At 40.1% G+C, this 144,179-nt stretch overlaps 4 protein-coding genes across 8 annotated transcripts; 1 reads left to right on the top strand and 3 right to left on the bottom strand.

Moving 5' to 3' along the window:
- Positions 1-58,858: 58,858 nt before the first annotated feature.
- pax3b (paired box 3b) lies at positions 58,859-85,434 on the bottom strand. 5 transcript variants are annotated; one of them, XM_058634148.1, is made up of 9 exons: positions 84,948-85,434; positions 83,859-84,094; positions 83,565-83,694; positions 83,192-83,335; positions 68,968-69,167; positions 67,918-68,083; positions 66,750-66,964; positions 62,591-62,875; positions 58,859-59,727 (listed from the first exon to the last, which is right to left on the bottom strand). In XM_058634148.1, exons 1-9 carry the CDS (start codon positions 85,000-85,002, stop codon positions 59,710-59,712), a joined length of 1,449 nt encoding a protein of 482 aa, XP_058490131.1. In that variant the 5' UTR covers positions 85,003-85,434; the 3' UTR covers positions 58,859-59,709. The 5 variants fall into 5 exon arrangements, with proteins under 5 accessions (XP_058490131.1, XP_058490129.1, XP_058490132.1 ...); XM_058634146.1 differs by having other exon boundaries at positions 62,596-62,875; XM_058634149.1 differs by having other exon boundaries at positions 62,596-62,875; positions 83,637-83,694.
- A 6,486-nt stretch (positions 85,435-91,920) lies between these two features.
- LOC131463085 (E3 ubiquitin-protein ligase RNF152) lies at positions 91,921-97,655 on the bottom strand. Its single transcript, XM_058634759.1, has one exon. It carries the CDS (start codon positions 97,112-97,114, stop codon positions 96,302-96,304), a length of 813 nt encoding a protein of 270 aa, XP_058490742.1. The 5' UTR covers positions 97,115-97,655; the 3' UTR covers positions 91,921-96,301.
- Positions 97,656-102,552: 4,897 nt separating this feature from the next.
- On the top strand, positions 102,553-117,652 carry sgpp2 (sphingosine-1-phosphate phosphatase 2; the record flags this gene model as incomplete). The annotated part of the gene is made up of 5 exons (XM_058633884.1): positions 102,553-102,867; positions 105,556-105,717; positions 113,116-113,295; positions 115,825-115,914; positions 117,071-117,652. Coding segments are annotated over 5 exons (1,296 nt in total), but the record flags the coding sequence as incomplete, so codon positions are not given.
- Positions 117,653-118,717: 1,065 nt separating this feature from the next.
- Positions 118,718-141,240, bottom strand: farsb (phenylalanyl-tRNA synthetase subunit beta). Its single transcript, XM_058633883.1, has 18 exons — positions 141,106-141,240; positions 140,579-140,634; positions 140,252-140,406; positions 138,339-138,411; positions 138,079-138,194; positions 137,388-137,538; positions 137,189-137,297; positions 135,990-136,060; positions 135,281-135,342; positions 134,590-134,641; positions 134,423-134,484; positions 133,315-133,522; positions 133,146-133,226; positions 132,967-133,059; positions 131,934-132,051; positions 131,285-131,437; positions 120,636-120,783; positions 118,718-119,909 (listed from the first exon to the last, which is right to left on the bottom strand). The coding sequence occupies exons 1-18, from the start codon at positions 141,161-141,163 to the stop codon at positions 119,117-119,119; spliced, it is 2,559 nt and encodes an 852-aa protein (XP_058489866.1). The 5' UTR covers positions 141,164-141,240; the 3' UTR covers positions 118,718-119,116.
- Positions 141,241-144,179: the final 2,939 nt, after the last annotated feature.

Genomic DNA, 144,179 nt, shown 5'->3' with positions numbered 1-144,179 from the left:
ATAATAACCTTTAAAACAACACTTTTGTCCACATTGCAGATTAGTGGCTGATACTGTTGCCTCACAGCAAAGAGGTCTGTGTTTGGGACTGTGGAGCTGGTCTCCCTCTTGCAGCTATAACAGCTTCCAGTTTTCTTGGAAGACGTTCCTGAAGATGTTGAAGTGTTTTATGTGAATCTGTGTCCATTGGTTCCGTCGAGCATTTATGAGGTCAGGCACTGATGAAGGTCTGGCTCTCAGTCTTTGTTCCAGTTCATCTCAAAGGTGTTCAGCAGGGTTGAGGTCAGGTCAGTCAAGTTCTTCCACACGTCTTTATAAAGTTCCGTCATCAAACTGTTGCTTCAAACTTGGAAGCAAAGCATTGTCCACAATGTCTTGGTTTGCTGGAGATTCAGTAGAGATAATGGGCCTCGCCCAAAGTCACCTGAAACACCTGAGTTCATAATAAACTGTCCTCCTTGTCAACATCCATGAACCTTCTCTGTGGTCTTCCTCTTTTGCACCCATCGTCAATGTCCCTCAGTGTCCGTCCTCTGCACAAGACCAAACCATCTCAATCTTGTCTCTCTTACTTTATCTCCGTACTGTTCGACCTGAGCTGTCCTTCAAACATGCTCTTTTCTAATCTTGTCTAATCCTCGTCACTCCCAACAACAACCTCAGCATCATCAGCTCTGTGAGGGCTTTAATAGTCATGTGCAAAGACGTGTGGTGTTCAAATAACAATAAACAAATAAGAAGGTAAACCAGCCAACCAAACTGTGCAGCTCCTCAAGGTCAAAACCGTACCACGACATCATGTCCTTGTCACGTCTGTATTATGGGATGCAGGTGTGACTGCACCAGTGTTAATGATGGCTCCGCCCTCTCCCAGGGTTAAAACCATTCCCTGGTTCAGTTCTCCAGCCTCATCCCTCAGAACCAGAACGCCGCACCATCGCTCAGTGGCACACAAGTCAGAGGAGCAGAGACACGTCACATTTATCTCACTCAGCCGAAGGTCAATGACTCCAGCCACAAAAGTCACATGATCAGTGAAGGGAGGAGTCACATGATCAGTGAAGGCAGGAGTCACATGATCAGTGAAGGCAGGAGTCACATGATCAGTGAAGGCAGGAGTCACATGATCAGTGAAGGCAGGAGTCACATGATCAGTGAATGTAAAGCAGGGAGAAAGTGACGACTGTCAGAAAATCACTTTCATCACGTCATAAATATGTTGTTTTTTTGTCTTCTAGCAACGTCAGCTTAAAATAAATCAATTTGTCACACTTTGGTTTATGAACAAACACGTTGAAAAGCTGCACTTTGAGTTTAGTGTTAATTAGAAAAACATGCTAATACACTGAGCAGCAAATGTGCTGCTGTTATGAGACAGTGTGTTGAAGTACGTCGACTAAATCGGTGACTTTAACATCAAATGTCGTGTGCCTGTGTGAGTGTGTGTGTCTGTGTGCATGTGTGTGTGTGTGTCTGTGTGCATGTGTGTGTGTGTGTGTCTGTGTGCATGTGTCTGTGTGTGAGTGTGTGTGTGTGTGAGTGTGTGTGAGTGTGTGTGTGTGTGTGTGAGTGTGCGTGAGTGCGTGTGTGTGTCTGTGTGTGTGAGTATGTGAGTGAGTGTGTGAGTGTGTCTGTGAAAAGAACTATGAACAAATAACAAACATCAGTTACAATGACTCAGCAGTTTAGTAACCTGAGAGGACACAGAGGTCTGTGTGTGAGCACATGAGTCATGTGTTCATGTCGACAAACTTCCTCAATGACTGAAGGCAGATAGTGATGTCACTGATGTGTGTGTGTGTGTGTGTGTGTGTGCTTTCACTTTCACACACATGACACAGCATGAGGCTGCGTCACAGTCCTGCATGTGAGTGTTAACTACAGACACATGGATCCTCTCAGTGTCAGTCACACAGCAGCCGACGGGCGACTGACAGACGACTGCGGTCGATAACATCTTCATAAAAGCATTGATAGAGAAACAATGAAGCCACACTTTATTAAAGTAAAAACACTCAAACTTAACAAACAAATGACCTCCAACAGTATCCAGGTGTTCAAATGAAGGGAAAACACACTGACCATGAGAAATAGGATTATTTATAGCAAGCATTTAGTATAAAACATGATGAATGAATGGATATATGATGGGATGATTTTTATAGTTTGAGACCTCAGGGTCAGAGTAATGACAGTGTGTCGGTCACGACCCATTTGTTATCCAGGTGATTTTTGTCTTTGGACTTTTTTGGGCTTTGTGTTTTCTTTCATCTGGGACTTTTATTTGATGTGTCTGGGTTTCATTTCCTCATTTTATCTTCTAGTTGTTCCTTGTGGATTTTCTGTATGTTGGTTCATTTTCTCTCATTTTCCTGCTCTTCCTGGTTCCTGTTTCAGGTCAAATGAGTTTTTGCAGCTGTGACTTAAAACCAGGGGAGTGGATCTGCATAAACATGAAGGGGTTTCTCTGGTCACATGAAGCATTTTCTGATCAATAATGTTTTCAGTTCAGCAGCAGGTGAAAGTGTGTGTAAAGAATGTGTCACAGTGTGACCTCAGGACACTGGAGACACAAAGCAGCGTCCAAACGTTCCTTATTGACGTCTTCAGCGTCTTCGTCCTTATACTCCCCCCCCAGTCGTATTTAACATCAGAAAGGACCTGGCATCTTCAGTGCGTTACTTTAAGTCCCACGAGTGGAGTCCACCTCAAGTCACTTACCAAACGCTTAATCACGTTTTGGGATGTCGACCCTCGTCTCCACCGCGGTCACTAATCCTCCCTGTGCCTCCACGTCACTTTTGTCTTGTGCTAAGACTGAAGCTTAAGAAGGCTTACAGTCTTCTTCCTGAGAGGCACAACAACGGCCTCTTGAAATTAGACTGAGCCCCCTGTGAGCCGGGGGGGGGGGGCGGGGCAGGGGGCGGGGTTCCCCAATCACGGCAATATTTTGAATCATATAGCACGAGATTTATTTAGGAGGAAACCCAGCTGCCAAGCTCAGGAAGTGAGGCTGTATATAAACATTCACATCAGCACAATCCTGTAAGTGTGTGTGCGTGTGTGTGTGTGTGTGTGTGTGTGCGTGTGTGTGCGTGCATGTGTGTGTGTGTGTGTGTAGCACCTCACATCACAGGGTAATCACTTTTAATTGGTTCCGTCTGATTATTATTTATTATCATTTCCTCCAAAACCTTTTTTTCCCTCCAACAAGCCTCTGGATATGCACTCAGGAAACAGATCGTAATTATTAATGGATGAAGATAAACTGCCGGGGTCACCCAGGGTGTGTGTGTGTGTGTGTGTGTGTGTTTAAGTGTCATTAATGAGCCAAAAGTGGAAGAAAAAGTGAATCCAAAATGAATTCAACTGTCAGAAATGCATGAATGATGAAAACAGTCACAGATGTGAATCAGATGTTTTCCAGTATAATAATATATAATAATGCAACTCTGTCAATGAAAGTGAGAAATAATAGAGATAATACTTTTGTTTTTCACCAGGTCGCCAACAGTTTCTACACAGCACGAGCTGCTGCTGTTCCTCAGGGTATAAACATACAGATAATATTATAAACTCATTTATTTCACCTTCTGTTAGTGTAATAATAAATGGATCCATTTATTATCATCTCTTTAAAAATAAAAACAACCCATAAAATGACGTTATTTCAGCAGACAAAATAGCTGCTGTTATTTATCATCATCCTGCATTTTAAAGTTAATGTCTTTAAATGGACTTTGGCTTAAGAAAGTTGCATTGTGGTCTCACATGCATGGATGATTTCATACAACAAAGGTTGGTCTGTGTGTCTGTTGATGTTTGAAGCACAGGAAACACTTTCAGAACTTCGTTCACTCTTCTTCACTCTCTCTCAAAATGTGCTTTTAACCTCATGGTGCATGACAATGAGCAGTGTAATGAGGCAGGATCCAATTCACCACAGTCAAATACATCATTACCACGGGTCAAACAAACCTGTTCAAACCCAGGTTTCACTCATTTAACGACTCTACAGTTTTATCAGCTTCAGCTCTGATCTGCATTAGTGGGAACTTCTAACTTCTATCTTCTTTTGTCTTTTATATTTGATTTTATAATCACTATCAGAGGTCACCAAGGTTGTCCAGAGTGAGAGCTGAATCATAGACATTCTATTGAGGTGTGAGCTTCCCCATCATGTCTCAGAGTAGACTTTCAGGAGATCTTTGCAGGGAGACGAGCTCCCTTTCGTTCCCCTGTAATTCAAACCATACTCTCAATGAACAGTTAGGAGACACAGGGCTGAAAATAACAGGTCAGATCAAGGAAACAGGAAAAAAGGGACGGTGTTAGGGGGTCACCCTGACTTTACAGATCCCGGGTTTACCCACTCGTTTTAGTGTGAAAGGGGCTCAAGCTTATTCGGGGGGAGGGGGCTCTTTCAGATACACCCATGGGTGGCTTAGACACGTCCCTGCCACATGCACAGGACACGTCCACACACTCTTTTCAGGCCAGTGAAAGAGGTTCCAGACAGTTGGCTTTAGGGGCCTGCTGGGCTGCAGGTGTGTGAGGAGGAAGGGGGATGTTGATTGAGGTTGTGCATGGGGGGGCGTGGGGGGGGGGGGGGGGGGGGGATGTTCCCACCCAAGTTCCCTGCAGCTAAAAGTGCTCAGGACAATTCTTTAGACACTGAGTACACAAAGAAGCACAGAAAAAGCACATAGACACTTGTGTTGTAGCCTGAAGGTGTTAAAACTACACATTGATTTCTTCTTCTTGCTTCTCCTTCACTGCACATGTGATTTGGCTGCTGTGTTTGGTCGCAGGCATTCCTTTCATTCAGAGAGATAAGAGCGGCCTCCAGACATCCCCGATGCCCCCCTGCTTTGCTCTTTTATTACCCAACTTAAAGGGATAGATCAGTGTGGTGTGTGCATGATGTGTACTGACTCAGATGACAGTGGAAACCTTTCTTACACATGCAGGTAGACCTAGCTAAAGGCTCAGCTAATATAATCTACGCTTGCTTTATTTAGGCATTAGACGACTTTTCCTGTCTGGGAATGAAAGTGTGTTTCACTCTCTAAACTCAACTCACTGTCCACCAACAAAGTCACGTAGTTCCACAGCAGCTGCTTCCACCCATACATTCAAATGAGTTACTTTGTGATTTCAGTGTTTGAGAAATGACCGCAGTGAATGAAGCAGCAGCAGCAGCAGCAGCAGCAGCAGCAGCAGCAGTCGACCACCAGCTCCTTTAAACACCAATGTCTTTCTCTAAGGACAAACTATTTCAGTCAGAAAACTCACTGAACATATGCTTTAGCTAGTGTAGACTTAAGATCTGTAATATCTACTGAGACTGCAGGTTGTAACTCAAATGTCTCTTTTTACGCCTCGAGTTTGTTCTAAACAAGTTTAATTGGGCAAAGATTTGACAAACACCACAGTAGCCATGATTTAATTGAGGGTGAGCGTCTCACAGTCAGCACAGTCAGCATTGACTCGAGCTCTATTCACACTAAAATGAGTGGGTGGAGCCAGGATTTTTAACCCCATGTGGAGCCACTGAAAACGACAATTACACTAACGGCACTCCTGTGTTTTTCACCTGCACAAGCATTGTGATGTCACTGAGAAAAACAACAGCCCTTGTCTCTGTCTTTAAAACAATCATTTAGAGCAGCCATTCCAAACCTCTGAGGCCCACACACAAACCTTAAACCCCGACTCTGATCAACACACCAGACTAGGATTAACAATTCTTATTTTGTGAAAATGGGGAAACACAAACTTTATTTCTGATCTTTTATCAAAGGTAATTAAAGCTGCTCCATGTAACATTTTAAAGGTTTAGCTCACACTGAAATGTGTAGTTTTCCATCAAGGTAAATAATAATTTACAATTTATGAAAATGAACAAATTGACATGATGTGCAAATGTTGGGCCTGTATGCTGAGAGGCTGACACAGGACACTTACACACAGAAACTGTAACACAACAGGACCCAGCATCAACATGAAGAGGCAGAAAATATCACTTTTCAATCAATTTGAACTGAATTACAAAACTGAAAATTATAAACACATATGTATTCATATTTAATGAGCCTTCATGGCCCACCTGCAGTACCGACACAGCCTCAGGTAAGATCCTAACAAACACTGATGCTAATTGGTTTGCTAACAGCTATGCTAACAGTCATCAGATGCATGTGTGTTGTAGCTTGTGCAGGAAATAGCACATTTCTGGCATAAATAGAGCACATGAAGAAGAAATTAGAGAGCGAACCCAACATTGAGCCAAATATAACCTTGCATGCATTGCAGAGTCATGTGACCAGCGAGTGAATGCAGATTAATCACATCACACGTAAACCTTTTGATCACTGAGGCTGACGTACATCCACACTTTTCACAATCAGCAACTACACTGTTGACTTCAGTGTGTTTTAACCCTGTTGTGTTTCTCTCTTTCTTTGTGTCTTCATTCATTTATTCATTATTACAGTTTCCTTGATCCTTTGGTCCTGAACCATTTATCACAGCAGACTCTAATTCAAACAGGAAAGTCAGACTGTGCTGAAAAATAGCATTCCATCTGTGTGTGTGTGTGTGTGTCTGTGTGTGTCTGTGTGTGTCTGTCTGTGTGTGTGTGTGTGTGTGTGTGCACTCTGGTCGTGTCACGATCCCATCAACCTCTCAGTCTCTCCCAGTCTGACCTGTGACATAAAGAAACTCACAAACCCAGTTAAGGAGTCACGTTTGTGTACACATGGACCCACACACACACACACACACACACACCTAACACATGCAAACACTCACATTTATATCAGTGCATTGATCCCCACACACACACATGCAGTTGTCCAGGTGCAACGTGTCTCACTGATAAAGTCCCAGCAGCAGGAGCAGCTTCAGCAGCAGCAGCAGCAGCAGCAGCAGCAGCAGGAGCAGCAGCAGCAGCAGCGTCACAGACCCAGTCTTCAGATAGAGTCTAATGGATGTGTGTTAATATGGGAAGCGCGGCGGCTGTACATGTAAACATTTACACTGGTGACCACAGGCCGCCTTCCTGTCTGCACTCTGTGCTTCTTATCGCTCAGAGTTTGTTGGAGCTCAACATGTCAGACATGACATCACACCTCAGAGTTTATACATCACTGACATCTGCAACGCATCACGTCAGAAAGATGAAATCCTTATTTAGATTATTTATGGAAACATTAGATTAGGATTAAATTAAAGGTCACACATCAGAGAGCAGTGTAGGTCATCCTGTGTGGTTGTGGTCATTTACATTTAAAATGTAATAAAGATATAAATGGGGAAGTTGGGCTGTCCTAATGAATGGAAGTCAATGTGGAGTGTGTGTGTGTGTGTGTGTGTGCGTGCGTGCGTGCGTGCGTGCGTGCGTGTGTGTGTGCATGTGTGTGCGTGTTAATGTTTTTCTAGTCCATGTTCCAGTTGCTGCGACACAGAAATGTGTGGAATGCTTGTGATGAAAGACTTTTGTCAGCGCAGCAACTGCAAAATAATGGAAATCATTTTCTAACCACAAGCTACTAAACATGCTGCAGCTTAACTACTGTTCATACACGCGCACACACACACTCGCACACACACACACACGCACACACACAGACACACACACGCATACACACACGCACTCAAACCTTCTGCTAAGTCTAAAAAAAGCTAAATGAGTTGGATGAGAGCGTGTGTAACTTTGCCTTAAGCTGCTGTTGATTTAGTGATTTGGCTGTAAGCTCATCATGCTCAGCAGCACCTGTGACTGTGCAGCTGTTGGCTGATGAGACGACTGATAAGTGCATCTTTTCTGCATCTCATCCCTCGCTGGTGAAAAAAAGACCAACTGTCTGTGGCTCTGGGCCCCTCCATCAACCCCAAGGTCCGTCACCCTTTCACCTCTGTCACCCCCGGGACTCCGCCTTGCTTTAACTGACTGGACAGCGACCAACGGAGGCCCAGACGGCGATGTAATTGACCACAGAGTGAATGAATAGGGAAACAGAGGGAGGCATCGCTGTGGTCGTCAATAAATAGAACAGCCTCTGTATTACCAGCCATTGATTATGTGCGAGTCATCATCTGAGGACAGAGAGGCTTCTTCCGTTTGCATGAGCCTATTTCCCAGGACTGAATGATGAATTACTAATCAATAGCAACAGCTTAATAAATCCCCAATCAGGACGCTGCCAAATGCTGCTTTTATTTCCTGATTCCTCCTGATGTAGTCAAATAAATCCAACTTCTCTTTCCCATCCTGCAGAGGCTGTTACACGTCTGTAAAACACTGTTTCAGCTGTAGTCTTTATAAAACATCATTAACAAAGCACCAAGAGGAAACCTCAATAATATTTATAACACTGGTGTGAAATATCACCGTGACGACAAGCAAGCACCGTGCTCATTTGCTTAAGTGATCAGCGAGGGCAGAATGAAATAATGCAGCGAGGGGTGGGAGTCAAACGGTGCCAGGCACGCGGGCTTCCCGCTGGTTTACCCACATTTCCCGGAGTTGATTAAGGTGCCACGCCCTTCATTACATTAGCTCATGAACTGTGGGGCCCAATCAGAGAAATTAAAATCATAAAAGCAGCCGCAGCCATCTTTCTCTGAGGAGCAAAAGAATGACGCTGACCATGGTCATCACTGTCCTCATTAAAGCATGATGATAACAGAGAGAGCCTGGCCACAAAGCATGTACAATGTCATTATCTGAATGAATGACTAAGGCTTCACCTTTAACTTCACCGTAATCAGGTTCCGGTTGTCCCATTTCAACATTTTGTCACTGGTGATTAGATATTTAAATTGTTCTTGCCCTTGAATGTGTGAAGCAACACATGGAGACGTTTGCTGCATGTGCAAGTGTGTGTGTGTGTGCGCTGTGTGTGTGTGTGTGTGTGTGCGCGCTGTGTGTGTGTGTGTGTGCGCTGTGTGTGTGTGCGCTGTGTGTGCGCTGTGTGTGTCTCTTTGTGAGGATCAAAAAAAGCAAAGGCTATAGGAAGTAGGGGTGGGTCAAATATCAATGTTGTCGTCCTTTGCATTAACATTCAATACAGAGACTTTTTGCACTTTGTTCTCTACTGCACTGTTAACTGTTCATGACCGTGTGTGTTCTTCATCATTGTATTGTGATGTTATTGGTATGATGGAGCATGTATCATGTGCTGTTATCACCACCCCTCACATTTAGTCTAGTTCTGACTCTAAAGGAGGAGGGTCCTGAGCTGCAGGTGTTGCCCTCATCCTCATCCCACTGCCCACGGGTGAGGAACAGCGGCGAGTCAGCAGTTTCCCTGCAGAGGAGGAAGAGTCGACCTTCAGGCTCTCCACCGGTTTCTCCCTTCTCCTCACACAGATGTGTCAGGGATCACTGAGTGAAGGTAGTGAAAGGTGCAGATATAGTTCACACCAGTTATGGACTGCTGCAGAGTTCACCTGCAAGTGGTCCAAGATGTGGACCAGAGTTTGAGAAGTACTGGGTTAGGGTAAGAGGCTAGGGAAGCGTGTGTGTGTGTGTGTGTGTGTGTGTGTGTTTTGAGCATAGACCAAATATAAGACAAAGTACAGTCTAGTCTAAGCAGAAAGTAATAATTTAATGTTTGGCCCAGAGTTCAATACAAAAATACATGTGTTTGAATGGAAGTCTACAGGAAAATGAACTTTTCTCACTGGATTTATAATATCAATAAACATTTCCCTGAGGTTTTAATGGTCAAATCACTGGTTTTATCTCTTCTTTAATAGAACATGACGTCAGTTTTATAAATGATGTTCCCATTTAGAGGAAAAGAGATGATAAAGCATGGTACATACAGTATGAGTGATTGACAGCTGCTATCAAGAGGAGCCTGGTTGCAGGTGTGAGTTTCCAATTCTGGAAATTCCGAGGCTCCAAAGTGGGAGTTGGTTTTGTAAGTGGAGGTCTACTTCCATGTTTTAAATGTGGTTTTAAAAGGAAACAGTAAAATCCATCCTTCCCAGCAGGCACACATGTAAACACACTGGGCGGCTTGTTCATATGGCGACACTCCAAAAAGAATAATTTCAATCTTTTATTCATGTTGTTTATTGTAACCCTTTAATCTGGGTTGGGGACCCAGGGGGACTGTAATCCAGGAGCGCCAGCTGCCTGCTGTATATGCTGTATACTGCTCTGAGTACATGAGACCCCATTGTGGTTCCAATCAATCACACAGTCATTACAGCAGCTCTATAAATGCCAACAGCCATGCCCAAGGCTGCAGTCGCCAGCTCTTCCAGATCGTGTTTCTGCCTCCAGTGTGTGTGTGGGCACGATCGCCACCTCACCAGCGCGGCACAGCGCGGCACAGCGCGGCACAGCTCCACTGCAGTGTTGTGATGATGCATGGATGATGCTGCGAGGCAACACTGTTGTTCTTGTTTTTATGAAAACCATCGGTCTGTTTAAACCACATGTGATCGCTCATTGTCATTTGCCTGCTCACAAGCTGCTTGAATGAATTTAGATGTGAATTATGGGAATTACTGGTGATTGTAAATTAGTCATAAGAATAGAATCAGACTTGGGTTTATTGCCATGTACAGCTTACACAATACTTGTTGGAGAAAAACAAAAGCAAAAAACGAAGAATTATTACAGCAAAATAAAAATAAAATGCAAGAAATAAGTCAACGTTTGAAGCTAAGATCATTTTACATTTTCTGTTCCTCACCTGCAAAAATGAGTCAAGAATAGATCAGTTGACCTCCTCCTTCTTGTCCTGCACGGATGTTTGTCTAGTCGGACATTTTCTATACTTTCTCTACTCAATTGGAACTTTGTGGTCGCTTTTTCACATTTCTCCCTCTCTACAGTTTCAGAGTACATATTTTTATTAAGACACCACCAGAAACATCCATTGTCTACTGCTCTATCCTCACTCTCATCGTATGTGCTTTTATCTTCAACACATCAACAGCCAACCACCGAAAACAAACCAGCAACATCGTTCATGAAAATGATCGATCAAACAAGTGCAAATACAACTGTATCCCAGAGACAGAATTGAACCTTTTACATTTCCTCTTATATTCATGAACCTCTCATGTTCTCATGTGTCTCTGGATAAACAAGCACACATGAGAACCTGCATTTGTTCCATCTGGGTCATGAACCTGGTTCTTTTTGCTGCTCCTCCACTGTGTGACCACCGTACAAAACTATATGTATCTGGCAAATAAAGTCATTTTCTGGTTTTAGAGAGTCTGAAAAAAACCTTCCACTTCATGTCAAAATCCCATTCACACCATGTTTGCGTGTGGAGAGGTGTAAAAGAGCAGAGGCGTGCCGCGGCTTATTATGGATGTGAAACTGTGACTGCATCGAATAAACACAAACCAGGAGAACAGTGATAAACAGCTCAGGCGGTTATATCAGGCTGTGTGATGTTTGAAAACAACATCATCAACTTAAACATAATTCCACTCTCATTCACTCCAATGGTGCAGCTTTATTACATCAGTGAATGTACTTTGACCATTTATCTGCTGAGACATGACATCGTATCACTGGCCAACGTCAGTGTGTCTGCAGCTACACACACAGACAATGTTCATATATATCCTTGCATTAGCTTCTACCTGGAATTTCTTTGTGACAACAGTTTAAAGAAATGGGAAAGAGTCCAACGATGCATTTGGGAGTTTAAGATCTACAGACGGAGCAGATCCCCTCAAAAGCCATAACCATGACAATCAATATATACAGACCCATTACCATGATTACTATTTCTGCCAATTCCTTTTTTCCTCCATTATGGTGTGGTGCTACTTTTCTTTTAATGCTCTGACCGTTGGAAATGGGGTCATGTCTGACTCACCTTCTTCCATTCTTTCTAAAGTTTATCTGCAGTGGTCCTGGCAGCAGATATTCATTTCTTTTTCATGCCCTTATCTGTGCTCACCTGTAGTTTATTGCCCCCAAGAGGCCACTTTGAGTAATGTAGCACACTGGCAACAGAGAAAGATCGGTGCGATGTCTCTCATCATAAACATCAGTCTGTCTGCACTTGTCATACAGTGTGCGTACACTATAGTCATGAGCATAATGTGTGACTTCCAGGGAGTGATGCTGTGTCTGTGAAAAATGACTAAAAAAAGATTTGCCTCGTTTCTGCACCTAAAGGATGAGTTTGTGTCACTTAGGAAAATATGAATGAAAGAAGTCACTAAATAAGACATTTGAACTAAAGACTGTAAAACTGTGTCAAATGATGTAGAAATGATGCTTTTCTCTTTGGACTTTGGTGCAGGAGAGTGAGCACCATCAGACAACATCATTTTGTTATTGGAAACAGTCATGACTTCAGTGGGTATTTGAATAAAGGAGTTTTTGTTGTGGTAGTATGGGGTTAAAGGTTATTATGAAATTATTGATCAATAATATACCAATATTTGACCATTTTTGTTTAACTTGTACATTCACTTATGATCAGTTTGTGATAAGCATTTTCCAAAGCTGAGACATGAAGTTGCTGGTTCTGAATCTTATTTTGAAGATGAGCTGCTCTTCAGCGTCTCTCTCATGTGTTATTTAATAATTGTATTGAATCTTTGAATCCTAGTTCCGAGGCCATGACTCGTGGCTTCTCAGGTGCTTTATTTTAATCAGCAGTTCAAATGGAAATGAAACATGTTGATGAATTGAACTGTAATAGTTTTTTCCACATTATCAGGTGTGACATACTCATGGGTCTCGTGTCAGTGTGCCAAAAATCAACAAGGGTAAAATAAGCAGACCATGAACCCGGCTGATAGTGGACCACTGCCACCATTTAGCTGTGTATTTGTCTTGGTCGTCAGCCAAGTTCTGGTCTAAATGAACTACAATGTGTGCGTTAGGTTTGGAACAGTGGTGCAGAGATCAGCCAAAGAGCAGGTGACTGAAATAACCATCATGAAGCAGTGGGAGAAGGTGCAGCAGCACAGCAGTAACTAACATTTCTCTGACTTCCCCGTCGTTGAAGGGTATTGTGGAGACTTCATTGACAGTGCCCTTGCCTTATTCAGGCGTACAGAATCTTCCCTGATTGGCACCATTGTGTCTAAAAAAACACCAGATAAAACTATTTTATCTTTTCAATTTAACTCTGTCACCTCGTGCATTGTGTTCAGCTGCAGCTGGACTTTGCCAGAATTCCAATATTCCGATCATTCAGCCTGAGCACAGCGTGCGGCCGAGGTATCAAGGGTACAGACAATGTCAGCGACGCTGCGTTGGCAGCATCCTGCGAGCTTGCCAAGTCTTATCCCGACTTTAATGGGTTTTCACTCAATAACAATGAACAGGCAGAGTGTACCATAAAGACAGAATCAGCCAATCCTCTGTGAATCTTAATCAGGACGGACGCATTTTAATGCAACACTGTGCATAAGCCGGCTTTCCACGCTGAGCTCTCATGCGCTGCCAATCAAACAAGCTGCAGTCACTGACAGTTTGGCAAGCGCTTGGGAAAATAGCCCCGAGGAGTTATAGTTACCGTATGTGTTTGCTGTGTGAGCGAGGGAGCAGGAAGGCTTTTCTAATTACAGCCGCCGAGGAGGAAAATATGTCCCAAACAAGTCTCTGCTGTAATCCGACCCAGACCCAGCCACTCCCCAGCTACAGTGTGCAGGAACAATCACAAATGCTGATGTTATTTTTCATGGTTTGGATGACACGTCGGGCCTCAGGCAATCAATCATCGCAGTGTATCAACGTAAGGCCCCGCTCACAGAGGGGACGGCACCGACCATTCACACGGTCGCTCAGTTATTGATGCCACCACAGTTGGACAGTTGAAAGAGCTCGAGCACAAACTTTCGCGAGCCCTGGAGCGCTTTTGACATGTGGTGTGTAAGACATGTATATGAAGCGTGTACAAATATAGGCAAGCAGGTGGTGTGAGCTCAACAGCAGATGCTGCGTCGCACGGCTAAAAGCACAAAATGGGTTAGTGGGTCGGAGGCTCATTTCACACACACACACACACACACACTAGCTGCGCGTATAGATTTTATTTATGATCTCTTCAGCTTTTAGATGATGAGTCAGCACACAAACACCCAAGGGTAATAAAACTGTTACACACAACAGTCACACACGAGAGGTTTCAAACTCCAAAAAGACTCTGTGAGAGTCTCTGGGTTCTGTTATGAGCAATAAAAGAAGAAGAGTGTAACATTGCCAAATCACAACATGGACATAAATGAGTTGTTTATTGCTAAATAACTCAATCATGTTTTTCTGTTTAGGAATCCGAAAAAAGTTTGTTCCTCTCTCTCTCAGAAGAGTTCATTATCCGACACAGAGCAGAAACTTACTAAATGACACATCTTTGCATAAGTGTCTTTACTGTCAAGCCAGTTGTTCCGTTTATTTCAATATTAGAATCCACTCCCACCTCTCAGCCAACGCTGTATGAACATGTACAGTATATGTATATCCTGTGGAATGTTTTGTTTCCTGTGTGACTGCACACTTCAGGGAACCAAATCCTGAGAAAGACTAACTTTTGAGCAAAGGTTCAATATTATATGATATTATATAATATCATATAATATAATACATCAGTAATGACTTGGAGCTCCAGCAGCTGATGTCACTTGACCAAGGTAACTCCCTCTGGCAGACAATGACACTGTTCACCTCTATAGTCGTTTATACTAGCCACACATAAATCAGGCAATTATGTCAGACAACTCGTCTCTTTGCCGACTGTTTCATTCTAAAATGAAGATGGTGGATAGATGTTGTGCACAGTGATTTACATTTTGATTATGAAGGGCACCCCAAAATAACTCATGTGTATCTCCCCAAATGTTGGCATCCTTCTTTTGTGATACCTACCAGGTCGATACACTGTGGTCACCAGAGAATCATCACATCCATTTGATCACAGAAATGAATTAATAAAAACATGCCATTTTTAAACATACTGTGCATTAGAGGACGATTCAAGGCCATTTTATTACTTATTATGAATAATGTCAACATGCAGCAGTGTTTACTGCGTCTTTGTTGCATTTATTAGTGGGCTACACTGATATATCGCAGGTTATTTATGTAGATAATCTGGCCTTTCACACCCTATGATTGAAACACAAGGCAGATTAGTGTAAATGCCTCCACTGTACTGTAGTGAGCTGAACTGCACAATCACTTGATTGTGAGTTTTGTTAATACCTAACATTTGCATTAATGGCTGAGCAGGACAAACTCCATCCCTCTACTTTGAATTTGATTTGTATCTTTTTGCTTCGACTAAAGTCAAAGTCAAGACTAGGACTTAAGTACTAAGGCATGTTCCTGTGGTCCTGCTGGCCCATTAATGCTAAGACTTCTGTATTTATAGCACTTTCTTTCCTCGTCACATTGACCATTAAAATGCTTAACACAACAGTTTCATCAGCACACAGTACATTTATATGCAGTGCTTTTGTTCTGTCACACATCATTTAGACACTGTTGGCACAGCTGCCAGGATCAGTTTAGAATGAGGTGTCTTACCCATGGTCACACATCAGCATGTAGACAAGAGGAGCCAGAGATTGAACCCCCTGCCTACTCTTCCCACTAAGCCGCAGCTTCCCCAGTAGCATGTCAATGAATGCACCTCAACTCTGCCCTTAAAAAGATGCTCCAAGGGTAAATAATAACTTCTCCTGTAAACACAAGCGTGTTCGGTGCCTGTAGCAGTTTTAGACCAGCTTTACCACGGAGGCCACGCTGGTGCCTTAACCAAACAAAAGAGGTGAAGGTTTTTGTTGGAAAATGTACTTGAGTATACAAAGAAGTGATGGTTGTACCCTTCTGAAGGTCAGGACATCCAGCAGCTCTTTTTTTCCAAGTACTAAAGAATGGAATGGTTGGGGCTGGGGATTTTGCCGGGTATTATTCCCATTCCTAACATTGCACTCAGTGGAAACATGGCTATTAACTGCACCTTGTTTTATTCACTTTGAGTATTATACACAGTTAAGTCATTAACTTGTCTGATGCTACAGTGATATTCAGTATAACTTTAATAATCAATTAATCTTGGGAATGGCTTGGGATAGATGGGAAGAAGGAGATTATGTTAAAAAGTATCGAACAAAACAATAACTTAACTTAATATTAAAAATGTGTGAACATGTTAATGTGTGTGAACTGTTACAAGACTGCAGGGGATCAGAATCTTTAGTCATGATCAGGCCGTTTATACCAATTCATATGATAATCCACGTCTTCTTAAAACGACCATTTCTGCTCCTCTTGTAGAATCTTGTTGTATATGCTGATCACAACAAATTGCAGTGAGAGTCATTTCCCCCCCTGTTAAAAATTGGTAGGTGAGGTGCATCTGGAGGAATGAAACATTTATCACAGAGCGATTTTTCATCACGGCGAGGAGAGAGCTGCCATCAATATTTCAATGGCTCTGTACACTGTGTCAATGTGTGCAAACATCTGAATGTGTGTGTGTTGCTGTACAGTTTAGAATGACCTCATCTATTCACAAGGATACAGTTAAAGGAAAAACAGGGCAGTTCTTCCTGAAGGTTACCTCCAGATTAGGCTAAAATGAGAGGATTCTAAAATAAAACAAGAATTTTAGTCAATTTAAAGTGTAACTAAACCCCTAAACCGCTGCTTTAAACCACTGTGAAAACCAGTGTATATGGGTATCGAGTGTAAATCTTCACAGTTCAGTGTAAAGCATTGAAATTATTCATGTAAAATTGACATATCTACTGCCTCTCTGGTCACTGGTCACCGTCTTTTCCAATCAGTGCAAGACTCATTGTCTCAGACTCCTCCCCCTTTTATAAATGGCAGAGCTGTCACTTCATCTTCTTTGTTTCTCCACCGCTTGAAGTGCAGTGTCAGGGATTGAGATTTTAAGATTAGGCATCCACTCAAACATGATGTCATAAACAGAAACATGTATGTAAATGTAAAGTAAAATAATGCATATAGGCCACTTTCACTCCCTCTGTGTGTACTGTATGTACATGGATGCAGGACTGTCTCACACACTCACATGCTATAGCTGCGATCGTCTCTCCGTCGTCTCAGCAGCTCTCCCTGCACTTCAGCTGTTGTACGCGGCTCCAAGCATTGTCATCTGTCACACTTCTTCAGAGTTCACGGTGCTGGTTTTAGACCTCTGCATCAAATATTCATGGAGTGAGAGAAGAGAGAGGCAGGTTCTCCATGTGCTCATCTGTCTGTCTTTCATCCATCTCTTCAGATGCCCCATAAATCTCCTCCACTCCCCCGTCATCCCCTTATTTCTGTCCACAGCCAGGTCTGAATTTCAGCTATCAGTGGGAGATGGAGGGAGAGGGAGAAAGCTAAAGAGAAAGAGAGAAGTAAGAAACGCTGTCACTGTATTCTAATCACTATTATATTTGTTTTATAGGACTTATAGGTCACACAAACAAAGGCCTGATTTTTCAGATGTTTTGCTGCACCAAAGAGGACATAGTTTGAGTTTTTTTTATGTTCTACAGGAAGAAATTAAACAACACCAACAACAATAACAGTCTCTTCTTCTTCTTTCAGCTTCTCCCTTTACGGGTCACCACAGCGGATCATCTGCTAGCATCGTGTCCTGTCCCTTGTGTCCTGTCCTCATGTCCTCCTTCATGACCTCCATGAACCTTCTCTGTTGTCTTCCACATTTCTTCCTGCCATGTTTTGTCCAAGATAATCACGATCCCTCATCTGCATGTGACCAAACCACCTCAGTCTCACTTCTCTTACGTACTTTATTTCCAAACCATTAAACCTGAGCTGTCCATCGTATATTCTATTTTTTTTTTTATCCCGTCCATCCTGGTCACTCCCAATGACAATTTTAGCATCTTCAGCTCAGCTACCTCCAGCTCTGCCTCCAGTCTTTACTGTCCCTAATGCCTTGTTTCCATTGAGTTGGAACGGTTTGGTTTGGTACAGTAGGGTACATGTTGTTTTTCTGTATTTCCATTAGGAATGGTACCAAAATAACCAGCCCTTGGGGAACCAGAGTAAAATGGTACGGTATGGTCAGGGAGGGTGGAGCCAGACTGGCGCCACCCATGACAGTCAGTGTAAAAACACACATGCATCTGCTATTGTATACAGCATAAATCTGAAAGGAGCAAAGACACTTGTGTTGCACTCACAGCCTGAGGTATGGGAGGTGAAGTACAGCGGGTGAATAATTGGGCAATAAAAAAGCACGAGTGGGAGTGACATGGTGTGGGGGTTAAATACACCGAGTATGCTGGGATGGTATATGAATTTTTGATGGAGCAGTGAGAGTGGGTTGTCTCATGAGTGGTGCTGTGAAAATATTTACCTTAAACACAGCATGGTGGGACATGAGGAGCAGGGAGGGAGGGAGGGAGGGAGGGGGATGAGGAAGAGGAGGAAAGCTGTGAAGTTCTGTCTTCCTTTTTTCTCCTGCTTCCCGTCAGATAAAGTGGGTCAGCATTACGCATCGGTACGGTGCGCTGGAGGGGAGGAAGAGGAGGATTTAAACTGCGAGAGAGAGATGGATGGATGGGGAGTGAAAAAAGAAAGCGATGCTGTGCAGAGAGAGGGGTAAAATGGAACTTCACAAAGAACACAGAGAGGAAGATTTAATTTGTAAGATTTTGAGAAAGAGCAGCGATGGAGGAAGAGGAGGAAGAGGAGGAAGAGGAGCGAGGGAGGAAAGACAATGATTAATTCATGGTAACGTTCCAGTGGCTCCTTCACAGCACAGGTCTGTGGACTGCAGGCCGTATGATGGAGGATAAGCCATTACATGTGTTTATAACGCTGCCTCCCAACACTCCTCTTGTCTCATCCTCATTTAGATCCTGGGGTTTGTGAGGCAGAGACAGAAAGAGACAGAAAGAGACAGAAAGAGAGAGAAAGAGAGAGAAAGAGTAAAAGCAGGATCAGCCTGTGCCTGTGGGTGTATCCACCTGTATCCAGTATCTCTGAGCACATGTTTACCCTCCTTCTACTTTACTCAAGGCAATTATATCATATCTCCCTCAGCATGATAATAATACGGTGCCATTCATAGAACTCAAGGTCACTTTATAGGCAGAGTTTGAAGAATTACAAAGTAGCAGTAATGATTAGTCATTCTGAGGCTGCTTTTCCACTAACAGACACTAGGGGGAGTGAAGACAGTTAAGACATTTAACCATCACAATGACACCAAAGCTGGTAAATGAGGGAGGGGAACAATCTTGCATAGTTCTGCTTTAAATAAAATCTGTGTTTTACACACCATATAACATTTTCACTTTCTGGATCTGTTTAAAACATAACCTGCTTATAGCTAGTACAATCTTACATAATGACACGATGTTGCTGAGATACAGTTAACTGTAATCTGTAATCTGTAATCTGAGTTTCTGAGTTTCTGAGTTTTGCCCATGAAAAGAGATAAAGACTTCTTGAAAATGTGACGTCATCAGAGCGTACGTTCTTACCATTTTGGGAACATACCCGGATGATCACCCACCAAATTCAGATTGATCACGTAGAAACTGATTGAAACTGTAGACAGGAAGTTGCTTAAAGAAGGACAAATGTACAGATGAACACACTCCAATGAAAAGGGAACTTCCTTGGCAGAGGTCAATACACTATCTGTGCATTTAGTTCAAACACAAACAGCCCTCGTACAAGGTTGTTCTTTGCATTGCTGCTGATTTTTGTTTGACAATGTGCACAGAGCAAGGATCAACCTCCAGCAGCTAAAACCAGCTCCAAGCATCAGACCTGCCCAACACTGGCTCATGAAGACAACCTTGAGTTGTGATATGACATCAGGGTGTATTTGAAGAAGCCAAATCTAATCTAATACTGTCACAGGAGAAACATCCAGGATGTAATTCAATGCCAGGTGTGAATAGTCGTTTTTAGCTCTGTCCACATGCAATCAGATGACTTTTGTTAATACCAGGTCTGAACACATCCTACGTGTGAAATATTCAAAGATGCAGCCCACAGAGACACGCTGGCGCCTCCCCAATGCATCACAGATCCCCATCTCATTTTCAGCATGATGGAAATTTGACCCAAGTCTGCAATGACTTTCGCAACCCCAGCGAATCAGACACCAGAGCAGGGCGACGGCGACAGGAAGCTGAACAGTTATACAACAGCAGCTCTTCAGAAGATCACAAACAACTGACACGAGAAAAGTTCAATGTGGATTCACAGCATTCTTGTTTTTGTTCTATTTTCTTCTTTGTGTGAGGCAGGTGGAGTGGCACCCTAGCGCCCTCTATTGATGGGCTGCTACTGGTGATACATTTGGACAAAGGATGTTGCGGATCTAGTGGGCGTTTGGAGGTATTGCAAGTCGGGGTCAAACAAGGACATAAACATTCTTCAATTTACAAAACTGGGGAAAATTAATTCAAGTTATGAAAGTAGATTACTAAATTCTGAATTAAAATATGCTATGACTTCAACAGTTAATACAATTACTTTGCTAAGTGATCCTTCATTTGTAACTAAATGTTTTCATTTTAATGTTTTTCAGGGTGTTTTTCAGGGTGCATCATCACTAACATGCAGATGTGTGTGAGTCTCGAAGATCAGACTGAATTATTCGGGGCCTCAGACCTCTGAGACCGTTTTTTTATACTTGTTGTCGTATGTTGATTTTGCAAAATAAGCTGCAAGTCTAATGACAGGACGACAGTGTGTGCGTGCAGTGCATACCCTCCCCTCCCCTCCCTCCTCTCTGTTTACCACGACATCATCTCCTCCACTCTCTGTTTAAGCATCTGCCAAAACCAGCACATCTGAGGCTGTACAAACTGTGCAAACCTAGGTGAATCACCTTTCTTTTCCTGATTCCATCTAAAACCCACTTAGGTCCCTTATAAGTCTGCCAGCCAAAGAACTACAAAGCAAAAAGGGGTCTTTTTAAGTCTGTTGCTGGGACACCATCATGTGTGCATCACTGTGTGCTCCTCAACCACATCAAACGGCTGGCAGAGGGTTTGCCAACCAGCTGGTGCAGATGGCAGGACTCAGATGGGACATTGTAATGAGCAGGAGGTTGGAGGGGGCATTAGTAGTCTGGGCAGGGGGTTCAGCACCCAGGAGACAACAGCGACACACACATGCATACAGAGTCGCACCGACAGGACGGGCCTACCAAGCTTTTAATGCTTGGGGCCCCGATATGGAACTTTCCATTATACAGTTCTACTCCTGCCTTCAGGCACATTGTTTTGCATTACTTACATAGTAAGTCCATGTGTAGGAGGTACGTACATAACACCTCCTTAACATGGGCGGGGTCTTCATACCAAGGCTGCACGAAACTTCTGTGAAGTTGTTTTATGCGACACATAAACTAGTGACGAGCAAAGCAGTGGTTTTCAGTGTAATTGAATCATTAGAATCAGTTCAGTACTTCCTGCATGACTTCGCCTGACACTCGGCTGAAAAGGGTTGTGATTCAGCTCATGAAATACACCTGTGCAGAAATGTCCTTGTTTTCAGGATCTTTGCGTCTGATCAACACTTCAGCATTGTTCTGTCTGATTCTTGTGTCGGACGTCGTGCTCGTGACTCTTCCAGTGATGACACTGTCTGACTGTCTCATCAGTGGTCGCCAGTCTGTTGACGTCACATGGAACCTCACCACAGCAGACTCCATGTACCAGCTACTGTCACTAATGCAAAAGCAAAGAAACAGAGTGGAGTCGAGTCCAGTTGAGGCGAGTAGTGCTGACCTGTATCACCGTTACATCAAAGCTCCTCCCTCTTCTGACTCTCAGGAGGATCTGTGAAAAACACATGAGCCATGTCCTAGACTGAACTGTGAGTGGCAGTAATGAGCCCCTCATAAGCACTGATTGCATTTTTATGAGGTTTAGGGTGGAAACATGATGAGCAGGGGGGAGAAGGCAGTCAAGATGGACACTTAACAACTCACTTCATCCCACAGACTTATTCAGATATCCGCTGCTCAGACACACATCAATCCATAATCAGCCTGAATCTGAGTCAGCAGCAGCAGCAGCGGCAGCAGCAGCAGCAGCAGCAGCAGCAGCGGCAGGAGCATGTCACAGTTAAAACAGCATATGTCTCTGTTAGTGTGCTGGAAAGGTTCAGGCTTCACTTACTGTGGAGGTGGGAAGAGGAGGTTAATGGGTCCAGCAGCTCTGGTCAACTGCAGACTTTTACTGCCACCTAGTGGACTAAATGGGTAGACCATTACCTTACTGTGAAAGGATGGACAGTACTAGCAGAGATAGCTGGACCATGCACGCTATCTGGTGGACACTGTGAAACAGTGTAGTGCTACTATTTAAAAAAAATGAATGGTATAATCAGGGCCGGCCCAAGACTTTCTGGGGCCCTAAGCTGAATTTGATTTGGGGGGACCATGAAAATTTATCCCATTTGGAGCTTTTTCAGACCAAATGCAGTTTCCCTTCTCCTGTTTGGTGAGGTGTACGTCACATGTGTCAAACTCAAGGCCCGCGGACCACATCCGGCCCACCATACAGCTGTAATCGGTGCATGACATAATACGTTGTCTTTCCATTGATACACTCACTCATAAAAGTTATAAATAAATTAAATGTGGATTTTGAAAACTCAGAGCGGGGTTATAAGAGGGCTCAGCCCCTCATTTGTGTATTTTGCTTTTCTTTTTTTTTTAGCTTTATGTAAGTATTTTTAAGGTGCTCTCATGATGAACGACGTTTGATGATGAAGATGATGATGATGAACGACGTTTGATGATGAAGATGATGATGGTGATGATGATGATGATGGTGCAGTTTGTAATTTAGAAGGTTTTTTGAGTGGAAAATGGAATTGTGCTTAGAAATGATCAATCATTATATCAATCAATATAATCTTTAGAATAATGTGTATTTATAGAGCATTTACCAAAGCAGAAAGGGTTCGGGTTAGAAAGGCCCAGTCAGTTTGTAGGTGGTGTTTACGATAAGTTGCCAGCAGGTGTCAGTGTTCTGCAGCGTATTCAAAAACCTCTGCAGCGAGATACAAGCAGCTGTTGATAATGCTGCTGCATTCAAAGTCTCATTTTCTCTCTCCAACTTTATAAGAGGAGCAAAATAAACTGAGCATTTATACTTGCCTTAATGAATAACATAATAAAAGCCATAATCATACAGTTAGAGTATTAAACACCAGTTAAGAAATGAGCAGCATGGATTTATTTAACCGTTTATGAAACTTTTTCCGTCTGTCTTTCTGTCTTTATCTAAAATGTCTCGCAGGCTTTTCAGTTTTTCTCCTTCATGTCAAAAACTTGTAAAATGATATTTAGGCCGTGGCTGCAGTTTGACTTATGATCTCTGGACGTTAACTTATACTCTGTATATGTCATTTCTTCATCCCTGTTGACAAATGCTTAACCTTTTCAAGTAACTGGCAATGTTTCCAACGGTACCTGAAGGCAACACGATACAGAAATTCCTCTTTGTAGAAAATACAGGCTCTTAGACAAGAGTTACACATGGATGTGGTTTAAACCTCAGTCAGGGCATTTTATCAATAGTTTTCTTTCTGTTTTTATTAAGTCAGATTTTCCGTTCAACTGGGGCAGAAATCACAGACAGTGCACTTTGTATAATATACAAATATCATAGTATAACTCAGCTGAACTTTAAATACTCATTGTATCATTTTTTTCAGTTTATTTTAGGGGGTTCAGTTCTATTTAAAGCTCACTCTTTTTTTGATGAGCATCTGTTGAGTTTTCTCTCGCTTCATAATAATTACTGCCTTTGTTGTTGTTATTGGATATATGACACAAAAATCTAACCCTGTCATAGAACTTTGATAAAAGTCAATAAGGCTGCATTTCAAAGCAGTGTTTTACTGTAGGAGAGAGTTACAGGTTTCTCTCAGTTGCTCAGATGTGAATTATAATCCTCCAAAGATATGTTGAGCGCTCACATCGTTATTGTCACATCTGTCAGGACAAATGCTCTCGCTCATTCATGCCGATGATTCAGTACAACACTCTACTGTTTCCCACTTTAATAACTGCTTATATTCATGTTGATTTAAATGTCATTACACTACAAAACATCCAGGCACTCTTTCATCACAACTGTCTAACATGTCAAGCATTTGCCTACTCCACTCTACCCTACCCTGCCCTGCCCTGCCCTACTCTACCCTAACCCTACCCTGCCCTGCCCTGCCCCACTCTACCCTGCCCTGCCCTGCCCTGCCCTGCCCTGCCCTACTCCACTCTACCCTACCCTGCCCTACTCTACCCTACTCTACCCTACTCTACTCTACTCTACTCTATTCCACCATTAGTTTATCGCTCAAAAGGAAGTAATTACATCGATGAACATTTCATTGGCATCAGAATGTCAAGTTGCTGAGTCATGGTTGAGAAACATGAGAGGTCTGTTGATGTAACAGAGTATTCTGAAGGTAAACTGTGGATGACAGTGATTGAAATTGCACAAGGCTGCACGTTTTCTGTCACCATATTCATTTCAACTCTATCAAGTTACTCATTTCTGGATGTGGGAGACTGATATATATCTGCTAAAAAGAAATGACATACACTGTAATATGAAACGCATGTATACAGTACTAAAGAAGTAGATATGTGATACCTCTACAAAATGTTGCTGATATGACGACAGATTTTTTAATTGTTGCGTACTTTTAATTAATAATTGATTTAACCTTTGTTTCATTAGAGAGTCTCACTGAGATTAAGATCTATTTTACAAGTGAGAAATAGTCAAGACAGCATCATACAGTACATACATACAGTACATACATACAGTACTTACATACAGTACTTACATACAGTACATACATACAGTACTTACATACAGTACATACATACAGTACTTACATACAGTACATACATACAGTATAGACAAAGAACGTGGAAAAAGATTGCATATTTATTTATTAATCAATTAATATGCTTATGTTCTTTTAAATGCATTTACAATCCTTATGACAACTGATTCAACCTTGTACATGTTGTTGTACTAAATCATTTGTATAACAGAACCAAGGATTTGCAATTTAAAAAAAAAATTGTTTTGTATTAATATTTCTGCATATGTTTACATTGATTTTTCTCTTAAATGTTGTCTTTATTTTCTGAATTGCAGTGACAGAAGATCATCATTTGTCGACAAACAATTCAGTATTAATTGTTCACATAGAGAAATGATTTACTTTACACTGTTGAAATGTACATGTGTCTCAGCAGTAGAGTTGTGTAGCAGCATAGTTTACTTCAAAAATCAAAAATAGACTCACGTGGTGCAGTGTGTATTACTTGTTTCAAGAAATGTATACATTTATGACTAAGGCAACTGAGGGCTGTTTGAAGATAATGTTGTTTTATTGTCATCATCTTTTCTAATGCATTATTTTTAGGAAAAAAGAGAAGAAAAAAACCCTCAAGAGTTAGCATCTCAAATACCTTCCAGGTGTGATGTAGGTATATTATTTATTAATTTATTGCATAATTATCCTAATATTGGTATGCAAAAATCTTATCATATAGTTATGCATATATTTAACTTTTGTTAGGCAAGTTACTTTATTGAATATGTTTCTTTAATTTTGGATGTTAGCATCCTGTAAAGTTTGCCAGTTAAGTTATTTGAGGCCAAATAATATTTCAGTTCCATAAACTGTGGCTGTTTTTCCTCGACTCATCTTTTCTTTGGCCTGTGAACCTGGAGCACATGGGTTCACTGTGGGTTGAAATCAGTCACAGTCTGTCGAACCTAAATCAGGCAGACAGGGATGATGGGCTTTAGGAAATCATTCATTGTGGCAAACATTCACTTTTCAGGCCCCATTGAAACAATGACCCACTGGAGTGATGTGAGACCAGAGTATCACTTACAGCTCACTGTTCCCTCAACTCCCTCCTTCACTCTTTGTTGTTTTCATTTCATTAAACTAACTTTTTATCTTCATTCTTTAAACTTTACTGACATTGTGAGAGCTTGATACTTCATAATAGTCATGTTTAAGTCTCCTCACCTTTTAAAAGAACTAGTTATACAATTTGTTATTGTATATCTATCTATCATTATATAGATAGATATATATTTGTATATCTATCTATAAATATATATATATATGAGTACATACAAGTTATTGTACAATCCTTCACACTTTATAAATGTACATTTTAAGGATGAAATAGATATATATATATTAGCACACTTGCTAATAGACAAAAGACATAAAAGACAAAACAAGTCTGGTATCAATAAACCTGAAAAAGACGACACAATGAGGAGCATGATTTTCTGAGTTTATTATTGGTTGGTGATGTAGGAGTACGACAAAAGCTATAGCTGCACACACGCTAAAAGATGTGGCTAAGTGAGTTTAGCTCCTTGTGTCACGTCAGTAATCTGGAATATTCCTGAAGTTGAATGTCAATCTTAACAGAGTTAAAAAATGAATTTCTACATTATGATGGAGTAATATTTTTGGGTCAACTGAAGAAAAAAATGTAGTCTTCTGTGAATAAAGTCATAATACTACAAGAATAAAAGATATTACGAGACTTTTTAGAGTTGTAATTATTCTCAAGTGATGCAAGGCTACTGCTGGTTACATCTGTGCGCTGTTCAAAGATGTTTTATGGTTTCTCAAGTAACAATTATAGGTTACTAACAATGCTTTGTGGCATATGGATACTTATGATAAACTAAAGCCACATGGCATTGCCATGAATGCTGGAAGAAGGCTTAGGTTTGTCCTCCAGTCCGTTCTGTTGCTAGAGAGTTAAAAAAATATTATATTATGACTTTTTTCTCATAACAATAGGAGTTGCTTTGTTAGTGCCTGCTGCTGCAAGGCATTGTCATACTTTAGTATATCGTCCAAAATGTGAAAAAAAGGTCATAGTTTAGTATGTCGTCCAAAATGTGAAAAAAAGGTCCTAGTTTAGTATGTCGTCCAAAATGAGACAAAAAAGTCATATTATAGTATGTCTTCCAAAGTGTGACAAAAAAGTCATACTTTAGTATGTCGTCCAAAATGTGAAAAAAAGTCATACTTTAGTAAATCGTCCAAAATGAGACAAAAATGTCATAGTTTAGTATGTCGTCCAAAATGAGACAAAAATGTCATAGTTTAGTATGTCGTCCAAAATGTGAAAAAAATGTCATACTTTAGTCTGTCGTCCAAAATGTGACAAAAAAGTCATACTTTAGTCTGTCGTCCAAAATGTGAAAAAAATGTCATAGTTTAGTATGTCGTCCAAAATGTGACAAAAAAAGCCATAGTTTAGTATGTCGTCCAAAATGTGAAAAAAATGTCATACTTTAGTATGTCGTCCAAAATGTGAAAAAAAGGTCATAGTTTAGTATGTCGTCCAAAATGTGAAAAAAAGGTCCTAGTTTAGTATGTCGCCCAAAATGAGACAAAAAAGTCATATTATAGTATGTCTTCCAAAGTGTGACAAAAAAGTCATACTTTAGTATGTCGTCCAAAATGTGAAAAAAAGTCATACTTTAGTAAATCGTCCAAAATGAGACAAAAATGTCATAGTTTAGTATGTCGTCCAAAATGAGACAAAAATGTCATAGTTTAGTATGTCGTCCAAAATGTGAAAAAAATGTCATACTTTAGTCTGTCGTCCAAAATGTGACAAAAAAGTCATACTTTAGTCTGTCGTCCAAAATGTGAAAAAAATGTCATAGTTTAGTATGTCGTCCAAAATGTGACAAAAAAAGCCATAGTTAAGTATGTCGTCCAAAATGAGACAAAAATGTCATAGTTTAGTATGTCGTCCAAAATGTGAAAAAAATGTCATAGTTTAGTATGTCGTCCAAAATATGACAAAAAAAAGTCATAGTTTAGTATGTCGTCCAAAATGTGACAAAAAAGTCATAGTTTAGTATGTCGTCCAAAATGAGACAAAAATTTTATAGTTTTGTATGTTGTCCAAAATGTGACAAAAAAATGTCATAGTTTAGTATGTCGTCCAAAATGTGACAAAAAAAGCCACAGTTTAGTATGTCGTCCAAAATGTGAAAAAAATGTCATACTTTAGTCTGTCGTCCAAAATGTGAAAAAAATGTCATAGTTTAGTATGTCGTCCAAAATGAGACAAAAATGTCATAGTTGAGTATGTCGTCCAAAATGAGACAAAAATGTCATAGTTTAGTATGTCGTCCAAAATGTGAAAAAAATGTCATAGTTTAGTATGTCGTCCAAAATGAGACAAAAATGTCATAGTTGAGTATGTCGTCCAAAATGAGACAAAAATGTCATAGTTTAGTATGTCGTCCAAAATGAGACAAAAATTTTATAGTTTTGTATGTTGTCCAAAATGTGACAAAAAAATGTCATAGTTTAGTATGTCGTCCAAAATGTGACAAAAAAAGCCACAGTTTAGTATGTCGTCCAAAATGTGAAAAAAATGTCATACTTTAGTCTGTCGTCCAAAATGTGAAAAAAATGTCATAGTTTAGTATGTCGTCCAAAATGAGACAAAAATGTCATAGTTGAGTATGTCGTCCAAAATGAGACAAAAATGTCATAGTTTAGTATGTCGTCCAAAATGTGAAAAAAATTTCATAGTTTAGTATGTCTTCCAAAATGAGACAAAAAAGTCATACTTTAGTCTGTCGTCCAAAATGTGAAAAAAATGTCATAGTTTAGTATGTCGTCCAAAATGAGACAAAAATTTCATAGTTTAGTATGTCGTCCAAAATGAGACAAAAATGTCATAGTTTAGTATGTCGTCCAAAATGTGACAAAAAAAGCCATAGTTAAGTATGTCGTCCAAAATGAGACAAAAATGTCATAGTTTAGTAAGTCGTCCAAAATGTGAAAAAAATGTCAGTTTAGTATGTCGTCCAAAATGTGAAAAAAATGTCATAGTTCAGTATGTCGTCCAAAATATGACAAAAAAAAGTCATAGTTTAGTATGTCGTCCAAAATGTGACAAAAAAGTCATAGTTTAGTATGTCGTCCAAAATGAGACAAAAATTTTATAGTTTTGTATGTTGTCCAAAATGTGACAAAAAAATGTCATAGTTTAGTATGTCGTCCAAAATGTGACAAAAAAAGCCACAGTTTAGTATGTCGTCCAAAATGTGACAAAAAAGTCATAGTTTAGTATGTCGTCCAAAATGAGACAAAAATGTCATTGTTAAGTATGTCGTCCAAAATGAGACAAAAATGTCATAGTTTAGTATGCCGTCCAAAATGTGACAAAAAAGTCATACTTTAGTCTGTCGTCCAAAATGTGAAAAAAATGTCACAGTATAGTATGTCGTCCAAAATGTGACAAAAAAGTCATAGTTTAGTATGTCGTCCAAAATGTGACAAAAAAGTCATAGTTTAGTATGTCGTCCAAAATGAGACAAAAATTTCATAGTATAGTATCTCGTCCAAATTGTGACAAAAATGTCGTAGTTTAGTATGTCGTCCAAAATGAGACAAAAAAGTCATTGTTTAGTATGTGTTCCAAAATGTGAAAAAATGTCATAGTATAGTATGTCGTCCAAATTGTGACAAAAATGTCGTAGTTTAGTATGTCATCCAAAATGTGACAAAAATGTCATACTTTAGTATGTCATCCAAAATGAAACAAAAAAGTCATTATATAGTATGTCGTCCAAAATGAGACAAAAAAGTCATTGTTTAGTATGTCGTCCAAAATGTGACAAAAAATGTCATACTATAGCATGTCATCCAAATTGTTACAAAAAAGTCATAGTTTAGTATGTCGTCCAAAATGAGACAAAAAAGTCATAGTTTAGTATGTCGTCCAAATTGTGACAAAAAAGTCAGTTTAGTATGTCGTCCAAAATGTGACAAAAATGTCATAGTTAAGTATGTCGTCCAAAATGTGACAAAAAAGTCAGTTTAGTATGTCGTCCAAAATGTGACAAAAATGTCATAGTTAAGTATGTCGTCCAAAATGTGACAAAAAAGTCATAGTTTAGTATGTGTTCCAAAATGTGAAAAAAAGTCATACTTTAGTAAATCGTCCAAAATGAGACAAAAATGTCATAGTTTAGTATGTCGTCCAAAATGAGACAAAAATGTCATAGTTTAGTATGTCGTCCAAAATGTGACAAAAAAGTCATACTTGAGTCTGTCGTCCAAAATGTGAAAAAAATTTCATACTTTAGTCTGTCGTCCAAAATGTGAAAAAAATGTCATAGTTTAGTATTTCGTCCAAAATGAGAAAAAAATTTCATAGTTAAGTATGTCGTCCAAAATGAGACAAAAATGTCATAGTTTAGTATGTTGTCCAAAATGAGACAAAAATTTTATAGTTTTGTATGTCGTCCAAAATGTGACAAAAAAAGCCATAGTTTAGTATGTCGTCCAAAATGTGAAAAAAATGTCATAGTATAGTATGTCGTCCAAAATGTGACAAAAAAGTCATAGTTAAGTATGTCGTCCAAAATGTGACAAAAAAGTCATAGTTTAGTATGTGTTCCAAAATGTGAAAAAAAGTCATACTTTAGTAAATCGTCCAAAATGAGACAAAAATGTCATAGTTTAGTATGTCGTCCAAAATGAGATAAAAATGTCATAGTTTAGTATGTCGTCCAAAATGTGACAAAAATGTCATAGTTAAGTATGTCGTCCAAAATGTGACAAAAAAGTCATAGTTTAGTATGTGTTCCAAAATGTGAAAAAAAGTCATACTTTAGTAAATCGTCCAAAATGAGACAAAATTGTCATAGTTTTGTATGTCGTCCAAAATGAGATAAAAATGTCATAGTTTATTATGTCGTCCAAAATGTGACAAAAAAGTCATACTTTAGTCTGTCGTCCAAAATGTGAAAAAAATTTCATACTTTAGTCTGTCGTCCAAAATGAGAAAAAAATGTCATAGTTAAGTATGTCGTCCAAAATGAGACAAAAATGTCATAGTTTAGTATGTCGTCCAAAATGTGACAAAAAAGTCATACTTTAGTCTGTCGTCCAAAATGTGAAAAAAATGTCATAGTTTAGTATGTCGTCCAAAATGTGACAAAAAAGTCATGGTTTAGTATGTCGTCCAAAATGAGACAAAAATTTCATAGTTTTGTATGTTGTCCAAAATGTGACAAAAAATGTCATACTATAGCATGTCATCCAAAATGAGACAAAAAAGTCATTATATAGTATGTCGTCCAAAATGAGACCAAAAAGTCATAGTTTAGTATGTCGTCTAAATTGTGACAAAAAAGTCATCGTTTAGTATGTCGTCCAAAATGTGACAAAAATGTCATAGTTAAGTATGTCGTCCAAAATGAGACAAAAAAGTCATAGTTTAGTATTTCGTCCAAAATGAGACAAAAAAGTCATAGTTTAGTATTTCGTCCAAAATGAGACAAAAATGTCATAGTTTAGTATGTCGTCCAAAATGTGACAAAAAAAGTCATACTTGAGTCTGTCGTCCAAAATGTGAAAAAAATTTCAAACTTTAGTCTGTCGTCCAAAATTAGACAAAAAGTCATAGTATAGTATGTCGTCCAAAATGTGACAAAAAAGTCATAGTATAGTATGTCGTCCAAAATGAGACAAAAAAGTCATAGTATAGTATGTCGTCCAAAATGAGACAAAAAAGTCATAGTATAGTATGCCGTCCAAAATGTGAAAAAAATAGCCATAGTTTAGTATGTCATCCAAAATGTGACAAAAAAGTCATAGTTTAGTATGTCGTCCAAAATGAGACAAAAATGTCATAGTTAAGTATGTCGTCCAAAATGAGACAAAAAAGTCATAGTATAGTATGTTGTCCAAAATGAGACAAAAATGTCATAGTTTAGTCTGTCGTCCAAAATGTGACAAAAATGTCATAGTTTAGTCTGTCGTCCAAAATGTGACAAAAAAGTCAAACTTTAGTATGTCATCCAAATAGTGGAATAAGTTGTCATTGTGCAGTATGTCATCCATTACATGTCATTTAGCAGATGCTTTTATCCAAAGGAACTTGAGTTCAACCTGCAAGGGGTGGAATTGAACTTGTGACCATGATGTCCCTGCACAAGGGGGTAGCTGTCTAAACCACTGAGCCACCCTCCCCATGTACTAAACTTACAGTTTAGTATGTCGTACAAAATGAGACAAAAATGTGATAGTTAAGTATGTCGTTCAAGATGAGATAAAAAAGTCATACTTTAGTTTGTCGTCCAAAATGTGAAAAAAAAGGTCATACTTTAGTATGTCGTCCAAAATGTGAAAAAAAGTCATAGTTTAGTATGTTGTCCAAAATGTGAAAAAAGTCATAGTTTAGTATGTCGTCCAAAATGTGACAAAAATGTCATAGTTTAGTATGTCGTCCAAAATTAGACAAAAAAGTCATAGTATAGTATGTCGTCCAAAATGTGACAAAAAAGTCATACTTTAGTCTGTTGTCCAAAATGTGAAAAAAAATCATAGTTTAGTATGTCGTCCAAAATGTGACAAAAAGTCAAAACTTTAGTATGTCGTCCAAAATGAGACAAAAAAGTCATAGTATAGTATGTCGTCCAAAATTAGACAAAAAAGTCATAGGATAGTATGTCGTCCAAAATGAGACAAAAATGTCATACTTTAGTATGTCGTCCAAAATGAGACAAAAAAGTCCTAGTATAGTATGTCGTCCAAAATGTGACAAAAATGTCGTGGTTTAGTATGTCATCCAAAATGTGACCAAAATGTCATACTTTAGTATGTCATCCAAAATGAGACAAAAAAGTCATTATATAGTATGTCGTCCAAAATGAGACCAAAAAGTCATAGTTTAGTATGTCGTCCAAATTGTGACAAAAAAGTCATCGTTTAGTATGTCGTCCAAAATGTGACAAAAATGTCATAGTATAGTATGTCGTCCAAAATGTGAAAAAAATGTCATAGTTTAGTATGTCGTCCAAAATGTGACAAAAAGTCATAGTTTAGTATGTCATCCAAAATGTGACAAAAAAGTCATAGTTTAGTATGTCGTCCAAAATGAGACAAAAATGTCATAGTTAAGTATGTCGTCCAAAATGAGACAAAAAAGTCATAGTATAGTATGTTGTCCAAAATGAGACAAAAAAGTCATAGTTTAGTCTGTCGTCCAAAATGTGACAAAAATGTCATAGTTTAGTCTGTCGTCCAAAATGTGACAAAAAAGTCAAACTTTAGTATGTCATCCAAATAGTGGAATAAGTTGTCATTGTGCAGTATGTCATCCATTACATGTCATTTAGCAGATGCTTTTATCAAAAGGAACTTGAGTTCAACCTGCAATGGGTGGAATTGAACTTGTGACCATGATGTCCCTGCACAAGGGGGTAGCTGTCTAAACCACAGAGCCACCCTCCCCATGTACTAAACTTACAGTTTAGTATGTCGTACAAAATGAGACAAAAATGTGATAGTTAAGTATGTCGTTCAAGATGAGATAAAAAAGTCATACTTTAGTTTGTCGTCCAAAATGTGAAAAAAAAGGTCATACTTTAGTATGTCGTCCAAAATGTTAAAAAAAAGTCATAGTTTAGTATGTCGTCCAAAATGTGAAAAAAAGTCATAGTTTAGTATGTCGTCCAAAATGTGACAAAAATGTCATTGTATAGTATGTTGTCCAAAATGAGACAAAAATGTCATAGTATAGTATGTCGTCCAAATTGTGACAAAAAAGTCAAAGTTTAGTCTGTTGTCCAAAATGTGAAAAAAAAATCATAGTTTCGTATGTCGTCCAAAATGTGACAAAAAGTCATACTTTAGTATGTCGTCCAAAATGAGACAAAAAAGTCATACTTTAGTCTGTCGTCCAAAATGAGACAAAAAAGTCATAGTATAGTAAGTCGTCCAAAATGAGACAAAAAAGTCATAGTATAGTATGTCGTCCAAAATGAGACAAAAATGTCATAGTATAGTATGTCGTCCAAATTGTGACAAAAAAGTCATAGTATAGTATTTCGTCCAAAATTAGACAAAAAAGTCATTGTATAGTATGTTGTCCAAAATGAGACAAAAATGTCATAGTATAGTATGTCGTCCAAATTGTGACAAAAAAGTCAAAGTTTAGTCTGTTGTCCAAAATGTGAAAAAAAAATCATAGTTTCGTATGTCGTCCAAAATGTGACAAAAAGTCATACTTTAGTATGTCGTCCAAAATGAGACAAAAAAGTCATACTTTAGTCTGTCGTCCAAAATGAGACAAAAAAGTCATAGTATAGTATGTCGTCCAAAATTAGACAAAAAAGTCATACTTAAGTATGTCGTCCAAAATTAGACAAAAAGTCATAGTTTAGTATGTCGTCCAAAATGTGACAAAAAAGTCATAGTATAGTATGTCGTCCAAAATGAGACAAAAAAGTCATAGTATAGTATGTCGTCCAAAATTAGACAAAAAAGTCATACTATAGTATTTCGTCCAAAATTAGACAAAAAAGTCATTGTATAGTATGTTGTCCAAAATGAGACAAAAAGTCATAGTTAAGTATGTCGTCCAAAATTAGACAAAAAAGTCATAGTTTAGTATGTTGTCCAAAATGTGAAAAAAAAATCATAGTTTAGTATGTCGTCCAAAATGTGACAAAAAAGTCATAGTATAGTATGTCGTCCAAAATTAGACAAAAAAGTCATAGTATAGTATTTCGTCCAAAATTAGACAAAAAAGTAATTGTATAGTATGTTGTCCAAAATGAGACAAAAATGTCATAGTATAGTATGTCGTCCAAATTGTGACAAAAAAGTCATAGTTTAGTATGTCGTCCAAAATGAGATAAAAAAGTCATAGTATAGTATGTCGTCCAAAATGAGACAAAAAAGTCATAGTATAGTCTGTCGTCCAAAATGTGACAAAAATGTCATAGTTTAGTCTGTCGTCCAAAATGTGACAAAAAAGTCATACTTTAGTATGTCATCCAAAATGTGGAATAAGTTGTCATTGTGCAGTATGTCATCCATTACATGTCATTTGGCAGATGCTTTTATCCAAAGGAACTTGAGTTCAACCTGCAAGGGGTGGAATTGAACTTGTGACCATGATGTCCCTGCATAAGGGGGTAGCTGTCTAAACCACTGAGCCACCCTCCTCATGTACTAAACTTATAGTTCAGTATGTCGTACAAAATGAGACAAAATGTGATAGTTAAGTATGTCGTTCAAGATGAGATAAAAAAGTCATACTTTAGTATGTCGTCCAAAATGTGAAAAAAAGTCATAGTTTAGTATGTCGTCCAAAATGTGACAAAAATGTCATAGTTTAGTATGTCGTCCAAAATTAGACAAAAATGTCATAGTATAGTATGTCGTCCAAAATGTGAAAAAAATGTCATAGTTTAGTATGTCGTCCAAAATGTGACAAAAATGTCATAGTTTAGTATGTTGTCCAAAATGAGACAAAAAAGTCATAGTTTAGTCTGTCGTCCAAAATGTGACAAAAATGTCATAGTTTAGTCTGTCGTCCAAAATGTGACAAAAAAGTCAAACTTTAGTATGTCATCCAAATAGTGGAATAAGTTGTCATTGTGCAGTATGTCATCCATTACATGTCATTTAGCAGATGCTTTTATCAAAAGGAACTTGAGTTCAACCTGCAATGGGTGGAATTGAACTTGTGACCATGATGTCCCTGCACAAGGGGGTAGCTGTCTAAACCACTGAGCCACCCTCCCCATGTACTAAAGTTACAGTTTAGTATGTCGTACAAAATGAGACAAAAATGTGATAGTTAAGTATGTCGTTCAAGATGAGATAAAAAAGTCATACTTTAGTTTGTCGTCCAAAATGTGAAAAAAAAGGTCATACTTTAGTATGTCGTCCAAAATGTTAAAAAAAGTCATAGTTTAGTATGTCGTCCAAAATGTGAAAAAAAGTCATAGTTTAGTATGTCGTCCAAAATGAGACAAAAAAGTCATAGTATAGTATGTCGTCCAAAATTAGACAGGAAAGTCATAGTATAGTATGTCGTCCAAAATTAGACAAAAAAGTCATAGTATAGTATGTCGTCCAAAATGAGACAAAAATGTCATAGTATAGTATGTCGTCCAAATTGTGACAAAAAAGTCATACTTTAGTATGTTGTCCAAAATGAGACAAAAAAGTCATACTTTAGTCTGTCGTCCAAAATGAGACAAAAAAGTCATAGTATAGTAAGTCGTCCAAAATGAGACAAAAAAGTCATAGTATAGTATGTCGTCCAAAATGAGACAAAAATGTCATAGTATAGTATGTCGTCCAAATTGTGACAAAAAAGTCATAGTATAGTATTTCGTCCAAAATTAGACAAAAAAGTCATTGTATAGTATGTTGTCCAAAATGAGACAAAAATGTCATAGTATAGTATGTCGTCCAAATTGTGACAAAAAAGTCATAGTTTAGTCTGTTGTCCAAAATGTGAAAAAAAAATCATAGTTTCGTATGTCGTCCAAAATGTGACAAAAAGTCATACTTTAGTATGTCGTCCAAAATGAGACAAAAAGTCATACTTTAGTCTGTCGTCCAAAATGAGACAAAAAAAGTCATAGTATAGTATGTCGTCCAAAATTAGACAAAAAAGTCATACTTAAGTATGTCGTCCAAAATTAGACAAAAAGTCATAGTTTAGTATGTCGTCCAAAATGTGACAAAAAAGTCATAGTATAGTGTCGTCCAAAATGAGACAAAAAAGTCATAGTATAGTATGTCGTCCAAAATTAGACAAAAAAGTCATACTATAGTATTTCGTCCAAAATTAGACAAAAAAGTCATTGTATAGTATGTTGTCCAAAATGAGACAAAAAGTCATAGTTAAGTATGTCGTCCAAAATTAGACAAAAAAGTCATAGTTTAGTATGTTGTCCAAAATGTGAAAAAAAAATCATAGTTTAGTATGTCGTCCAAAATGTGACAAAAAAGTCATAGTATAGTATGTCGTCCAAAATTAGACAAAAAAGTCATAGTATAGTATTTCGTCCAAAATTAGACAAAAAAGTCATTGTATAGTATGTTGTCCAAAATGAGACAAAAATGTCATAGTATAGTATGTCGTCCAAATTGTGACAAAAAAGTCATAGTTTAGTATGTCGTCCAAAATGAGATAAAAAAGTCATAGTATAGTATGTCGTCCAAAATGAGACAAAAAAGTCATAGTATAGTCTGTCGTCCAAAATGTGACAAAAATGTCATAGTTTAGTCTGTCGTCCAAAATGTGACAAAAAAGTCATACTTTAGTATGTCATCCAAAATGTGGAATAAGTTGTCATTGTGCAGTATGTCATCCATTACATGTCATTTGGCAGATGCTTTTATCCAAAGGAACTTGAGTTCAACCTGCAAGGGGTGGAATTGAACTTGTGACATTGATGTCCCTGCATAAGGGGGTAGCTGTCTAAACCACTGAGCCACCCTCCTCATGTACTAAACTCATAGTTCAGTATGTCGTACAAAATGAGACAAAATGTGATAGTTAAGTATGTCGTTCAAGATGAGATAAAAAAGTCATACTTTAGTATGTCGTCCAAAATGTGAAAAAAAGTCATAGTTTAGTATGTCGTCCAAAATGTGACAAAAATGTCATAGTTTAGTATGTCGTCCAAAATTAGACAAAAAAGTCATAGTATAGTATGTCGTCCAAAATGTGACAAAAAAGTCATACTTTAGTCTGTTGTCCAAAATGTGAAAAAAAATCATAGTTTAGTATGTCGTCCAAAATGTGACAAAAAGTCAAAACTTTAGTATGTCGTCCAAAATGTGACAAAAATGTCGTAGTAAAGTATGTCGTCCAAAATTAGACAAAAAAGTCATAGTATAGTATGTCGTCCAAAATGAGACAAAAAAGTCATACTTTAGTATGTCGTCCAAAATGAGACAAAAAAGTCATAGTATAGTATGTTGTCCAAAATGAGACAAAAAGTCATAGTATAGTATGTCGTCCAAAATGAGACAAAAAAGTCATAGTATAGTATGTCGTCCAAAATGAGACAAAAAAGTCATAGTTAAGTATGTCGTCCAAAATTAGACAAAAAAGTCATAGTTAAGTATGTCGTCCAAAATTAGACAAAAAAGTCATAGTATAGTATGTCGTCCAAAATGAGACAAAAAAGTCATAGTATAGTATGTCGTCCAAAATGAGACAAAAATGTCATAGTATAGTATGTCGTCCAAAATTAGACAAAAAAGTCATACTTTAGTATGTCTTCCAAAATTAGACAAAAATGTCATAGTTTAGTATGTCGTCCAAAATGTGACAAAAAGTCAAAACTTTAGTATGTCGTCCAAAATGTGACAAAAATGTCATAGTATAGTATGTCGTCCAAAATGAGACAAAAAAGTCATAGTATAGTATGTCGTCCAAAATGAGACAAAAAAGTCATAGTATAGTATGTTGTCCAAAATGAGACAAAAAGTCATAGTTAAGTATGTCGTCCAAAATTAGACAAAAAAGTCATAGTATAGTATGTCGTCCAAAATGAGACAAAAAAGTCATAGTATAGTATGTTGTCCAAAATGAGACAAAAAGTCATAGTTAAGTATGTCGTCCAAAATTAGACAAAAAAGTCATAGTTTAGTATGTCGTCCAAAATGTGACAAAAAGTCAAAACTTTAGTATGTCGTCCAAAATGTGACAAAAATGTCATAGTATAGTATGTCGTCCAAAATGAGACAAAAAAGTCATAGTATAGTATGTCATCCAAAATGAGACAAAAAAGTCATAGTATAGTATGTTGTCCAAAATGAGACAAAAAAGTCATTGTATAGTATTTCGTCCAAAATTAGACAAAAAAGTCATTGTATAGTATGTCGTCCAAAATGAGACAAAAAAGTCATAGTATAGTATGTCATCCAAAATGAGACAAAAAAGTCATAGTATAGTATGTTGTCCAAAATGAGACAAAAAAGTCATTGTATAGTATTTCGTCCAAAATTAGACAAAAAAGTCATTGTATAGTATGTCGTCCAAAATGAGACAAAAAAGTCATAGTATAGTATGTTGTCCAAAATGAGACAAAAAGTCATAGTTAAGTATGTCGTCCAAAATTAGACAAAAAAGTCATAGTTTAGTATGTCGTCCAAAATGTGACAAAAAGTCAAAACTTTAGTATGTCGTCCAAAATGTGACAAAAATGTCATAGTATAGTATGTCGTCCAAAATGAGACAAAAAAGTCATAGTATAGTATGTCATCCAAAATGAGACAAAAAAGTCATAGTATAGTATGTCGTCCAAAATGAGACAAAAAAGTCATTGTATAGTATTTCGTCCAAAATTAGACAAAAAAGTCATTGAATAGTATGTCGTCCAAAATGAGACAAAAAAGTCATAGCATAGTATGTCGTCCAAAATTAGACAAAAATGTCATAGTATAGTATGTCGTCCAAATTGTGACAAAAAAGTCATAGTTTAGTATGTCGTCCAAAATGTGACAAAAAGTCAAAACTTTAGTATGTCGTCCAAAATGTGACAAAAATGTCATAGTATAGTATGTCGTCCAAAATGAGACAAAAATGTCATAGTATAGTATGTCGTCCAAAATTACACAAAAAAGTCATAGTATAGTATGTCGTCCAAAATTAGACAAAAAAGTAATTGTATAGTATGTCGTCCAAAATGAGATAAAAAAAGTCATACTTTAGTATGTCGTCCAAAATGAGACAAAAAAGTCATTGTATAGTATGTCGTCCAAAATGAGACAAAAAAGTCATAGTATAGTATGTTGTCCAAAATGAGACAAAAAGTCATAGTTAAGTATGTCGTCCAAAATTAGACAAAAAAGTCATAGTTTAGTATGTCGTCCAAAATGTGACAAAAAGTCAAAACTTTAGTATGTCGTCCAAAATGTGACAAAAATGCCATAGTATAGTATGTCGTCCAAAATGAGACAAAAAAGTCATAGTATAGTATGTCATCCAAAATGAGACAAAAAAGTCATAGTATAGTATGTCGTCCAAAATGAGACAAAAAAGTCATTGTATAGTATTTCGTCCAAAATGAGACAAAAAAGTCATAGTATAGTATGTCGTCCAAAATGAGACAAAAAAGTCATAGTATAGTATGTTGTCCAAAATGAGACAAAAAGTCATAGTTAAGTATGTCGTCCAAAATTAGACAAAAAAGTCATAGTATAGTATGTCGTCCAAAATGAGACAAAAAAGTCATAGTATAGTATGTCGTCCAAAATGAGACAAAAAAGTCATAGTTAAGTATGTCGTCCAAAATGAGACAAAAAAGTCATAGTTAAGTATGTCGTCCAAAATTAGACAAAAAAGTCATAGTATAGTATGTCATCCAAAATGAGACAAAAAAGTCATAGTATAGTATGTTGTCCAAAATGAGACAAAAAAGTCATTGTATAGTATTTCGTCCAAAATTAGACAAAAAAGTCATTGTATAGTATGTCGTCCAAAATGAGACAAAAAAGTCATAGTATAGTATGTCATCCAAAATGAGACAAAAAAGTCATAGTATAGTATGTTGTCCAAAATGAGACAAAAAAGTCATTGTATAGTATTTCGTCCAAAATTAGACAAAAAAGTCATTGTATAGTATGTCGTCCAAAATGAGACAAAAAAGTCATAGTATAGTATGTTGTCCAAAATGAGACAAAAAGTCATAGTTAAGTATGTCGTCCAAAATTAGACAAAAAAGTCATAGTTTAGTATGTCGTCCAAAATGTGACAAAAAGTCAAAACTTTAGTATGTCGTCCAAAATGTGACAAAAATATCATAGTATAGTATGTCGTCCAAAATGAGACAAAAAAGTCATAGTATAGTATGTCATCCAAAATGAGACAAAAAAGTCATAGTATAGTATGTCGTCCAAAATGAGACAAAAAAGTCATTGTATAGTATTTCGTCCAAAATTAGACAAAAAAGTCATTGAATAGTATGTCGTCCAAAATGAGACAAAAAAGTCATAGCATAGTATGTCGTCCAAAATTAGACAAAAATGTCATAGTATAGTATGTCGTCCAAATTGTGACAAAAAAGTCATAGTTTAGTATGTCGTCCAAAATGTGACAAAAAGTCAAAACTTTAGTATGTCGTCCAAAATGTGACAAAAATGTCATAGTATAGTATGTCGTCCAAAATGAGACAAAAATGTCATAGTATAGTATGTCGTCCAAAATTACACAAAAAAGTCATAGTATAGTATGTCGTCCAAAATTAGACAAAAAAGTAATTGTATAGTATGTCGTCCAAAATGAGATAAAAAAAGTCATACTTTAGTATGTCGTCCAAAATGAGACAAAAAAGTCATTGTATAGTATGTCGTCCAAAATGAGACAAAAAAGTCATAGTATAGTATGTTGTCCAAAATGAGACAAAAAGTCATAGTTAAGTATGTCGTCCAAAATTAGACAAAAAAGTCATAGTTTAGTATGTCGTCCAAAATGTGACAAAAAGTCAAAACTTTAGTATGTCGTCCAAAATGTGACAAAAATGCCATAGTATAGTATGTCGTCCAAAATGAGACAAAAAAGTCATAGTATAGTATGTCATCCAAAATGAGACAAAAAAGTCATAGTATAGTATGTTGTCCAAAATGAGACAAAAAAGTCATTGTATAGTATTTCGTCCAAAATTAGACAAAAAGTCATTGTATAGTATGTCGTCCAAAATGAGACAAAAAAGTCATAGTATAGTATGTTGTCCAAAATGAGACAAAAAGTCATAGTTAAGTATGTCGTCCAAAATTAGACAAAAAAGTCATAGTTTAGTATGTCGTCCAAAATGTGACAAAAAGTCAAAACTTTAGTATGTCGTCCAAAATGTGACAAAAATGTCATAGTATAGTATGTCGTCCAAAATGAGACAAAAAAGTCATAGTATAGTATGTCATCCAAAATGAGACAAAAAAGTCATAGTATAGTATGTCGTCCAAAATGAGACAAAAAAGTCATTGTATAGTATTTCGTCCAAAATTAGACAAAAAAGTCATTGAATAGTATGTCGTCCAAAATGAGACAAAAAAGTCATAGCATAGTATGTCGTCCAAAATTAGACAAAAATGTCATAGTATAGTATGTCGTCCAAATTGTGACAAAAAAGTCATAGTTTAGTATGTCGTCCAAAATGTGACAAAAAGTCAAAACTTTAGTATGTCGTCCAAAATGTGACAAAAATGTCATAGTATAGTATGTCGTCCAAAATGAGACAAAAATGTCATAGTATAGTATGTCGTCCAAAATTACACAAAAAAGTCATAGTATAGTATGTCGTCCAAAATTAGACAAAAAAGTAATTGTATAGTATGTCGTCCAAAATTAGACAAAAAAGTAATTGTATAGTATGTCGTCCAAAATGAGATAAAAAAAGTCATACTTTAGTATGTCGTCCAAAATGAGACAAAAAAGTCATTGCATAGTATGTCGTCCAAAATGAGACAAAAAAGTCATAGTATAGTATGTTGTCCAAAATGAGACAAAAAGTCATAGTTAAGTATGTCGTCCAAAATTAGACAAAAAAGTCATAGTTTAGTATGTCGTCCAAAATGTGACAAAAAGTCAAAACTTTAGTATGTCGTCCAAAATGTGACAAAAATGCCATAGTATAGTATGTCGTCCAAAATGAGACAAAAAAGTCATAGTATAGTATGTCATCCAAAATGAGACAAAAAAGTCATAGTATAGTATGTCATCCAAAATGAGACAAAAAAGTCATAGTATAGTATGTCGTCCAAAATGAGACAAAAAAGTCATTGTATAGTATTTCGTCCAAAATTAGACAAAAAAGTCATTGTATAGTATGTCGTCCAAAATGAGACAAAAAAGTCATAGTATAGTATGTTGTCCAAAATGAGACAAAAAGTCATAGTTAAGTATGTCGTCCAAAATTAGACAAAAAAGTCATAGTATAGTATGTCGTCCAAAATGAGACAAAAAAGTCATAGTATAGTATGTCGTCCAAAATGAGACAAAAAAGTCATAGTTAAGTATGTCGTCCAAAATTAGACAAAAAAGTCATAGTTAAGTATGTCGTCCAAAATTAGACAAAAAAGTCATAGTATAGTATGTCGTCCAAAATGAGACAAAAAAGTCATAGTATAGTATGTCGTCCAAAATGAGACAAAAATGTCATAGTATAGTATGTCGTCCAAAATTAGACAAAAAAGTCATACTTTAGTATGTCTTCCAAAATTAGACAAAAATGTCATAGTTTAGTATGTCGTCCAAAATGTGACAAAAAGTCAAAACTTTAGTATGTCGTCCAAAATGTGACAAAAATGTCATAGTATAGTATGTCGTCCAAAATGAGACAAAAAAGTCATAGTATAGTATGTCGTCCAAAATGAGACAAAAAAGTCATAGTATAGTATGTTGTCCAAAATGAGACAAAAAGTCATAGTTAAGTATGTCGTCCAAAATTAGACAAAAAAGTCATAGTTTAGTATGTCGTCCAAAATGTGACAAAAAGTCAAAACTTTAGTATGTCGTCCAAAATGTGACAAAAATGTCATAGTATAGTATGTCGTCCAAAATGAGACAAAAAAGTCATAGTATAGTATGTCATCCAAAATGAGACAAAAAAGTCATAGTATAGTATGTTGTCCAAAATGAGACAAAAAAGTCATTGTATAGTATTTCGTCCAAAATTAGACAAAAAAGTCATTGTATAGTATGTCGTCCAAAATGAGACAAAAAAGTCATAGTATAGTATGTCATCCAAAATGAGACAAAAAAGTCATAGTATAGTATGTTGTCCAAAATGAGACAAAAAAGTCATTGTATAGTATTTCGTCCAAAATTAGACAAAAAAGTCATTGTATAGTATGTCGTCCAAAATGAGACAAAAAAGTCATAGTATAGTATGTTGTCCAAAATGAGACAAAAAGTCATAGTTAAGTATGTCGTCCAAAATTAGACAAAAAAGTCATAGTTTAGTATGTCGTCCAAAATGTGACAAAAAGTCAAAACTTTAGTATGTCGTCCAAAATGTGACAAAAATGTCATAGTATAGTATGTCGTCCAAAATGAGACAAAAAAGTCATAGTATAGTATGTCATCCAAAATGAGACAAAAAAGTCATAGTATAGTATGTCGTCCAAAATGAGACAAAAAAGTCATTGTATAGTATTTCGTCCAAAATTAGACAAAAAAGTCATTGAATAGTATGTCGTCCAAAATGAGACAAAAAAGTCATAGCATAGTATGTCGTCCAAAATTAGACAAAAATGTCATAGTATAGTATGTCGTCCAAATTGTGACAAAAAAGTCATCGTTTAGTATGTCGTCCAAAATGTGACAAAAAGTCAAAACTTTAGTATGTCGTCCAAAATGTGACAAAAATGTCATAGTATAGTATGTCGTCCAAAATGAGACAAAAATGTCATAGTATAGTATGTCGTCCAAAATTACACAAAAAAGTCATAGTATAGTATGTCGTCCAAAATTAGACAAAAAAGTAATTGTATAGTATGTCGTCCAAAATGAGATAAAAAAAGTCATACTTTAGTATGTCGTCCAAAATGAGACAAAAAAGTCATTGTATAGTATGTCGTCCAAAATGAGACAAAAAAGTCATAGTATAGTATGTTGTCCAAAATGAGACAAAAAGTCATAGTTAAGTATGTCGTCCAAAATTAGACAAAAAAGTCATAGTTTAGTATGTCGTCCAAAATGTGACAAAAAGTCAAAACTTTAGTATGTCGTCCAAAATGTGACAAAAATGCCATAGTATAGTATGTCGTCCAAAATGAGACAAAAAAGTCATAGTATAGTATGTCATCCAAAATGAGACAAAAAAGTCATAGTATAGTATGTCGTCCAAAATGAGACAAAAAAGTCATTGTATAGTATTTCGTCCAAAATTAGACAAAAAAGTCATTGTATAGTATGTCGTCCAAAATGAGACAAAAAAGTCATAGCATAGTATGTCGTCCAAAATTAGACAAAAATGTCATAGTATAGTATGTCGTCCAAATTGTGACAAAAAAGTCATAGTTTAGTATGTCGTCCAAAATGTGACAAAAAGTCAAAACTTTAGTATGTCGTCCAAAATGTGACAAAAATGTCATAGTATAGTATGTCGTCCAAAATGAGACAAAAATGTCATAGTATAGTATGTCGTCCAAAATTACACAAAAAAGTCATAGTATAGTATGTCGTCCAAAATTAGACAAAAAAGTAATTGTATAGTATGTCGTCCAAAATGAGATAAAAAAAGTCATACTTTAGTATGTCGTCCAAAATGAGACAAAAAAGTCATAGTATAGTATGTCGTCCAAAATTAGACAAAAAAGTAATTGTATAGTATGTCGTCCAAAATGAGATAAAAAAAGTCATACTTTAGTATGTCGTCCAAAATGAGACAAAAAAGTCCTAGTATAGTATGTCGTCCAAAATTAGACAAAAATGTTATAGTATAGTATGTCGTCCAAAATGAGACAAAAAAGCCTTCATTAAATTCATTTTTCCTTTGTTTTGTCCTCATATTCATACGTCATACAGACAAATATGCAGGTCAGGACATGTATGCAAATATTACATGTGGATTTATGAACATAAATGACAAAACAAGACTGCTACCAATAAAGCAGGAAAAGGACGACACGATGAGGAGCATGAATCGGCGAGGGAAATATAGAAATGATTGACTTGTTTCTGTTTTTACATAATTCCATCATGATAACTGTGTCACTTTTTCAATGAAACACTTGGTAACACCAGGCCAGTGATGATTTAACACACTGTAGATGTAACATAACACATACAAACAAGTGGCTCAATGGTGAAGGCTCGGCATAATTCCATTTAAACACATTTCATGAATATGAATGTATGTGCATGACAGTGTCTCGTCTACCTCATGTTTCTCTGTTGCTGTTTTGTTTATTCATGTATAATTAATTAGTTATATTTCATATTTCTACTAGGTAATATCTTTATCTTTTTTTTAATATCTTTATCTTTCCCTGTTTTAAATAAAGGACAATGTTGATGATGATGATGATGACGTTGGCGTTGAACTAAAAATACAATTGATACATTTATTTTCAGATTATATGTCTAATACAAGTTGTTTACATGTCTAAAAACAATACAATTGTCTATAAATATGGTAACATCCTGCTGATACACATAATCAGGCTTCAAAAGAAAATCTTATGTCAATTCCATGTTTTGTTTTTTAATAAATGTTCAATTTAAAATCAAATGTGCAACAATATCAGAACTGCCACTGCCTAATAAGACAATATATAATAATACATTATATGTATAATAACCCATAATAATAAAAGCATCAAAAGTCATGACAGATGACATATCACAACAATAATAAATCTAAAAGTCAGTGAGATTCATTGTGTATATAACCTACATACAAGTGCTTCAATGTAAAAGTGTTTTATATTAAATGTTGTGTACATATTTTCTTTCACATCTGCAGTTCACATAAGAGCCTGTTTGTTCCCGTCCAGCCTGTGTGTGTGTGTGTGTGTGTGTGTGTGTTCCCTCATTCATGCCAATACTGAGCCAAGGGCCCATCTGGCTCCTATGAGGGCCGCTGCTTCACGGTGCCTCAGCCTGATTCATGGTGAGCGGACAGCCTCAGCTGCTATCCCACCTCCGTTTTACATCCCGTCCACTGCAGCGCTCCAAGAATCACTGTGTTTACCTCCCAGCTCCAACCACTCTGCCGCTGACAGACGAGCTCTGAGGAGACGCCATATTTCTCCATAAGTGGATTCCTTCAGGAAAGCTTGGCCGTCACTTGCTTCTGCCTTCTCCTTCCATCTGTTTAAGAAATCCTCGCTTGTTCTCGATCTGGGAGAAATTCTGCAAAGTCCATTGTGTTTTTCTGGGGGTTTTTTTTTCCTCTCATGGATTTACCAACTTTACCTAAAAAGTATACCACAAATAACGTCCTGATGGAAGAAGTGCAGCTATTTTTTCCTTCTTCATCACGCTTCCTTTCATTTGTCTCGTCAGCTTTCACACTCACCAACATGACGTACCCACAAACACAGTGCGGCCATAGTTTGTCCTCAGACTCTCAGCCAAACCTCACTTGCCGATGTAAAGCAGATTCTATTGCACGGAGCATGAAGTCTCATATATGCACTCGTGATCCATCACTCTTTTGATTATAATAATAATAATAATCTTCACATAATTCAACATATTTGGCCTCAAAATAGAAATGTCCGCATTTAAAGACACAGTTACATAATGGAAGTGTGTTGTGTTTCACATGAGTCACATGGTCATGATGGAGAGCGCTCTCCCCCGCCCTAATCTGTGGGCATAAAAGCTGAATTGTCACACACACACTTATGGACACATACTTTCTGTTCTGAATGTGGCTGAAATTGGTTGTATAGAAAAAAGCGTAATTATTTAATATAGCTCCCAGGGAATGAAACTATCAAACAGAAACATCTAAATTAAGATGCTTTAAAAATACCACTAAAACATAGAATTGAGTTCTTGAAGAAACAAGAAAAACAGATTAAAGATCAGCACTCAATAATAATAATAATAATAATTTTAAAAAATCATAACAAACCAGAGATACTGAGACTGTTTTTTAATGCAGACACAAATCAACCTTAAACAGGTAGTTCAGGTTTATGTTGATGTCACTGATCTGCCCCAGATTCCACACAACAGTGTGGATTATATATGAAATCGATGCTTGTGAAGACGACCTTGTTTTCAAAATGCTTTGTCTCACATTAAACGGCTTTTTTCTTTTTTTCTTTGTAAACTGTTGAAGTTTAATCCCTGAACCAAAGTCCATGGAGAAAAACAGCAATTTTACATCCCGGCAAACCGAGTTTTAGTGACTTCAGACTTTAAAATCTTTCATTCAGATTTTCCCTGAGGCTGCAGCAGACGAACAGCATCGTTCATTGTCCTCATGAGCTACAAACACGGGCTTTCTCGGTGGACTTTGGTGCAGAGGTGTGAACACTACAGTGATAAAGCTGCAAACACCTTTTCACCTTTTCTTTCGATGGTGCTCCCACTACAGTTTCACACATCACTGTACACATCGATCCATCCATTGTCTACAACTTTGTGCATTTGTTTTCAATGGATCTGGCGAACAGAAGCCGCGGACCTACGTCCATGCCAGTCTGTTTTTTATGCTTCTATGTTTGTCAATTCTCTGCAAATGTGGGAAACAACCAGGAAGTGCAGAACAGGGTTCCAGGGCGCAGAAGTGAAGCTGAGCAGCTGAGGAGAAGAAGAGGCCACAGAGAACAGGATGCTTGGACTTGTAACAGCAGCACTGATGATTGTCAGACTCCACAGTCTGACAGTAGTGTACATGTGACAGGGTGGATCATGATGGAACTGACTGCAGCTGGTGGAGTTCTGCTCTGACACCTGTCTCTCACACTCACACACACACACACAGTTTGGTTCCATGATTACATTGACTTAAATTCATTTTTACCATAACTACCACTGACTTAACACTAACCCTAACCTTAACCATAACTACCACTGACCTAACACTAACCCTAACCTTAACCATAACTACCACTGACCTAACACTAACCCTAACCTTAACCATAACTACCACTGACCTAACACTAACCCTAACCTTTCTTAAACTTTCACATTATGGGGACTTACTTTGTGTCCTCATAATGTGACAGTGTGAACCGATTTAGATCCCACAACATGAGAAATACCTGGAACACACACACACACACACACACACACACACAGTTAGAATCTCATCACCACTTGTTTTGTTTAATTCTGCACATTATCAAATACATGAGACACGCTCACATGGAGGTTTTATATGTCAGAGATGATGAAAACCACATGAAACCAGCAGTGACACAGTCTTTGAATTTCTTCCTTTAGCAAAGATCCGTTAAACATGCAAAGATGAAGCCGTGGATTTGTTCGCTGATAATGTTTTTATGATGAAAATGACGATCACTTTCATTTGGACACTTCACATATCAAACATTGAGTCATGATATAGAGATTCAATGCATCTGTAATTCACCTCAGTTTGTGGTTTGAATAATAACTAGTCATAATTAAACTATCGATAACTGACACTGGAATTAAAGCTGATCAGGACTGAACTGAATTATTAATATTTGTAATGAGAAATTCCAGTTAATTTTTTTTCCTTGTCAAAATGTGAGTTTTTAAATATAATGATGTTATAAACATATATAACATCATTCAAAAAATGAAATATGACCAGTTAAAATGATGTTGATATCCGTAATATTAATTGTGGCTCATCAAATGTAAACATATTGAAATGATGGTCATAAGAGCTGCATGGAGCAGGGACTGTTGCTCTGAGTGTTGCATGGAGCTGCAGCATGAATGTGAGTCTGTGGTGACGAGTCGTGGCTTTCCTTGATTTTGAGCTTTCGATCCAAACTGATGAGAAACGATGTTTGTGTCTTTGAGCCGCCGCTCTGCTCGCTCTCTAGGCCGAAGATCCATCTCTCTCTTTCTCTCCCTCCCTCTTACTCTCTCCTCACTGAGGCGGAGAAAACATGACGCCTTTGAAAAGTTAAACGATCATAAATAACAATGACAAACATTCTCACTTACCTCCACATTCACACTTTCCTCCTCGAGCAAAGTCAGCGAACGCCCATGAGCTCCCACATGTTTCAGATGTTTCCACATTTCAGATTTCAGAATGTGATTGTGAGCGTGGCTGTGCATCTTTAGTGTACAGCCTGCTGGAACTTACTGGAGGAGGAAGAAGAAGAAGAAGAAGAAGAAGAAGAACTTTGAAGCGCATACAGAAATGTGTTCTTCCTGTGGAGGGCAGCATTGCATTGTGCAGCCTGTCGGAGATTATTAGAGGAAGAAGGACGCGACGTGTGACGATAACATGGTGCAACTTCACTCAAGTAAAAAGCTCATGAGCGTACGTCGACATGGGCCGGAGACTAGGTTTGTGTGGTCCAGATTTGGCCCGTGAACCATTATTTGGAGACAAACAAGTGCACATATGGTGAGAGTCTGGTTGCAAGTAATTCCTCTGAACTTGATCAGGTCATGTGATCTATTGTTCTTCATCCTTCATCAGTGTCACTAGGTCACCGACCACCGTCACCTTCAGGGAGATTTTCTGATCTTGTCCAATTTACTTTTATTATTCTGTTCATTGTGTAATAAATTCATGTTTCTATACAACAGTGTCTTTCTGGTGTTCAATAAACCAGTCCGACTCTTTCCAGTAAGATGTTCAGCAGTCGTGTCTGCAGAAGTCACCAAGAGTGTTAAACGTTGCTTCATTTTAGGACACGTTGAATCCCTGAGGGCTGAAAGTATGTAACGGTTATGTTTTCAATCAATATTTGAAATTGTAATTGCTAAATAGTCCAAGTTAATGCACACAATGCAAAGAGTCTCATGTCCATGTAAATCCAAGCGCAGCCTCATCATAAAATGCGTCATTTCCTGTCGTTTTCTTTTATGTTTCCCAGGGAGAAAAAAACACACCTAACAGACAGTGACAGGCAGAAGCAGATGAACGGGGTATTGAATGTCTATCATCAGCTGGAGATGAAGTCAAAATAAAAAAAAATGATATGAATTATTGCTGCGCTTGGCTTTAAAGTGAGGCATGAGTAAACTCATTGCAGACAGACGTAAATCCACATGAGTGAGCTTTTTGCCGACAGATGTCTCTATGTTGGTCCAGATGACTGTCAGGAGAGATTAAACACAAGTGCAAGCCTGCCAAGAAAGTGGGTTTTAACCTCCAGTGTTTTCCTGTTTGTGCTCGCAATCAGGGCTCAATGGCACGACCTGGTCGCGTTAAAATTGCTTGTGGCATGTTATTGCATCGCAATATTAACATTGTTCCCCTAACAGAGCGCCGCTCCTCTCTCACCGTTCCACTTCTAACAGTTTGTTTTTGCACACACACGCAGGACATGTGATGTTTGTGGGGGGAAAGTGAGCCCCCACGAGCAGTGCCAGCGGCTCGGCGCTCGTTCCGAACCAGTCGCTTTGCTCTTGTTTTGTTCGCCATCATTTCCCATTTAAATTCCCGTCTGACTTCATTCCTTCGGCCCCTTTTTTCACCCCTGATCTGCGTCACTGTCTGCCAATTGTCTTTTGTCTGTGCAGAGAAACACATGCAAGCTGCAACACACATATTTTACGCAGCGTCCACTGACACACAGGGAAAATGAAAACACTGTTCATATTGTTGTCTGCAGTCCTTTGCGCTCGCTCTCTTCCACTATCATGTGATTCTATAAACTAAAAAAAAGAATCAGGGCAGTTCTGCTTTTCCGTTGGATATTTTTACTCGTAGCTCCACCGCTGTCAAAACACTCTCTTGGCAGCTGTGGTTTGTAAAATTGATACTCACACACAAATTCTGTCATTTGAGTATCAATGTGTTTGGGCAGCGCCCTTAGTTTCCTCGTCCACACTGAACGGGAGCTGTGGCGAACTTGGACCAATCAGTTCTGACAATGGAGTTTTCTAATGGAAAGAGAGAGTGTCAGATGAACAGTCAAACAAACTCATTTACACGCTGTCTGTTCGTGTTTCTCACAAGATACGCCTTCATTTACAGCCTCCACAGCAGAACTGTGAGAACCACAGCTTATTTAAATTGGCAATGATAAATATTTTTATAGCAAAGGAACAGTTTGATTGTGAAGGTTGATACCACCCAGGTAGCAGCTGCTTAGCTCAGCATAAACACTGGAACCAGGAAGGAAGAACTAGCCTAGCCCAGTTCATATGAGAATCAACAGTGGATGGAGAGAGAAGCCGTGTATTTGCCTCCAGTGGCAACATTTGCTGTGTAGCATCACAGTCAATGTGGAGACATGTGACTGGTTTTCAATTCAATTCAATTCAATTCATTGTATTTTTATTAGCGCCAAATCCTGACATGGATTATCTCAAGACAGAAACACTGAGCATCAAAAACAGAAAATATCTCTGACACAACAAACATGTGCAGCATCTGCCTCGACCGGTTGGGGTGGAAGGAAACTCTGTCAATAAATGGGGAGAAAAAATGAAAGAGGGATGTGAGGGAGAGACAGACAGGAGAGTGAGACCAGGAGCAGATATATTAGGAAAATTCTGAATCAGTGATGACATGTTTATAGAACTACAATGTCATTATTACATTTATACAAGCAGCAGCAGAGATGTGTTGATGAAAATGATGCTGATATCAACTTTAATTATAGTATAATGATGAAAATAATACTACTGTAAGTCATCATCATAATAATAATAATAATAATAATAATAATAATAATAATAATAATAGCCTTGGAACTGGATCTGGATCCTGCAGCCTGCAGAGAGAGAGAGAGAGAGAGAGAGAGAGAGAGAGAGAGAGAGAGAGAGAGAGAGGACAGGAAGGAAAGACACAAACTAGGGAGAGAAAGAACAATGTTAATGACATGTAATAAAGTCATATGCACCACACAATTCCCCCAGGAGGAGGATTTTAAAGTGAATCCTAAACTGTCCGGGGAGCCAGCGTAGAGAAGCTGGAGTGATATGGTCTCTCCTTCTAGTTCCAGTCAGAACTCGTGCTGCAGCATTTTGACTTGTTGGAACGTCCTGATCGTAATAAGTTCAGTAATCTAGACGTAACAAAAGCATGAAGTGGTTTTTCAGCGTCCTTTAAAGACAAAATGTTTCTAATCTTCACCATGTTCCACAGTTTACAAAAGGCTGTTTGGGAAACGTGTGTGTGAATCATGTCCTGGTGGAACTGGAAGCCAGTTAACACTCGATCACATCCCATGGCCAAGTGAAAAAGGAGCTGAGTTTGTAACCAGAAGATGCCTGTTCCAAAAATCTGGGGTACCTACCCCTGAGCAAGGTACTCAACACCGATTGACCCCCAGGCGCCGTTGAGTGGCTGCCCACTGCTCCTAATTCTGGGAAGGTTCCTAATAGAGGATGTGTTAATTGTAGAGAGGAATTTCCCTGCGGGGATGAATAAAGTACCAAAAATAAATAAATAAATAAATAAATCACATGACGATTGGCTTACATTCAGCGACTTTAGCTCATTGTTTTGTTTTATGTGCCTGAAAGTTTTGCTCTCTGTTTTGATTCCCTCTCACATTATCCTGGGTGAACTCAACCAAGTCTGCCAGCTTTGATTTCTCGCAGCAGAAACGTCTGCAACGAAGCTCCAACAAAAAAGGAATTCATCACAAAAGGTTTAACGTGAGAAGCAACGTCCCTGCTTTCTTCTTCTACTTCTTTCTGCTTCTTTGCAGAATCAGAGGATGTAAAATAGTTGAATTGCTGTCACTAGAAGGAAAAATGCATTACATTAAATCTCCAGTGTCACCTGAGTTGAACCACGCTCTATATTAACAAGCATGATTTCTGAAAAGTTCTCAGATGTAATAGAGTCATGTGATAACGGTGGTTGGCTGAAGATGATGAGAGAATGATTATTGTATGTTTACAGTGGTCTTTGTCTGCCACTCTTTCTTTGTCATACACATTGATCCCACGTCTCATTCACCCGTCACTCGTCCGTCCACCCACTCCCCTCCTCCTTCTCCTGCCACTCCCCCTCCTCAGATTTGCCCTCCCTCTCCTCTGCAGAAGTGTTTTTCCGTCTGAGGGTCCAGAGGTTAAGTTGGCCCCAGCATGTGTTAGTGCTCAGGTCAGCAGCAGCCGGGACCTGCGATGACAGAGTGTGTGAATGCTGGAGAGTGTCAGAGGTTAAATGTCTGTACAGGGGCTTGGACGGCAAGCCGGTGTACAAAGGAGGGGCTTTGAAAAAGCTTCCTAACACCTGGTTCCCTCCTGGACAGAAGAGACATGCTGATATCACGCTCCACACTTGGACATAGTGATGGAAAGATGTTAACGCTGTCGCATTTGATCAGAATTTCAAATATCTGTTCAAACACGGGGGGAAAAGTCGGACCTTAAAGTGTAACTAAAGCCCTAAGCCCCTGTCTGTCCACATCTACTAGTTCACATAGTTCTCCAGCGACAGCCGATCAATGACGTATTTAAAATGCACACAGGGTTTTAAAAAAAAAACATTGCATTTCTTTACCTTAGTGTGAACTCTGGCTCTGGGAAGAGGAAGTTAGTTTGTCGTAGTCCGGGCTCGACTAACTTCAACCAGGGCTCCACACACAGTGACCCCCAACTGACCATTCTAGGGGCACAAGCAGAACATTTAGGGACGTACACTGTAAACTGACTAGTTTTCATTAACTTTAACAAATGCACAAATTACAATGTGCTGTTTTAAATTCAGTGTCAAAATCAAATGTGTCTCTTAAAAGGAACAAACAACTGGATTTTAATTGTTTTTTTGTCAATTTAAAATATTTTTCAAAACAATTTCAAACAATTGAACAGTTTAACTTTCAGAATCATGAAATCCTAATATGAATATGACAAAGTAACAAATAACTCTCACCTGTTAGCTCAGCTGTTTTTCATGTGTCTGCCTCAATAAATGACTTGAAATGATTTTGGTGTTTGACAGTCTTCATTCTGATTTACCTGAGTGACACAAATGTACTAAATGAGAGCGAAAAACACAGATAAGTCAGTAGTTTACAGACTAATGTTCAGAGAAAACAGCAAACAGGTGCTTAAGATATTGTAGAATTAAGTGCACATAGATATAAATGGGTGATCTTTTTGTTAAGGGGCTAAAATCAGCTTCTTGTGTTGCCATTGGCAGCCATTTTGTGTCTCAAGTTGCTTCCTGGCACAGAAATATAATCAGAAAATGCTTGAGAAGAATGAACCATTTTTCAGGGAACTTTAGTCTGGAATTCCATCCAAACGTAGTAGAGATCGTGTCCACAGTGTCAGATGAAGTCATTTGCCCTCAGTACGTTTACTGACGCTTACAGTTGTTCAACTACTGCCTTAAACTACTCATCAGTCTGTTCAGAGCTCACGTGAACCCTGCAAGTCTTTGGAGCCAGAACATCTGTGGTAAACCCAAACGGTCACAGGGAGAACACGCGAACACGGGCCAGCTGGTCATCACATTCAAACCCCCACCGTGTTAGTGTGCCAGGGTTTCTCTCTGACCACAAGATCATTTTTGAGTTTATTCAACAAAGAGCCACAGCACACATGGTAGAGTCATACACACACACACACACACACACACACATTTAACATAGTGAGAGTGACAGCAGCAGCTGCTGGCATGAGCGCGAGGTCATGTTGGATGTACATGGAGAGAGAAAAACGAATTCTTTAGCGTGTGAGATGTAAGTTAGTGGATCACATGAATGTAAAAGGTTCTAAGTGTTTCCTACGATGTGTTTCTGTCGTGGACAAAATAAAATGAGCGCTTTACATTCAAAACGTTTATTTGAAAGTCAAAGTGGTCGAGTGGGAGCTAATCTCTCACAGCAGGAGAGTCTCTAAAAAACATCAGCTCACACTTACACACAACATAAACCATCATGAACACAGTAGTTAGACCCAAGAACCCAGAACAGTGTCCAAGTGTCCCATACGGACACGTTATATACGACTTACACACTCGCAAAGGTCGCTGACCTTGTGCTTAGTTGATTAGAAACTTGTGTTAACAAGCTGTTGAACATGTGTACTAACGACGTGGTTGCTATGGCCCTTCATCTATTTATGGTGATATAACATTTATAAGAGTAACATTTCTATACTGTATGTATACAGCACTTTACATAGTTTATGAAATAAGACCGACAACCATGACCATTGATTAAATCACCTTTCTTTCTCAGTTTGCATTGCAGCAGGTCATCGTGACCATTTGATGTGATATGCTGGACAAGCTCAAACTATTAAAAAAGTGTACTTAATAAAGTGATCTGTGTCTTATTAAATTATTCATACATGTTTTATACAGTATGTAAGTGGCGTGTATTTTCTAGACATGATGAATTCTCACATATGCAGTGGCCATTCACCCATTCACTCACACATTCATAGAGCACGTAGATCATAGAGCATGATCTTCTAGGTGAAGGACAAACTGCTCTCCCACTGATCCACAGTCGCCTGCTCTATAAAAACATTTATGTTATTGATGTTTTTACCTCATGTGTTCTTATATTGTACATATACTACAAAAAAAGTGCAATAACCATAGTAAATATTTTATTATTATTTGTTTTTATTTGTACAGAGTGTATATTAAAAATACATGTTCAAATACAGTGGGTTTATGTATGTTTACGTACATGTGTGTGTGTGTGTGAGATGATCTGTATGACCACTAACAGCTGGACTACAGTTTTGCCATTCACTCATTCACACTCATTCACTCATGCATTCATACAGCCTGCTCTCCCTCTGATCCACTGCCGCTCACCATATAAACATAGACCATTCACATGTATGTCTTTAACCTCATGTGTACATATACTAATATACATATGATGTACATATATGTCAATGATCTGAATTCATACAGGCCTGACGAGCCATTCACCCATTCACTCACGCATCTATCAGGTAATCCAATCCACGACCGTCCAGCCGAAGGACGACCTGCTCTCCCACTGATCCACAGCCGCTCACTATATAAATACAGACCATTCACTTATGTCACAGACAGATAGATAGATAGATAGATAGATAGATAGATAGATAGATAGATAGATAGATAGATAGATAGATAGATAGATAGATAGATAGATAGATAGATAGATAGATAGAGTATGGGCGAGTTCATACAGGCCATGTGTTTAAACAAAACACGAATGAGAAATGGTGCGACTATGATTTTTAAACTGGAAGAAAAGTAAATATTTAAAATAAAATAAATAAAAAAATACCTGCAAATTTAATACACTTGCAAAGTTAGTGATTGCACCTGTGTTGATAGAACGTGAGGTTTTGGGGGGGTTTTCACATTAAGAAACAGAATAAACGCATATATTTAGACAAAAATCTGTTTATTTAATTTGGATTTATTTGGACTAAAACTGTGTGTGTGTGTGTGTGTGTGTGTGTGTGTGTGTGTGAGACCACTGTGGCGATCCAAAACTTTGTCATGATGTGACAGTATGAAAATAGTCCGTGTGGAACTACACTCTGGGGCGTATTAAAGAAATAATAGTCTTTTCAGTGCAGGGGAGGCTTCATTAATAAAAGTGATGTCTCAGCAGCTTTGGAATTTCACAGGTGTGATTTGTCTTCATCTTTAATGGTATGGACTGATTAAGAAAGCAAACACAGGGCGTGTGTGTGTGTGTGTGTGTGTGTGTGTGTGCGTGTGTGTGTGTGTGTATGTGTGTGTGTGTGTGTGTGTGTGTGTGTGTGTGTCGGTGTCCTTTCATTGGCTGAATTATTCAGACTTAGCAAACAGAGTTGACAAGACTATGAGTGATCCTTAACCGTTGTTATTGACTTAGACTTTATTTATATGGAGTGTGTGGTCCAGCTTACACACACACACACACACACTCACACACACACACACACGCAGCGCCGCCCATGCAGACACGATTAATCAGAAGAATGTTATAATTAGGACTTAATACCCTCAGGCTGCATGAACACACACACACACACACACAGAAACAACACTATATGTGAACATGAACATAATGTATGAATGCATGTGGTGCACACACACACACACACACACATAGTGACAGAGGAGGCCCTGTGTGTGTGTGTGTGTGTGTGTGTGTGTGTGTGTGTGTGTGTGTGTGTGTGTGTAAGCAGGGTGGATGGGTTGCAGAGTTTGGGGTATAAAATGCTTTAAGGGCCGTCGTTGCTAAACAAAAGTGAGTTTGTTACAGTAGCCGGGGCCAGCAGGGTATTAATACACACCACTGCAGATGTGAGAGCATTTTTACAGCACGTCTGTTGTGTTCTGTGTCACAATCCAGTGTCTGGTGATTCCCCACACTCTGGCCTGCACTTATTATGGTTGGAGGGTTTCACATGAGCGTCTTCAAAAGTCAAACATTTGTCTCCGACACCAGTTCAATGTGAATCACACAGAAAACACAAAGGATCCATTTACTGAGTCGAGAGTGAAGAAAACTGGGGCTATTTTCGGCATTTTTTTTTATTATTATTTTATTATAAATAGTAGTGATAATGCGCTCGTACACATGACGTTCTGTCACATCGCTTTGTCAAATAATACAAATATATAAAAAGGAATAAAAAAAGGCAAGGGCGGGGCTGCTTCACTCATATATAAAAACAGAGATACGTGTCTGATGGGACGTCCCGGGGACAGAGTTGTTTGTTTGTTGACACGTTTGTGACAACAAATGCGTCAAAATCCAATTTCTCTTCTCTGAAAGGTCAAAAACCCAGAGGTCCCAAGAAACACACATACAAAATCAAATAAAAAAATATGAAATACACTTTTGGCTTTGTCATTCCTGCTAAAGTTCAGTTTACATCGTTGTTCCCTTGATTTTTAAGTCCTCACAAATGTGGTCCCCCTCATTGCAGCAATATTAACTATGTTTCCTATTTGTTTTGGACCCCAAAAAGCCTCCAAAGGCACATGTGTTCTTCCAGAGTTCCAAACCAGATCCAGAGTCTGAATCCAAAGTGTTTCGCAAAAAACTTCCAGAGGCACATTTGATGTTTTTTTGTTTTCCCTGTTTTTAATGGCGAGGTCGACTCGGAGATACATGATATTGCACGTGGAGTCGTCCGGGAGGAGAGAGGAGAGAGGAGAGAGGAGAGAGGAGAGAGGAGCGAGGAGAGAGGAGCGAGGAGAGAGGAGAGAGGAGAGAGGAGAGAGGAGAGAGGAGCGAGGAGAGAGGAGAGAGGAGCGAGGAGAGAGGAGAGAGGAGAGAGGAGAGAGGAGCGAGGAGAGAGGAGAGAGGAGCGCTGCCTTTAGTCCAAAACTCAAGTGTCTCTCGGTCGTGACTTGTGACCTGGCAGCTCTTTCCTCACAGGGAGAGGATCTTAAAAGGGTTTTCTTTTAACCCTGTGATCGATCTTGCCTATCCCCCCGCCCCCGCCCCTGCCCCCGCCCCCACCCTTCGTCTTTACAGCCACGTCTTCCACAGCTCTCTCATCTGTCACTTTCCCTAAAGTCACCCTCTGACCTCCTCTCTAAAACTACAAAAAGGGTCAGGATCCTTTGCCTCACCGTCCGAAAACATCAATGAGACAGAAGGACAGACTGGGAGACAGGGAGGAGGAGGAGGACGAGGAGGAGGAGGAGGACGAGGAGGAGGAGGGGAGGAGGGGAGGAATGTTTGAATGAACTCGGCAGTACAGATGTGGTGTACATTAGACTTCCTGATACAATAAAACCCAAACATGAGCTTTTTTTTGTTTCCTTTTCCTTCATTTGTCTGCGTGTGTTGGATCTGGATCCTCAAGATCTCATATAATCACAGTTCAGTAGATACAGATACGTTAAAGGCATGAAGTTGGCGATACACAGAATGTCCCGTGTAAACATGTTTGTGCAGCGGGCCGGCGGCAGCCTTTGACAAGAGAATTGCGTTTGTTGTCTTTGCACAGACGTGTGTTTGGTCACAGCCTCCACTGATGCAACCACATGAAGCCCTGACGTCTCTGCTGTTCATCCACTATACTGATGCAGCAAATGTTTGCCAGTCTGTTTTTGGTCTCATATTTCCTTCTTGTGGTCTCTTCTTCTGCTGTTTTTTTCTCCTCTCTTTATTTTTTTGTCAATTTTTTTTCCGCCTCCACCAGGAATTAATCATGTTAAGTTCTGCGGTGGAGAAACATGGTCCTGGTAAATGGTAGTTAAAAAAAAAAAAAAAAAGAAAGAAAGAAAGAAAAACGATTTGGTCCGGATATTAAAAGACGTCCATCGCTGTACACACACATTTGTGTGATCAGGTGATTTCAGGCCTCAGATAAGGAAGGGCACCTGTGGACACAAAGGACGACACTCACGTTAAATGGTTGCATGTTTTTTTAAATGAGGTGGAAGAATGATAAAAAGAGATATATAGCTGTAATAAATTGTGTGCATGTGTTTAGCATGCCATCGGACATGTGGCTGTTGTTAGCGTAGCATGTGCTTACAGCATTTGGGTTGTAAGGTCAATGGGTGGAGATGTGAGAACAGGACTGTGGAGGCGACACACACACACACACACACACACACACAAGTGTTGTACGCTACATGATATACAGTAGAAGGAAGAAAATAAGGAACGAGGTTAAAATGAATAAATAAAAAATCCCATTCTCTACTATAGAGAATAAACTTGGTAAACTGTTTACACAGATTTAGATTTAAATATAGCAACAAGTTGTTTATGATAACTTTTGTTTTCATTCTTTATTTCCCCTTTTTGCCCTGGCTCAGGTTCTGTCATTATACACATTGTAATGTATATTATATACATTATACATAGTAATGTATATAACTCCTTTTTGTCATTTGTGAGGATAGAAACGTTTCCTGAAACGATGGAAACTTTTTAAAAATGACAAAGAAAAGGATCGTATTGTGTGGATAAAACCAACGTCTGCAACATTCCATTTATTTCTCATTATTACTTTTCCAAGTGAATACTCAGCAACTAGTTGACTTGTGACAGCAGTGAAGCAGTGAAGCAGCAGCTCCTGTGACCATCACAAGCTTAATACATGCAATACAATACTCTGTGGACTTTGGTGCAGGAGGGTGAACACGAGTGAAAGTGCAAAAAACATGAACTATCACATGAACGTTTCACTCTGCAGAAGAACAAGAAGAGCGTGGATTTGTAATAAATCCAAACTAATGATTGTCCTCTCCCACAGTCTGTCTGTCTGTAAATGTGACGCCCCCTGCTGTCCGAGTCGTTACCAGTCTAACGTCTAACGTTGACTTGTGACGTGTGAACGTGTTTGATGTGAGTTCAGTGTTGATGAACACACATGCTGTCGTTTAACGAGACACATATCTGCTGTGTGTGAACGTGTGAACGAGCTGTAAAACACAAGTGTTATTATCCAGACTGATGATTTAGAGGATTAAAGGTTACATTTGATTTATGACTTTATATCATCATATCCTGTAAAATTGTACTGAAATGATTTTCATTTGGCAGAAATTGCAAATAAAATCATATAATTGTATGATTACAATTACACAGGGGGCCATGTTGGAGCATACCATGTTTTTACTGTAGCCCACGATGGACAAAAGAAATATCTTGAGTTTTGATGCCAAAAAAAAGCTCAACATAGAAACATAAGCGACAGAGAAAGACGTCACAGTTGTGGCTACACTGACTGTCAGGTGACCACAGTGAGGTCTACATTAAACAAGTGTTTAATAAAGGAGCAGTGAGAGGAGGTCCGGTGAACGCTGGCGTTCAGCGCTGCTTCCCCAGCTGACCTCAGTCCTAGCACCTGTTTCTAATCGCTGCCCTGCCACAGGCTATTAGGGTCCGTCCAGCCCCCAGTGAGGACCCCTCCTCTGCAGCTATCCAGTCGCACTGATTAACCACATCAAGATGGACTCGGCTTGTAGCGCTGCAGAGGTGTACGTCAAGCACGCGCGCACTGCCTCATGCTAGTGTGTGTGTGTGTGTGTGTGTGTCGCCCTAATTCTTTATTCTGTACACTTTGAGATATTTGACCGAGATATTTCATTAGACATCTGCTGCTCTCGGATATTAAGTTAGATTCATTTGATACCTGCCGCCCCACAGAGCTGCGTGCAGCCAGAGACTCTTTGAAGGTCCCGCGTGGACTGAGGTTGCCACAGAGTCAGTGGATGAGCCTGATTGGTCAAACCCCTGTAGACCCAAAATTGGAAACGGTGGCCACTGTAATCACGCGGGGCGGAGAACGATGTTGCTTCCAAAGTTAGACAGAGATTTGTTTGAAGTTGATTTTAACCCTTGAAGTAACAGTAATATGAAGTGAAAAGAGCCTCTCACTGCAGGACGGGGCAGTCTGAGGAGGGCAAACAGTCTGAGGAGGGCAAACAGTCTGAGGAGGGCGATCAGACACCGCTTGACTCTACAGTATACCTGACCACAGAGTTCAGCCTCAGCCTCACAGATGGAATCAGATCTGCACAATTAACCCCAACACTTGAGACTGCATGACTGGACCCGGAAAAATGTTGGTTCTCGTTAAGCGGACAGCTCTACAGCTACATACAAACTGTCAGCTGCACGTACTGCACGGAATCTCAGGTGACAGGACATGTGTCGTACACCACTGCACTACCAGCGCGATAATGACAAAGTGTGTTTGGCTGATTTGGTTCACGTGTTCTCGCCTTCATTCTTTTTCTGAAAGTAGGTGACGGCCGTGGTTTGAACGACACAATTTCCCCCCTATTTAAGTGTAGTCTATGTCAGCTTAAGTTTATAATATATATGTATATATATATATATATGTACATATATATATATATATATATATATATATATATATATATACATATATACATATATATGTATAATATTTTCTCCACTTTATCTCAATGTTAGATGGAAACTTAAGTTCACTCTTCCACACCAAAGTCCTTAAATAAATCCTCATGTTTAGCTCACGGGAGCTAAAGTCGACTCTTGTGAACTCAGTGAAGGAAGCAGCATTGGACCAACAGCTCCTGTGTGCTGTGATGTCAAATCATGTAAAATGATTTTCTCTATGACATTTTGGTGTTTAAATGAGCTTAAATGTGTTTGGTGGTCACATGATCTTTCACTCACGAGACAAAGTACAGTCAGAGATGCACAGAAGTGAAAGGTGAGAATAAAAAGGTGAAGTGTATTGACCTTACTTTGTCCGTACTGGCCGTACTGGTAGGACGCCATGTGGTCAACAGTGTAGCCTGGTGAGCTGTAGGAGGGGGGGCAGTAGGATTGGGAGCTGGGCAGGGAGGGCAGAGCCGACATGGAGGGAACGCTGGTCAGACCCTCCAGGCCTTTGATGTGATCCATGCGCTGGCTGCAACTGGTTGCCATGCCAGCGGGGGGCTCCAGGCCGCCCGTCAGAGGTGAGATGGCGTAGTCGCTTTGGGGCTGATGTGGAACACCGCCGTGGTTCAGCAGACCCATCACCTGAGGCGAAGGAAGGAAGGAAGGAAATGTTGGTGTCACTCTGACGTCACTGGGATTTATCTCTTTAACACAAGATGAATTTCAACAATGCAACAGAGAAGGTTTTTAAATAAGTACTGAAAAAATAAAGCTTCAAGCAACTCAGCAAAAATTAGTTTGGTTGAAGTTAATGTCACCGATCAGAATACTCGGTCAAGGTTTTTAATATTTATTTTTTATGTAAAATAGTTTATTTATCAACTTAAACATGGAGCATGGACACAAATGAGATCAATATAATTATAAATAAGTGCAATAATCTTTGCATGAATGTGTGACTATGAGAAGTGCTGAGACGTTCTTCCACTGCCAATATATACATCATATTGATGATTACTTGTTTTTGGCCTTATACTTCTGCATTTATTTTTTTAAATAAAATTATACTTAGTTATTCAAAAATGTGCTTTTAAATGATCACTTTTTTATTGTTCTTTTACACCTTGAGCTGTGAAATGCAGAGTTTGGTTGTATTTCACAATGACTGTGTTGTTTCTGAATCGTCAAACCCTTTAAAAACATTAAAAAACAAAGTCCATTTTTACCAATAACAGAGATCATCTGCCTGTGTTTGTGTGGAAATGCATCCACAGTTTATTACTCAAACACTTCAAACTAGCCACACCTGTTATTTATTAATTAAAAATAAAATAAAATGTACGAACTCAAACTTGTTACACCATCTTGTCATCCTCCTCTTCCTCACATGTACTTCACACACTGGTATAGTGAGATTAGATTAAGATGAAGCGAGAGATAAGGCTCTAATTATCATCATTATAATTATTATTATTAGTAGTAGTAGTAGTAGTGTTATTATTATTATTATTATTGTTATTATTATTTATTTATTGTTATTTGTTTCATTTCCTACGCGCTCTGGTCAAACCTCCTACAGTAAAACATTGTTTTCTGACTTTCCTCCAAGTACCACCAGAGGAAGCTCGCGTACCACTGGTGGTACACGTACCCCAGTTTGAGAACCATGGGCCTAGAGAGCAGGGGACATTGTTCTGCAGCATATGAAACGCATCATTTTAAACGCACAAGCACGCGAGTGTGTGTACAATATGTATCTGAGACAGCAAGACAAACACACACTCAGACACACACACACACACACACAGGAAATCCCCCGGTCACAGACATCAAACGGCTTCCAGCCAACTCGTCCCGTAGACGCAAAGAAGAATTAGGCAATTTGTCTCAGATCCACTGCTCCACTTATTCTAAAATTCCTTTTTGACACCGCTCCAAAAACCCGTGGCACAAGATAACGGCTTATCTCAGAACAAGAGGGAGATATGTCGACAAAGATAACACAAAAGAATGGAGGTTTGTGCGAGCGCCTCAGAATAGATTTGCAGTTTGCTGTTGACCTGGTCTTTATTAGCGACCAGATAATCGAATTTGGGGGAATATTCCTCGGTCAAAGGAGAACGGAAAAGAGCCGCGGGGCAAAGTGTTTGAAAACAGGGTTTGAAAACAGACACAACACCACTGAGCCCCACTATCACGCTGCTTTACCTGTCGCTTATCATAGTGCTCTGCAGAAAACAATACTTTCTCTCAGAGTGCACTTTCTCACTTTATGAAAGTAAGTCCAGCACAAGCTGCCACCTCTGCCTGTATCTGTCCCACCTCCTTCCCAGCAGAGCAAAGGCCTCGAGGCTCCTGAGTCCTAATAAGAAGCAGGTACGCTGCTCCTTGGATCCTCTTGGCCCTCTAAGTGACATATTATTCTACATCCACACACACACATGGTCCTGCTTAAATCATTTCCCAAGCAGGGGAGGTGAATGGAGGAGTCTGTGTTGATTTGGAGAAGGAGCTGTGTTTCCTTCTCTGTGCCCAGCAACGTTTCCCCTCAAAAATCAACCTGCGTTTGTTTTTAAGGGTTTGGTCTAAAACCCTGAAACGAGCCACGAGGAGCAGAGGTTCACGCTCCTTAACCACAGGCCGTGGATGAGTGATGACTTTAGCTGTTTCTGTCTCTACCCATCATGCCGTGCTGCCTCTCCCCGCCCCATGACACGGCTGCTGTCTGGCCCAGTCTCATATTCACTAAAGGACTAAAGCAGACGAGAATGTCGGGACGAGGGCGGGACATTCCTTTCTCCTGTATTTGAAATATATACAAATAAATGAGAGCCTCTGTTTCTGCATCACGAGGAGTTTCCCTCCAGGCCGTGTACTGGTACATATACACTTCATGGTATACAACGGTGGGATGTGATGAAGTTCTTTCACTTACTTTTTACTAAACTACATTTCTATAATGCATTACATTACATGTTTACACACAAACGTGTGTTTATGTCTTAGTGAGGACACATTAACCTTCACATCTAAGTAGGAAACAATTACTGAATTAATTACAAAATGAAATTAAATTAAGTGTCAACTAGTTTTGAGTTTGAGTGTTTTTTAAAGAATTAAAACAAGTTTATCTTCCTCACTGTGAATGTGTTCTGGTTTCTTTGCTCCGTACAACAAAAATCATGAAAAGTAAATAATATTTTGCTATTTGATATTTGAGGACATCATTATTTTCAGGTTTGAAAAACACACAACATTTTATAGACCAAACAAATTGATTATGAAAATAATCGTTAGTTGCAGCTTTAAAACTAAGTGCCTAATCTTAACCCCTTACCTGAACCTAAACCCAATTCTAACCCTAAAATCAGGTGTATATATATATATATATATAGCTATAAATGTCTCCACAAAGACAGGTTTTATATATATAGTAAAAGTAATCAGTAATTAGCCCCGCCTCCTGCAACGAGTGCAACACCAGACTACACGTGTCATTTTGTTATTGCACTTTTTGCATTTTTTTTTGTTTAAAAACGTATAATGCAGTGAAATAAAAATTGCATTATTTTTATTTTATTACTATAAAGAATGCTGAAAAGCAGACTGAGGGCATGCTGCTAAACCATGTCATATCATTTTTGTGCAAAAGATTCTTACGTGATCCTCAGAATGTCATGCAGTAGATCAATTATCTACACTATCTATACCAGTGTGAGTGTGTAGTTGTGTGAACCCGTGAGCGTGTGTGTGTGTGTGTGTGTGTGTGTGTGTGTGTGTTTTCACACCGCTGCAGCCAGAGTGTTCTTTGAAGAGTCAAACTGTGCCAGGCTGAAATCTCATTTTCTGCATGTTCTCTGACTCGTCTGTCTCGTCTGTCTCGTCTGTCTCGTCTGTCTCCTCTGCGCTGCCCTCTGTCCTCTGGCGCACAAACCTTGGACCCTTCATGGTCTGGATAACTGGCTGTAATTGTATTTTCATTTCTCATTTGTCACATGCATAATAGTCACATATGTCCCTGTGGAGTTGCCTCACTTTTACCCTGCAGAGAGAGTGTGAGAGTGGCGAGGAGCGTGTGACTGAAGAGTTTGCAGTGTGGATGCAGTGATGTGCTCCACACCTGTGTTTAACATTGTTTTTTTTTTTTTTACAAAAGCTGCTGATTTATTATGAAGGTGTCCGACAAGATAAATCATGGGAAACTCAGCCGGCTTCAATCTTTGAAATCATGTCCAAATCTAATTGTGCCCAGCTCTGGTTTGGAAAGTAAAAACTCTCCTGATAGGCACATGTCGTTTTTATTTGCCCCATAAGAGCATTAAAACACACTTCACTATTTTCACTCAAATTAACTGTGAGGTTGTTGTTTTCTTACGTAGATCAATAAATGTGTTTCATATTTTTGACCTCTTAAAACTTAGCTTTTTGTTGTTCTAAAAAGGTGTTTCTCTCTGTAACTGCATTGATGTATGAGTTACAGCAGCACTAACACATATGGATTATGTTGGAGGCTCACCTGTGGGGAGAGGCCATTTCCTATGGCTGGGTTCATGGGATTGGCCGGTCCTCCGGGGCCCACAAAGCTGTCCGAGTATCCAGAGAAGGAGTGGCGTCCAGAGGCGAGGCAGTAGGCAGAGCCTGCCTCACCCTGTCCCCCGGCACCAGAGGCCTGGTGGCCTGAGGAGGGAGGCAGGGGCTGGGGCCGGTGCACCGTGCTGGGAGGCTCGGACACTGGCACAGACATCAGGCGTTAGTTATTTCACACTAATAACACTATAGTCATACTTTATTAATATTATTGTTATTATCATTGTTAATTATTATTATTGTTATTATTATTATTATTATTATTATTAATAATAATAATAATAATAATAACTATAACAATAATAATCCTGTTTTTACTGCTGTTGAATGCCGTCTGGATGTTAATGTCGTGTGATGTGTTATGTGAGTATGATATGCAGCTGTGAGACAAATGACAAATTGATTAATGGTCCAATAATGAAGGTGTTAGTGCTAATATACAGAATATAAAAACAATAATTATAATTAATTATATAATTTTTTCCAAGTCATTTAGTAAATAAACATAATTTTGTCATACCTTTTTAATCATATTCCTCATTATTTTAAGATTAGGATTTTTTCACATTAACCACTTAAACAGAAATTAACATATATATATGTATATACTGTATATATATATATATACATATATATATATATGTTTCGTGATTGTTCTGCTTCTTAAATGTGAACATGTTCTGATTTCTTTGCTCCACAGAACAAAGAAATCATTCAAACTCAATCATTTTGTTTAACGTACAAAAGAACACATCATCTCCAGGTTTGAGAAACACTGATCAACATTTTTCCACATTTTCTGACATTTTGGGAACCAAACAAGTCGTTGAGAAAATAATCAACAGATGAGTTGATTATGAAAAGAATTGCTAGTTGCAGCCCTCAATGAAAAGCTTGTTTTTAAAAAGCTCATTTTCAGCTTTTCATGTCATTTGTTCAGATTTAAAACTCCACTGATGTCTGTCTGTGGTTCATTATTTTATGCCACAAATTGGTTTTGGAACCTACTTAAAAACCAAAAATTAAAAATGCCTAGATGCATGAACTGTCGTTTGTCGTGTTCATCGTGTGAAGTGTGTAACTTAACATGTCTTTACCTTGTGCTATAGATGAGGGGGGGTAGGTGCTGTCAGAGAGCTGGTAGGGAGGGATGCTGGACATGGCTGAAGGTGGGAAACCCCCTGGGATCAGGTGATTAAATGCCATCAGCTGATTGGCTCCTGCCTGCTTCCTCCATCTCGCACGCCTGTTGCTGAACCACACCTGTTAAAAACATGACAACGAAGTTCAATCAGTGTTTGTTTGTTTGTTTTCTCACACTGAGTGTGTCTGCACGCACGCGCACGCACACACACACACACACACACACACACACACACACAGGTCTGGTCCATTGATTTGGACAGCCTGACCAAAGCCTTCCTCTGAACCAGAAACATAACCACAATTTAACTCTTAGCACTAAACTTAACCAGCTCATCAGAAATGAGGTTCTGCCTCATTAGGATCAGGTTTTGGTCTCCATGAGGACTACTGGTCCTGACCTCAGTATGACTGGTGTTTATGCCAGAAAGGGTCCTCAGGAGGTAACAAGTACAAACACACAGACGCGAACACAAACTTTTAAAGATACGCTTTGTGGTTTTATGCACTGTCTGAGCATTTAACACACACACACACACACACACACACACACACACACACACGCACGCACACACACACACACACACACACACACAGCTCCCAGGGGCCCAGTCAGGACTTTTCCTTGTTCTGATCTAGAGTCCAGTAAATTCTCCTCCACAGGCTCCATATGGGAAGTGTAAGCATGCCCAGCATGAGCTCTGACCATATGGACACGGCATGTCACTCACTCACACATCAACCAGCCATGATGCACAAACACACACACACACAGATACACACACACATTTTTCACACTTGCCTTTAACCATAATTTACAGCTTTAAACTCACATAGAACATGAGTTACACATGTATCTGTGTGTGTGTGTGTGTGTTGGGGGAGGGGTTATAATAAGGACTAAGGACAGGTGAATATGTCAGTGGTGGTGTTTTGTTGTGTTTTAGTTTGAGTGTCAAATGTTGTGTCGTGTCATGTATGTATGTATGTGCGCTCTCTCGTACCTGCACTCTGGCCTCTGTGAGCTTGGCTCTCTGGGCGAGCTCCTCCCTGGTGTAGATGTCGGGGTAGTGTGTTCTCTCGAAGGCTCGCTCCAGCTCCTCCAGCTGCTCGGCTGTGAAGGTGGTGCGACTGCGCCGCTGCTTCCTCTTCAGCGGCAGATCGGGCTCCGACTCCACGTCTGAGCCCTCGTCTGAGTGACTCGCTGCAGAGAGAGAGGAAGAAGATGAGGAGGAGGGTGAGGGTCGTTTTCTCTCAGGGCAGAAAATGAAGGTTATAATTCAAGAAGAAAAGAAAGCAGCTCTGACATCACAATGACAATTTCCACAAAATAATTACCAATAAATGAGGAAAATGTTGCCTCATCAGACAAAAGACGAGATATATTATATAATATATAATATGTATAATATTTCCACTTGACTTCTGGAATGTTTAATGACTGAAGTGACACTGAGCTGAAAATGGCAGCTTGTATAAATAATGTAATCATGTTAGTTTGGTATCGAGCAGCTTTTACAGCATCATCATAGTAAAGATAAATATTTAGATTATTAACTTGTAAAATCTCCTCTGTCCCTGAAAAGACACAGATAATGAGCACAAATGTTCAAAGTTTGGTTTTTAAGTTAACCCTCTTAAGGAAAGGAGCTTGTTTTTCTTTATCTACACACACACACACACACATGCACACCCATACGCACGCACACACACACACAGACACACACACTCATGGTTTTACAGCCAAACAGAACTCCATTCAGGAGGAATATTACCAGTCCAAGAAATAATCCCAGTGGACAAGATTCCCAGGACACTGCAGGAGGACTGATGGACTAAAAGCCACACAAAGGGCTAATTTGGATACAGGGGCAATTCTTTGAGTGTGTGAGTGTGAGAGAAAGAGAGAGAGAAAGAGAAAGAGAGAGAGAGAGAGAGAGAGAGAATTTCTTTTAATCCATTTATTTTGCCATTAAAATGTAGAAAAGTTTAAATTACTAAATGACTAATCATATGACAATGAGAGAACTGTAAATCAAATAAAAGTGAAAACAGAATATAGAGATTTTCTTTCTTGGTGCATCTTTACATCAGTGAGAAATGCACGACCTGTTCTGTGTGATGTTCAGCCTGACTGAGCCTGGCTGATATTATGTGTCCTGACAGCTTTAGTGACCGCTGTCTCAGATCAGTATTAACACTATTGTGTTCTGTGTCCTATAAACCAGCAGTTTGGTTTTTAACTCACCGCTTCAAACACTCCTTTGCCTCCTTCTCCAAGTTCACCAAGGCCAAAGCGCCCACTTTTTTGTGTTACACTTAATTAATTCCCCCTCAGCATAGGGGGAAGTTTTGTGTGCAACACTGTATTAGTTCCCCCTCAGAAGCAACAATAAAATACAAGAGAATCCAAATAGCTCAGGGCCCCTCATGTGAAACTGATCCTCTCGCTCTCCCCCTTCAGCGATTCTCTCCCCACAACACCAATAGCAGTGGGAGTCAACTTAACATGAATTAGGAGCAAATTGGTAAAGAAACATTCAAGCAAAAAGTAAAATATTTTCAAAGGGGGGAGTGAGATAAATGGAGATGTTGCCTTAAGCCTCCTTTGAATATCTTAGGATTTTGAAACATTTCTCGCTCTTTGTCACCCGCTGATTTCACACAGAAATCTAAATCAGACGCATCAAATCAAAAAGTTGTTTGTTTGAGGCTGTAAAGATCTCGTCAGTCTTTACTACACCAAGAAAACAAACACACAGCATTCCACATGACTGCAGGGTGGGGAAGGAATTCCGGGTGTGGACTGTGGGGCTTTGGAGTTCTGCACAGAATGGCTGAAAAACAAGAGATGAGGCCTTTTGTGCCCCCCCCCCCCACCTCCTCCTCCAGTTCCTGCATGCTTTCTCGCTCCCCCTTGCGACTTTAGCAGCATGCACGTTCCTCGGCATTTCACAGGGATTTGGGCTGTGGGAAAGCCGAAGCGACCCGGGGAAAAATCACTTTTAATCAGTTTGGAATTACCTATCGGTTATGACTGCTGCCGGGGGTTTCAAGAGCGTTTGAAAAGAAGCGACAGAGTGGCACCTCTGAAGGCTCAGGAGTCTGGTGGTGATAAATCCTGGAGCAGATCCTTCACGGAGGAGTCGAGTGGGCTCATTTGTTGCGCTCCACTTTGGTGGATTGCTACATCACTTGATGTTAAGCTACAATGAGATAAAGAGATGGAATGGGGTGATAACAGTGTCTGTGGGGAAACCTCGGCCAGTGGAATATGATTATTCAAAGAAAACACAAAGCATGATGTGATTAAAGAAAAATGGCTCCCAGCGTTTGTTGCACAGGAGAAAATGTCTTTTCTCAAAGTTGAAACTTTAACCGACAAACACACTTTCCTTAAACAGGCACCACCTTCTCCTCCCTCCCCCATCCTCCCCCTCCTCACCCTCTCTTTGTCCCCCCTCATCTTTCTCTTTTCCACCCCATATTTCTCTCTCCTGACTTTCGGCTCTTTGTTGCTCCACAGAGCTGAGGGTCTTTGCCGGCGATTTCCACGCTCCATCTGTGGAATCCGTCATGGCTCCCTCAGCCCTTCACAGTGGAGGGCTGTCACCTGCCCCATGGGGGAGCTGGGCGGGGGGGCATAAAGAGGCTCGACAGAGGGCTTGGAGGTGGTGGTGGTGGGGGGGGGGGGGGTGGGGGGGGTTGTAAGATGGGGGCACAGCCAGGGGGCATTCTGCCTCCCTTCCCTTCCTCCCACGGAAAGACTAACCCCCTTCTTCCAGAGGGAACTGTAAGAGCACCTGAGGGGGTGGGAAGGGCAGCAACGAGGGGCAACAGGAGCTGTTGTTGTGGATGTAAATGCACCCAAGGGGATATTTTGTGTGAGCATCTGTGTTGGTTCTCCTTGTTCTTGTTCTTGTTGTTCTTGTTGTTGTTCTTGTTGTTCTTCTTGTTGTTCTTCTTGTTGTTGTTGTTCTTGTTGTTCTTGTTGTTCTTCTTGTTGTTGTTGTTGTTTTGTTCTTGTTGTTCTTGTTGTTCTTGTTGTTCTTGTTTTGTTCTTGTTGTTGTTGTTGTTGTTGTTGTTCTCTAAAGAGTTTTTGTCTCAGAAAGACAATTTGTCCTCAGGTATGAGGCAGATGAAGGTGATGACATAAGGACATGTTGATATTTGTTGCCTGTGCATTCAAGGCCACGTGTCACAGGTTTAAGTTTCCAACTGAGTTTAGTTCCATCACGAGTTAAAGTTCAATACATGATTGTGTGAGCGGTTTTTACAGGTGCTGATATTCTTGGCTCCGCCCTCACACCAAGACCTCACTGACACTAAAAACATGGCTGCCAGGGAAACGCAGACTTCCAGCAGCTTATGTCTATGATAATTCAGAGCATGTTTTTAAGTCACTCCCCACACCAAAGTCCATCCATACAGAAAATCACAGTACACAGGAGTTGTTGCTCAGAAGTAAGTTTAAATGTTTATTGTTTTAATTATTTTGTGACTTCAGTGTTTCTAATACTAAAGTGTCACAAACGAGGCAGCTCCTGCATCTTAGTGAGCTACATATAAATGCTGATTTTCTCTGTGGAAACTTCTGTAACCAAGCATAGATTTGATATAATGAGCCTTTTGTTGAGTGTAAAATTAGCAGTTTGTTGTGTCCCCGTTGACAGCCATGTTTACAGTGAGAAAACGTGTCCTGGTTTAAAGCTAGTTCTTGGCACGGGGCACATAGACCTTCAGAAGGTCCTGTCCTGACACAGCAAAGCTACGAAACATTTACCCTCAGCAGAAAGAACAGTGAGTGTAGTTTGTCGTCTGATTCAGCATCAGCCGCATGTCTTACAGTGGAAAATGTAAAGCTTTGCAAATGAAGCGGCAGGTGATGAAGATTAATGTGCACACACACACACACACACACACACATTCTTCTTCAGACAAATATAAACCAGAACCACAATTCAAATCTTACCACTAAAGTTAACCAGTTCCTCAGAAATAAGGTTCTGCCCCATTAGGACCAGGTTTTGATCTCCATGAGGACGACTGGTCCTGACAAGGTCAGTGTTTATGTCCTACATAGGTAACAAATGTGAAAACATGGCTGAAGTTGACCTGGTGCAGTCGAGCACAAAGTCATTGTTTCCAGAGATACTAGTGATGTTGAAATATGAAACCATGAGAATGAGTTGTTTATTAGCTCTCTCACTGACACAGAGAACAAGGAGACGGAGCAAATGTAGAGACGGAGGGTGAAACCTTTTCTCGTGCCCGCCTGATCTTTTCCAACCTTGTAAACCTGTGGTTTCAGAGTGGCCCATTTGCCGTCATCGCCTCACTATCCCTGAGATCTGATCGCATTGATTTGGCACCGCTGAATAGCCTCAGCCAATCAAATTATCCACTCTAACCCCGGTATCGTTCCTTGCCTGTATACACATGCTTTATCTTAAAATGCTGTATTTATAGCCCCCATAAACACTTGACTTGTCTCAGTTTAAAGGGGTCGGGTGGCGGTGGTGGGGGTGCACACGCAGTCCTGGCTCTTGTCGGCTCATCGAAATATGAGAAAATATGAGCCTTAAAAGGGTAAAATTATCTGAGCGTAGGAAAGAGGGAAAAAAGCAGCTTGTGTAAGATTGCCCGGGAGCCGAGGAGCATTAAGCCGCAAAATAAGAGACGACCAATTTGGAGGGGCTGGGTGAAAGGGGTTAGGGGAGAAAAGAAAAGTGTTTAATTTAACCAAACTGCAGCCCCGAGAGGCACACAGTGCACGGGGACTCCCGGCCAAAACTACCTCTGCCGAGCCAAGAAAGCCCAAAATGGCTCCTGCCGTGCAGAGAAAGAAAAACCTGGAGCAAAGAGATTCAGCTGAAACAGACTTTGGCACTGTTGGGTTTTTCTATTACTTATTTGAAGAGGGGGTCAGTTAGCTGGGGACACAAAGGCTTAAATCTGTCCTCTGAGACAGTCCGCGTCAAACACGTATGCATGAGAGCAATGGAGACGCAGAGAAAGGGGATATGTCAAACTTGGATTTGGGGACTTGGGGGAATTAACTGACCATATGTGGACTATTTACACCCCTCTTTTGGACATCCCAGTAATTCTTCTGAGGCTTTGGTTAATAGTGAGGGTAAATTGAGCCTCTGACATGTCACACTCCCCCCCCCCCCCAAAAAAAACTCTCTCTCCACCCACCCCTCTCAAAAAACACAAAACAAAAGGCAGAGGAGACAAACGCAGCATTTATTTGGGCGGGACAACCGTGCTGCTCCTATTCAGGAGCCGGGGGACTAAGTGACTGGCCGACTGCATTAAACAGTACATAGAAGTCAAGACGGGCAGATGCTGGGCCCATATAATAGCTTCACTGACAGCTTATGGACCCATCTGTGACTCTGTCTGCTGCATTAAGAAAAAAAAAGATGCTGTGTGTGTGTGAGTGTGTGTGTGTGTGTGTGTGTGTGTGTGTGTGTGAGTGTGTGTGTGTGTGAGTGAGGGGGGGGGGCAGACTCACTTGACTTGCTAAGAAGCAGTTTCAACCTTTACAGCTGCCTCGTAAATGAGAATATTCCATGTGTGTGTGTGTGTGTGTGTGTGTGTGTGTGTGTGTGTGTGTGTGTGTGTGTGTGTGTGCGCTGCAACAGGGTATCGGCAAAGCAAACAATTGCCCGAGGCCCCAAACTGAGTGTGGGGGTCCACAGGCAGAAGAAGAAGGAGGAGACGAGAAGTAAACTGTTGATGGACCTGCGCTTCTTCCTTCACAGTGGATCATGTGGATCCGCCTTGTGCTCCCCCCTGTGTTCCCTCCTGCTACACCAACTGTCCTCATGTCCTCGTGTCCTCATGTCCTCTTTCACAACATCCATGAACCTTCTCTGTGCTCTTCCTCTTCTCCATCTTCACTATCCTTCCTCTGCACAGGACCAAACCATCTCAACCTTAGCTCTCTTACTTACTTTATCTCCAAACCATTCAAGCTCAGCTGTCCTCCGATATGTTCTTTTCAATTGTCCTAAAAAGCAAACTGTGGATATTGAACATTTCCTGTCACATGTGTGGATTATTTAAACATGTGACCCAGATAATCTCCTGCTGCTTTGGTCCTCAAACTTTAAATGTCAGTCAGTAGAATAACTGTATTTATGGGCTGCTGCTTTACACGTTTGTGTTGCCATGGGAATTTGATGTAGTTTGATGAGGAGCCCCCCCCTCCCGTTTGCCCGAGGCCCCAAACTCCCTGGAAACATCTCTGTGTGTGTGGTAGAGAGCGACTGGTAGAAGAACACAAAAACACCAGCATGCGTCTCCTCATACAAGCTGCCTGTCATTAATCACTGCCTTGTTATGGTGGAGTAAAAAAAAAGACATGACAGAAAGTGTAAATGTCAGCGTGGTTGGGGGGGGGGGGGGGTAACAGGAAATGATTACCTGTCATTTGTAGCTAAGTGTGTTTCTAACCCTGCTTCCTGTAGCACTAGGGGAGAGTGACCCTCTGCAGCCCTGTGACCCTGCACTTCTTCTCTGTGAGAGGTTTACTGTCATTCTTCCCTCTTTGTGTCGACAATGAGGACGTTTGACAACTTGACCAAATCTTGACATGAGAATCCTGTAGTTTTGTAGTTTATTCACATGCCGTAGCAACATTAAGTAACGTTAGAAAAACTACAACACCACACCGGATCATTCATTAATGTTTCCTGTTATCATATAAAGTATCATCACAAGTTGGTAATGAACACCCCCAGCTTGGGTCTGATTGCCCTCAGGGGCAGATAACCCCCGTCTTTGCAACTACGAATCAATAGGCACAACAAGTGCATTAATAGTTGTACAAGAATGTTTTTGGCAGAGTATAGTGAAACAACATGGAAAGAAACTAGGTTTATATATGAGCCACACACTCAAACCTCCCTGTGCCTCACATTTGAAGAACATTCCCTCACTGGTACAATAATAAGCTTGGAGATGGCAGAAATGTGGACTATCACAGAGCACAGAGGCTACAATGTGAAATAAATCAAAAGAAGGAACACATACGCACAAAAGTTGATCAAATCATATCTTTTCAGCGGGTCCATTTCTGTATCACAGGTACAAAATTGTTTTACATAAAGGTTACGCCCTCAGCGACAAGCGTTTACACATCCTTACGTCTGTTTTTGAGTGTGTCCTCTGCAAAATACCATTTGACTGTAAATATAAATACCTGATGAGTAGAAAAGTGTGCATAAGTGCATGAGCTTCACTATGAGCCACAGATCGTCACTATACCTCGATGTTCGGGGGGTTATTATATTTCTTCCATCTAACAATGTGCACATATGTTCTGCTGTTTATTGAATATAAAGCTCATAAACCAACACAATGAATCATGAAAACTACACAAACAACCACTCTGAGAGTGTGCACAACGATGACAACATACTCCCACATGGCACGAACGAACCGGGCATAAACACACGTTTAAGTCTTTATTTCCCCATGTGACACGAGAGCTGCCGCTCTAATTAGTTAACAACGCTGTGAAAGAGAGTCAAGCTTCATCAGTCAGGTGATTGACAGCCGACTGTCCATCCCCCCCCCCCCCCCTCCTCCCCATCACACAGCGTATAGATGCTGCATTTACTGGCCTCTCGCCGGCCCTTGCAAACTTTGACATCCGACCCTATAACCTCCGATACGACACACACACACACACACACACACACACACACACACACACACACACACACACACACACACGTTAAAAACACCCAAACACAAATATATGAGAGAGAAAGGACACACACTCACATTCTCAGCAACACGCACAAACACACTCATGCACATTAAAAACCACCTCTCTCTCTCTCTCTCTCTCTCTCTCTCTCCCTCTCTGCCCCTCTGCCCCTCTGCCCCCCCCCCCCCCAGCTGTTGTGCATACTTGGAGCAGATAAAGAGGGGCCTTATTCTAAGGCGAGCCATTCTACTTGACCTTCGCTGGGCCTTTTCACTCTTTCACTCCCTTCAAACCGTCTTTGGGGCTCACTTCGCTCTCGGCTCAATGTGACTAGTCCATCACTGGGTGAAGGCTGGGGCGCTAGTGCTGGTCTTCAAGGGGGAAATACCCCATATACCCCTCCACCGTACACCCATGCACATGCACGCACAGCCCCCCCCCCCCCCCCTTCTCAGAAATCACCCTGACTTCAAAGTTTGGTGTGCATTCATTAATTGCCCTTTGAATTGATATCAGAGGGTCACAATAAGAGTGTGAAAGGAAAAAGAGGCTTTAATGAAGCATAGAGCAGCCATTCATTTGCAGATAACTATGTTTTCATGCTTGAATAGTCATCATGCATGGGCTTATTAAAAAAAACTCACGAGAGGGGGAGGAGGAGGAGGGAGGAGGAGGAGGAGAGAGGGACAGAGAGACAGAGAGAGCCCCCGGGGGTAAGAGGAGAGTGATTTGGTGCTCGCCACTTGGCCCTCGTGCCCCTCTGTGCCCTTGTGCCCAGGGACCCAGGGACTGAGTGATACATTCATTCTTTCAGACAGACAGACAGACAGAGAGACAGAGAGACAGACAGACAGAGCCCTCTTCACCAGACACTTGGCACAGAGGCCGTAACAGCCAACAGCTATTATTGGGTCAGTCCAGCGTTTATTGGTTCTGTACTTGTCAGATTTGACGAGACACAAATTACAGAGGCTGCAACTAACAATTATTGTAATTATCAGTCCATCTGCTGACTCTTCATTTCTTACTTATTGAGTTCATGGTTTCATTCAAATGTTGGAAAACCCTTTATACATTCTTTAACTTTTTTGTCCAATGTGACATCATCATCATCATCATCACCAACACTTTACATTAAAGAGGCTGAATCTATAACAACTGGTTCATTCTTTGTAACTTATATTCAAAAACAAACACAATGACCAGAAATGTGTTTTTCTATGTGAGTAAAATAGTGTTGTGCTGTAGTTTGACTGATGCAAAAATAAAAAACGCTTACTTATACATCGCACTTATGAACAGCACTTCATAGTTTGGCTTACTTGAAGCTCTTACTTACTTCTAGCTCTTGTTTGTGCCTAAATGTTTAAATGCACTTATTGTAAGTCTAAATGACATGTAATGTAATGTAATGTAATGTAATGTAATGTAATGATGCATGGCTGCATTCATGCATCAATTACAAATGGACTGATTGGTTTAAAAGCTTCTTTTCTGACAAACACAGATGAAGATGTTTCATCATTTCCTGACATTTTATGGACCAAGTGCTAAAATAACTGTTTGTTGCAGAGCGTGTGTGATGTTCACTGATCTTCACATCAAATACAATAGTCCTCCTGGGCTCACACACCTCTGCTCCCTCACTCCTCACCTCCTCTCCTCTCTCCTCTCTCCTCTGCCCTGCTGGCACTGATCCAGTGTGTGTCTGTGTCTGCATGTTACTGTTTTTTTGCAGCACGCCATCCTTCACCCCGAGTGGCAAAGAGAAACCCCAAGTTCTCCATTCACTCGCATTATTTACACAAACAAAGTCCTGCTCCGTTTCTGTGACAAAGCCAACTAAATCTTTATGGCTCTTTCATGTATTGTGAGCTCACGGTTCCCTTTTGTCCCCCGGCCATTGGCCTGGGCCGTGGATACAATGAGGCCGGGAGAATGGAGGCAGATTGAAGGAATGCACCTCAATAAACCTAATTATGACATGATGACTGCGCTCACCATGGTAGGGCTTTTTCAAAGATCCTGGGCTTATTCAATTAGCCCTTTCCAGGATCCCCTTTCACCAAATAAAGTTATCCCTTTTTGACTGTTTGCATTGCAGAGTGGAATGTGTGTGTGTGTGTGTGTGTGTGTAACGTATAGGCCCTCAACAAGGCTCCTCTGTATTATCTGCTTAATTTCACCTAACGAAGTATGGACTCTAAAAGATACACTGTGAAAATGTGGAGAGGGAGGGTGAGAGGGAGGGTGAGAGCGAGGGTGAGAGGGAGGGAGGGAGGGTTGGGGACACCATGACTGTTTTAATCATTAACTTTGTCTCCAGGGTTAATTACTCTGACGCTGGGAGTTGAGTGCAGCCGCAGCACCAGGCCTGCAGGGCCTGTGTTGCTGCCAAATACATAAATATTTGATTGAAAGTGGAGAAGGAGAGAGGGGGGGGGGGGGGGGGGTGTTCTCTCTGTTTTAACTTTAACTATTTACTTATTGCACAGGGATTTGGAATAAAATGTCATAAAATAAGACCTAAGAGTACACTTCTGAACATTTATTTAATTTAACAACAGGCTGTGTTAACATTACCTTTTTTTTTTTTTTACATAAAACCATAATAAACTCTCACCTTTAACCATGTAACTGCAAATATTATAATGACATGAAGCCACAATTGAAGCTTGATGCTTTTAATCAGAAACATAAGCAACAGGTAATAAAACAAAATGGTGGAATAGTGTTGAACTGAATTATTTGGTTTTATTTTGGAGTTGAAGATTTGCTCATTTGGTGCACATCTGCACACCTGTTCAAAGTTTTAAAAACAAAGTCATTAAACTGGTCGACTTACTAATTCAAGTTCAGTGTCACCACCATTAGTTCTTCAAATGATGCTTTTATGATTTTAATGCCCTGTTGTGAGACTGCTTTGGTGTAAATAACACAACTATAATGAATATATAGTGTATAGTGTTACATTTGTATCAATAATAGTAAAAGCACCGACTACCCCCCCCCCCCCCCCCCCCCCCCAAAAAAAAAATAAAATAAAAAATCTAATTCAGCTTAGGGCCCTAAAAAGGCTTGGGCCGGCCCTGGCGGTGTTCCTGTTCCAGTTCTTGTTTTGCTGACAGGACACAAAGTCAAATATCTTGCATTGAAAAGTTACAAGTGCACTTCTTGTTCCAAACCCTGATGCCCTAAAGTAAACAAGAAGGTTTAATCTGGCTTGAATTGTGACAATTTACTTTTAGACATGACATAAAACAAAATATATTGTTAATCAAAGGTTAATAAAGAACTTAATTTGAAACTCTGCGGACTGACTGTTCCCCTTCTTGTGCGCTGCGGAGGATGCAGCCGCATGCAGATATGACTAAACGCGCTGATGTGCGCCGCAGGCTGGGAGAAACAGAGAGAGAGAGAGAGAGAGAGAGAATGGGAAACAGAGGGAGAGGGCGGTGTTGCTCTCCAGATGAAAGTGAGATGAAATAAAAGAGTCGATTTTAATCTGCTTGAAGAGATTTGGGGAGCAAGAGTTGGGGGAGGAGGAGGAGGGGCGAGTGTTGGCGGAGCTGCAGACGCAGAGCGCATATATATCTGGGACGGGGTGGCCCCCATTATGAAGCTGCGCTCCGGGGCCAGAGCGGGGGCTCTCCGGGGAGAACATTGCTCCCTATTCAGCGCAAACACCCTTTAATACACTCCCCTCCGTCATTAGCTAAATGTGACATAGCACAATATCGACATCATTTAGAAGACATTATTAATGTCCGAGGGGGCGACGCGGGGCTGTCTTCAAAGAGCGTGATGGCACGTCGCTCTTCCTCGGAGAAGCCGAATAATGCCTCTGTTGATCGATTACAGTCCGAATGAAACAGACGCCAAACTTTGGCAACGTTGACTTTTCCATTGGATATGTCAAATTGCAAGCAATTATAGCAATAATATGAATTATTAATGGTCGACGAGATGTATTTTTTACCCGATAAATGAATAGTAATAGTAATTAATATAATAATTTCCTCCATCCTATAATAGTATAATACTTTAATTAGCAAATGTATTTAACACCACTTATGGTCCGTCTCTCCAATCCAAGTGCACTTTATTTATTTATAATATAATAAAAAGTATTATTATATATAAACTTAACGTTAAATGCAAGAAAAATGTCGTTTAAAAAAACTAAACTTATGGAATTTGGGATTTTTGTAATGACCCACAGCAGCATTAATCAACTTTCTGAGGACAAAACAAATGTAGTTTAATAATCATTTTATATTAATATGTACAATGATAATATGTAGAAAAATATAATGTTATGTTGTTATGTTAGTGACACGTTAGTGTTTGCAATCTGGCGGAGTCCTGCGTCTTTACGCACGCCACTATCTTAAATGGAGACGGCTGAGGATTGAATGCACTTTATTGCGCGCGCCCCCAAACCTATACCGCGTGTGTGCGCAGGGTTTGAGGGGGACGCGCACTGCATCCCTCAGCAGTACGTGAATGGATTTCAGAAGCTTCCATTGTGATTCAGAGAGGCAGTGGCGTTCTTTAGGGCGAGCATTTTGTAGGTGAAAACGGCCATTGGGCCCTCTAAACCGTGCCGGGGCGCTCCCTGAATAATTCATTCTTCATTGCGGCCTCATGATGTGTTTTGTCGGGCTGTTTCTGTGTGAGAAGCTCTCCTCTCCCCTTCTCTTTCCCCGGCCTGAATTATAAACAGGTTGCCTTCTTCTTTTATTACGGCGCAGCCAAAGCTGTTTCCAAGCTGGCCTTTTGTCCGCGCGCAGCCCAAGCGTGAGCCCCAAATAGACTCTCGCGCCTTTGTCTCCCAAGTTCATCCCTGAGCGTCCCGTTGTGCGCGCGAGGCGCGTCTTTGTGAGGGGAGATGGAAACCGTTGAGCAAATGTTTGATCAACTCATCTGTGGGACATTTTGTGTCCTCTTTGTCTCTCCTTATATAGTGACGCAAAGACAGAGGCACGGGGACACATGTTGACATGAGGAAGGATGGAGAAATTGTATTTGTATTGGACAAACACGTTCAAGTGTGGACACACACTTATAGTGTTATATTATGAAATAATCAGCTTATTCTATAAAACTGCTTTTTATAAAGTCGTTTTTAATTTGGCATTTTGATAAATTACAGCTGTGAAAGGAAAGTGAGGGTAAATTGTCACAACTGCCATCACCGCCAGTGTTTTCATGGATTACTTTGCTCTGTTTATTTAGCTGCCACACACTTGCCACTGTGACTTATTATGGACTGCAAAGAGGCATGGACGTCTCTGCATGGGTTTAAAAAAGAAGCAAAAAACAACAAAACAAACAATTTTAATTTAAAAAAATAATGATGTAATCCGCTTAGTCATTTGTTTTCTCCTCACAGATTCATTATTGACTTTGAAATCATTTGGTAAAGTAACCAGCGTGACGGATTTGCTCTTTTTTAATTGAGGAAATGACATTTTAAAGGAGCTAATGAGGATTTTAGTGCAGCTGCAGTCTGTGGAACACAGTGTGGTTTTATTCTGTGGCCTCTGCTGCTACTTTACACAGTTTAAAAAAAAAATCAAAATAGCAGTTAAGAAAATATTGTTTTGGACTTATATTGTCAAATCCTTGTGCTGGCAGACATCATGTATTTTTTTTAAATAGTTTAAATATGAATATACTGTGTGACAGAAAGAGTCACTCATTTAAAATCACTTTTCTGTTTAAACAAAGGATTCAAACAGTTTATCCAAAAAGTTTAAATCAAATCCTCTCGTGGGATAAACGTGAAACTAAATGGACTCCAGTTTGTGTTGGAAAACACTCATAAAAATCGATCTGTTGAATAAAATATAAAGAAGCCTCGAGGGTCACGTGCACTGTTATATGTTTCTATAAATGATTAAAATATTACACTTAAATATGGTGTACAGTGTAACAGTGTAATGCGATGGACTTTATGAGGTCGCTTTTAAAAATCGAACATGTCCACCCAAACACTGCTAAATAGGCTACACTCACACACGCACGCGCACATACAGATCCATCACCTGCTGTTTGATTTACGGGATATACTGTAGCTATGGCCTCATGGGAAAAAACATTAGCCAGTGAAAAATGGATTTAAAAAAAATCTCTCTCTCTCTCTCTCTCTCTCTCACTCACTCACTCACTCTCTCACTGGTGTGCAACAAGTTAACAGCGCGCTAAAACCCCACGTGCGCTGTGTACGTGTGTCCATATACGAGCAAATAAAACAATGATTCTCCTTTAAAGTCACTGCAGTCAACAGGTTTGGAGATGAAGTCAAGACTGTTTTCAATCATGTGTGTGTGTGTGGGGGGGGGGGGGGTCATGTGATCTCTAATGTGAGTCTGTAAAACCATGAAACAGACTCTTCCATCATCCATCATCAACAACAACCACAGCAAAAAACAACAACAACAACCTGAGGAGGAGGAGGTGTGTGTGTGTGTGTGTGGGGGGGGGGGGGTTCACTCACATCTGTCTCCCAGGATGCCTTCAATGCTGTGTTTGGCCCTGCGCTCGTTCTCCTCCAGCTCCTTTTTCTCGATCTCGTCCTCGTCCTCTTCATCGTCGCCTCTCACCCCGAACTTACTCCGCATGATGCGGCTGATGGAGCTCACTGCAGCGGCCAGAGAGAGAGAGAGAGAGAGAGTCAATGAAGCAGCGCGGGAAACGAAGCAAACATTTACAACTGATGCATATTTATATAGATTAGATTTGAAGATATTTGAAAAAATAGGACTCTTTTTTAACTTTGAAAAGGTGAAGCCACGCCTAAAATTAGAATATTATTAATATTATGAATAATTCTAATGCTAATAATGTCCTTTATTTCTGCCCTTTTTTACCTGAAGGCACGTTGTTGCGGTCACATATTCCATCCTTCAGTAACTTATCTCGAATCTCCCAGCTAAACATACCCGGGTTTTCCCGCTTGTACTCTTCAATTCTCTTGTCCACGTCCGGTGTTGTTCCCTGCTTTAAAGGTCACAAGAGTTTCACTGGTTATTGTACATGTCATGACCCTTAAGACACATATTAACACGACTGTATTATAGTTGTATTTTTTAAAGAAATCAACAGGTTAATATCATCTATGTGTTCAAATATACTGTTCTCTGGACCACTCTCCTGGTCCGTACCTTGGGTTTGCTGCCTCCTATGGCCCCGGGTCTGATGGAGCCCGTCTCCTGGTACCGGCACAGGATTTTGGACACGCAGCCGTGGGAGACACGAAGCTGTCGGGAGATGACACAGGGCCTGATGCCGTGATGAGCCATCTCCACGATCTTGTGCCGGATGTGGTTGGGTAAAGGTCTGCCATTGATGAAGACTCCTCCGAGCTGGTTGACTCGGCCTTGACCCAACGGAGTGGACACTATAGATTTGATTTAAAATAAATAAATATCAAAGGACATTTGTCAACACAGTGTGTGATTAATCAAAATAAATCTGATTTATTTGATGCTTGTTTTTTTTTTGGTTTTTTTTACTAAAACACAACTGTAGAGCAGACAGAAAAGGAGAGAGTTTCTCTTTTGGATTTAATATTAACAGACACTAAATATTTACAATTAAAAAACACATCACTAACAATAACAACACCAAGTACTGAGATGTTATTTAAAGTCCTGTAAAAACGGTATAAAAATAATACAAATAAACGTACAGAAGCAGTTTAAAACGTGTAGTAAATAATAAAAAGAAAATCATTTGGAAGCATATTTAAAATAACTGGCATACAACACGATATATAATATAATAAGCTGAATTTATTTCGATTATTTATTATTTGTGACGTAAAAAAATGTTTGTTAATTTTCCATCGAATTGTTTTTGATTACTTATATTTTTACTTATATAAAAAAATCTGTTATTAACAAACTGTTATTAATCACTGCAAATAGCCCACACAGAAAAATGACACCGACATTAAAACACAAGAAACGAATTAAAAAAAATAAGTAAATGACTGAACATAAGTTTGATAAAAGTTGCTAAAACAAAACCTAGATTATAAGTCAGTAAATACGAATGAAAATAATAATACGCCAATAGCTAAATCTGTCAATGTTGTCAAGTTAAGTTGTAATTATGAGCTGCGACTCTGAAGTTTGGCGCAGCAGTGAGTGAAAAGTCTGGTTTGTTCCAAAGTTACAGTGACTTTTTATTTTTTATTTTTAGCTGACTATCATCGTCCTGTGTCAAACATCCAGCGGGTCCCTCGTTACCTTCCAGTGGGAAGCCGCTGCGGGGGTAGTTCTGGGCCAGCGTGGGTCGCATCATCCTGAGTTTTGACCCCGCTAACGCAGTCCTGCCTCCACCGCCCCGGTGACCGGTGCTCTTGTGTCCTCCTAACGGAGGGGAGGTGGGGGTGCGGCTGCTGCTCCAATACCGACCCCGCAACAGAATCAGGACGCGGCTAAAGAAAAAAGTCTTCCCGGGAGAAGCGTCCTGGAGGGTTAGCCTCGGTTAGCCTCGGTTAGCCGCCGTACCCGGGCTACAACCAAGAGAGCAGCGGCGGCGGCGGCGGCGGCGCACCGGGGGGGAAACCGCAACCGTCCGGGGAGTCACAAGTGACGACGAAACGAACTTAGGGTTCAGGACTTTTCAAGAGTTTGTTTCCCAGTCGTTTCTGTGTCAAATGCCAGAATAATGAGCTCTCGTGCGTGTGTGTGTGTGTGTGTGTGTGTGTGTGTGCTCTGGTTAAAGCGGCGCCGCTGTCGTTGTTTGTTGACACCGGTTCAAATGAGGGGAGAGCGTCAAAAGTAGCGGACCTCTCCTCTCTGGCCGTCAGCGCTCCCGCCTGTGATTGGTCGAGCCCGTGGACCCTGGGCACGCAGCCGAGGGCGGGGATTGGCCGAGGCTGAAAACTTTAGTCCAATCAGGGACGCCGTCACAGCGCAGCCTGGACAGGACGGAGCTTCAGCAATGCTGTGTTTAACCAGAGGCAAAGTTAGTCCGTGAATCCACCCGCTGCTGCGTTCACTGACCCAGCGCGGCAATAAATAAACAACTATTACTAATAACCTAAGACATCAAGCTATTTCACAACGTCTCTGTTGTGCTTTTATTTATTTATTTATTTACTTATTTGTGTATTTGTTTATTTATTTTTACTAACATAATATTTTTTGGGTTACAATTCAAGAATATCATTACGGGAGTGAATGTGTCCATAAATGCTCAAAACAAATACAATTCAATGATAACTAATAACTAAACTAAACTAATAGAACAGCAAAAAAAATGACATTTTAAAATAAGTAAATGAGGAAATCAAAATAAACCCAAGACTAAAATAATAAGAGAGGCATAAATATGAACCGTTACACAGCAAATTAGACTAAAATTCCCGGGGTTTTGTTGAATTATACAGCGTTACTTTACAGACTTGAACCACTGGTATGTTTTGATTTGACACAAAAGGATTCATTCTTTTATTTATGTTTTGCTTTCTTCAGCATATCAAACCAAGTTTTTAAATATTGATTAAAATTATAAACATTTGTTTACAAACCGAAATGGGTCAATTTTGCCGCTTATTGATAAAAATCTAGTCATCGACCGATTTGTTACCAAATACCATGCTGTTGTATCGCGCGCGACCCCTAATTTGTTTCCCCCCTCTGCCCTCATATATGACACAAATGGTGCTAAAGTGTGTGCACCTCAAGGAATTTATTGTGGTTTTCAGACTGAGCAGCAGCCATGAGGGCAGACTGAAGGAGGGGGAGCTTCGCCACAGCAGGATACGACGCCAGGGCGGCCGTAAAGCCAGTCTAGCTCTGCGACACTATAGAGAGACGATAGGGTGTGTTGTCATCTCCAAATGTCTAATAATCAATATCGCCTCTTTAAGAGAGTGTAAGGGCGCAAAGAGCCTTTGACCTTCTCTCTCACAGACGTCACGAGCAGAAGATTCCAGTCAAATCCAGTCAAAGTCTTTCCTGAACATCTGAGAATCAAAGGACAAACATTTAGGACAAAAATAAATAACAACGAAAAAAAACGAAAAAAACCAACACACTCCTGATTCAAATTTACTTTCCATTTATTGGATTTTATTCTTGATGTTGGACACATGGCACAGCAGCAGTCAGGCCAAACCTGGTGCACTCTCAATCTCTAATGTGTCTAATGTGTCACTGTCACTGATGTAAATTCACAGCAAAGATACTGTAACAGCTTACACGTGTCCACGTGCACTTCCACAATAATAATAATAACGTGTATTCTTTTATGTAAATGACTCTAAATTGACAGCTGTGTTGCATTTCACTATAACGTCAATGCTGTGCTATATTACTGTGATCTGGCAGTGTTTTTCTGTATGAATATTGTATTTAACTGTGACTTTAAATTGTGGTATATATTACTGGACATTGGCAGTACTGTCCCGTATAAACAGTGTATTTTATTGAGACTTCAAAGTTGTGGTATTTGTGTATAAATCATTTCTCTTCACAGTACTTTTTTCCTTTATAAATACTGAAACCTCTTTAAAGAAGTGTTTTCTCTCTAACAGACAGCTCTACAGCAGGATTTCACAACAACGGAACATTGTACAGCGCGTGAAAAGAGAATGATCGGATTTATGTCGGAAATGTAAAGTTAAATTCTGTCAATAATTCCACACAGAGCTGAATCAATACCTCATCAAATGAGACCAGAGAAATACACATTCAGAACACTTGTTGGTTGAAATACCTCAATCTAAATTTGATTGACTCTTGCAAAACCTAAACGGTGAAAATCGACCCCCCCAGCGGCACCTGATCAGGTCTTTCATGTCTCAATCCGCTCACCTATGTGCGCCTTTAACGCTGTCACTGCGGGGAGCGCGAGGAGCAATAAAGAGGGATTCCCGTTCGACTTATCATTAACCTTCATTTACTCAGAGAAGAGAGGAGACGAGAGGAGAAGCCCCACGGGCTAAGTAGGTTTCAATTAACATCCCACTCTTCTTCTTCTTCTTCTCCTGGCTTTTGATAATAAAATAAGGAAGAGAAAAGAAGAAGAAAACGCACATCAAATGTTGTCTTTGCTGTGAGGGACGCGCGCGGACAATGGCTGGACGCTGGGTTTAAAATAAGCGGGCGGAGCGGGGGGTCTTTCACCTGCTAAAGAGGATGTTATTGTCCTGTGAGGCCGCACATTATTATCATCAACCCTGCGCTGCGCGAGGCCACAATTCAAAAGGAAGCGTGAGTTTGTTTCCGACTTGATTGAGAACAGAGGAGTCATCTTATATGAGCAATGGATTCATATTTAAATCCCATGTATTTATGACGGAATGTGGGCTTATATGTATGGTTTATATACACTAATGAAAGCACGGGCCTAGCCACACATCCAGGGAATAAACTTTAAACACTGTCCTCAAGACATAAAACATGAACTACCCATGACTTAAATATGATATCTATATGTACACACAATATACATTTTATTAAGGGTTCTGATATACATGTATTTCATATAGGAGTTAACTTACAGTTTGTATAACACTTAAGGCTCTATCCTGTATGTCAGCTTTTATGGAGATATATTATTATCAGTATATTAATATTCTGGATATCAAATGTGTATAGTAGTATTTCTATGTAAGAAAATCCATATGTTTTTGTTCAAAGTAAATGATTTATTTAAATGTCATGTATGGATTCTGTATATGTATTTATAGCATTTATGGGTCAATCTCTCTGACATTTAGATTCTGATTCAATTTGAAAAGCATTATGAGGCAGTATAACAGCTACCCCATGTAATGTAAACCATGCATTACAGTATGGTATATGTCACATTCTGTATATGGTTATATATTATAATCATGACAGTATATTCATCCTCTGGACATATGAATAGCTTTAAAACAAGTCTGAAATAAATATAGTTAGGTACTTTTATGGTTTCAATGTATAAAATGATTATGGGAGAATGTGGGATTATATGAGGCAGCTAATCTCAAGTATATAGAGGTTTAAAACATGTATAATCACCAATAGTATAACTTGAGATATATGTAGATATTTATTTATGTCCTTATTTTTGATTCAATATGCTGTATGAATGTATATTTAGGTTTGGGTCTTTAAGAGGGAGTTTTAAGGGTTTTTGGCGGGGGTTGAGGGTGGATAGGTGGGTGGGGGTTATGTCGAACGTGACCATTCAGGAGTGTCACTGATCTTACACTGAAATTGGATATTAAGGACAAAACATAAAAAAACAGAGAAAGGGCAAATGGAAAACAGAGCGATATACATACACACACACACACACACACACACACACACACACACACCGTGTGTGTCTCTGTCTTTAGAAGCGACACTGAATCTGCGTGTCCAATCCATTACCGGGCGATGAAACCCAGAGTCAGGAACCTCTGCTTGATGAAAAATAAATGAAGTTGCATCACATGCTCTCTGTGTGGAGGCCATTCACAAACTTTCTATTTGTCACATCAATTAGTTCCCAATGTGTCACATTCAGGGGCGATAATTAATATAAAAATAGGCTCAAATAAGGCTCGATATGGTTTATGTCATAGTCTATACGATGTGAATTAATGTGCTTTTTAACTCTTCTTTCTACTGGACAGCCGTGGGCTACAATGTCCTATTTAATTAGTGTTCAACATTCCAATGCATGTTTGTAATGTTTTTATACGGTCACTCTGTATGTATATATGTGTGTGTGTGTATTTACACACACACACATACACACACGTATATTTAATGTTACAGCATTCCTTATTGTTTTATGAAGTAAAATATCTCAGTAAAAAATGGAATAAATAGAAGAGAATTCATCAAGCTCACGTGATCAAAAGAGCAATAAAATGATTCAATTGATTTCAAACCCTTTAAATATCAATGTTTCCTGTTTTCCCTCATCTGCTGTATTGTTTTTTCCCTTGTGTATAACATTATTATATATTTTATTCTATCCACCTATAAAGACACTGATTTCAATTAGAAAATGGCCATAATCTGGCATATTTAAAATAAATAAATACAAAACATATTGTAACTTTCTTTTATACCCAATGTGTATTTATTGACTCAATATTAAACATTTTGTTTTCATATTATTTGTTATCATTGCCAAAAACCTGTTACTCCCCAGAGTTGATGCACATTATTATACCTATGTCTTCATATGTCAAGAGAATGAATTATGTGGTAACAATATGTTACTGTACAGTATATGTTAACAATTCTCTATAGGGTAAAAGAAGTGATGCTTACTTTTAAGTCTATTTATGACTCTATTTCAGACTTTTAGAAAAAGATATGTAAACACACTGTAAATGGTATATTGTATGCCATATGTCACTTCATCATGACGTAATATTATGTACATAAGAGGGATAAACATACAGAACATAAAATACACATATTTATAATATATACTATGTACATGTACATGTACAAACCTTATGGACTTCCAGTATATCGTATGTATTATAAAAGGAGTGACTCTTACTTTTAAGGCTATTTATCTATATTGATGGGATGCATATGACAAGGCCCTAACATAAATGAGAGTTATTAGAACTGGATTCAATTGGTATTATTGTTACATGTTTCTTTTTTGTTAAATAAGCAGACCTAAAAGGCTAATGATTTTAATTTCAATGATTTACTAGAACAGGTCGTCTGAGTGTGAGTGTGTGTGTGTGCGTGTGTGTGTGGTCACAGCTCATTTGTGAACACACACTTACTTGCCTCAAACTAGTTACTGGTAATCAGTGTAACTGTGACTAATTGAGAAATACAGTTAAAGGCTTTGATACAATAGGCGTCAGTGTTGTGCTGTGGCGATGAATGGGCCGATCAGTGAGCGCACACTTGTTTACAGTCTCAAATATTATTAGAGGAAACACACACACATACACACACACACACACCCACACCCACACACACACACATATGTGACACCGTTGGCTTGTGTAAAGTATGTCGTGCAGGGTCTAAACACACAGAAACCAGTGATGACTTTATCTCCTCTGTTTGTTTATGAGGGAAGAAAATCCACTGGATTTATATAAAGTAAAAAGGCAGCGTTGTGCGACCACATGAACACATATGACAGATCTCAGGCTGTAATATTAGCAGCATCCAGCTCATATTTGAGGTAAAGTATTTACTTTTAATCAAGCTTTGGCCACCGGACGTTTACTTAACTGCACCTACATGACAAATGCAACCAAACTGACATGTAAAAATGATACTGTATATACAGTAGTGTATGTACACTGTATAAACCCTTATTTTAAATGAAGGATTTTCCTTTCTACCAATCCACATGAGGGTCGATCCCAGCTGACATACAGGCCTAAAGGTGGGGTCAGGTCAGCCAGTCCAACGCAGGGCAAACAAACAACGACCGTTCACTCTCACATTCACACCTACAGGCAAGTTAGAGCGTTCACACACACACACACACACACACACGTTCACACACACACACACACACTGGGACAACATGCAAACTCCACACAGACAGGCCAGGTCGCGAACCCAGATCTCTTTTGCTGCAAGGCAACAGTGCTAGCCACTATCTCGCCGCGTGGCCCAATGAAGAGTTTCTTTTTTTTATTTTTCAGAGCAGATTACTTTGTGTGATACTAAAGACATTGGAAACAATAGTTTCTTATAGGTATAAAGAAAAGTGGATGGTTGATATATGCTATGAATCATGTGACCTTTTTACATAAGAGACAAAGATCTTTATGTGCACAGTTTTCTGTGGACACGTGGATTTAATGCTAATCCAGAAGAATATAGATTGTGTCTGTATAAAAAATTAAAAAATAAAAATCACTTTTTTTTACTGCCCTGTTTATGGTATGTATAGAATCTATTCTAATTCAATTTGTGCTGATTTCCCACAACTTGAGTTGTGCTATATTAAAGGAAACTTCATTATAACAGACTGTATTTGCCAGGTGTATATTTAGAAACTAAGTTATAAAGATGATTAAGTGTATCTGTTAATTATTGTTATTTTGTGTTTTAGGAGCGTTGAACATAAAAATAAAATAAAATCCTACAACATGTAGCATCCTTTGTCCTCCAGCAGGGGGCATATTTGATGCACACCAAGATCATACGTGTGTCAATTGGACATAATCAGATCAAGGCATTCAGAGCAGCTTCACTGTAACTATGGAGATCAGATGAAAGTACACTGACGTCCTCGTGTTTTTCTTTATTACGGAAATGTAATTCATGTTTGTAAAACAGCACATAAAGGGACAGTTTCCCTGTGCAAATACATTTGGTACTTCGACAACCACAAACCACAAAATCTCATAAAAACCCACGACATGTTCTAGGTCCTCGGAAATAAATACAATATAAGCTTACGTTTGTCAAAGGTTTACCCCCCAGTTATTTGTGACAAATAAAGGGGGAGGAAAGTGCATCATCACAGAGTTGGGGAGGAGAAGATTGAGCAGAGCGCTCGTCTGGAACCACGTTGGTGTCCAGATCATTCTGCACTAAAGTCATCAGGAAGGTCTGAGAGCAGGAAGACAACTCACGAGTGAGTGACTTTACACGCTCCAAACACTCGGCACGCTCCACGGACCTAAACATATCAGTCAGCAATGAGTGACCATGACAAAAGTCTCACACGTAAGAATAATGCTAAGGATTACATACATGTTTTACCAACACCCTACAATAACGACAAGAACTCACTGTAGGCCCTTTGTGGATTGCATTATGTAATCTGAGGTTAATACTTTTTGTTGTTGTTTGGATCAACATGTAAAACAATTTATATTAAGTTCTGGATTAGTTTAACTTAGTATTTGCTTTGTGCTAATTAAGGTTTTGACTGTGGTCGACACAGAAAAGTAAAGTTTCATCTCTGTCAACACTCTTTAAGTTCCCAAACGTATCATAAACAGACTGAACCATTAGGAGAAAACAGCTAAGTGTGATGTTTCTGTAATAAATTGAAAATGTGATGGAGCACTTACAAAAGACACTAAGCAATAGTGAAACATCAAATCCATAACATTTAAATTGCAGCTACCCGCTGTTTCAAATGTGGGATTTCTACTAGAAGACAATCGAATGGTTCAGTCCTACATTAGAACACATGAATTCTCACTTGTGAGACCAGATTTGAACCTGGAAGTGGTTTTAAAGCAGATTTTTGCCTTTGAAATATTAAAGAAAGACAAAGAAAAGGAACATTTTGATTAAGAAGAACAAGGTGCTCTGCATTGGAAACCCTCTTAGATTAATGGGCCAAGAGGAGGAAATCCCTGCCGACACCTCGTGGTGGGAGGCCCGCTCATGACTTTTTTTTGCTCATGTTTGCTTCATTGTTGAGGCACAGGAGACACACAGGAGTCAGGAGACACACAGGAGTCAGGAGACACACAGGAGTCTCTTCCACTAACACAAACACTGTCCTTCAGTGGTAGAACATGCGCTGAACAACACAGAGTTCAAAATCACAAGCTTTTTCATCCATTTGTGTCCTTTTGCCTGGAAGAGATGCAGTTTTCATTGTCACAACAACGGTGCCATTCTGAAGGTAAAAGCGCAAGGATGAGGAAGGATTAGGAAGGATTAGGAATATGCAGTTCCTCTCACCATCACCACCACCATTTACACTTTGGAGTATGGATTCTTCTCTGCAACACTTGAGGAAAGAAAACTAGGAGCATCGCCTGAAAACTCACTGAAAAGAAGTGAATCTGTACAAATACCAAAGTGTTTTGCTGAGATATAAGTGGAGAGTTATCATACAGTGACTGGCATAGTACAGTATATGCATATCATTGAGGGGATCAGCACTTCACAGTCAGTCATTAAAACAGACACATCTTACGACCAACGCCTGGGCCTACGCTCTGCAAAATCAAGTGCAGACAGTTGAGGGTTTTTTAAAGTAGGCGGTGTATGAGGTACTCGTGCTGAGTCAGCGTTCAGCGGGAGACAAAACAAGTGGAACAAAAATGGTTCTGATGTGAACGGGTTCATGTACAAGGATTCAAATCACTAACATTCTGATTGTTGGATATTTAGAGGTGCACCACAGGGCTGGGTGATACAGGGAAACATCTTATCATCATATACTGCTTTACATCGTTTGACATTAACAAAACGGACATTTCTGTAATATTAAATAATATCTATTTAAGTTTATATCTTGTTGTTTCTCATGAGAAGTTTTCTTTGTTTATGATCTGTATTACATGATCTTAAACTACACTTATTATTACCTTTCAATTCAGATAATATCTGCTTTATTTCTTTGGCATTAAATGTTAAATGAAGGATATTTACGTGTGTTAGAAACAATGAAATTGACTATAAATATGGTCAAATTCTGCTATAACACAAATAATTAGTTAAAATTATGTCTTTTCATCAATATGTGAATATATAATATTTAATGTATAATATTTGGTGTGTTTCACACATTTATTCAATAATAACTAATAAATATGATGATTATCAATGCAACAGCCTTTAAAAGCAGGAAACATCATCACAGGGTAATAAACTGCCCCGCTCTATAGTTTACCATGCTCTTTCCTGACACAATAAACTCATAAGATATTCTAACACTGTGTTATCATGTGGCAGATACTTTCAAGGAAAACCTAACAAACCAAACCAAACCAAATCATGTTGAATGATTCTTGTGTCCTTCTGCAAACTGTATATAACACTCACGGCTTCCCTTAAAAGTGTTAAAAGTGACCTCTCATAAATCACTGAAATAAGCAGCAGGAGCTCAACCGGATGACATGTACTGTGAATGAAGAGAGGCAGTAGCTGTTGATACCTTGACACTAAAGGACAATAATAAAGAACTATCTTGATTCCATGTATCATTGTAGAGGAAGAATGTCGTGGTTTTCTCATCAGTCCACACATTCATTTTCTTTCTCCTCCATTTCCAAGATTTTTCCATTGCAGTGAAATGCAAAATCTAAAGTGACGTTTTCATTGCACTTATTAATTATTTAATTATTATTAAACTTTTATCTATACTAACTTTTCCACCTCCTACAGCAAAAACTTTCAGATATTTCAAGAAGAGTTTCCTGTTTTTTTTTTTATCCAAAAACAAATCAATCAAATCAAAAGTTTGCATTAAAACACGCTCATGGAAACCCAGCGTACGACTCTGCATGAGTACCTTATACTTCCCTCCTAAAGAAATAATAATAACCAAACTATCCTTTTCAAGGTCCAGTGTGTAAGAATCAGTGACGTCTAGTGGTGAGACTGAGAACTGCAACACACGGAGGTTTAGTGTTGTCAGCAACAAGAGCATTGAGGCTGATACCAGGATATTTAAGGACACTAAGGATGCACAATATTGGACTTTTTGCCGATATTCGATATATCAGGAGGGTTTGGGCTAACAGACGATACAGATATTCAGGTTTTTCAGGCCAATATCGGCCGATAACGATATTGTGCTGATAATATCATGCATCCCGAGTACTGTATTATTTACTTTGATTTGAAAAGCCGAAGATTGTAGTCATGTAAGATAGCAAGTATTGGCAGTGAGAGTCTATTTTCCACACATCGAGATTCTCTCTTAAACGATTATGAGTCCATATTAATATTATTAATAATAATAATAATAACAATGATAATAATAATGATAATAATAATGATACAGCCATAATGCACCGTTTTAACACTGTGTTTGGTCGAGCCCAACTTTTGTGTCAATAAACTGGATCTGATCACATGGTGTTCATGCATGTGCCGCCTCGTTAGCTTTAGCAAAGATAGCTGAGCGAGAGCTATCACTAAAGTGTAAAATGTTGTTTGTCTTCTACAGAGTACAGAGTGAATATAGAGTGAATGAGTGAGCTGCACAAAAGCCTTCACTGTGTGAAACTAACGAAGAAACATGAGCAGCAACATGTCACGTTAGCACCTGGAGCTGGAGGATGAACAAATGACGAATCTTCCACAGAAGTGAGAAAACATGAAGCTCATCACAAACTATGTTGTTATTTTCATCGCAAAGGATTTAGATTTCCAGTGAAATTTGTGGTTCCATTTCATATTAAGATGCCATTTTAAACTCGTAGTGGATTTAAATCACGAGGTAAATAAAGATTCCCGCTCCTAGCGAGTATTAGTAATGCGTAGTAAGCGTCTGCCTGGTTTGTCCATTTGGGCTTCTGTAGAAACATGGCGGCATAAGGACGACCCCTGCCTGACGCTCATAAAAAAGGCTTTTTCTGATTCTACGAAAATCAGACTATTTTAAGTTTGACACCATTTTCACATTGTGCAGATTAAACGCAGTTCTGACATGTTACACACTGGACCTTTAACGAGGATTTAAGGGTCACAACATGAAGGCCTTCGTGGGTTTGCTTTACTGATTAAAGGCCATTTTCGGGGTGAACATTTCTTCCTATAGAAAAGTAAAGGGAGCAGGAGAATCAGCTGTCAGTATATGTACATGATCACATGATCACGTGATCACACACCCACAGCAACAACAACAGGTCCATCACAGCCTGCCTGTCTGTCTGCCTGCCTGTCTGCCTGCCTGCCTGTCTGTCTGTCTGTCAGGCGTTTCTCCTGGAGTTAGTGGTGGCGGTGGAGCGACCCGTCTCATGGTCTGGTCTGTATTTGAGCCAGCAGATGAGCCACGTGACCACCACCGAGAACATGGCCAGGATGCTGGCCACCGACAGGCAGATGGGTCCCGCCGGTGATGGAGGAATGCTGTGACTGTGCACAAAGATCAGGCCCATGAAGAGCAGCACCAGCATGGACAGGAAGGAGAAGATCACGCACACGCAGCCGGTGGTCAGAGCCACGCGCTTGCAGCTCTGGCAGCTGTCGTAGCGCACCGAGTCCTGGGAGAGTGTCGTGGCCGTGGACACGGTGGTGGACTGCGTCGCCTGGCTCGCGCTGGACGTCCCCGACGCCTCCTCCCGGCGCAGGGCGATGAGGGCCGGGTGCAGCGGCGGAGGGTAGGGCGGCAGAGCGTCCTGGGGCAGCGGGTCCGAGTCGATGTAGAGCGGGAAATCCTCCGTCACCTTGGTGTTGTTGGGCAGGTTCTGCACCCGATAGTCCGGCACCGGAGTCCGGTGGCGGCAGACGGGGCAGCTGATGCGCCATGGCCGCTCCTCCCGGAGGTGCAGCGTGTTCAGACACTCCTCGCAGAACGTGTGCAGGCACTCGAGGATCTTGGGGGCCCGGCGGTCAAGGTCGAAATAATTGTAGCAGATTTTGCATTCGTACTCCTCGTAGGGGAACGCAGAGGTGCAGGCCTCGCCCCCTCCGCCGCTGCTGCCGCCGCCGCCGCCGCCCGGGGGTTCCGCCGCTGCTCCGTGTGATGCCAGGTCTACCTCTGCCATGTCATCTCTCGCCATTCACATTCTCCGGTGAGCACAAAGGGACAGATGCTGATGACGGTGCACGTCTCCTCTCCTCTGCCCCTCCTCATTGACTCTGCTGCTGCTACTGAAGCTGCTGCTGCTGCTGCTGCTACTGCTGCTGCTCATGTGTCTTCATCATGTATGAAGAGCAGACACTTCTGCTGCTGCTGCTGCTGCTGCTCTTTGATCCCTGTAAAAACAAGTGGTGCTCTCCTGTTGAGGCTGAGTGGGAATAAAGATGATGTAATGGTGGTGACTCCGCTCCGAGGATTCATCCATCCACAGCATCCCACTGAACACACACACACACACACACACACACACACACAGTGATGTTGTTGTGTCAGTGGTCTGGGTGTGTGCAGCAGCAGCAGCAGCAGCAGCTGTGACGTACACAGATCATGATGTCAGACAAAGGATGCGCTAATTTGGCCAATTCACTACAGTGTTTCCTGTAACAATAACAAAGTGCGCGTGAACTCACACAATGTAGCCTGTACCAGTAAAATCACCATCACACACACACACCAATGTGTTTTTCTATCTTAGTGAGGACACTCAGACATAATGCATTCACGAGCCCCTTACCCTAACCTTCACCATCAGTTCTCCCCTTATCCATATAAAGCATGTCTGTCTGTCTGTCTGTCTGTATGTCTGTCTGTCTGTCTGTCTCTGTCTGTCTGTCTGTCTGTATTACAAAGTCATCAAACACTACAATATGAAAATCCTCAGTAAATAAAAGATACAGTCATATTTAAATCTGTATTATATATTAAAATAAGTTGACTTACGTTTCACATAAGACAGTGAATATAATATATTAGTGAACTTTTGTAAACATCTTTAATAGATCACCTTGTCCCTCTTCTTTCAGCTTTTCTCTTTATGGTTCTACTAGACATTATTCTTGTTTACCAATCAAATAAAATAAAAATCCAAACAGTAAAAAGCAAACACGAGACTCTCATGAGAACAAGTGAATGTCACATATGGGACTGTGGTACAGCAGTGAGGACACTTTATGAGGACATAATGCTTGCCCCTGACCTTAACCTCACCCAGCACAACTCAATGCATGATCCTAACCTTTAAATGAACAATAAACATAGATAATCCCCAAATTATATCTTGAATCATTAACAGCCATTTTAAGGTGTGATAGAACATGAGGATCAACTAAAAACACTTTCACTAATCATCCGCTTTCCCAGAATTACAATTACAGTTTTTTTTTTGTTTTTTTAATTAGTTAATTTAATTAGTGACAGTGAATTTGTCCTCTGCATTTAAACTATACGTATACACCAGTGGTAGTGAACACACACACACACTCACACACACACACACACACACACACACACACTTGACCCACCAACCCTCTGGTTACAAGCCCAATTCCTTTACTCTTGGCCACAGGCTTAAAACACACACTCAGGTTTGCACAGCTATTCTTGTCAGGACACTTGATTGACTCCCATTCATTCGGACAAACCAAATCTTATCCCCAACCGTAGAACCAGTTAATGCCTAAGATATATATATATATATATATATGTATCACTTTATTCCTTTTTAAGTCTTTCTGTTGCTCCGTTACAAATAATGCTATCTTCTAGATTGTGTAGAAGATTTACATCTGGATCTGATACACAATTTAGAAGATAGCATTATTTGTCATTTCAAACCAGCAATGTAACATTTAACATCCCAGCACAGAGGAGGTTGTTGAGCCACTGCCTCCACCAGTAGATTCATATTTTTATTAATTTAGCCTTACGTATACAAGTCATCTTATCTCACTCTCATTCACATGAGAGACCTGTTCCCTGTCTAACACACACTCACTGTCACCATCTCACAAGGACACAAGTATGTTGTGTGTAATGTACATGTAAGTGAAAGACGTGTGTGTGTGTGTGTGTGTGTGTGTGTGTGTGTGTGTGTGTGTGTGTGTGTGGAAAAAGCTCAAACTAAATGTAGGAAAAGGGAACATGGGAGGAATGGAGTCATTGCTGTAACTTTTTTTATAAATCATTAACAAGTTAAAGTGGAATCACAGGATTTCTGCAGAAGCATAACGTGGTCATATGATTTCAATCATAAGTCTCAAACTAAATGTGTTCACTTTGATCTCCCTTATCATCAAATTCGTAGCTTTAAGGGTCATAAGATTTGATTTGCTGGGTTTGTTAGTGACTTTCTGTTTGCACAGAAAATGTACTTGTTTTCATGTTTCACTTTTCAGGGAAACTTGAAACAGAAAGCAAATGAGGTTCTCCTGTTCAGAACCTTATTTTTAGACTTTCTCAGCCTCCATGTTCCTGTGGGGAGAGAAAGTCAACACACACACTTTAAACCGCTCACTCCTGCGTTTTCAGCTGACGGAGACACAGGAGCTGGTGGTGTACTGCTGCCTCGTTTGGCCAATTTGTCTTTTCAATTTTCTGTCAGAATACCCGGTGAAATAACACATTTGGGCTCCTGTGATGTAAAAATACAGATTTTCTCTGTGGAAGTTGCTGTAGGAAGTGAGTGGTTTACAAAACACTCAGAAATGACTGTTAAAGTGAGATAAAGCAGTGACCATAGGTTTTGTGGCTGAAATCTCTTTTTCCTTGTGTGGAGTGATGTTTTCTGTGTCTGAGCTGGTTCTCTGTGCACACTTCAAAAAGACTAACATGTCATAACAGCATACAGTGCAGAAATTATAATCCCATAACTCACATACTGTATAATGCTTCCTCATAGATTATACTGTAGTTTACATTACATTACATTAAATGATATTGTCTCATGTCACATGGAGGACATGATAATGTTGAGACATGTCATTCATTGTAAGAATGTCTTGTCTGAATGACATAACCTAATATATCATATTATATCATATTATATTAAATTATCCCATTAAACCAGAAAGTCCCCCAATTGGGTGACCCTGACAGTCTGCGCAGCCTATTTTCGACAAGGTTCGCAAAAAAAGTGAATTTTGAAGCTGGGAATCAAATTAAATAGCGAAATCTGTGCTACAAGGCTGTAAAAACCTATTTTAAATGTGACAAACAGCTCAAATGACACCTAAATGAATAACTACGTATCTAAAACACACACCCTACGGCTCAAATGAAAGCTGAGACTCAGCTGTTGTTTCCAACAGTGTAAGACAAAACATTACAGAGATGAAAGCCAAAGAACACAGACACAGAAAGTGCCTTTGATGTTTCTCTGTGAAAAGTGAATCTTTCAGCGTCAACACAGCTCTCTCTACGGTTAGACTGACTTCCTGTGTTACATTCAAAACAGTCCGGGCGTCTCCAGCTGACCTAACGTCCCTTTGGGAAGCATTACCCTATCCTAAGGCAACAGTCACGTCCGCGCGCTCTGCTGCTTCTCATTGGCTAACAACGCTGTCAATCAAAATTCGGAGACGACAGCGTCCTTCTATTGGCTGTGAGGAAGCCAATGAGATGTCGTCATTCATGTAGACCGTTCCCTCGCTGAGCTACAGGCCAGAAAAGAGTGACACGGCTCAATGGAGCCATCTGGTGTTTGTTTTTGGAATGAAAAACATATTAAAGTCTGCAGGAAGTTTGAAACAATGGCATAAATTATTTTATTGAACATTAATAGTTATATAAAAGTGAATAAAGTAGTTTAATACATGATTTAAATACAAATGGTACAGACAGTAACAATGTGCCAAATAAGTCCTCGCCTGTCATTTCTGCACTAAAATCTCTCTCATTTTGTTCTGCTTCACTTGATCAAAGTCAAACTTTGCACAGATGATGTTCACATGTTGAGTTTAGAGCTGATTCTCCATCATTCCAGAGAGATATTATATTCAGCCTGATGTTTTGTTTTCAGGCAAAGCTGAATTATTTTCATTTTCATTTACTCTTCACCAGTAACACACTGATGTTTACACATCTTAACAAATCCCACAATGTTTCCTTTTACTTTGACACCAAAGGTATTTAAATAGACCTGGTGGTTGCAGAGATATACTCATCGAGCAGAGACCTAAAAAATAGGTTTGAGGCTTAAAGGGTTAAATTATATTATATTATATTATATTATAGCCAGGTTTACTGGGTCTTGGTCTGGAAGGTCAATGATCAGAGATAAAGAAATAATTCAAGGGAAAACAACTAAACATGTTACCGATGCAGACCCTGTGAAGTCCCCACATGATTGTTTAGAGCAGAGGTCTCAAACAGGCCACTTTTATTTTGAAATGATGTGAAATGTCGTCACAAATGTCTTTAATGTAATGAGGGAATCATTCTATATCATTCCAGTTTAGACCACTGCTTTAGAGGTTCTTTACTGGATTTTCAGCTTAATTGAGTTTATGTAAATAAATAAATAAATAAAAATGGAATGGAATGAAAGCTGTGGGTGGCAAATATTCTATAATGTATGTACACACACACACACACACACACATACTGTACTGTACATGTATGCAAGACCACAATGACCACGTGTCACAGGCTCCATCTGTTTACATGCCAGAGGAGTTAAAGTCCAGTTTATGGCTGCAACAATAACAGTTATTTTAATGATCAATTAGTGTAAAACATGTGTCTCAGTTTCTCCTCCTCTCACGAGTTAAATGTGCTTTTTGTCACACAACACCAGGCTAATAAAAATAATAATGAAAAATAGCATGAAAGTAATATGATTGAGGGGCGCGATTAGAGATTGATTTAGGCAACATAGCCTCAGGGGCCCTTAGTTCAATAAAGTCATTTTTGTGTTATTTGGCCAAAAGGGGCCCCTCTTTTATATATCAGGGGTGATATTGAGATATATCACATAAGAAATAACCATTGAAATATTGGGATGAATAACATTATGTATATATGTATATATATATATATATATATATATATATATATATATATATATACTATAATAACATTGTAGTGAAGATATTGGGATAGTAGCACAGAGGTTTGGGCTTCAGGGCCCCTGAGCTCTCTGAGATCTTGGGCCCCTGGTAGTAATCTGTAATCCATCCTTGTACTAGTGCTGTCAAACGATTCAAATATTTAATCCAGATTAATCGCAATAATGTCATAGTTAACTCGCAATTAATAAATCTCGCGATAAAAAAACTGACTCTGTTAATAACTGACAGCACTAATTACAGTTTTCATATTATTATGGTTATTCTATGTGACGTCATAAACACGTCATGTGTCTTTACTTTGTTATTATTCCTGGTTGTAAATCTTCCCCACGTGTAATAAACTGTGTAGTTTATGAGCCTGAGCACCTGTGACATCCCAGAATAAAGGTCGGACAAAAGCGTTACTACGCCCCGCCCCCTGCGTGTACCTGCAGCGAGCGTGCTGCAGCCACACCCGCGACAGACCTGTCTGTCTGCCTGTGTGTCTGTGTGTGTGTGTGTGTGAGTGTGATTTCTACCGGACACACTGGAGCTGTTCACGTACCTCAACGGCCCGGAGCCCGTGGCCCGGTTCCAGAGACGATGCGGACTTTTCCTCGTGGAAGCCGCGCATTACAGCCGAGCGAGCACGCGCAGCCCCGCGGACCACAGCGACAAACCTGCACGTGGGCGACTTCAGGAAAGAAGACACAACCACAGCCATCAGCAGCAGCAGGAGCAGGAGCAGCAGCAGCAGCAGCAGCAGGAGCAGCAGGAGCAGGAGCAGCAGCAGGAGCAGGACAACAATTCAAACTACAGAGACAAGGACAGAGGATGTGTCGATGGTGTAAGTGTAAAGAGAACAAAGAATATAAAGAAACAAGAACGACAGCGTTCACCTGTCGTTCACCTGCACTGATTGTTTACTGAGTAGATATTTGATCACAAATAAGAAGAAATGAACTAAGACTAAAGCTCTAAAAGATCAGTCAGTGCTTATAACACCTGGTTATAACCAGGGTTCACACATTTTTAAAAACATTTTTAATTCATTAATGTTTCCTTACAACTGCCATGACTCAGTTTAAGTGGTTTTAACAAAGGTGGGGCTCTATAGTGACCACAGGGCCCAGTGATGAGGCTCTTGCCCTTTGGAATCTTAGTCATCTTAGTCAACATCCACAACACATAAACATGCTGATGTGTTACAGCACACACACACACACACACACACAGGGATCATCATTCACATCACTGCTCATCCCATCATCACTTCCACGGACACATGACGTGTTTCCATGTCATCACTGCTGTGTCTTCATTCCAACAAAAGAATAATGGACAGAGACAAAAGTCACAGACGCAGAAGAAAAGGACAAGCAGACACAAGGGGACAGGAGACACGAGGGGACGAGCAGACACGAGGGGACAGGAGACACGAGGGGACGAGCAGACACGTGGGGACAGGAGACACAAGGGGACGAGCAGACACGAGGGGACGAGCAGACACGTGGGGACGAGCAGACACGAGGGGACAGGAGACACGTGCAGCACGTGCTGCTTCTAGCTCTGGAGAATGGTTAGTTTTACATAAGTGAGTGAAAGTAATTATCACAGAGCTTGTCAGTGATTTTAGTGATTTAGTGTCAGGTCAGTAATCATTACCAGAGATTGTCAGTAAAGATTAAATGATTCAATTAAATGATTCTAATGCCGTGCAAATAGACCAGAAGTAAATATGAGCACACATCATCCTGTACTCAGTGGTTTTCTGCAGATTTAGAAGTATTCAGTATTCAGACAGTCTGTGGTAAACCTCGGGGGTTTGTGACATACGATAAAACACCATTCTGAAGCAAAAGATGGTGAAAAGCACCTAAGCACAGTAAGTCAGAGGTACTTACGTCTGAGGAGAGGAACAGTTCAGTTCATATCTTCATCATACATCAGCATGTTCAGATATTCTTTACATGAAGTGAAAGCATTCAGAGTCTTGATCAGACACATTAATGTAACAATCTTACATCAAAGTCATACAGAGGAGACATTGCTGCATTTTAACATGCTTTTCATTTAAATAAAATACAATAATAAACCATAAAAAACTGAGCCGGCAACAGTGAACTTCCACGCTAATCTATACTAAACTAAAAATCTATTAATATAATAGAATATAATAATAAAGACTCCTCAACTGTCCTTGGGAACATTAGCTTGTGTGTGCATGACAACGATTTAAAAAAAGAAAAAGAACAGCTCTCAACTGTGACTCACAAGGAGCCGTTCAATAGATTCAGTTCGTTTGTGAACGTCACAAAATGCTCCCTCACAGGAGACAGAAACGACATCTTCTAACTCTGACGCTCCTCCTGTTTCTTCTCTCGTACCAAATTAAAAACAGAAATGATAACAAAAATACTTCCATTTCTACTCCAGTTCTACTCCATACATACTCTACATTACAATGACATTCGTGTCCTGAACCATGACATGAATTGAATGGATTTTTTAAGTGAACCATTCCACCTGTAAGCACCTCACCATGTAGCAGGCCTCGGCTATGTGGCTAATGAAATGCTAATAAAAACAACCTGAACAACAGTTAACAGTCAAATCTTCTCCAGGAATAATGAATAACTTTAAGTTGGAGACGATTCCTCGCACACTTCACAAACCTGACTGGCTTTTCTGGTTTGTCTGGGCGTCTCTGGGCGTCTCTGGGCGTCTCTGCTCCACCGCGTGACGTAGATCCTCATCTGCATGGCTTCAGCTGGATGTTTACATTCTTGTGTTGTAAACTAAGTGTAAAGAGAGAAGTGTTGGAGAGTCGTGTCACTCTGTGTTGCTCTGAAGGTCCAAACTTGTGTTGTTAAGGTCACTAAATCTACTCTGACCTCCAATAATAACAGTATCACACATGGACGCCTCTCTTCGTGGCATTTTGCAGCATGGTTTCGAGGACGTTCATGAAATGATTAAATCCACGGTTTTGCACCATTGAATACGGTCACATGTGTCATGCTAAGAACACGCCTGTAGCACCAGTTATCGCGTTAGAAAATCAAAAGTTCAATGTTGATTTTCTTGATGACAACACGAACGCGGGGGGTCGAGTTTGGTCGATTTGTCGCCCAGATCAACAGTTGCCATGGTTACTATGAGGTCAGTGGGAGGACGTCGCTCTGGGTACATGGTTAAATCTTGACTTTCAAAGGTCCAGATTGTGACGTGGTTCTGATCCTTATTACCCCGAGTTTACACCGCTCGCCCCGAACAGACAAACCCTGAAGTGACCTCAGAGTCGCTGCAGCGTGGACGACTGACACAGTGCAGAGAGTAGTTTTGTTAATTATACCTTTGTTGACATATGTCAAGGAAGAAGAAGTCAGTGTGTGTTTGCCCTCTGCAGTGTTCCTCTTTGCCTCTTTGCCTCTTTGCCTCACATCCACACTAGTTTTCTGTTGAAAGCCTCTTCACGATAGTGGAATAAACCGGAGCACGTTGTCTTGTGTCCTGTGTTGTTTCCTCTGTGCAGGGCTGCAGCAGACCTCAGTACGAGGTGAGGAACTGGCTGCTGCACGTTCTCTTCCTCTTGTCGTCGGGCCTGGGGCATGAAATCTTCTACATCACCTTTCTGCCCTGCATTCACTGGAACCTGGACCCGTTCCTGTGCCGACGCCTCGTCAGCATCTGGACTGTAAGCTACAGACAATCTCTGTGTGTGTGTGTGTGTGTGTGAGTGACCTGGTTTAGAACAGTCACCGTCTCAAAGTCCTGTGCTGTGTTTCCATCATGGTACGGTTCAGTGTGGTGTGGAATGGTAAAGCCCGGGTCAGACTTCAATAACAACACACTCACATCTGTGATAACTAACAATATACACTATATAAAACAGGTTCAGACGTTGTTATTAACATGTAAATAAATAACGTCTGGTGAGGAAGAGCCTTTAGTATTAAAGTAACCCTGTGTGTGTGTGTGTGTGTGTGTGTGTCACAATGCCACCTCTCTGTTCCATTTCCCTCTCTTCACCTTTCAACCTCCCTTTCATCCCCCCACTCCCCCCTCAAGTGTCCCGTCCCTGACACCATCATCGTGCCCATATATCCTCAGCCATCAGGCGGAGGGCAGGTCACTGACCAGGTCCAGCCTGACCACGGGTCCCTGACATGGTTTGAGGCCACACATTAAGGACACATGAGTGCTTCTGATGTTAACGCTGACAGAATCGTGAAAACACAGCACCCGTGATGTCAGCAGGAGCCACAGACACACACTCAGGGCCGTGCAGAGTGTGTTTTTGTGGCCTTTGTGTCTCTGCCCCGAGCGCTTGGTGGCTGCCCTGCGTCTGAACCCCTGGCTCGACCCCCTCGGGGGGGAGAGATCCCCTTCTTGTGGCGACCCGGCTGCACCAGGGCCCCCTGTGTGAACTCCTTTGAAATAAACACACAAACGGCAACACACACATGCTCGTGTGTCTCCACCTCGCCCGCTAAACACGCTCAGTGTCCTCCCTCCAGTTAGACATTACCAGCTTCCCCCTGAGTTCTCCTCCTCCCCCGAGTCTGCAGTGTTTTATAGACCTCATCAGTTCTCTCTGTCTTTCTCTGGACCCTCAGCCCTCGGGGTCTTCATCGCCCTGCACTTCAAACCTCTCACAGCTTTTTCGTTTTGGATTTATCAAAGGTTTATGGAGGGCACACACACGCACACACACACACACACACACACACACACACCCAGCAGTCTGTCAGCGGTTTGGTTTTACTCTGCAGACTCACACACAAGTCACATTTAAGACCATCATTCAGTTTTCTTAATGTCACGTATGTTAGTCTGACTAAAATCCAGCTAGTCTTAGTCGGACTAACATACCTGTACGGTGCAAATCATAGTCCGATTACTCCTGCATGTATACACTTAGCCGGACTGAAGTCGGACTTGGCGTTCTGTGCATGCACCAACATCTGCTTCCTGGGTCTTTGACCCGGAAGTAAAAGGACGTAAAGACATAAAGGTCAACAGGAAACTGATTCAATATAGTGTTAGCTTATAGAGCGATACAGCGCCACCTACAGAGTTGTCCTCTCTTAGTGGGACTACAGCCTTAGCTTGATTAATCTGTGCATGCAAACGTAATCTGTGGTTTCCGCTGGTGCACTAGAGGCCGGCTTAACGCTATGATGACAGAGAGGCTACGGCTAGCAGCTTTCAGTATTATCAGTATGGCGGCCATCCATTGGTCCACAGTCATTAGACGACAAAATACCAAAGTACAGCAACCACGTTTGTTGATTCACAGAAAGGCCCAGACCAGGACCCGGATCAGCAACCTTCCTGGTGTGAGGCAACAGTGCTAGCCACGTGTGCCTCTGTGTGGCCCAAATAGGAATTCAACTCGCATTCATTTGATTTACAGACAGACGAACATGTATTTTAAAAGTCTGGGTTTAGTCAGACTAACACAATCATCGATCTTTTCCCACTGTGATGTAAAGACACTGATTGTTTGAAGTGTATCCACGTAAATGAAAGACTTCACAGGCTTATGAAACACACACACTCACACACACACACACACACACGCACACACAGACACACACACACACACACACACACACACACACACACACACACACAGTTGTCCTTCACAACTGTGTGGTCTTTGCTGACAGCGTGACTTTGTTTGACTTAGAAAAGCTGGGCTGTCATTAACCATATGCTCATATGCTGATTACACAGCAGTGTCGTTACTATAGTGTTGCAGTGTGTAGATTGTGCACCTGTCGTGTCGCTCACAATAACAAAGAGCTGGAGTTGTACTTTTCCATCACAGCACAAAGAAGATTTGACTGAATGTAAATCATGGTGGTTAAACTGTAGATTTATGTTATGTAACGTTTTGCAGAATATTGAGCTCTGAATGTCACGTGACTCCGTTTTTCACCGTGTTAGAAGCACAAATGAACAAGAGTTCACTGCGTACTTTAAACCCATGACAGAGTGAATGTATGTGATCCTTATAATGCCCCCGCCCCGGTGTTTGGACATGATTCCAGACCTGCAGTATTGTGTCTTCTTCCTGATTGACCTCCCTTCATCTTACTCCAGAGAGTCACCAACAGTTTACAAGAGCCTGGAGGGAAACGGACACAATCTGCCTTTGTGACCAGTCTCTCAGCTCAGGACAGTGTTGTTGTCACTAGCAACAGGCAGTGTGATGTGTTAACGTCGGGTTAGGATGGTGGGAGGAGTTTCTAGAGCTGCAACTAACCATTACTTTTATCATCCATTCATCAGTCGATTATTTTCTCCATGAATCGTTTTGTCCATAAAATCTCAGAAAACCTTAAAAAATGTTGACCGTTGTTCATCAAACCTGCAAATGATGATGTTCTCAAATGTCTCGTTTTGTCCACAAACCAAAATGATTCACTTTTGATGATTTCTTTGTTCTCCGGAGCAAAGAAATGAAGAAAATACTCACATTTAAGAAGCTGAAACTATCAGAATCTTCTTTTTAATCATGAAAAAAGCTTTGAACCAATTCATCGATTATCAAAATAGTTTAAAATAGATAGATAGATAAATAATGGATGAATTGTTTCAGCTCTAGTTGTTTCCTAATAGAAGACGTTACCGTGGTTACCGACGTCAGCTATCATGTGTGTTTATGATACAAGAAGTCATCACATGAGCATTAAATATTAAAATATCATGCTGTTTGATCCTGTAGGACTGTATTCTACTGTATTCTGTATATAAAAGAGAGAATTTTACAGCTTCAGTCATAAGACGCTGGATAATCGAGAGCAAGGGTGTCGTTTTCTCTGTAGCTGAGCTTTTTATTAAGTGTCTAAAATAATCTTTTTCTTTGTTTACCTGATGACAGTCGTGTTTTCATGGATCAAATGTCCGTGTCTCATGGTTCTCAGTGTCATCAGAGCTGCTGTGTGGACCACGTTTGACCAAAGTGACCTGGGCAGCTTTAATGGTCAAATCAAGCTTAATTATTCACTGTTCTGTAGTTCATGGTTTTACTGGTGAGATCTTTATTACACTGGAATGTGTCATAGTCGCTGTTGACAGGTGCAGTTTGTCCAAGTGAAATATTACAGCGTGTGATTCCTGATCACACACATGTTTATGGGACAGGTGGTTTATTTCAGTTCTGACATTAAACGCTTTCACTGAAAATGCTGGCGTTTTTTTGAGTTTTGTCCAGTGATGGAGGATAAATCACGCTTAAGTGGCCGGGGAGTGTCCTCACTGAGACAGCTGTACAGCGTGTGTGAGTGAGTGTTGACCTGTCTTCAACTCTTCTCTGAATGTGACCAGACTGTCCCTGGGTCAGTCCTTTGATGAACTTGACAAAGACGCCAGTGAAACACTGGAATGATGTCTTTACTAGGGACAGCTGAATATGATGTTTGTGTTGATGGAGCAGGCGGAGGGGACGAGGACGAGGACGGGGATGGGGACGAGGACGGGGGTCATATCAGTCAAGCTGGTGGGCATATTCATGGTGTGGAGACAGTGGATGGAGTGTACACTGCAGGGCTTTTTGTATAAATAGACTCGGCTAAATGGGGATGTCATTGTCCTCTGTTTATTGTCTTCTTGGTTTCAATTATTGCGTGTGTGTGTGTGTGTGTGTGTGTGCGTGTGTGTGTGAGTGTGTGTGTGTGTGTGCGTGTGTGTGTGTGTGTGTGTGAGTGTGTGTGTGTGTGTGAGTGTGTGCGTGTGTGTGTGTGTGTGTGTGTGTGTGTAAAGTGTAGGAAGATGCAAATATTGTAATAGTAATGTTTACATTCAAACGTGATCGGAAAACGAGAAGAAAGATTTCGCTTGTGGGAAAAGTGAGGCAGTTCTCGTTCTCTTTTCTCTCGTCTCCTGGTGTAATTTAATTTAATTTAATTTAATTTAATGCAGTCTCTGTTCACTCTAACCCAAAAGTATGTGGACAGTCATTCTGCTAAATGACTCTCAGCTGACTTTAAAAAAACAGAAGAAAACATCTGTTCCATTGATTTTGAAAAGCAAGAAAGAACAATAGCGAAGAAGGAAGGAAGGAAAGAAAGAAAGAAAGAAAGATGTTGCACATATTCACTTGGTAATGACAATAACAATAACTAATTATACAATCATTAGTGTTCGAGCAACAAGGTTGCAAGAACCCCAATGAAACCGTAAGGATTATTATTTTTGGTATAGCAAATTGGTGCTAAGCATTATTAATTAATAATTATTATTAATTATTAATTAATAATTATTCATTATTAGTGTGTGTGTGTGTGTTGCGTTGCGTTTCCATGAGGAAAAGTATCAAAATAACCAGCCTCTACCGTTCCATGCTTTGACACCCGTTCCTTGGGGCACCAGAGTAAAATGGTATGGTCAAGGTGGAGCTAGACTGGCTCCACCCACAACAGTCAGCTGATTGGGTGACAGAAAAATGTCCCTCCCTTGCGATTGGTGTTTGTTTAACGCCTGCAGTCTATTCTCATTATTGTTGAAGACAAGAGCTGCTGGATGTCCTCCTGAAACGATGAATCGATTATTAATCGATTACTAAATTAATCGAAAACTATTTTGATAATCGTTTAATCGGTTTGAAGCTTTTTTTAATGATTAAAACAAGATTTGCGTTTGTTTCAGCTTCTTAAATGTGAGTATTTTCTTCATTTCTTTGCTCTGGAGAACAAAGAAATCATTAAAAGTGAATCATTTTGGTTTGTGGACAAAACAAGACATTTGAGAACATCATCATTTCCAGGTTTGACGAACACGATCAACATTTTTTAAGGTTTTCTGAGATTTTATGGACCAAACGATTCATGGAGGAAATAATCGACAGATTAATCGATGATGAAAATAATCGTTAGTTGCAGCTCTAACAACGTCATGCTACATATCTCACTGTTGCAGCCACCAACAGTGACAGAGTCAAGCCTGACCGGGCCGTACCATTCCATACTGTACTGTACTGTACTGTACTGTACCATGATGGAAACACCACATAAGAGATGACCAGGATCTCCCAGCGTGGATAAGATGTAATTTAGGTTAAAAAGGTCTGTCAGGCTGGAGATGTTAATGTTGGAAATGCAAAGGTGAAGGTCAACTTCAGATGGAGGGAGTATAGTTGTTTTATTAGGAAAAACCTGAGAATGTGAGCTCATGTACGAACAATAACATGTCGTCTGCATAAAGACTCATTTTCTGATGTGTTTTATTACTCTGAATTCCTTTTGTGATGGTTTTCATCACAGTTACATAACTAGATACTCTGGTTTATAACTCTATGAAGGAGTTCCTCTCTGTTTGACTCAGTAAATCTGAGTTTCTGATTTTTCTTATGTTCTACACTTCCCATATTTCTCAGAGTTGTGGCTCATAACCTTATAATAGTTTGTAATCTTAGTTCAGCATGATGACAAGTATTTAGGAGTTTAAAGTGTGTTTGTAGAAGGTTCTGACACATTAACACTGACTGCACTGAACGCTTCCCCTGAGACATGGACGCTCGCTCTCACTGAAAACTTAACCAATACAATCTCTGTCATCGTTACATGATATCAGTAATAATAATAATAATAATGATAATAAAGCTTATTTATATAGCACTTTGCTTAACAACGGTCCCATCAAACCCTAATCAAATATTACAAGGTTTTATATTACAGGCTTTTTGAAGTGTTGTCTGGTGTCCCCGTTGGCAGCCATGTTGTCACTGAGTGTGAGTGTGTGTATTCCAGGCTGGTTCACATTGCAGGTGCACGTCAGTGTCTGAGTGCGTCCCTCACATCACAACATTGAACTGTCCCTTTAAACAACTAACTCATCATGTTTTATTCCATGGGAAAATGAATGTTGTTGTTTTTGTTTCCCACTTTCCTCAGAAACATGTTGTTCCATTTGTTTTATTAAGAGCGAATGGAAGTAATTAGACATGATTATTTAACAATAGATCGTTAAATATCTGTTTTCAAAGAAGAAGATGCATCAGTGATCATTGTCTTAATAAATTACAATCAAATGAAATCATGTGCTACTAAAAGGTTTGGAACGATAGTGATGTTCACATATTTCTGTCGTCTTTGCCACTGCAGTCGTCTCACGCTCTTATATCTCATTTGCCATGGTAACAGGCATCTTTGTGATTATAGTGCCAGTAGAGAGGGTAATAACAGCCTCTCTCTTCTGCTCCTTAAACACACACCAGTGTCCTGCTTCCCTGTCTTTGCACTGTCTTTGCACTGTCTCACTGCTCTGTGCTAAGACAGCCTTTCATTAAATATACAAGGCGGAGCTTTAAATAACACTGAAGCTCCGACGGCCACTGGGGAGCTCGTCAAAGAGAAGAAGCAGCACTTTTTTTACTGGCAGGACACACACACACACACACACACACACACCACTACCTATACAGCACACACACACACACACACACACACACCTTCTCCTCGTCCTCCTCGCCTCGCTCCGCCCCTCTAAAGACACCGTGTCAGCAGATCCTGCGTTCTTCAACTAAGAGATTCTCATAATAGATTCTGTTACAGTGCAACATCTGCACTTTATTCCACTGTGCATGACTCTCCATATGGTTCTGTGCACTTTATTTGTTCCTTTGTTTCGTTGGGAGGCTTATTTATTTATTTATTTATTTATCTATGACAGTGATTGATTTTAGAGCCCAGCCTAAACAGGATTTAATTGAATCTCCTCATTATTGTATTATTGGCTTCCCCTGAATCAAATTGCCGTTGTTCTTGGCAGCACACTGCACTCATTTCCTTTTTATTTGTCTCCCAATGACACTGTGAAGTGAAGGCTTACCTGCAGCTGTGTGTGTGTGTGTGTGTGTGTGTGTGTGTGTGTGTGTGTGTGTGTGTAGATGTAAAGTTGGACTTTGGTGCAGGAGAGTGAGAGGTTACAAAGTGACACAAACAGCTGTTTGCAGTTGAGATGTGAACATATTGTTAAGATATTATAGAAAACCTGGTTATACTTGAAAAAACCTGAACTATCCTCTTAAAAATAAGAATAATTTGGACGTGTTTATAACACACATGTACTGTGACCTCTCTTCTAGATCGTGATGTATATCGGCCAGGTAACGAAGGACATGCTGAAGCTGCCGCGCCCTCTGTCTCCCCCTGTGGTGAAGCTGGAGACACGCGTTGACGCAGAGTACGGCCTTCCCTCGACACATGCCATGGGTGCCACTGCCATTTTCTTCACCTTTTTACTCAGCGCTCCATCCAGGATACAGGTGAGCATCAGTCAGCGGTGACAGCAAGAGAAACCTGCTGACTCCTCCCTCCCTCCCTCTCTCCCTCCCTGACACTGTTCACACTGAGATGCCGGTGACGGCTCAAGCCGTCCCAGCCAATCAGAGACCAGGACAGAGCGTCTTATACTGCTGCTCTGTCACATCCCTCGGCCTCACCTTACAGACCCTCAGAGCGTGAGTGTGAGCCAACAGTGAATATCCACTGAACCTAAGCAGGATATTTCTCCTCACCTTCTGTGACTTGCTCTGAGCATCTAAATGCATCAACATCGGGCGTGTTTGGAATGCAACAGCAGATCATCAGAGAGAAGACGAATCCACAATATCTGCACCCGATTAAACCTGACTTCATCAATTCCATTCATCACTGTTCTCGTTAGAGCGCCCCCTGGTGTGTGATCTCACAGTGACGGCTTTTCTCAAATTATTTGTCAACTATTTAGTTCATTTACAGGATTTCACTTTCATTTTGTTAAAGAAATGTTTTTTTGTTTACCTTGTTAGGTCAAATATGTCAGAAACTGTGTAAGTATATATGTATGTGTATATCACACTAGTTCAGCTGATACAATCACAGCCATTTGAACGCATATGACGAACAGTCACTGGAAAAGGGCGAAGGGTCGAGAAAGCAGAAACATCAAACACTGAAACATGGCCATTTTAGGAACTTATTATAAATATATTATATAAATAATGAAATAACTGTTAGTGTCGTCGTTGTAGACGAACACATTTGACAACTGAACGATTTATGTGTTCAAATAGTTGTTCTTTGGTTTTGTTGCTGTTGGACTGGATTGTGTTACACAGACCTGGCAACCCTGCACAACATCAGCCTGAAGTGTTGTGATGACAGTGACAGTATGTTCAAATAATCATGTCTTTATCAGTGTAATATTCACTGTTTTTAAAGGGAAGAACTGACTGTAAATTATTATTATTATTATTATTATTATTATTATTATTATTAATAACAATAACATTAAAAAGCACGAGTACGTGTTGAGTTAGTCAGTGTTCATGAAGAAGCTTCTGTCAGTGAGTGAGGCTCTCACAGGCCGCTCAGTGGGATGAAGGGAGTGGCTCCGCCGTCCATCACCGAGCCTCGACTGAGCCGCTGGACAATGGGCGGGGAGGGGCGTGGCCAGCAGTCGCCATCAGTCAGCGTCAGTGGATGTGCTGTTAATGACTGTCAGTCCACGTCTCTTTATCTCTCACACTCAGTCAGTGAGTCAATAAAACGCTCAGCGGCTCAATCAAAGGCGGCGTCTGTGATGAATGCAGCAGTTTATGGTCTGGACAGCTGTCACATCACGTCAGCTTTAAACTCGGCTTCTCTCAAGGTCACAGAAAAACCGTGAGACGTCCGTTTACAGTAGAGTCTGGAATTCCTCAAAGATTCCACCCAATGAAAAGAGCGCACGGCCGTAAATAAGTAGCAGGCTGTGACACGAGGCCCCGGGGCCACTCGCCCTGTTCTCAGAGCAGGTCAGAGGTCATGACAGTCAATCACAGCATGACCCCCCCCACCCTTTCCTCCTGTCCCTGGCATCCTTTGTGGCCATTCATAAAAAAGAAAAAAAAAACTCTCTTCATGAACTACCAGTGAATAGACTTCCAGCTGCAAAGGACAGGAAAAGACAGAGGGGAGGAGAGAGGAGAGGAGGGGAGGGGAGGGGCGGAGGAGGTGAATGAATACACAAGGCCCCTCTTCTCACTGTTATTGAAATGAGGGGGGGGGGAGAGACCTGCCGCCATAGGTAAAGGAGGGAGGGGAGAGAGGATGGAGACAGTCGTGGAATAAAAGAAGGCAAAGAGGGAGTTCCATGTCTGCTATGACTAATGATCACGGCTCAGTCACAGACTAAGGAACCACTTTTTGTTCCTGCACTGAGGAATGTTAAGAATTTGAGGAGCATGTGACAGATGACAGCATGAGTTTGATCTTTGTCATGTGATCAGTGTCTGAAAGAGAAGCTCAGGAGAAACTTGACCGTCACACTAGATTAAAGACAAATAACAATAATCATAGACGTCACAAGTTTCTATGAAAGATGCAGAAATGAAAATGACCTGTCACCTGTCAGAGTTCACTGTAAATCCACTGAGATCAGAGGATCTCAGTGGATTGTCCTTCCAGACCATCTCCATCTCACTGCACAGTCACTGGAGGGAAACAAATGGACCCAATCTGGCTTTGTGACCCTCTGCTCTGGAGTCTCTGGGCTGAAGAACGCGCTGCTGTCACTGGAAGGTTTAAAGGCACATTTATAATATATATAAGACGATATTCATCCATCGTGTGGCCGTGTAAACAGCAGAGCTTCAGTCACTGCTGCACTCTGGGATCAGTGTGTTTGATTCCAGCGTCTCCAGTGAAGCAAGTTGTCAAGAGTCTGAGCAGAGATCTGGAAATATTGTCATTAATGTCTCACGATATTCTCCTGTCTGTGAAAGTAACGTGTAAACGGACTCTTGTGAACTGACTGTGTTTTTCTGACCCAGTTTCAGTTCGAGGTGGGTCTGCTGATGGCGGCGACGCTGTCATCGTTGGTGTGTCTGAGCCGGATCTACACTGGCATGCACTCAGTGTTGGTGAGAGAGTCTCCACACACACACACACACACACACACACACACACGTCTAACTCTGACCAGGGTGTGACCCCGCCCCCTGTGTCAGCTGAGACTGGCACAGCTTCCCCTCATGTGGAGGATAAAGCGATAGAAGATGGATGGATTTATCAGATTTATCATAAGAGCATTAAAATGAGACACAAAGAAATCAAGGGACATTTACAATAGATAAAATGTGTGATTAATCACGAGTTAACTATGACATTAATGCGATTAATCGTGATTAAATGTTTGAATGGTTTGACAGCACTAAAAATAACTAATTTGAATTTACTGATGGAGGCAGCAGTCGATGAAGAACTCCTGTGTTAAGTGATTTAAAGTCACACAGTGATTTACACAGCAACACAAATGTCCATTTCTCGGTGAATAAATCGACGAAGAAGCCAACAGAGTTTTTCTCTGTTTTCAGTCAAGTCTCAGCACAGCTCTGAATGTGTGTCGCTGGAATCAGCCTCACACTTTCCATTGATCTAGTTTATCTGAACACACAGCTGCTCGACACCAGGAGTGTTGCAACTCCCCTGGGTCCAAGAGTGTAAGGCTAATTACATTTGTCCACAAATGTCTGTCAGGAACCAAAGGGGGGGTGTAAGGGCTCTCAGCCCCTCCCTTTATAGGTCTTTTAAAGTTTAAGTACAGCTAATTATTCACTAAGAAACATGTGACTACAGGCCTGTATGTGCCCTTCTACTGAAATACAGCAGAGGAACTCGGGTGAGACTTCACTGCTGATGTCAATGGGAAATCATTCCATTGACATTCAGGATCAAATGTACCATCATAGTCCACAGTTTGGGAATTGCTGGTATATAGTTTTGAAACAGTAGTCTGACCGTTCTGAGAATATTAAAGTTGACTTTGCATCACTTATTTATCTTGATATGACACACGTTTCATTTCAAATGTGATGTTTGATTTGTTTCTTTATTTAATTAAATTATGATTGAGTTTGACGCCCCTTGCTATGGTGTACGCCTCGAGCCCCCAGAGTCCCCAGAGTCCCTTGACACACCACTGGTGGCAGCATTATATTTAGTGGACAGACACTTTCAGAAGTATTAGAACGACGTGTCCTTGATTAAAAAGCGCTGTCCTTCTGTCCCTTCTCTCAGGATGTGATCTGTGGCGCGTTCATCTCGGGTTTCCTCATGCTCCTCACGTATCCTTACTGGGAAACCTTTGACCGCTTTCAGCTGACCAGCAACATTTCCCCCGTGGTGGCGTTGGTACTGCCCCTCTTCCTCAGCTACACATACCCAGAGCTGGGCCACTACAGCACCACACGGGGAGACACTACCACCATTCTGGGTGCAGGAGCTGGATGTTTTGTGGGTTACTGGGTGAATGAGCAGCTGGGACAAACCTTTGAGCCTCAGAGGAACCTGTTACCTGTTCCTCTGCCCACACTAACAGTCCATGCACTGGCAGTGGGCGTGGCCCGCTTCCTGTTGGGAGTCGCAGCTTTAATTGGGACTCGACAGATAGTGAAAGCGCTGAGTTTGCAGGTGTTATATTCATGGTACAGGGTGCCAAAGGGTGACGACAGCGCCAGGAGGAGGAGAGAAATTGAAGTTCCATATAAGTTTGCTACATACACATCAGTAGGACTTGTAAATACTATATTGGTCAATAGATTGTTCATGCTGCTGGGGCTGCTATGACCTCGTCACGCTAAGTTGCTAGGATCTTATCGTATTTATTTTGAATGTAATCATGAAGTGTGTTCGTATGAGTTTAAACACGACAAACGAGGCTTCTTCACAAAATCCTCATCCATGTTCCCACTTTATCTCACTCTGTTCTGACTGGTCGCTCACTCTCCTGCACCAAAGTCCAGAGAGAAGATCAGATGTGTGAGGTTTACAAAGTTCACTTCGCGCAGCAAACACACTCTTTAGATCATCGATGTAAGTAGATGTTCCCGCTGGCTGCCATGTTTCCACGCTGCGTCCATTTACATGTCAACTCTGAAGTGACCTCATGTATCCTGGGTTAGCCATCGTTATAAAGAGAAAGATTCAACAGCACTTTGTGTACGACTCATTTACTGGGAAACAAAAACGACACCGACGGTAAAACATGTGCGTTTGCTCCAAGTCTTAAATCCAAGGTTCAGCATCGCGTGACCTCAGAAATTCCGAGTTCCGATGAGAAATGGAACGCAGCATCTGTAACTCATACAGCTGCACTTCAGAAATCATGAATAATCATGAATAATCATGAAGTATCCTTTTAATGTGGAGCAGGTTCTTTAGTTTTTGTTCTCAGTGGGAATGATTCACAGGACTGACCTGTAACTGAGCCCAAAACAAATAAAAGCCTTTCTATGACTCACTTGTCTGTATTTGATTTGTGTAATTAAGGCTTTAACAACTTTCTCACTGAACATCGGGACACAAGGATCAAAAACCAGTTTAACTGAAACTTCCTTTCACTCGCCGCTGTCCTCGCCCTCTGAGGCGTAAAGACGTTAGAACGTGTCATGTGACCACTCGTCATCAGGTCACCTTCCTTTTTGCCACAGTATGGTTTGCAGGAATGCTGCAGCGCCTGTCTGACTTCATTATTATTTACTGGCTGCGACTGTTTGCCTTTGAATGAACTGCGGAGGGTTCTCATGGACCTGTGGGGGACAGGGGGCGCTACAGAGCTGGCAGTCATCTACTTCATTTCATTCACACCAGAATGACTGATGAATGTCACTCACTGGACCTTTAACCAGTAAAACACAGTGCAGGACATAAAACAGGTCAATCGTGGAACGTGACAATGGTTTTATTTGATGTTTCCTTGTATAAAAGGATTGAAATGAAAGGCCTGAGCTTTGGTTATTGTGTCGTTACTGACAATGAGGAAACTCGCTGATACGCTGATGTCCATGGTCTCCAGTCTCCAGGAACAAGGTTTTAAACCAAGTATTAAAACAAGCCTTGTATTGATCATGATGGAAGTCTGTCCAGTTGTTTCTGAGCCCCTGAAAATAAAGTCTAAAATAGATTCTTTTGTTCAATCCCTCAAATTAAAGATGAGAGTCCACACTTGAACTACATCCTGATTGTTTCACTTCAAACTCCTTGTGGTTCTGTACAGAGGCAGATACTTCACTGTGTATCACCTGAGAGTCTCAAATGAAACCAGGGAACTCAGTCCTGTGCGACTCAGATCTTGTTGAAAGCAGCCACGTCCACAGACTGAACCCAGTCCTCAAAGCCGGTGATGGCTTCCTCCAGCAGATCCGTGCCCACCTTGTCGTCCTCCACCACACATCCTATCTGCAGCTTCTTGATGCCGTAGCCCACGGGCACCAGCTTGGCCCGCCCCCACAGCAGTCCGTCCATGCGGACGCTGCGGACGCACTCCTCCAACTTGGCCATGTCCGTCTCATCGTCCCAGGGCTTCACGTCTAACAGGATTGAGGACTTGGCTACGAGAGCTGGCTTCTTGGACTTCCTTGCGGCGTACTCAGCGAGCCGCTGCTCCTTGAGTTTGGCCGCCTCTGCGCTCTCCGCCTCGTCGTCCGAGCCAAACAGGTCAATGTCGTCGTCGCCGCTCGAGACGTCGCTGGAGAGATCCGCTGGGAGGACAAACTGAGAGGTGGCTGATGGGAGGTGAGCTCGCTCTCTCTGGAAGGACTGGACGTGTTTGTACCAGCGAACGAGGTGACACAAGCTCCCAGAGGGAGCAGAGGGGACGGCGTCGAACACGGACACGTCAGCCTGAGAGGCTGTGAAGCCCTCCATGTAACTTTTATCTGCTAGAAAATCATTGAGCGCTTTGAGGCCGGCCGGCGTGCTCACGTCACCAAACACAGTTTTGGTAGAAGCTGGGTGGGAGGCCGGCGCCGGGCAGGAGGCCGGCGCTGGGCGGGCTGCCATCTGCATGGGGAAGTTGTGCACGATGACTTCCTGCATCGGGACGTCGTGTGTGAGAAGGATTTCTGCAGAGTCGCCACTGGAAGAACCAACAGGTTATCAGTCACTGAGGGTAATCAGCATGCACTTACCCCAGGGCACAAGAAAGCTAAATGAAGCCCAGGCATGCAAGTACAAGCCCACACACACACACACACACACACACACACACACACACACACACACACACACACACACACACACACACACACACACACACACACACACACACACACACACACACACACACACACACACACACACACACACACACACACACACACACACACACACACACACACACACACACATCACAAACACAAAGGAGACTTGTTCATTTTTAATTCTTCTGACTTTAGTAGAAACAAACGTGTCACTGATTAAAAAACACACACTGGCTAGATGCACACACACGCACACACACACACTAGTGCTATAATGATTAAATGATTATGAATCAATGACCACATTTATTGCCAAACTATTTTGATGATCAATTTGTTTTTGGTTTTTTTTCCATGACAAAGAAACAAAAAAATCTGAATCTTTGCTTTGAGCTCAAAACAAGACGTTTGACAAGTTTGACGGATACTGATTCACCATTTTCACCATTTTATGGACCAAACAACAAATTGATCAATTGAGAAAATAATTGGCAGATTAATCAGTGATGAACATAATGATCAATTAACAATTGCAGCCGCAGCACAAAGTGTATAATTGAATGTGCATTTTATGTGGAAGTTTAAGAAGAAGGTGAAATCACAGGAATGGTTCGATGTCCATCTCCAGGGCCGAGCAGGGCAGCGTCAGCTCGAAGCGGGTGATGACGTCAGGATGGAGGACTCCCAGACGTCCCACACACTGTCCACGCACAAAGACCTCTGCACAGCGGCCGCGGAAAAAAGTGCAATCTAAGAGACAAAAAAACAAAACAATGATCACTTTTAAGAGACAAGACAATCACAGAGAGTGGGAATAAGGACATCATTTCACACATTAATGAACTTCCATTCAATTATTCTAATGTCCACTGACGTGTATGTCATGTCCAGTCCCCCGGAGCAAATTTTAGGATTAAATTTATTTGAAATCACGTTGGGGTGTAGGTGTTATTTAAGAGTTAACAGTTATTTAAGGAGCAGCTAATGTCAGACCATCTGCAATGTGATGTTGCTTCATTAGGAGTTCTTTGATCCGTGAGGTGACGCCAACACTGAGTCCAAGGAGAAATGACATCAAATATCCTCGTTACTACTTCATATTCAGTCACTTGTTCAATACGACAACTATAAGATGTACATTTGCCAACTATTGTATTAATATTCGTTATTTACTCCTTTATTGATAGATGGATGTAAAAATCACACTGATGTTTTCTGTAAACTACTCACTCTGCCAAACCAAAGTCTACAGAGAAACTTTGTTTAATGAAGCGACAGAGGAGCAGAACTATTGTTAAAATGTCTTTCACATAAACTTAGACTTTAATCAGACTATTGTTACGTGGTTTACTAACAGCCATGGTTTGAGTGAAAGTGAACTCATACAATAACCACACGTAAAATACCAAAACAAGCACTTTAACCCGGGGAACATTAAATGATGAGATTTCTGTGCATTTGCACAAAGAAAGAAGTGAAAGTAAATGATTGTGACAGCAGAATGTAAATATGATTCATTTATTATGTATGATGTCATTCACACCTGGCCGTGGCTTCTCTTATTGAAACTGTAATGTAATGACTTGTGTTTAAGCTCATGTTTCCCTCTCTTCACACAGTTGTACATGTATTGACCGTCAGCTGCTGACTCACTCATTTGTCTCTTAAGTATTGATGTGGTGCTCACATCACAGAGATCACGGTCTCTGTGGTGCAGTGTGGGTGTTACTGTGCTTCCTGTCTTGTATGATTCTCTCTTGATGATGCTCTGTTCGCCCACATTACACTGAGATCTGCATTAAAGCCACAGGAGGACGGATGACTGAGATGAGGCTTTTCATCAGACAGAGAGGCCATCTCTTCCTCTCTGTGATTTATTGTGTTTATTTTATATACAGAGCATGCCACGTCTTCTTCTTCTATCTATTTTTTCATGATAAAAACAAGATTTCCGATTGTTTCAGCTTCTTAAATGTGAGTATGTTCTTCATTTCTTTGCTCTGCATAATCATTAAAAGTAAATCATTTCGATTTGTGGTCAAAACAAGACATTTGAGAACATCATCATTTCCAGATTTGACGAACACTGATCAACATTTTTTAAGGTTTTCTGAGATTTTTATGAACGATTAATCGATTAAGAAAATAATGGTTAGTTTCAGCTCTAAAGTCAAACCTTCATTACTCCAAATATATCTCAGATGTAAAAGGAATGAAAAGTAAGTTTGTGGCCACTCAACTTGAGCAGAAGAAACACTGATGACATCATATACTGATCTACATTATACAAACAGGTTATTATTGGATGCAGCCATGCAGGTACTGTATTCATAGAACTACTCTGATACTGCTGCACTTTACTGATGTTCAGGTGATCTGAGCAGGTGTGCGGCTTTGTCGCCATGTCAGCACTTTCAAAATACTTAAAAGGGGAATTCTGGTATTTCTTGACCTGGGCCCTATGTTTATAAATGTAGGTGTGTGCGTGAAAAGCACTTACAAAAGGTTTCAGAATCGGTCCAGTGGATCGCCTCAGGCGGCAGCCACGACACGGTGTAATCCTATGGGGCAATCCCAGCAGAGGGATTATACCCAAAAAAGTGCTTGTTTTCACCAATAAATGGCTGAGATTGTTATTGTCAAACAATATTGGAATTCCCCTTTAAGATCACGCTGACGACAAAGGTAGAGCAGACAGTAACCTGTGCTCTGCTGGACTGTCAACAACAAGAGGAGAAAACACACAGCAAAGGATTTGCCACTAAATATGAAGTATTATTCATTTAAATCCAACACTTTTCCTCACCTAAAACTGCTGTTTGTTGTTTGAAATGTTTAATATATCTGGATGTAAATACCTGCAAATAAAAGCTGAAATAATAAGATGAATACTTACATTCATCTTTAGATGTTTTACAGCAGAAATAAAGGAATATTCCTCACAGGCAAATAAAAGACCCTTTTCAAATATTATTAAATACTCATTACTCCAAGTAAAAAAAAAAAAGGGGGTGTCCCTAGTTTTAATTGTGGAATTTTGGATAAATCAAGCAAAAAGAAAATCATCTTTCTTTAATCTAAATGACTCCAAACGATTATTTCTCCTCCACACGTGGGAAAAAAGACCAATTAGTGACAGAACAATAAAAATGTCACAGGTCATTACTCTGAGGCAAACATGGATTTTCTGTTAATGTAAGTGTGAGAGAGGTGTACCAACCATCCACTGTGTGTTTGTGTGTGTCAGGAGTAAAGGTCACTTTGGTCCACATGGATTAAAAAGCCTCCGTACACACACACACACACACGCACACACAACACACACACAAACCTGGTCGCCAGCATCAGAGGCGTTTGCTCACTTTGTTCAAACACGCGGACAGAAAGACGGACTTGTCAGGGACTTAACAAGATGCGGGGGTTGTCTTGACGACGGCCCCATATGGCACCGACGTGGCTTTCCTCCCATAGTGCACTGCTTCTTCCCACGCTGCCTTGCTAATGGCTTCCAGAGCCCACTGCTTAGATGTTCCCTCATCACTATGGATGAAGGCTTACAGTATACACTGACTGCACTTTTAAATGTCTCTCTGTGTGTGTATGTGAGAGAGAGAGAGACAGACAGACAGACAGACAGACAGACAGACAGACAGACAGACAGAGAAGGTAACAGGGAAGATCAACCATTTATTTCTGTCTCTGTTACTTGAATAATATCAGTGGAGTGCACTTGCGTCGGTTCTCACGTCATCTACTTGTACCATAAGCATGTCGCCATGGCAACAGTATAAATAGCACTGGTGCGTCTTAAATAACCAATCAGTCAATGAAAATCCTACACTTGAGCCAGACCAGTTTCCTGCTCACACACTTACATCACTTTACTTTCACTTCACTGTCAAATATTGTTGTATATAATATAATATAATACAGTTCGGATCTCTGCTCATTTCAGACAACTGGACAGAAACTGAGTAGAGGTTTCTCGACTTGTTAAAAAGGATCAACTGAAACTGAGCACAGAGACGGGGACAACAACATGTAGGTGAATACTTCCCTGATGCACAGGAGGAAGCAGAAATACAGGAAGGACATCAACACAGCAGCAGACAATGGCACTACCTTATTATAATGCACCACTTGTTTTACACAACACAATAAAACCCAACAAACAGGAGTCTCAACCTGAAATGAAGTCTCATCAACTACTTCTTATTATGCTTTATTCATTTAAATCAGTCTGAATGCTCATGGTTCTTGTCCCGTCTGATTTGTTGTTAGTAACGTCAGCATCTCTGATATTATCTTTACACAGATTTGTTATTATATACTTCATCATATACCTCAGTTACGTACGTGCGTGGCCGACACGGCACCAGCTGAGACACTGAGGTTCACTCACAGTGGTTCCCATCGGCAGTCACAACAAAGCACAGCATTAAAGTCTAACTAAACCCCTAAACCACTATGTTTCAGGTATAAACCAGTGTACATGGTATCTCATAGTGATTTGAACATGTTGATGCAGGTGCACATCTTCACAGTTTATGTAAAGTATTGAAATGATACATGTGATACAAATCTACTGCATTCAAATGTTGCCATAAGCATCACTCGTAGAAGAGATATAGAGAGTGGGGTCAGATAAAAACTGACATTATCGAGTATATAAATGACTTTGCAAAAACAGTGTCACATGACCACTCGTGGGCCGACATTATCACGTGACCTCTAACTAGCCTCCTCCCTGTCACAGAGCATCTGAACGTTCACCCAGAGTTCAATGTTTCTACAAAGTAGTTCAGTTATAAGTCTTTGAATTTTGAACTGAATGAAGTTTAAAGAAAAATGACTTAAACAATTAAAACAAAAAGTTTAAAGGATATGGACTAATTATCGCTGCTGTAAAAATGTTATTCTTTTTCATCCACACTCATGCAGGAGCTGTTGCTCTGTCACCTCTCTCTCTCTAAACCTTGGTGTCAGATTTCACTACCAGACCACGCCCCCTCACTGCTCTGCACCCTCCCTGCCATTTTTCAAAAGCAGCTACGGGCGGAGGAAGCCTCAGGAGAGGGAGCTTAGTTAATGTTTGCTACCAGACTACACTCATGTCAAGTGAAATGGATGAGAGTCACAACTTCGCTGAATAGCCCCCCAGTGGCAAAGTCCGTTATTGCAGGCCTAAATGAACATAATCAGCACATGGGAACATGAAAACCTTTAATAATGTATGAAGGGCTAAAGTAGTAAAGGTCACGTATGGAACAAGAGAGTGAGTCACACAAACATACTCTCTTTCCTAAGCGACCTTTGCATTGGACACAGTTGTTAAGTGAAACGCAGGCTTATGTCTCTTAAGTGACTTTTTTCCACTCACTCATTATTTCATCCTTTTCACGTGTGAGTGGAGGAAACTCAGTCGGCATGTATTCCCTCAGCTCGCCCTCCTCTGTGCTGGGTGTGGCGTGAGTTAGTCATAGTGCTGCTCTGACCTTGACATATCCTGAGGGTGTGTATTTATTTGTGTGTGTGTGTGTGTGTGTGTGTGTGTCAGGTGAGCTCTCAGACTGGGTCATGACCTTGTAATGGGGTTAAGGAGGGGCCAAAAATGAGGGAAAGATTAGGCTAATGGTGCATAGCATGTACAGGAAAGGACATAGACTGCTTTGTGTGTGTGTGTGTGTGTGTGTGTGATGCATTAGAGAGCTGCACTACCACGACCTGAGGGCCGCATGCAGCCCACACACAGTAGTTGTGCAGTGCCCACCCACTTACTATCACCAATAATACATATTTTACAGCATATTGTGCTGATAACAGGGGATGAGTGTTGAAATTGTGAGTTTACACCAGTTGGTGGCAATAATGCACCAAATGTTAATGACTTAATCAGAGAGCTGATAAAAAAGTGTTTGTTTACTTTGTTTTCTGATGTCATTTAGTTCATTTTAAAACATGTTGCTTGAAAAACATTGTGAAAAAATGATTTGTTCCGTTACAAAAGAAGAAATGTGTTCATATGCAAAGTAAGTGATTTACTGTAATGGCACATTTTGTGAATAAAGCATCATTTTGTAATTTTATATCTTTGACAATTCATTTGTCTAATGATGTTTGGTCTTATGCTTTTTACTGTCAATGAGGGAAATACAGTAAACAGCCACATCTTTAAGGCTAAGTATAATATTCAATCAACAAACCTCATTTATTCTTATGAAGGGCTCATGAAATTGTCCTTGTACTGCAGTGCATTTAAAATGTTTTGTTATTGAATATTATGATAATTAATATGTGTTTTTAAACTAAAATGATTAATTTTTAGGTTGTGGCCCATGAACACGGAGATATTTTTCTGCATTAGAGCATGTCCATGTTTCTTGTCAGCATGTGTGTGTGTGTGTCAGACGGACAGTGTAAGAGCTCAGCACTGCAGTGGGTGACGTGACTCTCCCCCTATGTTGCAGACAGTACATTCTCTCTCACTCACACACACACACGGCTCACTCGTCACCCCCTCCCTTTCTATTTTCTGCACTCTCTCGTCTCATTTCACCCCTTCGTCTGTTCATCGGTCTGCCTTCACCCTCTTCTCTCTCATTCACTGATACTGGAGCCCATTGATTTACAGTCTGAGAGCAGAATCAGGGGGAGACGTCCTACAGTGTGACCTTGGAGCGTGAAAGGGGGAGACGAGACGGAATGGAATGGAGAAAAGAGGTAAATGGAAAGAGTGAGTGAGGAATCGGAGGAAAACTCTGATGATGTTTGAGAGTCAAATCAAACCTTCATGATCATTAATCTCACAGGATTAGATCACCAGAAAGAATAAGACATAATCAACTCTAACATTAATGTGCCAGTCACATTCTCACTGATTTACTTCAACAAACTGTGAAAATAATATCCATTAAGTGGGAAAAATGACTGTTTGAATGTGTATTGTTGTTATTTTCAAGCCCGGCCCTCTTTCCTCTGCTCATCCACGTGTGAAAAACAAAATGCTTCGGTCACGTACGACCCTTACAGAACAATCATTTTCTGAATCACAACAATGTCACGATCAGTCAGAAACGACGGCGATAAAACACCCACAGAGTCACAGCAACTTTCACAGACACAGTTATAATTCTCTAAACGACCAAAGCTCAGTGGACAGAACCGCATATAACGTTAAAATCAATTAAAACATTTTAATTAAAAATAATAATTGGAATGGGATTATAGAGGAAAAATGACAGCTCTAATAGTGAAGTTGTGGCCCATAATCCATCAACCACGAGGGCTGAGCTGACACCTATGATTCTGAGCAAAATGGTGACACTTTATTCTAAAGTAGTCCACAGTGAGCAGCAAACATGGCACCATAGACGGAGGTCGTGATAATGTATTTAGTAGGAAAAAAAAGGCATTTTTTAGACAGCACATGCACCAGGGATCAGTTTAAAAAAATCTCACTAAAACATGGCTGTCAGAGGAAAAAACACTTAACTCTTGCTCTCCTGCATCAAAGGCCATAAAGAAAACGTGTGTTTTTAGATCACGGGGACCCAGGAGCTGCTACTCATTTCTGTCACTGAGGTAAATGCCATAGGATTTCACAAAATAATACATGTGAGCGAGGCAGCTCTCCTGTGTGATTCTCTCTACGGACTCTACGGACTCTATGGACTTGGACTCTGGTGTGGGGAGTGAGCAGTTAACACAGCTCACAGGACACTCTCCTGTTTCCAGTCAGAAAAGGCTGTGGAATGGCGAGATAAGGCTGCAAACATTATTCTTAAACTATCCTAGACTCACAAGACATCTTAGCATCTTACAAAATGGCCCTCGCGTATGCCTGCGCAGGGTCACACTGCGTCTGCGTCACACAGACTATAGAGAACATCTGCAGACACGTGTGTGTGTGGGAAATGTGACCATGGCCTGAAGCTACAGTGGTTTTTTTAACATCTCAGGCTGGCTCCTGGTGCAGGGAGCAGCGTCAGTGCCGACCATACATCAGTACCGTAAACAACCACAATTCAAAACATCAGACTATCTCTTTAATATTTCTCATGACTTTTCCTCCAAAAAAAAGTCACCATATTTAGAACGTCTTTGTTGTATCTCACTAGAACGTTCAGATACATGGCTCCCTGTGACTTCTGATGAAACTGCTCTGTTTTGTCTTTAAGTTTTCAAAGGATGTGCACAAATATGGGTGTAATAAACACAGGGATCAGATAAAAGGCTCCATCTGTATTCATATCTAACACTGAGCATGAATGAGGCAGAACAGGCGGTGGCTTTGTGCCCGCTGAACTCCATGTTTCACATTAAGATTGATGGCCATTTCATTCTTTTATGACATTTTGTTTTAATCTGGACATAAAATGAATTCTGGAACATACGCCTCGCCCACACATAATCTGCACTATGAAAACAGTGTGATTGATTTGCTGAGTCATGCCTCGATACTGTTGGCTCGTGTAGGTTTCCAGTATCTGTCTGGTTTTTAATGCACAGACAGTATCAGATGATTGTACACAGACACACTATTAACTGTATCATTTATTCCATAATAAAGATGGACCAGGTGTTTTGTCCCGCCTTTCACTCAATCAAAATTTTAAGACCAGTTCAAAAATTGCAAGAATGTACATTTTGCACTGTTGGATCTTAACAAGGTTCTAAGTCGTGCTTCAAAATGCAAAAAGAAGAAATGGGAGTGAGACAAAAAAAAATTTGAGTAAGCAATTTGTTAAACTGAAAACAGGCTGTTCATCAGCTGATCAAAAGTTTAAGACCACAGCCTTTAAAAGTCTAAATCTTCACAAAAATGTGGATTCAGTGCCATTTTCTGTCAGCTATCCACACTGTCATGACCTCCTGATGGCAAAGGCAAAAAAGCTTTCTGTCGGACTGTTGAGCTGCATCAGCAAGGCCTCTCGCAACGTGCCATTGCACAGAAAGTTTTATTCTCTGATGTGAAAAAATGTAACCTTGTTGTTCCTGATGGCTTTCAACATTATGGCATGAGCAGGAGATCTCACCTGAGATGCTTTCTAAACGGCACAGTGGAGGGGGCGCCACCTTTCAGTGTCCCATGTTTGGTGCTCTCGTACAAACTCCAAACGGGCAATTTTCTGCCGTTGAAAGGAGACGAGGCCTTTGAAGACATTATTTGTTCTTAAACCCTTCTCTCGCAGATGCCGTCTAATGGTTATGGGACTGCAGTTGGCACCAGTGACAAGCTTAATTTGGGCCGAGGATTGTCCCGTGTCTTGACGGACAGCCATTTAGATCCTCCGGCTCAGGGTCGGTGACATTTTTTTGGGTCTATCACTTGACTTTTTTTGTTCCATAACCCTCAGGATCTTTTAAGAAGTTTAAAATGACTGTCTTACTGCGTTAACCTCAGCAGCAATGGCACTCTGCGAGAGGCCTTGCTGATGCAGCTCAACAGACCTTTGCCAACAGACCTATATATATATATATATATATATATATATATACATATATACATATATATATATATATACACATATATATATACATATATATATATACATATATATATACATATATATATATATATATATATATATATATATATATATTTATATGTGTATATATATATATGTGTGTGTGTGTGTGTGTGTGTGTGTGTATATCAGGGGTCGCGTTAACCGAATATTTTCCGTCATTGACCGTTTTTTTAAAACGGTGACGGAAAAATCTGAGAGCCATCCGTCATTTTGACAGATTGCAATTCACACCCCTAAAAACTATGTTGATAAAAGAGGTGAAAAAAGAGGGATAGATGCAGATGCAGGACAAACTCAGCCCTTGGCCTCAGTGGCAGTAAGGAGGTTAGGCGAGTTCAGTGGGAGCGGGAGTTCTCCTGGCTGAGGAGGGAGGATAGAAAAATGTTGTGCGACAAAATAAAGATTCCCATCGGAGAATCTGAGCATCATTTCTGACCTGGACACCGTACTCAATGCATCTCGCTATCCTTGTAGTGCTGACAGCGTGTTAAAGAGCTATGGACAGGAGGCTTTGGAGCGCGTCTGTGACCGGTGCAGCTGATCCACTGGTGCAGAAGGAGCGCATGTTGCGGGATTTCCTACCACGCGCAACTACGCGCAAGCAGGCACGCCATTTAAGTCCATGTGGACCAGGAGGAAGGTGTGAGACTGTGCGTTTAGGCCACAGGTGAACTGTTCATATTCCACTGCAATATGAACAATGCAATTGAATATGTCATTATTATCATTTAAAGTGACCGGTAAAAATTGATTATCACGGGATTTTTATGACCCTGTCAGTCAAAATGACAGACAACGAAAAAGTCTAGCGCAACCTCTGGTGTATATATATATATACACACACACATATATATGTATATGTATGTGTATATATATATATATATATATATATATATATATATATATATGCATAATGCCTATATAAGCAATCAGAGCTCTTTCAATCCACCTAAACACATTTATTTGGTATTTATATTAAACATCTATCATGTATATATGTTTATAATAATAATAATAGTACAAAGTGCATATATTTAAATATAATACAGAAAAGCTGTAAAAAAATGTCATTAGGGATAAATTTGCTCTTTTCACAATTTAAATAGTGAATTAGCTAAGGATAGTTTGTCATCTTAAAAAAGTGCATCCCTATATAAAACACAGATAATACACTGATGAAGACATATTTTAATATCCAACAGAGCAGAAAGTCTATGTCGATCTAACCTGAACCACAAGCTATAACTTGATTTAAGAGGTTAAATGTTTTATTTTGCCCCTAAATTACTGAATCTGAATTTATATAGCACTTACAGGGCAACGCAACTCCACATGCTTCACAGGATAAAAACATAATCAAGGAATAAAAACATAATCAAGGAAAACAACCCACCACCACCACCCACCCAACAATCTCAGCTGACACATGGTTGGTGTTGTGTGAAGTGAGGAAACACCATCATGGAAGCTTTTCCTCACAATACTGTGCAGGTAAATGTTCAAATGTTCTTCAGTGAAAGGAGGTAAACTACATTACCCCCTGGAAACAAACCTCATCATAGCCTACAGATGCATAATCCTTTACTTCTTAGATTTATTTGTTCATCAGCATGTTCTAGATCCCAGGAGACTCAAACTGGGATTACATGACACTCGCCATAAAAGCTAGCTTCAGTACAGGTATGTATCCTGCTGTCCCCCCTCCCTCCCAGGGTTCTTACCGTCTGCAGCCTGGATGTGGTAGCCCTCAGCCCGGCCGGGCTTCACCTCCAGCAGTTGCATGGTTCGGTCCAGCAGGCCGTGGATCACCTCAAAGCCCGGGCTCTTGTTGTAGTAAACGGCACAGAAACGCCGGCTGTTCTTTGCTCCAACATCTGGATGGTGGGATGGGGGGAGGGTGTATTAGGAATTGGGCTTAACCAGTGAATTACTTGTTTGGGTACTGGGTTAGTACGAAAAATAAATACATGTTCAATAAATGTTATTCTACTTTTTATTTAAGGGGATATAAATTATTTTTGTGTTAACTACATTACTGGTTGAGAAGTTAAATCAACAATGCTGTGATTTCAGTCATCATTTTCATGTTTGGGAAACAATATTCAACATTTTGTGCACAATCTTCTGCATTTCATGAACAAAACAACTCATCGATCAATGAAGAAAATAATCAGCAGATGATAATAACCAAATAACAAGCTAAGACACCAGTTTCTTCAAAACAATAATTCACACATAATGTTATAGAAACAAATCAAAAGACTAATATCAGCTTCATTTGCTCGCAGCTCCCAGTGTGTGTGTGTGTTCTATAAGACACATAAATGCACGCACACGCACACGCACACGCACACGCACACGCACACGCACCTTTGGTCGGATCCTTCAGGACCACGTCAGATATCTCAAAGAGTCTGAGGGGAAGGGGCATCTTCCTGTTGGCAGCTATGGTTTTCAGAAGACCTGGCAGCAAGGTGGTGCGCGCCACCTGGTGGAGAAAATAAAAATAACTTTAACCTCTTATAGAGGGGAGGAGGGCACCCTCTACTGGAGAAACAAAATAACTTTATTTGAATGTCTAACTTTGCTTATTTTTCCACGTGTAACTATTAAAGAGAGAATTAGACCTTAAGGTTTTGACACTGCTGTCATTTTGTTTATTTTTATCATTTTTGATCAGGAAACATGTGTTTGTTCTGCAACTATAGGATTCACTTCATTAGCATCACAACTACTAACATATACAGTAGAAGCAAAACATTCCTCAGTTACTCTCACAGAGATTAGGGACGAAATGAAAACTGTTGGCAGAAACGGAAAACCGAAAATTCTTCAGAGAACACCCCCCTTGTTTACAGTATTTTGGATTAGCCCAACCCACAAGAGGGTTGGTGGTTTTATTTAATTTTGAGCATTGTATTTAAGGCTACAGTCAGTCCTCTAAGATCCATGACAAAGACATGGGCAGTGTGGCAGCATTTTACACAAATAGATGGCAACTAGTCAATTTTGAGTCGAAATTTCAGGGCTTCAGTCGACCAAGAATTTATTTGGTTGATTACAGCCCTTACTTACCTCAGTAACGTCAAATATATAGATTAATATTCATGCTTCAAAGAATAAATCAATCTATGAAACTGTTTAGGAGGATCTCATGGAACACATCAGACAACGAGAGTGCATGTCCCTCGTCACTCCTGCACGCTGACAAACTGCTCATTCATTTGTGTACATCGCCATGTGTTTTATATTAGTTCAGTGAGTGAGTGCTTTATTGACTATATTGTTTTTTGATGTTGTTAATGTAATTGTTGGCTCGGTCTTACTTCAAAAGATTTCAATCTCAATGCGACTTTCTAGTAAAACAAAGGTTTACAAAAAACAAAATGATTGACTTGTTTACCTGAAACTCTGCTGTCTTGGGGTTGGAGATGTGAACCGCCTTAGTGTCTGAAATCTTCCTCCCAAGCTTATCTGCTATATCATCTTGAGAACACTAGGAAAACAACAGAGACATCAAGTTCAGCATCTTTTTCAAGGAAAGAAAAAGTGTATTTCTGTGTTTTAGTGTCAATCCCTCACCAGAGCAAAGTTGAGGGCCTCCGTGAAACCAGCAGCTGCCAGGTCTTGTCTCAACAGCTCTGTCAGTTTATTCAGTGGGAACTATGAAGACGTAAAGTCCACACATTAGAAAACACTGTCATACATTCAGCCACACAAACACACACATGAATCCTGAGCGTCCGTGTACCTGGTTGGCTACGGTGTAGGTGCGTGGCGTGGTGTGGGGGATGTTGTTGAAACCGTAGGCTATGGCGGCATCTTCCATGATATCGCAGGCATGGATGACGTCAGAGCGCGTGGGCGGGATCTCAACCTCGATCTCGTCGGCGACACCTGTGGCCTCAGAGCGCAAGCACATCCTGGTGAGCAGCTGGGCGATCTTCTCTGTCGACTCACTGTCAGGAGGAAAAGAAACACACGCTGGTGTTTGCTCGGTGGTAAAGCAAGTCGTCTTTCATCTCCAAGGTTGTGGGTTTGATTCCTAGCTCTGCTAGTCTACATGCTGATTTCTCTTGGGAAGGAAACTTAACCCTGTGTGGTTGTCTGCGGTACCGACACATTGAGCACTTTCAGTGAAGACAAGGAAATAAACAGCTTTAGCCACTTAACCACTTAATTACAATATCTTAAGTATGAAACTGCTCACTGTCCTGCACCAAAGTCAATTGGTAAAATATGTGTTTTCATGCAGTGACGAGGGAACTGTTGGTCTACTGCTGCTTCATTTGTAAGTTTGTGTCATTAAGGTGAATCTGAACAAAGTTTTTCAAACACTGAAGTCATAGAAACAAATCATTTGAACTTACAGGTGAGGGCAAAGGTGGATCAACACCTCCTGTGTGCCATGATGTAAAACCTACTGAATTCTCAATGGACTTTGGTGTGGGGAGCGAGGAATATAAAAAGTGACATGCATTTCAGTTTCTGGCTTTCATACGCTGAGCTCAGGCAGTGGTATGTGTTTAAACATCGTAAAACCACACCTCAAAAAACCTGAAATATCACTTTAAAATGAGTAACAAGTGGAGGAGTAGCTAGAACGTTTAAAAAGGTTCTAAAGTGTCACACATTAGTGATTTAAGACAATTTGTGATGTGAAAATAAAAATATAAAATAACACTGAAGAGTGCAAACAAATACATCAGCTGAACAACAAACAATTTGAGCCACTTAAATTCATCGTTTCATTTTACAACTGAAATATTTGTGTTAACATTTAACTGTGTGTTGCACAGTGCAGTGTTATTCTTGTAATTTTCTTTATACAGTAACTATAGTCCAGAACATCCACTTACTTGATGCCAACTTTGTGGTTGATGAACTTGCTGGACAGCTTCTCCTTCCTGTACGCCAGCTCCTGAAGGACACACCAGACACATCATTAGAGGACAGCAGAAGAATTTCAGTTTTTTTAAAAAGAGGACAGTGTTGAGGAGAATGTAAATGAAGTCAAACACAGTACTGGGTATATGCAGGTCTTGCCATCAGGGTAAACCACCTCAGCCTCCTCTACCCTGAAAGAACAGGAGAGAGAATACATCACCCTCAAAATAATGTTTAGATTTTATTATTCAGATTTATGTTTTGCTCGAGTTTTCCTTCCTTTTTAAAAATTGTATTGTGCTTACATGTTCACAAAAAAATTATTCAATCATTCATTCAAACTCTTACCCTTCCCTCATTCACTGGTTTATTCTATCACTTTATTTGAGAGTAAAAGAGTGTGAGCAAAGGACATAAGACTTTAATCCTACATTAGAGAAACACAATATCTTGTAACTATATGCTCCATGTGTTTGGGTTTTTGGTTGCTCTGGGAGTTTACAGTAGGTTACAGCCCAAGGTAAACATGTTATGATATTGGTGATGATGACAGATGAAAACAGCCTTGGTTTCAGACCGAAAGCACTGCACGACACTAAGAAACCATGCGATAACGTCGCTGAATACTGTGATGCAGGACAGCTGTGTTACCTGGTTCATGCACTGATATTTCAGCCTGTAAACATTTAACTTGTCTGTGTCTGTGTGTGTGTGTGTGTGTGTGTGTGCGCTCACATACAAGATACATAACTGGGCAGGAAGAAAGGAGAGGAGAGAAACGAAGGAGAGGGCAGAGAATCTTGTATACTTGAGACAGAGAAGTGACTCACGTGAAAGGCTGTGAGCAATACTCGCTGAACATGGTCACCATCATGTCCAAGACAATCTTTGCCTGGAAGGAGAGCAAGGTCAAGTTAGAGGGCTAGTTCAGTTTGTTAGGGAAGTGTGGTTGTGTGAGGCACTGACACACAAACTCACTGAAAACACAGCTGCCAACAGGGACACAAGCCGGCTCAGTGAGAGCAGACTATCTACATTTCATTTTATCAAGTGAGGCTTTTGTTAAGTGACTAAAGTGGTTTGTGGTTAGAGAAGGGATTCGGTATCTGTCCGATACTGGTAAAGATAAAATTGAAACATTCAATACAATTCAAAAATCCTATATATACACTGCATGCTTCACTATGCACAGACTGTAAAAATGTAAATAAAAATCAGCAAAAGCTTTTTTTTGGACTGTTTTTCTTCTTTTTGGGAGAACAATGTTTGTTGCACAGATGGAGAATGATGTCTTTGAAACGACTCAACACTAATGTGTTTTTAAAAGCTTCACAATTCATTAATGATCTACAATGACTGTATCAGACTAATGTCGGTAAAAGTGTGATAGTGGTTTGTCCGTGTGTCCCTGCTGACAGCCATGTTTTCAGTGAGAGTCGGTCTGAGGTTGGTTCACAGCACAGTCAGTGTCAGTACTTCACACAACCACACTTCACAGTCCACACAAAACATGTGGAAAGATGGATTTATTCACTGTACCTTGGTCACATCTGTTGCTGTGCACTCAACGAAGATGTTTTTTGTCTTCAGGCTGATTTTGGAATGATCTCCTGTAGAATAGAAAAGGCGGCCATTCATTTTCCAGCATTCTTCCAATGATTTCAATGATTTTATAAAAGAAAAAAAATGCTCTCTATATATCTCACAATTTCTGATTGTATTTGCTGGTGGTGGCATTTTCTTTAATTTAACTCTGTATTAAGAACAAACCTCTTGTTTGTTGTTGTTGTTGTATAATTGTTTCTCAGCAGCAGTATGTTTTAATTCTTATGCCTGGGCCATGTATGTCCTCTGCATGCATGCTGCTTTACTTCACACCGGCTTTACCTTTAAAAATGGCTCATGTAATATTTCATATGTAAGTAAATGCTAGGACACTTGACTGAATCTATGAATAAACATAGGTCTCACACATGCAGTGGAGTCACGCCAACATTTGCCAAATAAAAAGCGAAATGTTCCACAACACAGACGGGCTGCTTATGCATTTAGTGCTAGTGCTACCTCCACACTGCTACTTTTATTTTGAAAACTATGTTCTCAGACAAAAATGATCCAAATGATGATGATATTGTCTGTTTCTGTAATCTAAAAACAAAAGAGAAGGAAATACAATAATTAATCCTATCTCCATTTTCTAAAGATTGTATCATATTGTCAATCAGCAAATATTTATCAATAACTCTATTCTTAAACAGTATTTTAAAACTGTGAAAACTAAAATGTTTGTCCTCCTGATTATTTCATTGAAACATTGCATATTAGTTCTTGCCTCTATACTTTTTTTGCCAGTTTTATAAACATAATTCATTACATTTTAATGTATGTGATTTAATGAGCAGGACATTAGTTTGTTCTCTTTAGTGTATAACACTTCATTTGTAACGCTGTGTATATTGTGCATCCATACTAACACAACTAACTAAACTAACTAACTAACATTACTAACTACTGTAAGCACTGTAAATCATGTATTCATGATATCATTCAGGCACGCTGATATAAACATCGTTAACTGAGCTTTTTCAATCACAGCTGACGACAGAGTCCCAGCCGATAAGTCCAGACTCAATCACAGCCCCAGAGTTTTCAAACTCAAACAGAGTGGTGTGGATGTAGCCTGTGATTATACTACAATGACAGGAACAGATAACAAACACAGAGATGAAGATGGTTACCATTGATGATGGGAGGCATGGAAAGGACTATGCCGTTGCTGTCGTAGATGACAGGGTACACGGGCTTGTCTTCAATAATGTGGAGATAATGCCTCAGGTGGCTGTCTGTCTATATGCACCGGGAGAACAACACTGGGTTAGCATCAGACAAAAAGAAAAGACACTCATGTGACTGATGTGAGATGAACTAGCCGTGTACCTTGTAGAGGCTCATGAGCTGAGTGGCAGTGTATTCTTTGGTCTGGTTCAGAGGTTTGAAGCAGATGTCTCCAGGAGGTTTGGCTGTGTACGTGAAAGGACCAGAGATGGTGTCCAGGTCATGAGTCCCGATCGCCACGAGGCTCCTCTTCCTTCACAGAACACAATCACTGAATCAACATGATGAATTTGCTTTTACATTCAGTGAAAATCTACTCTTAGTGCTAAGATCACATGTATGGAGTGTGTAGAGTAAGCAAAAGCAATTATTGTTCTAATATAAATCACTGTTTAACAGGGTTACTGACCACAGGTAACTAAATACAAAAACTGTCCATGACAACAATTTTGCTCATCTTTCTTCAAGTTGGAAGCAAAGTTTAAAAGGTGGAACCAACACATTACACAGGTGACAACATTTCATCCGAGAGCCTTTTCTCAAAACTAAAAGAGCGACTTAAGCCATCGACCAGGCTTATTTCATCCTGGTGTCTCATCTGTTCAGAAAACAATGTGGTTTCACACTTATTCCATGTTATTATATATCTAAGACCCACTCTTTTATCATCAACCATCTGATATTCTTAAACCTGACCGAGCCACACCTCCTAATCTGAATAGGTTAAGATTGGCTTTCTCTGTAATTCTGAATTTGTTAGTACTGCTTCCATGAACCAGGCCTCTGGTCTGACCTGCAGATGTTTTGGTGGAGTTTCTCCTGCAGCTCAATGAAGCTGTCATAGCGCTCCTGTGTGAAGGTGATGTTTCTTAACACTGCTGCCACAGCATGCGGTCGCACTGCTGCCGTCTGCACAGAAAAATGGAAACACAAATGTTAACACAAAAATGAAACCACAATAAAACATTTATTCAATTTATTTCCTAAACTGAAGTCAATTTCAGACAACACATTGTTTGTCTACTGCTAAAGATTCTCAATTGTCACACCCACCTCCTTAGTGATGATGAGCTTCTGAGGCTCCCCACTGACTGGGCTGACACGTGTGTAGCGAGGTGCCTCCAGCCTGAAACACAAATAAAAGTATCAATAGTGAGTCCATCTGCATGTGTTTTACAAAGCAACTTATGCCCAAGAGAGTGAAACATGGTCAAAAGAACATTTAATGGCCAACATCTCAAACAGCTCCACATTTAAATCCTAAACACCCATTGGATTTCATCTGTGAGAGGACTAAGAATTATGCTTTAAAGTTATGGTCAGCACTGAATTCTATCTGCATGCCGGCAGCATCAGGAACCAGCTGGAGACACAGTCACCCTCTCTCACACAATGAAAACATGTCTGTCAGCGGGGACACAAAGAAAAAAACATTTTATTCACTTTACGGCTGCAACAATTACTCAATAATCAAATATGAAATGATTACTAAGTTGACTGTCAACTATATTTATACTCAATCCGTTTTTTATATATATACACACATATATATATATATATATATATATATATATATATATATATATATATTAAAACAAATTCCATGATTTATGATGCTTCTTAAATGTTTTCTTTTCTCAATATAACAAAGAAATCATTAAAATGAATGAATTTTGGTTTAAAAAAAAACAAAACAAAACATCATAATTTTTGAAGTTTAGGAAACATCGAGCAACATTTTATGACATTTTATGGACACACAAATAATCTGATAATTGAGAACACAATTGAAAGATGAATTGATTATTAAAATAATCATGAACTGCAGTCCTAATTCACTGAACGTCTCACCTAATAAAATCTACACCTGCTTAGGTCTATGACATATTAATAATAAATCTTGCTTTATCTCAGCCTTTTCACCCAGGAAACTAAAGTTTATAAACTACTCACTCATTCCACCGTCTATGCAGAAAGTCTGCATTTATAGGTCACAGGGACACAGGAGCTGCTGATGGACTGCTGCCTCTTTTGTAAGTTTGTGTCACTGAGGTAAATTTGACAAATCAAAATAACACATTTCACTCATGTGAATTTTGTGCTTAATGTTAACTAAGCATCACACTTTAGTTTCCAGTCAAAGAAGGCTCTCTGTCAACAAAATAAAGTGATGAACATATTCTTGTGATGTTGTGGACTTCAGCAGGAATAGATTTTATTAGCCAACTCCTTTATTAAGAAGCTACAATCTCATTTTCTTTGTGTTAAAATGTGGGGCAGCCATGTTTTCAGTAGACATTAAAAACGCAATTTGTGATTTGAAATTACAACTTGCTTATTTATATGGAAGGGAAACTAACTAATCAAATTATGACATGCATATACATGCAAAACGCATTGAATCAGAGTAAGCCATTTCGACATGCTGGAAACAGTAGAGGAAGCTTTACTTACACTTGAATAATAAACAATTGCCAGTTTTATCATCTATAGTTCTTTAAATATTGTCAGCTGCAGACCAGTTTTTGCTCCCACCCCCATTTCCAGCAATCTCAACAGCTGAAATACATCATGTTTACGTACAGCATACATGTGATGTGAACCCAAATCAGGAAGTGATTATTACAGTTGTTTACATAAAATCCAGTCAGAATGACCAGTATAAACCACCAGTCTCAAATCAATGTATTTCCAACAGACCAGAGTATTCTGACTGGTGTACTGAGATGAAATATTTTATATTGATCAGCTTTTATTGTGATAAATTATGTCCAAGTAAACAAAGCTACAGAGAGGCAAGTGTCCCTGTCTAATGCTGGTTCTAAGGACACACACAGCACAGTCAGTGCTGACTGTGTGTCAGCACCTCTGACAACCACAATTCAAAACACCTTTAATGTCTTTAATGCTCCCCAATTAGGAAACAGTGTAGTACAATCCACTCTCTCAAGTTAAACACTACTTACTTGTTCTTGAAGACCTGCAGTCCACGGACCAATCCCTCCAGACACAGCAGGTCATATCGATTAGCCGGTACATCGATCTTGTACAGGATGATGTCAGAAGCTCCTGATGCCTTGGTATCACCCTGCTCTCGGCTGATGATGTCCTTCTCAGAGGTCTGTTGTGATGGCAGATCAAAGTCATTAGTATAACTCAGACAAATATTCAGGCAAGCAAATCTTTTACACACAGAACAAAAAACAGGTGAAATGCATTATTTTTTATATTTTAAAAATCTGTACTGTCATCACTTCATATTGGGGAACCACTGCATCATCACATATACTCACAATCTCATCCAGCTCCAGTCCAAATTCAAAGCACAGCTCGTCAAACTCCTCATCGGCTAAAACAACATACAAACAGTCATTAATATTAACTTAATAAACGGCATCGTTTGCTGTCAAGTAGCCACAATATACTATTTATCGTTGCTGCTCGGTTCACAGTTAACTGACAGGAGAAATGATGCAATCACGGTGGCATCCAGTTGTCACTATGGTTTATAAGACATCGGTGGTCTTAATTGTCTACACGCGACTAATTCCACAGAAATAGAAAGTTGCCACGTGGCATTTATTGATCCCAAATAACTCACTATAATTATTCTGTATATAGAATGAGACACATTCTGACACCTCGTTCAAACTGGCCACAGCTGCTGCTGCTGCTGCTGCTGCTGCTGCTATGCTAACTATCAGGCAATGAGTTCACAGATTGCTTCGTCCTTCTGTGTCTTTAAGAGTAAAAGTGTCAGTTGTTAAACAGACATACTTGTTTGTGTACTTTGTTTGGAAATGCAGCGAATAAAACGTACTGAATGTTCTGCCCAAAGCGTTGAAGAGAAGATCCCGTTTTACTCCGACAGTCGGCATGTTGGCTGCTAATGCTAATCCTCCTCAGCCCGGCGAGAAAAGGACCCCTCTACTCGCCGGCTGTAGCTGTCTGAGCGAGGCCTGATTGAAAAGCATAAAACTACAGAGATTTGAGCGCATAAGGTAGATGGATGGACGGATGGATGGATGGATGGATGGATGGGTAGGAAGAAAGTCAAAGTAATAAACACTATTATGTATAAAGTGCGTTCAATACCCAACAGTGACCCACAATTCCTGGTTCCTCGAACGTTCCCTGAAGGTTTGCCCTATGTAGTCCTATGGTTGTCATGGAAAGTTTTTCTAACGTTCTCCCAACATTAGCTTTTGGTTCCCATTCTGTTCCCCTAATGTTGCTTCTGCCACAACCTGTATTCAACCTTTGTAGAACATTCTTTTGGTTTCATTAACATATGACAGCATATGGTATATATTACTCATTTTATTATTTTAAACTGTCTGCACATTAGCACTCATACTTGCAGTCACTGATTTAAAGTCTTATTTCAATAAACAAACTAAAAAAGAACATAGAAAATTTAAATGCAATTAAGTAGACACAGAAAAGATTATTTATAAATACATTTGAAATAAAAATAACAAGTGTAGAAAAAATGCTTGCCCATTCAGGTGAGGGAAGGAAGTGAGTGACAGGCCTGTAGAGCAGATCAGCCAAGCATAATAATGATGTGGACAATAAAGTATTGTAAATTTTTATTTAAAACTTTAAAGAATTAAGTTTAAATAAAAATATCTGAAACAAGTGAAAGAAAAGCCCAAAGCTCAAAGAACTGGTGGAAAAACCTGTCAGGGAACATTGTTTAGTTTATCATGGCAGTTATCGCTCAGGGGGGTGTGTCCATCTGTTTTCATCGTTACATATACATATGATAAGGATGTCACTGGATTACATTGACTGTAAATCTGCAGTTTTCATTCACATCTATGGACATAATAATAATATGGCAAAGCCTTATTATGAACTCTAACAAAAACATAATAAATCATAATTGAATGACAACCACGAAACAGGGAATCCTCACTTTGTAACCTAAACCCACTATAGACAAAAGATGTGAGACCAAAACCTTTTTTGATAGTTGATTACAAATCATTTACACATGTCGATCGGATTAATCAGGACAGATAATGAGTGAAACTCAGTCAGAAATGTCCATACACAATAATATTAGATTTTGATTTACTGCATTATAATTGATGACAAGAGTTTTATTATGTTTTTGAATGTTTACAAGGCTTTTAATTCAATTGAGACTTATAAAAGGCATATAAAATATAAAACGTTCAAAATGTACAAAAAAAACAAATAGTTAATTTTCTCTTTGAAATTACAATGATATTCAGGACGATATAAAGTGAATCTTCTTGTTCCCTATGAATTCCTCAGCTCAGGCCTAGCCTCTTCATTCATTCCCCTTAAAGTTTTACTCCAAAGTTTACAGATAATATATGAAGACACATGGAGGGAAACCACCACCCCACCAGTGGCTCTGAGCAGAACATTAAATGCAGAATAAAAGCAATTAAGATGATTGTTTTATTCCAAATTTAGCAACCTTTTCAGTTTGTCACAGTATACATCCCTGATTTATTTTTCAAACATTTAGACACTATCATATCACCTTCATCTGGAATACAAAAAAAGGCCCATGCCTCGAGAAATAATTATTTTAACCTAACGGTTGATTAGTCACCACCTGTTTGTCTGTCCATCTTGACCTGGGAGGTCCAGTCCATCCATACAAGACACAGATATTTCTGTCCAGCTGCTTGATAGTGGCGTTCTCACCTGATCCTTTTTTTACACACACAAACCAGGGAATCACTTATCACTTATCATTTACCAGGGACCTTGCTCACTGACCCTCCTGTTACAAGCCTAATTCCCTTCCACTTAGTCATGTGCTGCCCATGGTGGTGCAGGTGGATGTAGGAGGAGCCAAGGACCAATCAGTGACAAAGTCAAAGAAAAGAAATAAATAATTCCATTAATCTAATAATGTCTGTGTGCAGAGAGAGAGAGAGAGAGAGAGAGAGAGAGAGGGGGGGGGGGGGGGGGAGTGGGGGTGGCATGTGTGTGACAGGCAGCTCCTTTTGACCGTTAGTAACCCAGTCAGTCACCTCCTGCCCTGCTTCTGTTTGGGCCGGCCCCTTGCACGCGCCACTTCCACAAGTCCAATCATAACACAGGGAATGAACACAAAAAAATCGCTTCCTGGCTCAGACGCAAATTAAGAGCTGATGGACAATTCCTCATAGAAGCTGTAGTGACACACACACACACACACGGAGAGAGAGAGAGAGAGAGTGGGAGAGAGAGACAGAGAGAGAGACAGAGAGAGAGACAGACAGAGAGACAGACAGAGAGAGAGAGAGATAAATCACAGCATCAGATAGTGTAACCTGGTGCTCACTGACAGACTTCCGGGAACGGAGCACTCGCCGGTAAGTGTAACTCACTCGTGCTAGTTGTGAATAAAGTGACCGTTTACTTTCCTGCTCCCTGTAGTTAAATGCGCCACTAACTAACTATCGTGTTTTAAAATGACCATACAACATGTTTACTTTCGTTTAGTTGAATTGTGCTGTATATTAATCAAGAGTGCTACAACACGCAATTTTGAAATTTCGAACCGGATATAGTATCTTAATTGTGTGATATTTGAAATGAGTGAGCGCTGTGCTGCGGCTCAAACACTTATTAATAACTGACATTTCCACTGTGTGCTATTCACGTATTCATTTAGCCCTTGTATTTCTCGTCTAAACTTTGTTTTCTTAACACTCTCATTTATTCACCGTCATTAGAACAAACGTTCACTTCCTTGTGAACTTTTAAAGCTTGTAATTCAACTAGTTTAGTAATCAAATATTGTACATATACCTGTTGTGTCAAACTCAAATGACCTGGGGACCAATGTCTAGTCTGGTCGAGGGGCCGTAAGAGCCAAAGAAGTGTTCAGTAGAGAAAGTATTCAGTAACAGGTTATAAATT

This window comes from Solea solea, chromosome 7 (genome assembly GCF_958295425.1).
Source record: "Solea solea chromosome 7, fSolSol10.1, whole genome shotgun sequence".
NCBI lineage: Eukaryota > Metazoa > Chordata > Actinopteri > Pleuronectiformes > Soleidae > Solea > Solea solea.
Note: the sequence above shows the minus strand (reverse complement) of the source record. Positions and strands in the feature narration are given on the sequence as shown.

What these genes read in the sequence shown, in the direction of transcription:
- pax3b (XM_058634146.1), bottom strand. Translation starts at nt 85,002, where the DNA reads ATGATGCGACCCACGCTGGCCCAGAACTACCCCCGCAGCGGCTTCCCA. An exon ending in CAGCGGCTTCCCACTGGAAG is followed by an intron (nt 84,095 to 84,947) that starts GTAACGAGGGAC and finishes TCAAATCTATAG; the next exon opens with TGTCCACTCCGTTGGGTCAA. An exon ending in GTACGGCCAGTACGGACAAA is followed by an intron (nt 59,728 to 62,595) that starts GTAAGGTCAATA and finishes TTGTGTCCACAG; the next exon opens with GTGCCCTTCCTTATCTGAGG.
- LOC131463085 (XM_058634759.1), bottom strand. Translation starts at nt 97,114, where the DNA reads ATGGCGAGAGATGACATGGCAGAGGTAGACCTGGCATCACACGGAGCA.
- farsb (XM_058633883.1), bottom strand. Translation starts at nt 141,163, where the DNA reads ATGCCGACTGTCGGAGTAAAACGGGATCTTCTCTTCAACGCTTTGGGC. An exon ending in AGCTCATCATCACTAAGGAG is followed by an intron (nt 138,195 to 138,338) that starts GTGGGTGTGACA and finishes TTTTCTGTGCAG; the next exon opens with ACGGCAGCAGTGCGACCGCA. An exon ending in AACCACAAAGTTGGCATCAA is followed by an intron (nt 133,523 to 134,422) that starts GTAAGTGGATGT and finishes TCCTCCTGACAG; the next exon opens with TGAGTCGACAGAGAAGATCG.